Source organism: Dromaius novaehollandiae, chromosome 13 (assembly GCF_036370855.1).
Source record: "Dromaius novaehollandiae isolate bDroNov1 chromosome 13, bDroNov1.hap1, whole genome shotgun sequence".
NCBI lineage: Eukaryota > Metazoa > Chordata > Aves > Casuariiformes > Dromaiidae > Dromaius > Dromaius novaehollandiae.
Window position 1 is genome coordinate 8,874,591 of NC_088110.1, and position 144,179 is coordinate 9,018,769.

Sequence of the window (144,179 nt, forward strand, 5' to 3'; positions counted from 1 at the left end):
TCACGCCGTATTGCTACGCAAAAGTCCAATCCAGCGAATAACTTCCCCATTCACCAGGTGTGCAGAAAACAGGCATAACTCTCGAGGCCGCGGGGCTCACCACGTCCCCCCGCTCCAGGCGGGCAAACCCGCGGACAGGCTGGAGCGAGCGAGCGGCCGCCCGCGCGTTATCGCTGCCACCGCGGGAAGCGCCGAGTTGTCAGCGCCACTTCGGCAGCCCGCGACGCTCAGAGGTGCCGAAAGCGGCCGCCGTCGGGGGCAGGGCGCGCACATGCTGCCGCCGCCGCCGCCCCCGCCCCCGCCGCCCCGGCTGCCCCCCGCCGCGGGCGGGCGGCCCCGGCTCTCACCTGCGGTGCCGGAAGAGGAGCCGGCCGGGGCAGCGGGTCAGGGCTCGGCCGCGCCGCCGCCTCCCGCCGCGCCGCCCGAGGTGTCTGCGGGGCCGCGGAGCCTCCCCTCCCCTCCCCTGCCCTCCCCGCCGCGCCGCGCAGGGAGGGAGAGAGGGCGGGGGGAGGGCGGGTCGCCGCCGCGCCTCGCCGGGCCCGGCCGGGCCTCCCGCGCCCCGCCCGCCCCCTAGCGGCGCCCGCGCCCGCGGGGCGCACCGGTCCCGCGGCCACCCGCCGCCGGGCGCCGCGCCGCCTCCTTCCGCCGGGGGCCGGGAGCCGGGAGCGGCCGGGCCGGGCTGGGGGCGGCAGGTGCGCGGCCGCTCCCGCCCCGCGGGGCCAACGGTCGCCGCCCCCCCTCCCCCCTGAGCGGCCGTTACCCGGCGCGTCCAGCTCCCTCGGGGCCGGCCCGCCGCCCGCCCCATCTTACCGGGGGGCTCCCGCGGGGACGGTCCCGGCCGTGGCAAGGTGCGCGTCCTCTCGGGGCGGGGGGGGAGGCCAAGGTGCCACCCTCCCCATTTTAGGAGAGGCGTAGAGATAGTCTCATCTTTGCATTTCTTTTCATTTTAAATCCTCCTGTCTACAGGGACTCTTTGTATCTTAAACAGAATTAGCCATACTGTCTGCCTTGCTAGCAATGAAAGTTGTAAATCTATGCTACGGGGCCTTTCAAAAGTGCTTTGAAGTCAGGGTATTTTGGAAACCAGGAGACAGCCAGCGCACATGATTTCTGTGTAGATACTGAGGGCTTTAGATGGGAATCCTGACTTTTGGTAGCCCACTGCACTTCAGAAAACCAGGAGCGACCCATCTCTTCCAAGATTTTACTGAGCCAGCCCTGGACCAGCAATGTTTATTCACTTGGGCTTTGCAATGTCTTCACTAATGCTACTAGTAACAGCTTTTACTTGTTCCCCAGCTGTGAGTGGCTCTAAGAAATAGCCCTACATGTAGCACATTGAAGTAGTGTCATCCTGAGTTGACAAAACACGAATAATGACAGCGAGGTCAACATCCGACAGGCAGTTCACAGTGCAGTATCTAAAGGAAGAAAATCACAGTTCTGTTGCACAAAAGACTCCTAACTGCTTGCAGGTAACTTAGAGACCTAAAAAGGCAAATTAAATTGACCAACCGTGAACATTCTTTACACGAAAGGTGATTGCTATTTCCTGCGTCCTCCATTTACTTGCTACTTTACCATCCTCTCAGTATGGTTTGGGCTGAATTGCACTGGGCTGGTAATGATTCTTTAGTGTGTCAACCATAATTAAACAAGCGTTGAACATCTGGCCACTAATTCAGACCAAGTCTGGCTCTGCACACACAAATTTAATTCAAAGCTCATTGGAGGCAACAGAAAGACTTTGATTTCCATGGATTTTTGGACTGAATTTATCTTAAAACATATTAGTCACAGGTGATTGCACTCAGTCCATGAGAGGTAGGCATATGCCAGTTTGCCTACAGCTGTAGAAAATCTATTGCCTCTGCTGAAAGTAAAGGACATTGCAAGAGACAGTGAAGTGTGTTAAAACCATGCCTCAGTGATCCACAGTTGTACCGTTAGTCCGATAATAAGGTTGCTTTTCTGTTTATGAGCCCAATTTGCAAAATTTGAGTTACTAAATACTTCAGTTTTTGTTAGCATACTGCTAAGGTATTTTAGCTGTACTGTAGGCCTGAACTGCATACTTGAATTCCTCCTCTCAAAGGGAGAGTCAGTTTAGCACATATACCACAAGCAGGACAACCTCATTTGATCCTCCAGGTTCCTGGCTGAATGTTGTGGGCACATAGAACATTTTATATTTTCTGAGACTGCTCAGTAACTGGGATGGTTTTGGCTATTAGGACTAGCAACCTTTGAATGGAATTTAAATCCAGTTTAGCAATTTGAGACAAGTATGTACAGCTGGAAAGAAGATAGAGCTGGAGAAGAAATGATTGTAGAGCTAAGGTACAGAACTGAGCAGCAAGTGGGGTGGACTCTGCTCCTCTGTTCCTTGCCCTGTAACATTTTTATGAGTGTTCTTGAGCAAGTTACTTAATCTTACCTAGGTCTTTCTGTTCCTGTTTTGGACATCATGCCTCGGAAAAGCACTGGAAAATTATTGGAGCCTTCAGATGGAAGCAGTGCGTAGTATATTCAGGCCATTTCTTAGGGGAGAGGAGAAAGATCACACAGTAAGAAGACTGTTAAAAGAATTCCTTTTCTTAACTGAAACTTGGATTAGATAACAAGATTCAGAAAATGCAGGAAATGGAAAATACATTGTTCTGCTGAGATCATAAATGGCCTCATTTCAAAACAGATGGACTCCATTTACCACTTCAGCAAAATTTGTGGACCTTCTGAGTACACAGAGATTGCTTAACATCGTTTCTGTATACCCACAAATATCTGTGCTATCCTAGAGTAAGATCTAAAATTCCCCACATGATTCATCGCAATTGATACTGTAATTTTTTAATGGCAGCAGTTCTATCATTAGTTCTAAAACACTCTCTAAGGAAATGCTGTAGGTGCACTGCTGTGTTGTGGTAACTGTAAAGTATAATCGGCCCATGTCTAGCAAAATGCACACAAAAGGAGAAATGTGAAATATGGAAATTAATACACAGTTAAATGGCTCCTGCATATGCTACATATAGACTTCCCCTTTTCTGGTTCTGTTTCTAACTTTTCTCTCCAGTGCCAGACATTCGAAGCACGGCTAGGGCTGACTTCTGCAAGGCAGGGGGCACCCCCGCCCCCCTGCCCGGGAGCACGGGACACTGCGGGTTGCCCAGTCCCATGGGACTGCCTGAAGCGCAGGCTTCCGGCCTGCATCAGGGAGAGGGACAGCACCTAGCCAGTAGCTTATCATTTTACACTTGTCAATCTGATATACATTTTGTATATGTATGTGATAAGCACATATGTCTGATACTGTGAAAGTGCAGCCCTTAATCAAAGATTCATCTGAAATTATTTTGTCCAAATTAGAATATAGCAATGTATAGGTTTTTACTGGTTTCTATGAACAGAGTTTTTCATAGACAAACATTATTTTAAAGACTCACTTAGGAATAAGTCCAGCAACTCCACAATAATAAAAGTGCACATATTGAACATATCAAATTAGATTATTAAACACACAAATCTAATCTTTCCAAGGATTGAATTGGATAACTATAACATAATTTTACATTTTTAATTAAAACAAAATGCAATACATTTGCTCATAAAATCAATAGAATAAAATGTTATAAATTTCTGTTTAGATTATTTCTAGATATGTTGTTTATAGCAAGTATATTTGCACTGCTGTAAATTTGCAATTTACAAATTGAGTTACAATTTAGAATATTACAAAAGTGTTACGTACAATTCAAATATGTTTAAATGTAAATAGTACCCAGTGCCATGAACAGTTATGAAAGAGAGAAAAAATCACTATTTTTAAAAGAAGCTGAAATAGCAAAATATAGTGATCTTCAAGCATAAATTTTGATGGACTTGTAGGGGGTTAGATTTGCCTTTTATTAAGTCATTGTGGGTTGCATCTGCCTTTAGTGTGCATGCAATAGTGCATGCTTAACACTGTTCACAGTAAGTAAAGGGGATGAGAGACTTTGGCCCCAGTAAGTTACTTTTAAATTACTTTATTTGCAAAAAGTTTCAACATTCAGATTTTATTTTGGTGGTTCCTTATAGACTCTCTAAAAAGATTATAGCTAAGACTCAGAAGAGGGTTGCTGAGCAATAAGTATGTGAACAAGGCAAATCAGAAACATAGCTACAATTTCAGAAAATATTCCTTTAAATCCTTAGGAATACTTTGAAAATTCATTGTGCAGTAGAATATTTTGTAGGTTAGACATAACACAGTCTTAAGTAGCACAACATATTCTTAAGATGCACTTCTAGTATTAGCAGGTAGAATTTTTAATACATTCACTCCTTTTTAATATTCCTTTGAAGTCCTGCAATACCACAGCAGAGAACACGTTAGGAAAATGTGCTTTATCATGCTGTGTGTTTGCAGTTCACCAAATATCCAGAACGAGTGACCAAGAAGACCTTAACTTCTGTTTTTCTTTACTAGCGTCATTAATCTGATTCAGAAAGCAGGGAGTAAAATGTTGTCTTTACTGAATGTTTCACTAAGAAGTAATAGTATTTATTAGAACAGTTTCTTGTTTTTAATGAGATTTAATATGTATTTACTACTGTGCTTGTGCCCACATGCCTCTCTTTGGCCTCTGATCAGTTTAAAGAACATGACAAATAAATATCTTGAGTGTATTATTTGCTATTTCCTGTAAATTTATATGAGTTCAAAGATACCTAATAATAGAACAATCCCAAAGTGCTAGGCACTATGTGCTTAGGAAGGAAGTAATGAGAAATCATTTTAAACTGTTACATTGATATCATCGTCATTTCTTACAGGACTGTATTAGAATGAATTGCTGAAGACCATTAAGTTTGTTATTAAATGCAGAAATCTTATTGCATCAGCCAGGATAAAAAGGAGGTAGAGTTTCACTGCCATTACATAGTCCGCATTTCTGGGCTTTTGGATCAATTGAAGGAACTTTTGGGAACAATTTGCTGCTTTCCTCTAAATAAAGCAATAAATGCCATATGAATTTATGCATCCTTAGGGAAATGAAGAGTTATTCAGGTCTCTTGCCATAACTGCTATTTGTTTGAAAGTTCTCTAAGTGTCTGACTGACTTGGAACCAATATTGTATTTTCTAGAAATGCAGATTTCATGAAAGTCCATGAGACTTCCTGTAGCTGTAATTTCTACAAGTGTTTTTTTTTTTTTTTTTTTTTAACAAAGAAAACTTTAAACCTATGCAAGCTCCCACCGCTGTGAAACAATAGAAGAAAAATAGGAAAAGTACTAACATTCCCAAAAAGTACATACGTGAGTGAGGTGCTAATATACCATTTTCCAAAGTAACTGAAGCACTTGCGAATTGAAGTTGCACTGACTGATGTTCTTCAGCTCTGGAGCTTTGGTTAGGATGTTTGCTTGACCTCTCAAATTAAGAACCAGAAAAATCTCTCTGTCTTCTCTGCTGTTCGTGCTTAATGTTCTTTCTCAGGGGAGACTCAACGGCAGAGCAAGAACATGCATTGTGCCTCAAAAAACAGTGCCTGGCTAATTGCTTAAGCCTTTTACATGTACTTACGGGTTTGATGTGGACTGCACTAAGGGCTACAGATTTGGTCCAAAGGTCACTACTGTTCATTATGTTCTTTATAGAGTTGCTAGATCAAACCTGTTTCAGAGTATTACCATATGCTAAAGTTGACTTGCTTGTATTACAGCATTTTCTTCTAGAAATCAAATCATTCTCAACAATGTTAAGTGATACAGAAAATGTGGCCTGTCACTTTTTTAAGAAGTATTTCGATGGTCTTACTGAGAGGTTACTCTTTCTTTTAGCTAAGTTACACAAGGAAAGAAAAGAAAAGAAAGGAGAAGAGGGAAAGTTCTTTTTTTTAGGTACTGTAACTCTGCAGGTGGGATTTGTAATAAAATGGAAGATGTTATTGATTTAAGGAACACAAAAAAGAACAGACTGTTTTATTTCACAGTGAATGATGAAACTGTTTAGCTGGCTGTGTTCAATTTGCACTTCCAATATCTTTGCATGAGTAGTCAGAAGGACATACTGGAAACCAAACAGAATGTTTTAGAAGAATCAGTAAGAAACAAATGGACTGTGTATATTATTAGGAAAAAAATGCTTTTACATAAATCAGAATGCTATATTAAGACAGAAAGTTTCTAGAGAATCCACTAGGAAACATGAATTTAATTTTTTTTCCTTCTGTTATAAATCATAATTTTAAAAGAAATTGTGGACAGACCACACCTGATTAAATCAACAGAGGCCTATTAAATTCAAGCCAAAAGAGAAAAAATGATTTGTCTTACCTGAGGGTCAATCCTTTTGCATTAATTTATTGTGCTTAAGGAAGCTGCTGGCTTCTTGAATATTAGATTATTTTGATGGCAACACTGATTAAAAAAAATGCATAGGGCAAGAACATGGCACGGATGAAAATAAAAGAGGGCTGAGAAATGAACTATGTTTTCCTCCAAGTAACAGGCATTTCTAAACATACTACTACTAATTATCCCAAAGCTGAGAGGGACTAAGATGAAAAATTCTTTAGTGTTCTTACCCATTTAGGTACATCTACGCTGAAGTCTTGCAGTTATACTGCAGCAATGATGGATGGTATCATTTAACAGTTCATAGTCCAATATCAAAAAGCATCGTGGTATCACCAGATAGCCCAAGGCTATTAAATATGAGGGCAAGGAAGTTTTAAGTCTGTTTCCTCTCAGTAACTTTCCACTTGCCATTTGATGTAGTCTGGCTTGTGAAGGCAAACCTGCTCCGGGCCCTGGGACCTGCTCCTTGGAGGATCTGTGGCAGTAGAACTCCTTTGTCGATCACAAGGAGCTGGAGCGAGGGCCTCCAGCACTTCCTGCCCTTCACCCAGGAAGCCGCTGTAGTGCTGCTTGCGTAGGAGGAAGGGAGAGGTGAGCGCTTCCCTGCGGGGGATGGCTTGGAAGGGGAGAGACCACCTTGCATCCCTTGTTACTGATGGGCAAGGCGATGCAGGGTACCTCATCTGGGGAGGAGGGCTGAAGGGGCAGAGGGACTGCAGGCCTGGACGTTGCAGAGTGGAGCACCAAAGTAGTGTTGTCAGAGAACGGTACTTGTAAGCCTTAAAACTTTGGTATCAGCTTGTGCTGCACACGTTTAGAATGGAGTTCTGCCACTCTGGTATTGGCGTATGATCCGAAGCTGTGTTGCAGTATGCTTTGCAGATACGGACCATCGGGGGTAACCAGGAAGCTTTGGGGGATATAGGCTATGAAGTCCTGCTGGATGTCCAAATGAGTCTGAACATCAAAGTGATGAAAGAAATTCAGCCCTATCACAAAATATAGCTGAAGAGTATCAAAACAACAAAATAGCTCACAAAATAAAGAATTACCTTGTAGATTTTTTTTTAGTAGGTAGCACTAGTTCTAGTGTGATACATTAATTATAGCTTCATACAAAATCCTTATATGCACAGTTATTTCATTGATTGGCATGGTTATGGACATTTTGCCTGCATATTTGATTGTTGCCTTCTAAATAAATTTGATTGAAGACGCAGTGTTAATGGGCAACTTAGAACTTAATCAAGATGTCTGCATAGTTTTAATGTCTCTGCTGATGTATATGCACTTGCTTTTGCCCTCAGAAATTAAGTTACAAGTGTTTGAAGCTGTGCAATCAAGAGATTGAAAATCAGAGAAAAAACAGAATGAAACAGGACTCACTGAAATCAGTGGGAAAACTTCTCTTAATTTCAACAGAACTAGGCTTTTAGTGGTAATTCTTCAGGTAAGAAAAATGACATCTAAAATCAGTCATGTGCACTGAGCTCAGAACCAGAAAGCTGAATCTACACCATATCCCTGCTCCAAAACAGTCTTGAAGATTAATTTACAAACAGGAAAGGTTTCGCTCCTTTGCAATAAAGATCTAAGGATTTAATTTATATTGATATAATAATGTTGGAACTGTGTTCATACTACATCTTCACAATTCCCATGCAATGCATTATAAACTGGAATTAGCTGGAAAGCGATTAATTTCAGGATAAGGATCGTCTTTAATGCTTTAACACGTCCACAGGATGGTTGTGCTAGTATTGCTATGATGAAACTTTTCCATGTGGATAGACTCAAACAGGAGAGAAACTTAGCAAGCCTGCAACAAGATAGTATCAAAGTTGCTGTTCTTTAACAGGGAACCATCTCATAAAATTAAGTTGGCTAGGATATGGGACAATTGTGATTTCCTATACAGACCAGACGAAGAGATGGAAGGTAGAAAGAGTGGATAAAAATTGAGATATGAGGACATGAAACAAGAAATGAAAGTTAGCTTCCTAATAATGAGGTCAGAAAAATAAGCAAGTTGTAATTTCTACCCTTTTAGTATTGCACAATAAGCAGCACTGGAACACTCAGACTCTCCAAAGATACAAATACAGTAATTAGTATGCGCAACCCAAATATTGTTTTTCATAGACAGACTTTTATGCCCAAGTGTTGATAACTAGAAAAAAGTACATAATAGAGAAACTATAGCACTAACATTATTTCAAGAATTTTCTATTGTTTTGTACTTCAAAAATACCCGTCTTAAATCACTACTGTAATATAATATTTTCTTCAAAGTACAGTAATACCATTTGAAGATGTAGTTCTTTTTAAATCAGACTATCCATGCACAACAAAGTTACCAGACTAACACTTTCTGTAGCTGACAAAATTGTGTTCCTTCCCTTTTATGTTAGTGCTTCCAGATTCCCAGAATCTTTATTGGCCTGTGATGTTTGCTCTGTTTTTAATAGATCATCATGGAGGAGACGCTGGGACAGCCAGTTACCGCAACCCCACAGCCCTTCCTTCTAGGAACAGGTGCTGCTCTTACCACCTTGGCTTTTTTTTTTTTTTTTTAAACTAGTTTTGTTTTAACTTCATTTTGCAAAGTGAAGTTAAATTCCAAAATGACCAAAATTCAAAATTTTCTACTGTATGATCCTCTATTTGTACTCTACTACAGTAGTGGGATTCTGCAGGATTTTGGATGTATAAGGAGTGTAGGTAGTAGCTCAACAGTACCAGATAAGCTAATACTACCTCAAGATGCTAGTTGTGATCTCTGTACAAGCAACATTATAAAACAGAAGCCCTCAAACATCCTTTAGTATTTGGGATATGTTAGACACTGTACTGAAGTGATTCACTGGGTAGCATGCACCCCCACTCAGGATACCTGAGGTTTTCAGGAATTAGTTGGGTTTTGTTACCTTGATAGATAGAAGTTGAATTCATGACATAGGTTTAATGAGACACAGTTTAGGATAAATAAAAAATTTATAGAAAAGATTTCATTACTTTATAACAAAATTTGTAAGTTTTTCCCACGCACTGTTAAAGATTTTGAAAAGAAAAAACCAAACAAGCTAGCGTTGAAGAAAGAAAATATGAAAGATTTCTACCTGCCATTGGATTAGACATTGATTTTTCTGACTGAGAATGGTCTTTTCATAGCTACTGATTACCAGGCAACCACAAATGAGCTTGACTCAAGATCCACTGGGGGCAGGGTGGGGAAGGACACTAATAAACTAAGAACAGACAGTCTTATTTGGAAATAGGCAACCAAGAGATAACACAAAGACTTACATTATACATAGGAGGGAAATGCTAACAGCAACTGTTACCCCACATTTCAGCTAAATTACCTAATGCATTCTCTTGTAAGAAAACTACTTCTTAATTTTGGTCAACAATCTTTGTATACAGACCACCAATGTGAACTTACTTTGTTTTCTAAGACGGGAGCTTTAAGCTCAGAGAAGACATTCTGGTGCAAAATTGCTAGGCTGCATAAGCAAACAGTTTAACCAGAATGTTTACTATCACCAAATCTGCTACAGTAAATGAACTTTAGACCTGGAAAAATGCAACTGAGCACTGATTCCTTTCTCTAATAGCTAATCAGAAGTATTTGATTGTTTAATGATCTTTCAGCTCAAGTCAAACACCGTTTCATACATAAGCAAAAGGAGTTTTATATACACGTGTACACAGGCTTGTTTTAAACAGGCAAACATTCACCAAATCTGCACCAAGACTTCTTCCACCACCACACTGACATGCATTCTTTACAAGCTTGTTCTTGCATATAGCCAAGCTGTGTCTTCCTCAGCTCTTTTGCCTTACTGGAAATGAAGACTTCATTACACATAAGTTTTTAAAGTCAGCCTAGCATCTGAAGAGTAGAGATAGCTGAATGATTCATGGAGAAACGAGCTTTGAAGTTGGATGTATAAGTGCTAGGAAGACGCATTCATACCTCACCCTGCACCCTTTTGTTGTTGTTTTTAAAGGAGTTACAGCAGCAGGAAAATTTCTTTAAAGCACTATCAATCTCCACTCCCTTCCTGCTTCACTATAGTCTCTTGGACAAGATTTGATAAATGGTGCATTCACTACCAAGTCTGCAGGCCACAAAAACAGAGGTTGATCTCCGAGTTAGAAAAAGGATTATGAGACTCAACTCAGTAGAGGATTAAGATGACATCTTCTGAAGGACTCCTAGTAGAAGACAGCACAACCAAGACATACCAATTTCAGGCCAACTGCCGATAAACATCCTCACAGATATTTAAGTCTGCTGCGGAACACAGAAACCTTCAATTGAGACAACGAGCAGAGTCAGGACTTGTCATTCAGTACCTGATGTGAAATAAAGTCCAAACAAACTGACTTGCCAGAAAACTTGCTGCATCTCATTGTTCACATATCTTGGAAGGAAAAAGATGTCATTCCTCCACATGGCTTTTATGCTGAGGATCTCCGAGATTTCTTCTGTTTATCTTCTCTTATTTGTGTACTTAGTGGTCAGGATCCCATGAACTTCTATTGACTCATTTGCAGCAAACTAAAGAGTCAAGTTCCATTTTTTCCTCCCAGCTTCGGAATTACACTAGCACAACCAACAGTGAATTCAGATAGAGATGAGGAAGTGGGAACAGGAAATTTTTCAAGCCAGCTACTGCCACGGGAAAGAAACTGCACTCCAAGCAAATCTGTGGTCAATAGGTCTAACAAAGGCACCACACTTCAGTTAAAAGTTTTTGTGGGGCCCAAAAGTCAACAAAATAGTGGTGGTGGGAAACCACTACATATACCAAGAGTTAAAAATCAAAACTGTGCAAAATTAAGTGACCTAAAGAGTAATCTAAAATTTAGTTTAATTTGATCTAGCACTACAATGCTAAATATATATAAGTAAAAGCCACTTCCTGGCTCTTTTGTTCCTTATGTGCTTGACACAAAATTTGAGCTTTTATAGACCCAGTAAGGCCACTTGAATTTTAATTCCTATGCAACTCAGAACATTGTTCATTAAGCAACTTGCAGAGGATTCTCAATGTTTGAGGTAATCTCAGAGAAAGTATCCAACATCCTTACAATGAGCCTCTGAAGACTAGTTAATTAGGCTCAAAGCAAATTAGAAAATGGAGAAACTACAGAAAAATCTTCAATTGTGACATATTTAAATGCCATCAGAACTGCAAAGCTGGTTTCAACTTACAGACAAAACCATGAATAAGTATGTCAGAACTGCTGGTAAATGATTCATGGAAATATAGTCAAGACACTAACATTTAGGTCACTGCAACTGGAAAACATTTTTGAGAAACTATTTACAAACTTGTGGAAACACTACAAATTAATTAGAAAATAAAACTATCAAATTCTGCATTTTTAGGACCCAGAAGCACTGTTTGAAGACATGATGAAACTTTATTTTTTAAAACTTATTTTGCATTGTTAAGCAAAAGAAATCAAGTCGTAGGAATCAGCAGAATAAATAATTGCTATTTTTTGCAGTTTAACAGTCACTGGCATAGTCAAATGCTTTTTTTTTTTTTTTTTTTTTTTTTGTTACAGCTTCTAAATGGATAAACATCCTCCCTTCTTGAATGATTGTGCACTTTGCAATTGCCCATAGCTCTTTCTCTTCAGGAAATACAGTAGAAGTCGCATTGAATTTTAACATCTATCATGATTTTTAACATCCATCAAGATGTCAAATAGCTGGCTGCTTTTATTTAAAATAAACTTTCAAGATTAGACTGGTTTCTAATCACCTGATCACGTACTGTGTTTAGCACACATGGAAAAGGTCCATTTTGAAAGTATACAAAAAAAAGAAAAAGCTGCCACCAGCTATTGGAATACTAATTGTTTTTAAAAGATTATGTTCTAGGCAAACAAGTTTATTATACAAATTTTAAAACCAGACTTGTAAATTCTGAGGCAGCTGCATAGATCATGGAGGTCAGTAAACAGAATCATGTCACATTTCAATCATGAAGATTTACTTACATTTTGGCTTCTTTTCTGCCACAAGGTGGGCAACTGGCAATTTCAAACAAACAAAAAGAAACATCCCCCCCCCACACACACCCCTTTTAACTAAAAATCTGAACCGTCTTTTAAAAAGGCAAAACAATGTATCATAATCTAATGTCCAACAGGGAGATTTACAAAATTTCAGTTTATTTGAATGTTTTTGATAATCTTTGTTAAACTACCACAAGAAAGACTATAGGAATTTTCAGTATGTATGTGTCTCCCTACCGATTTACGTAGGGAAGGAAGATAACCAAAATTAAGAATATACTTTAGTAAAATGAACTATGCTTCAAGAACTACGGTAAACAAAGATTCCAGCTAAAGGTAGCCAAAATTAACTTTTGCAGAAGACTCTTTTAGAACATATTTCTACAATGCCCTCCTCAGAGCCCCAGTTTCAAACAATAGCTGTACGGCAACTGAAATATTAAGCAAAATGGAAGTTTGGAACAGAGAACAGAATAGGCAGATTCTTGCAAAAGTTTTGTATGTATAGTGCATAAGAAAAATAATACATTGTAAATCTTTACATGTGTATATTCTTCCACTTATTCCTAGAAATACAGGTTCTACTGTTTGCTTTGAAAGAAAAAGCAGAAAAAAGCCCATACACCAGACCAGGCCTACTTGAACAAAGTAAGCTTCAAAATGATACAGAGCTGGGCCTGGCAATCGGCTAGAAAAGCACGCAGATACAACAGGAATGTTACAAAGCAGTTTGGATATTCTGTTCTTTCCACAGTACTGTGAAGAAAAAAACAGGGTTAAGTGTCAAGAATGGTGATAAACTGCAGGAGTTAGATTAAACATTTATTTTTCATATATTCACAAAATCTTCACAAAAGTATTGAAACTCAAAAAGGAATTAGACTTGAGTCAAATACAGAGATGAAATGTACAAGACAAATGAGCAGGCAAACTAAAAGGTCTTGAAAGTATTTTACTTCAGATTGAAAAACGAACAGTTCAACTGTTCTGTTTAAATAAAGATTTGCAAGATATACAGTATTTTATGAATACAATGCTGGTCATTTGAGGCAATGTAAAATACCTCAATTTTTCCTTCATGCTTTTTTTTTTTTTCTTTTAGAAAGATACTGTTTACCAAAAAGAAACTTGAGCAGTCCAGGAAAAGCTATTTTCCATTAAATTTATGAAAACCATAAATTGAGGCAAACCTAAGATTCCCAATGGAATCAAGATTATCTTCCCGCTACCACCACCTTAAAATTATCACATGCTTATTGGAACACTAATATCTGCACCCTAAGAGTACATTTGCTTTCAACGATGAGGGTGATTCTTTTAAAAACACTTCAGTGTGGTAAATGCGATACAGATCTTTGCAAGTATTAAGTTTTGGAACAGTTTTGCTAATAGCAGCTAACAATACTGGATTAATATAATTTATAAATAATTGTTCCCTAAGCGGTGAACATAAGTCTACACATTCACAATAATCTAAAACAAAATAAATACTGTGATTATGCATAATGTGGTACAACTTTTACTAGTTTCTATGAACAAAAGCTCAACATCTTGTTGATAAAATTATTTGATCAAATTAAAACATGAATCTAAAAATTTTAAAAAAACATTGTCAAATTAACATCACTTTTAAGCTTAGTGTTTGAGTAAATGTTACGACTTTCCATATTTTTGGAATATATGTATTTTCCTTTTTGAAGTAAAACACTTTAACACATTGAAAATGTTTATTAATTTAAGTGATGACATCAGTTCTGGTCTTATTTTAGCATTATTTAACTTTAAAAACCATTGCACTCATTAGTGCCCATTAAAGGTCAGGTTGGTCTGTAGTATTCTGTAAATGTATATAAAAGAAGTTTCTAAAAGCTAACAGTACTTTTTATAAAAGCATCATCTCCAGAACAGCTGCATTAAATACAGCCCTGTATGCTGAATACAGACTCTTTCCTCTTTAAAGAAACGTGAAAAGTAAATGCCACTTAACGTTCTACCACTGAAGTGTCCCAACTCCTTTTCCAAGCTATACCTGTGAGTGTAATTACATGTTTAATTTGCATTCATGGCATCGGACTTACTGCAGCCTAGACTTATCGTGTGACTGAACCAGACAAATGCAGAGTTTAAATTAATGATAACTAGTTCAATGAAGAAATACTATGAGATATGAAAGGTTTGGGTCTTTAAGGCAATACAAAATATATTTCACTATTTGAAGTTTTTTTTTTTAATCATTAAGTGTAAATATAAAAATGCCTAAGAGGGGAGTGAGAAAAAATACTTTAATAGTAAAATTTACTTAAAGCTTCAACAGTTATCATCTCCTACAGGAGTTAGCAAAAATATAAAAGACAAAAAAAACCCAGACCTGGAAGGGAGAGGGAAGGCACAACAAACAAAAGAGGCATGGGATTAAAGCAGCCCAGGAATGCAAACGTTTGTAACAAATCGAGTCCTTCTGTCTGTTTGTTTTTAACTGAAAAACAAAACAAAACAAAAAAAAATCACCACCACCCAAACAAAAAAACCCCAAGTGGCTTATATTTAAAAAAAAGGGGGGGGAGGGCGCAGGGGAGGACACCACTAAGAAGAGGAAGAGAGGGGTGCAACTATAAAACCCCATTGCCTGAAATGATGGCACTCTAGAAAACAAGGTGAAGTTACTTCTCAGAGATGACAAGCTCAGTGTCTACACAAAGTACATGTACACTTTATACAAATGAAAAGCTTCATTTGCCACCATAAACCTTTCTTTCAGAGGAACAACTTTTGCAGATCAAATGTTCTATTAAATCTTTTAAATGCCAAGAAAAGAAATTCTGAGCAATATAACTAGTAACGTCTCTTTATATGGATGTTAAGATGACAATTCAGATTATTTTCCAAACTAATCCTGAGAAAAATTTATGTTTACAATTTAAACAGTAATGTTATGTAAAAAGTATTAACAAATCCACTATTACAAATGTCAGTTTTCCTATATGGTCATCTATATATACACAATAAAATGGTAAGTATATGCAAAAATAATAAAAAAATCATGCACAAATTACTTTCACCTTTAAAGGCTGGGTTTCCCTCAAAATACAATTTTTTGCTTTTTTTCCTATATTTTTTATTTGTTTGTTACCACCCCCTAGACACACTGAGTACTACCCCTACAGGTCAGCATGAGCTGATGGGAGATACATTTATTTTACATTCAAGCTTTTATATCCTAAATGACCCTGTTGTAGCATATGACTTATCGAATGAGCAGCCTTTTCCTCTTTTTTTCCTTTTTTCCTTTTTTTCTTTTTTTTTCTTTTTTTTTTCTTTTTCTCTTTTTTTTTTTTTTTTCTTTTTCAGTGATCAATCTTCATGATCCGTTCCGTGGCGAGCTGGGAAAAAAAAAATGCAGTTGCTAATCAATGTCTGAACAGTCTGAAGCTCCGGAAGAGATCCAAGGAGTCACTATCAAACTATCCTGTAGCATGAGATCATTGCACACAGAAGAACAGTCATAAAATAGGCAACTATCTACAAAGGTCTGAAAGGGCTGCATCCCTCTTGTGTTTCCTCTTTTTGCCATGGAAATACTGATGGTGTGATTTGCTGCCTTGATGTTGTTTGTTTGTGACTGAGGTACCATGGCTTGAGTTTGTTGGACCTTGGAAGCCTTTGTTAGAAGAGCGAAATAACCGTGCTGATCCATGCTGTAAAAGGAAGAGAACATGGTAAGTCAGTGCTGCCAAGAAGGAAGCGTGCAATTACACAGCTCTGTATTACTAGAGAACGAGGAGGCTAACTCCTGAAGGTGGTACGCCTGAAGCTAGGCCATTGCTTAGACTGCAGCACAGTACCAGCAATCTTTCACATCTGTGGCTGCAAACAAATGCTCATCTCTAGCCCCCAAACCATGCAGGTCAAGTGAAAGAACTACAGCACTTTGAGTTTTGGAAAGGATAGATCATCCACAATGCAAGCATCAAAAAAGTGCAACAACTGTACAAGGTTTTACAGAAACAGAAGTCCATAATCCAAGAGGAAAGATGTTGAAGATTGCCCAAATCACATCTGTACAAAAGTTAGTCAACATTCCTCTAAGACCAGGACTAATTTTACACCACATCTTTTTAGAGTATCTCTGAATGTGCATATTCACATTCCAGCACCTCTTTTAGCACAGAACTACCTCTGCTTAATACATATGAACACAGATTAATAGTATATGTAAGGCCTGGTTTGCAAACTGCCTCAATACCAGCTAGAGATTGTCAGTAAGTAGGAGGCAGCAAGTTTTCCAGGAGCTATTTTGCAGGAATAATACTCCAGAAGATTCCAGACTATCTTTCATATATTAAAACTGTCCTAAGTCTGAAAAAAGTATAACTCTAAACGTATATATCCAAAGGTGCTTTGAAATAATAGCTCTTCAGATTACTGAGTTGTCATAGAAGTATTCTTCAACATGAGAAATCCCTTAAATGCATACGGTTTTGGTAGTTCTCATCACTGGTATTTGTCTTGGGGGAAAATGAGAGGGAATTTTATGCACCTCTGTCTCCCTTAATCAAATACACTTCAACAAGGATCAACAGTTAACACAGCAGCCAGTCTAGTTTCAGTATATGTTTTTGCTAAATGTTTTTCACTAACCGTATGTAAGTCTCACTAGCTCTAGTATATTTTGCAGCAAAGACCAGATTGACATGGTTTTTGCATAAGGAATTTTATACAACACAACTGTATGCTGTTGGCAAACCTAGATTTCCCAGAATATCAAATAAAAGTCAATTTTATCTGTTTTAAGGCTGTGAAAACCACAGTTACAAACTTCTCTGTAAGCCAAACACAGAACCAGGTGATTTTAGATATAATTAGTGCTCAAAGTTTTCTAATGGGGTAAAAGGGAGGAGAAAAATAGTGTTTTCCTCCCAGAACAAGCTACCCTTCCATGAAGGGCATCTGTAATCTTCAAATAATCTATACAGTTGTTGTTTTTTTGTTTTTTGTCTGTTTGTTTTTTACAGTTCACAAACCTGAGATTTGTTCGTGTTGCTGGATGTATTGGCTGTTTGGCTATTTTGTGTTTTCCCACTTGACTGGGAGGATTCCAGTGATACTTCTTGTGACCCCACTCTGTTTGTGGTAGACTGACGACAACTCAATTGTTTAGAGGTTTTGCAAGGTGTTCCATCAGAATCCTTCAGGAAAATTTAAAGTATTAGTGATTTTTTTTCTTAAAAAAATAAGTGAGTTTTCCTTAAAAATAAACCCAGCAATGGAAAAAACTTAAAAGTTAAAATGTGTTTATTTTATTAGAAATCAAAACTCTTTCAATCCAGAATTCTTTCCAAATACACAGACTAAAAAAATGTATTGATACATGTTCTGATTTTGGGATTTGTCCTTTATTTGTTTATTTTTAAATAAAATTTCCATTCAAACAAATGTTTACAAGGACTTTTGTACTGCAAGTTTTGTTGTTGTTGTTGTTTTAAATATATATGGCTTAGGGCTACCAGTCTTTTTTGAAATACAGTTTTCCCAGAGAAGAGAGGGCTATGCAAGTTTGTATCTACTGTACTCACTTTCTATGTGTGTTGTGTCAAAAAACACACTGCAATTTACATACAAAATTGCATAAGAGGTAACACTTATGCAAATTAGGATTCTGGATAAAAAACACACACTAGAACTCTGAGCTTTCCAAATGTATTCTGTGCCAATACATGTAAGAAAAAAAACAGAACAAAGAGTCCAATACTTACTACATCACTAGAGCTGGACAACGTAGATGATGATGATGATAAGGGACCTGATGAAGAATTTGAAGAATGTTTACTAAGTGTTTCTGAAGTTTTATTTCTAGGTTTTCCCAGTGCTTCATTCTCTTCAGAGAGATTATTGTTGCATTTGTCTAGCTGCTGAGTATCTACTATCAAGGTTACTCCGTTACCTATCAAAACCCAAACAGAAACATCACCACACATTAACTGCCAAAATGTTGCATTCTTATATAGGCACAGTCAGATATTATACATCTATTACACCCAGCATCACATGGACAGACATTTGTGCATGTGTATACTTTTAATACATGCACACACATGTATGCATGTGCTTGCACCACATGCAGGTACTTCACAGAGGGGGTAGTGGTTTCATGGTAGGGTACCTTGTTGTACACTGAAAATTACCCTGCATTACCCACAGTTCAAGATGGAAATTAAAGAGCAAAGGCATGGAGGAAGGCAGTAACAGAGCTCAGAGGTGCTGCATAAGACTGTTTTACGACACGCTTCAACAGCACTCAACTATATAGGTTTAAATACTGTTCCTAGGTGTTCAGTATTCAGCAGCTACCAGTCTCCTACTGGAGCTGCTGGGATCACAGGAACTCCAGGTAAGTCTGGTTACTTTGTATGATGCCCTAAACTGAATGACTGCTACCTTAAAAAATTAAAAGTAATAAAAAGAATCAGAACTGAAATCTAAACTAAATCTGGAAGATGACTGCTGTAACTACCACCATTATGTTCCTAATAGGGCTGTTTTGATAACCCTGTTCTACCTCATATGGCATCTGTCAACTAGAAGTTAACTCTTCTTTTTCCCCAGAAACTGGTACCCACGTAAAAGTACCTTTTTTTGGACACGTTCGAAAGCAAACATCAAGCAAGATCAGCAACAGGTGACATGACTAACTTGTATTGAACTGGCTTTCTGGAAAATTTATAGAATATATATCAGGTATCCCGTTAGCTACATTTATATACAGAGTTTAATATATACATCGTATCAGGTAGCGAAGTATTACTGTGGAGCTTGCAGGACTGAACTGTGGCTGATTGCCATTACCAAGTGGCCACCACAAAAGTCTACAGGTTAATAAAACAAAAACAGTCCAGAAGCACGTCCCATTTACAGGGAAAGTGTGGGAAGCGACTCACTGACAAACACTTTAGAAACCAATAGACAAAAACGCAACCTAGCATAAAGAGTGGGTAGCCGTGTCATCTTCTCTGATTAATCTCTGACGAGAATATAGAATTTTAATTTGATAACTTCCAGACAGTACACACACCTGTAGAAAAACAGGCTGGCAACTGGCTGGCGGGGTCAGAAGAATGCTGTTTTAAAAATCATTTCTCTAGACAGAAAACATGGTAAAATTTTATTCTTCATTTTAAAGACCATTGAAGGGGTAAGGATCTAGTTTTCAACTAGCATCCCTATTAATTCTTTTTAAAATCTTGTCCACAATTTAAGGGCAAAGGAAGAGCGACAATAATAAGTGTAATCTAAATCAAAAGTTTTTTAAAAGCTTCCTATCATAAGCCAGCACTCTTTACAGACCTCTATGCTGACCAAACGTATCACAGTAAAATAAAGAATCTTTCTTTCTTGTACAACTCTAAATTGTTCTGGATGAAGACACATAAGAAAAAGTAAATCACTTCATCACTTAGCAAAAAAGGTAAAGTTAATCCATATTAAAATGCATGCATTGACTTATGCGGGTCAAAAAGTTCCCATTGTGCAGCCATGCTTAGTCAAATCTTACCATTACATGAAGACTCAGTCCTACTTTGCATTCCCCATTGCTTTGATATCCAGTCTCTGTACGTGGCCACTTCTTGTGTCACTCTAATTATTCTACCTAATATACTGTAAACCAAAACAAACAAAAATTAGCTTTAAGTACACAGAAATTATGCAATGAATGTCTGAAATTTAGACTTACAAAATTTACCTTTCAGTTTCGTTGTTAGGATAATATTTAGCTATTGGGGAAACTGCATGGCTCAAAACAACATAGGCATAATCAAAAGCCTGTTTCACTTGCATGGCACCATATGAACTCCTCCCAACATCATTACCTTAAAATAAGAATACAATTAGACATATAAAACGGAAACCATGTTTACTTTCAGACAGGGGATAATCATATCTTTTTAAAAATTGTTCTTAACTCCCAACTCACTACAGTCGTGTCTTGTAGGATACAAAGATTAATGAAGCCTAAATATATGAAAGAGCTTAGAAGACCTATCTATATTTACATGTACTGAAGTCCGAAACAGTAATTCTCCAGGTAAAAGTGCAATACATGAAGAAAAAAGCATGTACTCTGTATATTACAAATAAAACTACTATTCTGAATAACATTTTCACATCAGAAATATGTTATCAGTTAACTCTGCCATAAACAGCACTTTATGCACCATTTTAGAAGCCATCCATTTATATCAACATTCAACCTTAACAAAACATAAATGCAGTAATATAGAATGAAATCACTACGAATTTATGTGATCTTATAAAATCAAACGGGACAGTGAGCATTAGAGTATACATGTATCATAAGGTGCAACAGTGATACAGGCAGGTGAAGCCTTGAAAGGGACAACGCGTATATATACATGTACATCTAGCCCATAGTACTGCATCCTTATTGCTGTTTTCAGAGCAGACATTAAAGTTGCTTGGTATGCCTTCCCACATCCCACCTCCTGGCTGCGGTACAGGCATGCTCTCAGACGGCATTGTAACTGCTGCTGGCAACACATCTCAAAGGAAATCATTTTATTCGGAGAGCATCCTGTGCTTATACAAATGGATGAGGTGCTTTTGTTTTGTTTTTTGGGAGTTCATTCTGAGTTATTCTTTGGTTTAACTCCTTTGGATTAAGCATTTCTATAGCTTTTTACTTAGTCAGTATGTTGAACCTTGGCTCGTAAGGATACCTGGCTGTAATGGATCCTCGATATACAACATTGATGGTCTATAGCCATCCAGCATGCTTTTTTGCACTTCATCCTTGGCAACATAAGAGCCACCATCCTTTATTCGGATTCCAGTCTTCAAATAATTGAAGTGACGTCCATATAATTCAAAAAACTCTATTAAAAGAACACCATAGTTGGCATTGGGCATGCAGGCATCTTCCCTGGGATGCAGCTATTAAGAGGAGAGGGGAAAAAAAAAGAAAAAAAAATCATTTTCTTAGGACTCTAGGTTTCAAGTGCCTTTAAATCCTTTTCTGTTTATTTTTATATTCTTTGCTATTTCATAGCAAACATATCTAAAATAGTAATTTTCCTTAATAAAGCAGTTCTGCATCATTAAAAGACGACACTATCAAACTTTTGCAAATCAAGTATCTCCTAACAATATGGCAGGCAACTATCCATGTTTTCTTATTTAGAACTTTATAATGAGTAAATGAACTTCCAGCACAGGGTTTGTGTAAAAAAAAACCAAGGACGAGAATTCCAGAATCAATTTGAACTTCACAAACCTGGGTTTGGAATAAAAATAGGATTTTAACATACACAACTATCTAAATGATCCCCTCTACTGTTCAGTATGCAGCCTGAGATGATGATGAACTGGTTTGCAATTGATATCAAAGTTGCCTGGATATCAGATCAGTTTTTGCAAGTGAAAATGCCATTAGTCACAATAAGAAAAAAAATTGAGTTGGGAGATTTTCTTACAAAAAGATATGCCTGCTGCGTTCATTTGTTTTGTTCTCAGCAGTCAACAGAAAAATAACAGTCAGCATACACTGAGCTCCAATTCAGAGCTTAAACTCAAAAATACTATATACTAGAAAAGTATATTCATTCATTCATACACACAGTTATACAATAAAATTTAATACAAGAAAAAAATGTAGTTGATAAAGCCAGAAAATGATTAACTATTTCATATTTTTGTAATCCCCCCAACACAATACAGATTTATCTCATGAATATTATTTTCATTTAGCTTACCTGAAGGAAACTGACAGCCATTAAAAAAAGACTATAAGAACCAATTCCACCTGTGAACACCTCATTAAGGTCCCTCTGCAACAGGAACTGTTTCAATACTAAAACTAGATATGGTAATACAGGATATTTCTGAAAAAGAAGAAAAAAGAAGTTGTTAGGATGCTGTGGTGAATATATACAACTGATGATAAAAAAAACATACTGAAGCTGGCTGTTTGTAAGTCTCAAAACTAAGTATAATTCTAACTCACTATTTTTAATAACAGAGGAGAAGCAAAGTGCTTTGCCTGTGATCAAGACCTCTTCAACTGTGGTGACAGATACTAAATTTCCATTGCAATGGAAAAAGTTACTAATTAGTTCCTAAGATGAAGGCAATTTTGTTTGAATGCATAAATACACTTGCTTTTCTCATACAGTAAAAATGAAGTAAAAACTATGGAGATACCCAAGTCTATTAAAAAAAGCTTCCTGCTACAACAAAGGTGATATCCCAAAATGAACTAAGACTTTTTCCTGCAAGTAATCACACCTGAGGTGCCTAGTGTTCAAGACTACGCTTCCTAATGACTACACCCAGAAAATACTTTAAGAAGAGCCACTACTTACCGTAACGGTAACTGGTTCTTCAATAGGTTTGTCCCCCCGGGTTCCCCAAGAGGTGTGCGTGGGCCGCACAGGCAGAGAACGGGAAACGTTTGGACAGCAGTGGGTGCTGGGGCTACACCTGCCCTATACCCCTCATCGCAGGGGAGAGAGGGGAAGAGGCCCAGCAACATCACTCCTTTTATCAACACAGAGCTAAAGTAGGTCAGTGGCATCAGGGAGGTGGTGTGGATCATGGTACCCACGATTACCAAAGATCAAAAGGAAAAGAAGAATTTCTCCAGGAACTTAGCTATCCAAGCCTTACAGGCAGTATCAGAAGGTAGCTGCCAGGAGCCCTACTTAACCGAAGATCACAAGATTGCCTTTTTAAACTATTAAGGCCTTATAGTCACAACTTCAAATGCTGAATATAAGAATATACCAAAAACCAGAGAAAGGATTCTCCTCAGGTGTCTGTAAACCCTTAATTAAGGCTCCAGCTGCCTCAGACTTCCTGAATAAACTGGATGAAGAGAAATAAACCTTTCTAATACTGAATTAATACTGGCAATATTGGTAATACTGAACAAGACATCTCAGTTTGGTTTTTAAAGTTCAGTGAGACAAAATAAGGCCTAAGAGAATGCCCTGTAAATGTTTTATACAGAGACATCCCCAGGCATCCTGAGGAAGTCACTTAGCAAGTATACCTCCAATTTCCTCCAAGTTAAATAAATTACCTTCCATAATACAGCAGCCACTGCCCACCCCGTGTCGGTGCTGAGCACAGCCTCCTCCCTGCCACACACTGGTCTGGCTGCCTGTGCCCAAGGCCAGCTCTGATGGGGTGCAGCTGCGTGGCCTTGGCCTGGGCTGCCGGATAAAAAAGAGCCGCCACGTGAGGAGCCTCGCTGGGGCCTCCCCCACGTCGCACGGGAGCCACTTCTCACCTCACCCCTCGCCCATGCTATGCCCCAGCCGTGCCTGCGTGCTGCCACGTTTCCTGCCGAGCCAGACCCTGAGCCGCTGAGCCGTGCCCTCCTCTCTTCGCACCCGGCTGCCAGTCGCCGGCCCAACTGCCCGCTGGCCCCAACTGCTGTCGCGGGACCTGCTCTGCTCTCCTTGTCCGGGCGCTGCGGGAGGGCACCCTTCGCTGGCGAGGACACTGCCCCGCGCCTGCCCCGCTGTCGCACGTGGCTCACCGCCCTGCATGGAGCAGCCCGCTCTTGCTGCTCCCTGACCCAAAGTCAAAACAGCCTGTCCAAAAGGATAAAAATAGTCCGAGTAACACACACGATGCTTCTTCAGTTTAGGCTCTCTCAGAGAGAAGACTGCCTCCTACCTTGAAATTAAAAAGTACACAGATAGTTTGGGGCATGCACATTGGGCTTCACATGCTTAAAAATAGACTTATGAGCAGAGTACAACAGAAATACAACCCTCTCTGCAGCAGAAACACAGACATGGCCTGCCCGTCCACGGCAGGGCACTGCCCCAATGCACTGGATGCGCACGCTGAAGTTACCTGTGAAATTCCAGGCAGGTGTCTTGCGATAAAGAACCTTGGCATCTGCTCTCCCCGACAGCGAGCTAACTAGCGCAGAACTAACACTGCTCTGGAGTTAACAGAGGACTGTTGGCCGACACAATCAAATTCTGTTTTTCAGATATAGGCTGAGAGAAACAAAGGTCTTTGGCCCCCTCCACCCTCTTACTCTGGAACACAGATGCTAGAGAAGGCTATTTGAGCACAAACCTAGGCAGAAGGCACATACAATCACACAGATGAGACTGTGAAGACAAATATGCAGAATATCCTACTGGAACTGAACAATTTCAGCACAAAGATTTTTTTCCTTATGCTCTGTAAGGGTTAAAGGAGTAGACACTGTAGAAGCAGAGTGAGCTACTTTCATACTTGCTATTAAGCATATATAAAGGAATTGAGGATTAACAAGTTGGAGGCTATACATCCAACTCATCAGCAACTGAAACTCCCAAGTAATTTTGAAGATGGCTTGCAACACATCAGCATTACCAAAGCAGATGTACCTTACTTCTATGCCTTATGAGTGAAAGTGTTTGCTTTCCTCAAGAGATTTATGGAGCATGCTGAAGGAATTTTACTTGTCTAACTGTAGAAATACTTTGATTCTCCTGCTGTATATTAGTTTGGTTCAAAAACACAAAATAGAGTAATTAGCAGCAGAGAAGTATTGCAAACACTTAAATGAGACTGAACTGCACTTCATGTATCAACGCAGAACATGCAAACCGAAATAAAGTTCTCTTTTGGCTTTATAAAACCTTTACCACATATGTCCAATGTACTGAATGAGGGAAGGCAAGGAAGAGTATAAATATGCTTCAAAACTTTGAACACAAAAACACATTAATCCTAACAAAATGAGCCTATATATTAAACAAATAACTGCAACAGTATCTATGCTACACCTATAGGTGACTATCTGAACAATAAATTACTAAATCCAACTTATTTTAGTTATTTGGCATTTGTGTGCTGAAACAGTACTCAAACTAGAACAAGATTATTCCTACTTTTTGTACCAATGTATGGTATTATTAATTTTAGGTTCAAGGAACCTCAGTTATAAGAGTATAACATTCAAGACTGATGTTAGTGCATTTTTTCCTTTGTCACTGTATCATTAATCTTCTCTATATACACTTTCTGCATATATTTTACTATCTTCATGCCCTTTAGAGCAATATATCTAAACCCCAAGAACTTCATAAAATAGCATGGCAAAAAATAACAGTAGAGTGAATGTGTATCTGTAGTGAGGATGCAGTCAAAGTAAAAGAGTAAATCTAATTAAGTTGAATATTCATCTCTGTAATTCTATTAAACTGTTGCCTAACCTTGATAAAATCTTTGATAAGCTGGGCTGCTTTAACCCCATTCTGCACATTAAAGCTGATATCAACTTTTACTTCAGTGAAGGAATCTGTCAGTTTAATAATAGGTACCTGCCAAAAGAAAGAGAGATTAAGTCAACACGCATTTCCAAGACATGCTTGGTTTTATTAATAATGATATGCACCAGTAAAACTGAAATGTTTTATGGGTTTATAGAGACAAGGTAGATAAAGAAAACAGGACTCTTGCCTATTTAAGAACTCTCTCTCCTTGCCAGTCTGTTTATATAAACTGTGCTTTTTCAGCTCGTAAAAGCTATTTTGAATTTCCTATGCTGTTTAACAAAATGTAACACTTCAAAGTGATTTATTTTACATTGTTTTCTGGAGTCAGTTTCTGGTGTAGCAGTATCGTTGTAGTAGAAAAAACAAACACCAGAGGGAGACAAATACTTAGGAAATAAAGATAGCTGGTTACAAACTATACTCTTACGAACAAAACATACACTGATTACTTATCAAAACCACCTTTAAACAAAAGGAACTGCAAAGTATTGAGATGACTCCAATACATCTCTACCTCAGTGGTTTCCACATTAAACTTCTCTACTAATAATAGCCATCAGTCAGACTTGTTTAAATCCCAGCACTCTTACATGCTCTAACAACTAACTTTTTCACAAAAGATAGGAAGCTATTATGGCATTAATCCTATCCTGCAAGAAATACCACTATATGTTTATAGATGATTGTACTATTTCAATATAAAAATGTATTATGTCTACTTACTTGCAGTTTAAAAAATTTACTTGTGCACAAACTCAGCTCAGGAATTCACAAGTCAGATTTAATTCACATCAATGACTAATAACAACCACACTTAAAAGCAAGTGCATGTTGTGCACCTTAGATTTTCCTAATGGAAAAGATGCTTCCATTGGAGTTGTATCAATTATTTTGACAGCAATAAAGACATGACTAACAAAAAAACATTCTAGTCTGAATGTACATGCAAAGTAGTTCCTGCTCATGAAAATTCATCCGTTTAACTGAGATCTTTCCTGGCTACAAATTTAACTTAGAACAAGAAAATAACCTCTTTCCCCAAACTTACAGTTGCTTTATCTAAAACCTTTACTGAATTTTCATCTGCAACATTGTGCTTTCTAAGAGCTTCTTCCAGGGTCCAAAGAGGTAACGTCTCCCATTTTCCAAACACAACTAAGTCAATATCACTGAAATAGAAGAAAATAGAAATATTCAAATTAAAAGACTAACACACTGAAAGACAACTCCACATATGAGAAGAAAGCTGATGGAATATAGCTTAACCAAACAATTTATTCTTAATTTTTTTAGGCCGGGGTGGTGGTGGGGAAACCCTTACACTTAGGGATATACAGGATATTTCAGATTACCAAGGGGAAGGGACGGACGTACATACAGATCAATTGGGTTGCCAAAGTCAGAGGTTAGTCTCCTCAGGCCACACTGTCAGCAGAGAGGGATCAGCTTCTCCAGAGTGATTCAGAGCAAGAGATGAACTTGTGAATCACCACCTTTGGGCTGTATTAATCAGTAAGGCTGATTTAACAACATGCCACTGAAAGTGAAAGTCCCAATCACCCTCCCCACTCTCAGATCCTGTCTTCTTTACTCCAGGTCTGCTATTTGTCTAGCCCACAATAAGTCAATTCAACATACTAGCCTGGCACCCCCCCACACACACCATCAAAAAATTAAACCAAAAAAGCCACCTTCTGGGGCTAATTTCCTGCCACACAGTAGCTCAGAGTTGGTCTTCTGGGTGATCAGAGCACCAGAAGTGGCACGTGGCAAGCAGCTGCAGTGTAGTGCCAAGAACAGGGAGCAGGGAAGGAGGAAGGACAAGCGTGGCAACTTTGACTTCAGGAAGCAACAGGCTGTTAAATGAGCTCAAACCATCTAATGAACTTCACTGTAACTCAGCTCCTCAAAGGAGCACCTCCCTCCCTCTACATCCCCCCCACCATGCTCCCATGCCTCATTTGACTTACAGGGACCTGAGACCTCATCTCACTGCCTAAACTCAAATTCAAAACATGACGGCATCCAAACCGAACCTAGACTTCTGTGTCTTCACTTAGAGATCCTGTGCTTATTCTCTTTGCTCCTCTGACTTTTTTCCCCAATTTCTCCTGCTTGGCTAGGGAGTGCAAAGGAAGAGAGCGTAATCCTAGAGTTACAGTAGCAGGCTACTTCGGCAGTATAGAAAACTGCATGATACAAAAACACCAGAAAAAATCCACAGTAGCTAGGAACACTTCTTTTCACACAGATTTTACAGGTTTGCCAATTCACAACACTGCTTTAACAACCTCAACGTGTTCAAAGAAACTCCAGCTGCGCTAGACGCAATCTCTCTTGCTGACAACTAGTGTCAGCAACAGGCAAGTTCAGCACCAGTTCAACTGCATACCATTGCGCTGACAAGGACAGGCAGCATTCAGCAAGTTGCAGAAAACTACGCTTCGAACCTGCTTGGAGAGCAGGAAATGATGCTGAACACTTCTCTCCTCATCTACCTAAACCAAGCTAGTGCGACACCCAGAGCTGATGCTGACTGTTAACAATAGGAGAGATTTTTCTTGCACACCGAGAACAGAAAAGGCAGTTCTGTTATCACCTTGAGTATGTATATTAACTGCAAGATAACACAGAGATCCAGCAGCTGAACAATCATGCATCAAAATCTTCAACATCAGCTTATGCAAAAGGATATTAGACAAATTCTAATGCAGAGTAACAGAATTAGAAACACAGCGCAGGTCTTTCTGAATCCAAGATCCTGAAATCTAGATTAACTATACAGTTTTACTGGAGAGTGAGGGAAAATTAGGGCAAAGGGAAGCTTTGTTAGAAGGTAACAGTGAATTAACAACACACACATGAATTTTGGTTGATTTTAAAGTTTGAGAAGTACTGCCACAGGAAAGGGTTTTCTGTGGGTTTGTGCATGTCTATGTGTTTTCAAAGTATCTGAAGTTGTTCTCCACCAAAAACTCAGCTGAAACCAGGAAAGGAAGTATATGGAGCCAAACGGTCAACAGCAAAGTGTTTTGAAACTGAGGTTAAAAAAAAAAAAAAAAAAAAAAAAAAAAGCATTCATAGTAAAGAACCGTAGCTATCAGCCACGTGGATAAGAATACATCTAATACATCTCTTGCACTATCAGTATCCAACCAGTTTAGTCAAACATATTTAAATTAATGAAAAAAGGCAAAGAAGGCCACATATGAAAAGCTAACATGTATTTGCAAACCTTACTTCTGACTTTCCAGAAAAAAACTGAGCTATTCAGCTTTTCTTGCAACTCCTTAGATAAAACCCTATCCATACAGAATCTGTGTTCATCTTACAGACGTTTTCTTTTCAAAAGGATATGAAACAACGACTCAAGTATCTCTCACTTGCAGTCGGTACTAGGCATTAATTCCTCATATTCCCAAAGAATATTTTGGAATACCTACAGAACTGAATTCAAGTGTTAACCTGTCTTCTACTATTTAAATGTGTTCATCCTCAGCACTCATTTAAACCTTGTCATTCTATTTCTATTTCATTGTCAAAAGTATTAGAAATTTCTACACAGAAGACTCCAGGGTCATTCAGGTGTGACCTTTCTTTATGAAAACTAGTAACAGATTTTGAAAGTAGAGGTTGGCTTTGAAAGTACAGGTTTCACAAAAGAAGATTGAGGGAACAAAACAGAGGTTTATATATAACCTATGTATACTATTTTTATTTTCATTGCTAACATTAGCATTAATAAGATAATATTAAATGTTTTGATTTAATCTTCTGTGGAGATGATGAAATTTAGTTTTTCCTTTAAGGCCAACCTCTTGTTTTGGTTCAGTCACTTAATGAAGCCAGAACACAAAATAAGCCTTTTGTGACAATGCAGAAATTCAAATCTTTACCTGACACACAAAAAGCCTATATAGACACTTATAGTTAATAGTATTAATCACTATATTTCCATACATTTGGCAAGGTATTAATAGCTTAACATTTTCTTAATTTAACAAGTATACACACAAGTAACACAAATACTGGGAGATAAATCACTACAGGGGTACACTTTCCACAGTGTATCTTTTTCTTGTATAGAATTTACATTGCAAAATTACTAACCTTGTAGGTAAATATAAACCAGTTTTAAAACTTCCAAATATCTGCACCTGAAAAACAAGAACAGGATATTAGAAAACCAATTTTTATGCTTCAGAAGTCACCATACAAACTCTATTAAATAGCTTGTAAAGGTTGATTATTGCTTCCCTCCATTGGTAGGTTTTGGTATTGCTAACATCATGCACATCATGAACAGAAGCACTCTTTCTGTTAAGTATTTATATCTTTGTTTCTTTATACCACACTAATCTTCCTTGTTATTTCCCACGAAAGTAGAGAAAATAACATTAATATCTATATTGATTGTTCTAACACAAATTCTTCCTTTTAATATAAGAATTTTCACCAGGACCAAATGTGGCATAAAACCACAGAACAAAAGGTTTTACAACACTGAAGAAAACAAAAAATAAATTGAACTAATACTGTTTTTTAAGTTCTATCATTCACGTCTCAAAATACAATCTTCAGCTTTTAAACATGTTTTTCTCAATTTAAGGTTTAATTTTTTTGGCACTTTTGTATACTTACAAAAAGATTTTTAAGTCAAGATACAATTTTTTCTGCATTATACAGCAGGTAGCACAATTTATTTCTGCTTAAACTAAAAGCCAGTAGTTTCAGAAATTCTCATATCTCACAGATTTAGTTTATTGTGCTGGATTTTTACTAGCACTGGAGGTTTAAATGATTGGGTATCTGTTGCATGCTATCCAAACTCACATTCTCATTAACTTAACCAAGACTCACGGGAAGGTCAGACTCACGCACTACCTCTCGAAGGGGAACTATGGAGACTTCAAAGTAAAAATCTCTACACATTTGGACTAATTTTCAGCCAGACAGTCTTCTGATGCATTTCCTGGAGCCACCTTGCAGGCATACATATTTTGCTTTAATCAGTCTCATACACTACCTTGATTTCCACTGATTTAAGTGTTGAGTGACCCACTTCTTAGGCTTTTCCCTTTGCAGACAGGAAAAGAAGGAGGTGGGAAATGAAGCTGTTCTGCAAATAAGCGTCTAGATACTTTAATACAGACTAAGAAGCAACACAAGTGCTCCCTCTTGGTTACTTTACATCATTTCACACACTCCAATAAAAAGCATACACTTGCAGTAAATTTAAATTTCAAAAGTTCATAGACTCTCACACTAAAAAAGACTGCAAGAGATGTCAAAGAACTAGTATCACTATTTTACTAGATTTTGACAAAAGTATAAAAGCACCACAAAACTAAGAACATAATAATGACCATTTTAATCCATAATAATCATAAAGGCATCATCTGTCAAACTCTATTTGGGTTCGGCCTAACCATGATTTATTCCACCACCAAAAGTGTCTTTAAAGTGCTTTTGCACAATAAAATAAACACTTCTCAGGGATTCGGAGAAATCCAAATACGCTTTCACATTATCGAAAATAGTGTTCAACTGAACAGCAAAAAGAGCCTTTATTGAATAAACAGGCCTGAAAGTATTCATAAACTTACTGATACAACATATATGACCTTTTCTGAAAGGAATGAGACAACATCTGCTATTGTACAATAAATTGGAGTATGAGAAATACTGAATTATTATAAAAGAAACCCACACCCACCTTTCAATCCCTCTCTCATCAACTCTGGAGAGATGGAAGTGGAAGAGTGGGGAAAATAGAATGGAATTTTTAAAGATTTTGATTTATAATCTGATCAGGACTTAAACTCTGTAGCCATTTACATCTTTAAAACATACAGTACAGGATACTACTACATCATGAGAAATGTGAGCATTAGTTTTTGTGATGTGCTAAACACTGCTGATAATATTTTTAGTTTATGTACCTAGAGATGTATGTTTGTATTCATAGGAAAACTTAATACTTCACAATACTGTAATAGACTACTTCTATTGCTGTATGTTATAATTAGTACTTATCCTACATTTTTGCAAATCTGTTCATGTCTGAAGTTCCTGAAGGAGCTTTAATTGTGGCATATGTCCAAATACGTCCTCACTATGCTCAACAGATCTTGAAAACCCACTCAAGCTTGCAAAGTCCTTGCTACCAAAATCCCCCCGATCAAAACAAAACCCAGCCATAGCCAATTTAAATTCCTTTCTTTTACATGATTAAGTTGAAACACTGAATTTTCTGAAGTTTGTCAACCTAGAGTTAATTTTTCTACTTGTTTTACTATTTCCAACCATAGTATTTTCGTAACTGAAGCACACAAGGTATGCAACATTACTTCCCTTCAGGTCTATAAGGCCATGTAACATTCAGACACAAAGCTGAGGACATTATGACAAATGTAACCTACATCCCACTGTGCAACTACCTGTATGTTCAAGACAAATTTTAATATTAAAAGGCTCAAAAACCTTTGACTTAAAATGTTTTCATTTAACATTTTGGGTTGTTCAGTTTAAGTGTAATTAAAGCCTTTCTTACGGTCAGAGTCTTGCTGATGCCAAGAATGGTTCTCACTTACTAGGAATGTTTCCTTCTAAGCACATTCCCTTGAGTAAGGGAGCAAATGACAGAACTACACAATTGCTAACTTCTATAAATAAAGTAGCAGCTTAGGGTACCTAGTTTTACCCCTCTCCATCTGCTTTTTCAGCCTTTTCTTAAGTGGAACAAGAAAAAAAAAAGAAAAAAAGTATGTGTGCACACACACACACACTCCACACAATTCAGTCTGGTTCATCAAGCCTGATTTACCTTTCTCAGTATCTGTTTTTTATAGCATGAGTATGTCTTAAATTTGAGTGCTTTTGTGAGAAACTGAAATAAATGCGTATGTTTAATTTCAAAGTTTATTTTAACTCAATTTGTTGCATCTATGACTCAAAATGAACAGCTTAAACATTAACTTGTCACTGTGCACTAAAGCTACAGCTAAGGACATTGGACCGAATACCACTCCACCTTCTCAGAGCACATACTCAAATCTTAAATCTTAGAAGTAGCTAAACCAACACTGATTTCCAAAAGGTTAGTGATTAACTCAAAAGACTAAAACATTACAACAAAAGACTGTCAAAGTTGAACACAGTGGATCAGATTTCCAAACAGGGCTATAAAATAAGCATTAGAAATGACATGACAGTAACTTCCAGGTTATAAACTGGCATGCTGTCATCATTGTTCAATTGCCTTCTAGCCTCCAGAAAGCAGAAGGACATACAAGTGGAGAATTCTTCCCCTACGCTTCGTAACAACATACAAAACAGTTAGATTTGGAAGAAAGTTACTGACTTGAGAAACAGAAACTGGAATGCTCTTGCTCTCTACATTTCCAAGGACAGTGAAGAAACAGGGTGATGGCAGTTTTAATTGGCACTAATTGAAAAGTGAAACCTCAATTGCACTGTTGGTACATCTTCTAAGCGATGTTGCAGCTAAGCCTAGCGGTCAACTGTCACTATGTGGTCAGTCCTCATTGCTGCGACTGCTGACTCCTGTTTGACTCGCTCACCAGGACCCCCAGGTCCTTTCCTGGAAAGCTGCTCCTCGATCGTTCAGTCTCCAGGCTGCACTGTCACTTGGGACTATGCAACCCCAAGTGCAAGGCTTCACATTTACCTTTGCTGAACTTCACGAGGTTTCTATCAGCTCATTTTTCCAGTTTGCCGAGTCTCTCCGAGTGGTGGCCCAACACTCCACCATGTCAACAGCTCTTCCCGGTCTGGTATCATTCACAAACTTTACAAGGTGGCATTCTGCCCTGCCATCCAGGTTGCTAAGGAAGATGCTAAACAGTGTCAGCCCCAGCACTGACCCCTGAGGAATGCTACTTGAAAGTCTCGCTGCCAGATGGTTACAACTGTTGAATACTAGCTTTGAGCCAAGCAGATGAGACAGGTTTTAACCCACTTTGTAGTCCACCTATCCAGGCTGTATCTCTCCAGTGTGGTTATGCAGATACAAGGAAATAAAACATGTATTTGAATAAGAAGAATTAAAAGATGAGGGCTTGTAATTTGCTTTCTCTTCTTATAAAGATGATGGCTACAGAAAAACAATTTTAGTAGGTTGGGTGGGTTAAATAAACCCACTTGGGGGTGGGGGGGGGCAGAATTTATTAAATAAAAGATCAATATTTAAGGCCTAGTACTTACAGGTTGTGTCCTACAAATAGTTAGAATATGTGTGTCTTGGAAAACGTAAGTCCTTGTGTCCCATTCAGGGTGTTAGCGGTAACAAAGAAAGATCTCATGATAGTAAGTCCATTCCTCCATTACGCTACTAAGCCCATAGCATACAAACTTGTCCAGGAAATACTGATGTCCTATTTAGGCTGAAGCAATCAGTTATTTTGATGAAATCACCTACTACAAGACTTTGGCAGGGTATATCACATTAAGGACTATTTCATAGTTGCACTGTTTCCTATATTATTTCCTGTCACACTGGCAACTCGCTATTCCTGCCCTTAAGCACAGTCTAAAACACTTTCCCTGGGTTAGAGGGAGAGCTATATAATACATCTGAGATACCATAAAGTCTCTGACACAGTCCCCTTAGAAAGGTTATTGCTTTTCCTCAAAGACGAAATGACCAGGTAAGTGTTGTATTGACTCCACCTATCCTTTATAACTGTACAAAGAGGACTCTGAGTGGAGTGTGCTCCTTCCTATTTATTTTATGTTTCGTTAATACTTCATTCATACCAAGTTGATACATTATAACTTCTATACCACTTGATCCATATAGCTTATATAGAATTCCAGTAGCCATATTCTACCAATTTCTTAAAGCATGTTCCAAAAAACAGATTAAGATGATCTAAAATGAATAGTGGGTTAAAGCTACCCATGTCAAAATACTATCTTTTACTGTGACAGGGTCAAAGATAATTCCTAACACTATAAAGTCAGTTGTTTGAATCTGGTTTGTTGTTTTGGTTAACAGGTCCTTATTTTCAGCTACTTTTTTCAGTTTTAGTTATCTATACATAGATGATTAAGGCTACAAATCTGTATTTTGGAAATGAACACCATTTTTGTAGAGGGACCCAATTAAACTAGAACTTAATGTATTTGAATGAGAAGAATTAAAAGATGAAAGCTTAAGTCGTAACCGTAACCTCTCTAGCTACCCTTTAATCAAAGCTTTATTTAAAAAACACAGTTCTGCACAGGAGAAGCTTTGTTTTGACTGACTAAAGTCCTAGCAAAAACCTATCTTCTGTGGGGAAGGAAGATCAGTGATGTTAAGCTCAATGTGCAGACAAGAAATCTACAGACCACTTTCATCTACAAAAACAGATTCCTTTAAATTTTTAAGATATTTCATATATTTGCCCCTTAAAAATAGTAGGGTCTAGCATAGCAACAATGGCATTCAACCCTAATAGATGCATCGAAGACACAGGTGTAAGGACTAGAAGTCCTGCTACAGACAATCTTTTTCAGTCAGCCTATGAGTTTCCTTCCACACTCATGCCTGATGGCTTCCCATCAATCTTAATAAAAAAGTAAGTATTAACGAAAGTAAATGTTGGCACATCTTATGCCCTTTCTTTGGTTACAACAGGTCTAGCTTGTCTTTGTTCCCAGGTGTGATATGAAGTATTGAGTTATGTTATTCTAGAAATACAGATCATCTCACTTATTTGACCAAAATGTTATTTTTTTGGAATATGGTATAAGCAGTATCTTCATTATTCAGTGTCCATAAACAAAACAGCACAGAATGTTGTTTTTATATTTTAACAGCTAGAACAGTATCCTACTCACATCTGCATTAGGCCAGAGCTCTTTTATAACGTTTTCTATCCTGTTCACCACTTCCATCCGCATTCTCTCTTCTTCAGGTCTGGGAGACATATACTTATAAAAGTCAATGATTTCTTCATGGAGACTAAGAAGGAAAAAAAGGGAAGTGAGTCAGGGGAAAAAAAAAACCCACACAAGACAATGAAATAGCAACTATTGTATCAAACATTCTTTTTAGGTTCCTAGTCAATTACTTAGTTAAGGGACAGTTTAAGAGTGGCACACAATAAAAAAAAAAATCCAGATTTGCACTTATTAACATTTAATTTCAGATCAGTTTCCCTATGCTAAATTGTGTCATAGTTCAATATTCTACTGCACTTGCTTAAAAAAAAAAAAAAAAAAAAAAAAAACAATCCAAGTGCCTTCAATTCACAGTATAAGTCATACTATGTATTTTAATGTCAGCATTGTACAAAAGTGTTTCAGTCTCCTACGAAGAATGTAGCTGTAAGCTCAAAGTGCACACAGTCAAAAGTTTAAACAGAAGGTTTCAGCCAACATTTTCTGGTCAGCCTTTTGGCACCAGTTAGGTAGTTTCAGGCATCAGTCTATATTCAGTTATCAGGCTTTTTAAAAAGGTGTTAGTAATTGTGCCAGTACTAGAGCTGGAAGAACTGCTTCCTTCATTGTTTGAGACAACACAAACACTAAATATATGTTCTTGCCGCGTAACAAGAAAATACGTAACACATATGCAGCAGTGGCTTAAAAGAACATGCGATTGACAGACAGTTGACCAACACACTTGAGAGATTGGAGTTTACCATATTACATGTGCTTCTTAGAGTCAGTAAGCTATGTTTGGATTGCCTATGATTATAATTCAAGTAAAAATGTCTTCATACCGTGCCACAAATCTCTGTGCTTCTGTAATATCATAAACACACCATCATCTTGAATAATTAAAAAAAAAGATCAGATGCAATCTTTTAATTCCTGCAAAATTAAGTGGAACTCTGGCACAGAGCAGCTAAATTAATTTCATTTGCTTCGTGCAGTGACCATTACAGTAACAGGCAGTTATTTTCAACAAAAACGTATTGTTTTCAGTTAACAAGTACAAATGCATCTTGCCTTAAAGCTCTGAGGAACGATCAAAAGAAAGCAATTGATTAAGAGTAAATCCTCAGAAGAGATGTGGAATCTAATAGTTTCCCATTGCACATGCACTTAAATAAATCAGCTGTTAATAACTGGAAGTTGTACACAGTACCAAAATACATTAAAACGTCTGAAAGTTATGTTTAACAGAGTCAAGAGTACAGAGAGAACTCAAGACACCTGCGTTACGTTCTTGAATACTGCAGCATTATGAACACCACAAACTTCCTTCCCTAAGGGACTGAAGAATAAAACATTTACATTACTTATTACTGAGCATTTATTGGAATTCCACCCCCCACCCCTCCTTCAGGGGAACAGGCATAAAAGACGTCCAGCCGAAGCTGACGGTCCCCACGGGCTCTGGGCAGCTGCTGCAGAGAGCAATTCCTTGGAAGGGTCCATCCAAGGGGAGGGCTGGACAGATGCCTATTTAGCTGTGCTAAACCAACCTTTAGAGAAGCTTTTCCTCTTCTGATGTCTAGAGAAGGATTCTCAAAGGCTAAGAAAAACCTCCCTATGTGCACCCAAAAATGCACAATGACACCTTTCCTCCCATCCCTTCCAACCACTGCCATACACTGGCACAAGCCACATTCACACGCAGCGTCCAAGTACTGCAAGGATGCCTTTGACAATGCAGCTGTAACATCCATACTGATAAATGCTATTTGCAGCATTTCTTTTGATGTTGCTAGGAAATTTCTTACCTCCTCCTACTGCTGCCTTCTTGCTCTTCTTTAAAGTTTACAGCTTGTGGTTAACATACACATTCCAAAATACTACTATCACCCCTTATACAGGCATTGACTCCTTAACTTTTGGCTTTTCAGTGATCTCCTATTCTTCAACAAGTACTTTTCCTTAGCAATCCCACTGCAGTTCAATATGTTGGTACTTACTGAGACAACTGTCCTTACTGCTATCCTCCTTCTGCAGAAATTTAATTCAGATGAGAAGTGCATGATAAAGGCCAAGTTGAGCACTCCAACAACTAAGTTCCCTGCCCTGTCCCCACTGCCAGCCACACATATTGAATTGCTAATTTAGTCCCTGCGTGCTTGACCATTAAGGTAACATTCAAAAACAGCAGCAAGAAGAGGAAAACAGGCATAAAACAAAAATATCCAACCCTAGAAAACATCTTAAAAAAAAAAAGTAATTTAGTCAACCAGCCTTCAAACTGGAAGACCTGGGAGACAACCCAAGTCTTCCTATAATGTCTTGGAAGTTCTGTACTTCCTTTGCAGACTACACCGGGGGTACTTAACCAAGTAACAGCATAAGTTATGCCTGTGCTTCTCTGGGCTACCCCAAACAGACTGGTTACACTCACAGCACAGAAGATGTGGCCCAGATCTCCTTTTAGCCTCTCAGAGTCAAACAGATGCTTTAACTTACTTTGCATGGGGTGGTAAGGAGGCTGGTTCATTCTGGACAAAATAATGAAGGATGAGGCCAGAGCAGTACTTTTCACAAAGATGTTTGGGATACCAGATGGCACAAGACCTGCTGGGATAATATTGAGGGACTGTCCTCAAGGAGAAATTCACCTGTGGCAGGGTACAAATCCATACTGCCATCAGGAGTGGACCCAGCAGTCAACTGCTCCTGGGCTTCCTCCTTGAGGGAGGTAATAGGGTTTTTTTCCCCAGAAGGGAACTTGGAAAAAACAAAACAACACGAAATCTGGTCCTCAAAGTGAATAAAGGACTAAGCGATAGAGACAATGCAGTTCCCTGTGCATGATTCTCTCTTTATTAACTCAGTTATCTGACAACCATAGTTGAGATGCTTACTGTTGGTGCATTTCCTTAGAACCACACACAATAATGATGTGTTGTCTGAATCAGAGGTCATTATTTTTCTAAACCTAAGTATCCATTATGTATGTCTAGATCTCTTTAAATAGGATCATTCCTATCCTTAGATAGCAGTGTAAAGTCTTATGGCAAATACAAGAAGTTATGCACACACAGAAACTTACATTACAGATGCACTGAACTTCACTAAACTATGTGGATATAAACAAAATAAAACTTTCTCAATTATAGAAGAATCCCTTTAAGACTACTAGAGAAAACCAAGCAACCCAGTTGGAAATACACAAACATAGCTGTATTTCATCTGCTCCAGTAGTCTATACAGTGACGATCATCTGCGTTGCACATAAGCACTGTATTCAAGGGCAGAGAGCAGCTGTAAAGGCTGAAGACTACACCTGTAACTACCTCCCTGCCCAGTAATGACAGCAGCCAAGAAGCAAGAGAACAATTAATTAAAAAGCCAACACAAAAGGACGTAGCTATATGCAGACTTTACAGCAACACAACACGACTTAGTAGCATGACTCTAATTAATGCGGAGTTAACTTGAGTTGTATTGAAAATTAAAACTCAAGGTTATTCACTGTCTTAGTCAGCATTTATTATAGTAGCTGTTTTTCAAAACAATGTGTTCAGATTAATGGAGTCTGTTTACAAGAGTCTCTGGTGGAATTCTATATCTTTAGCCGAAATGAAGATCAAAGAGACCCAGAAGTTATTTTTGGCATCATAACACTATTATTTAATGCCACTACATTCATTAGTTATTTTAGATAAAAGTCTTTTTAAAGGAGACTTGTTTTTGGTAGGAAGTTACACTGTAATAAACCTGACTTCGCTATTGACAGATATTTTATTTGTCTCTACAGTCATATTGAAGCTACTGATGCTTGAGAATTCTCTGCAATGCATAACAGCATTAGTTTACTGTATTTATTACAGTAAATAGCAGTAAACAAATGGGTCTTTGTCCTGTATTTCTGGAAATCATAACACATGAAAAATCCCTTACACATGCTCTGAGTATGTTTTAAAACAGAGCAGTAGCTGCATAATCTCCTACCATGAGATAAGAACAGCATGCTTTCAAGCTTTGCAAGCTGAAGTTCCATATTCATTAGAAAATACAACCAGAAAACAGAAACCACCACATTTAGAGGATCATTGTGCTTGTTATATTTACCTGACACAGACAACGAAGTATCATTAAAAAATAAGGATGGTCCCAAAAGCTATAATTGCAGCGAGAGGGACTTCCCACCCTAACATCACTGAAGAGCATGACCAGGAAGCAGTGGCAATCCGACAGATTCAAGCCATTCTGGTCAAAAACCTCAACTTTTGTGACAGTGCAAGTACTGTGGAACATAACGCATTACGCTGCTCACTTTGATCACACCTAGCTTTATTTTGTAACACAACTTGCGTGCTCTAAACTGTGCAGCTCAGGTTTCTCAAACTGGTCAACATATATCCAAGATACTGCTGTTCTGGAGGATGAATCTTACTGCACCTCTGGCAATCAAATTAAAAATAACCCATACAAATAGAATCTCATTCTTGTTTTATATGCACACATGCAGAGACAGACAGATACATGGACAATCGCATACACAGCGGTACACTTCTGTTACCTGAAACATAAAGCAGCATAACTCATTATTTCTGTAAATCCAGAACTGGAACCAAAAGAATGACACTGGAAACCCTATCGTTCCACGGAAAGTCACTGAAGGTATGGAAAGCGGTACGCCTCTGCCCTAGGATCCTGATACAGACTAAATGATCAGCCTACAAGATTTAGGCAGCTTAGCAGAAGCCAGCCAGACAACAATCGACAGTCAGTGCTCGCCTGGCCATGTCAGTGACTGCCCACAAGTTTGAACATATTTTAAGATGTTCCTTTCTTGTTCCGAGCAGAGTGGATTACAGCTTTGCCAAGCATAACAGACAGTGAGATAAAGATGATTCTGATTCCTTATCACCACAGGTGTTCACAGAACAGCAGGAACTCTTGCCCCTGCATGCTAACACAAGAGTATTCTCCTAATCAAAGGAATAACTTCTAATTGAAAAGTTTCCTGCTTTAACATTCTGGAATTGTGTTATTTTTCCACTCTCTTCTGGCTCTTCACTTTTCATTTCACAGGAGAAATTATGCAGACATGCATGTTATGATTTCTTTCATAAGGGTGTTATCCACAGCTTCTGCTCTAACTACCAAGAATGACTGGATTACAAACTCTGCCGGTCCACCCCAACAAGCCCCCCTCTGCCTTAGGCATGTATATTCCTTTGCACAGGAAAAGCTATTTGTAACAGAATTACTGAAGATAATTTAAAACAATGGGTATTAGCCATACGCAAAAAAACTTGTATAGTGCTCATTTGCTACAATTTATTCTTTACCAAGATTTTCTGAAGTAAGCCTCATTTTCAGAATGATGAAAATATGAATTATTTAGAACCTTTGAGGACTGTGGGTGGAAGTAAGCAATGAACACACAGGTGACTTTTACTTCCCCAAACTATATGCTTTAAGATAAATCACTTCTTAAGAACTTTATTGATTTTATATCCACATTTGGATAGGATATTTACAATGTACCCCTCTAGCACCAAATAAGCCTTTTGTACCTGAATTTTCTTTGGATGAATAATTCCTATACGGCAGTGTTTAGCTGCCTTCTCCCCCTTCCCTCACATTGCAGGTCCCCTCTGGAGAAAAAAGGATCAAATGCAACAAAAAAAACATTTCAGCATATCAGTTCTATATATGTGTTTTGCAAAAAACTAAGAAGGAACCTTAGGTATTTTAACTTCTTAAAAGCGTCAATACTTAACATTTTTAACAGCACCTATTGCTCCCCTCCAGACAGCAGGGCCAGTATTGCACAGGACAAGAGAAAACAACTTTGATTTGAAGCTCCCAGAGATGCTCTACTAAAAAAAAAGATGGCACTGTTTTTGCAACTATAAGTACAGAATTATGACAGCAATTTCTGATCCCTGAGAAGTTTTATGAACTAAACAAAGCTTGCCCCTCTCATCTTAGTGAGCTCTTTGGTCCTGAAGGGGATTCAGACAGAGTTGCAACCGATGAAAAGGAAAGACACCGGGGGCCTGATCTCCTCCCCCCCCCCCCCCGCTTTTTTTTTAATTTTAGAAGTAACACTGTGACTCTAGAAGATTATGGAACCCAACAGCAACCCAAATCCACCTTCAACTTTAATATTAATCTCCTGAGAGCTTAATAAAATCATTTCTAGATTACTGGTCTTACCATCTGCATGTGCTAAGTAACAAAATAGGAACAGTGGACACTATAAAGATCACAAATTATTTCGCCCATCTACTTTCTCAAGCAAAACCAGACACTGGAGTAGGGAAGAGAACTGTAAATACAAAGCATCTGCTGAGGTCTTCTGCCTCCCACCTGGGCCTCTGCAACAGACAAAGTCTTTTAACATGCACTAGGCTTTAAGCTACTGAAAAAACATCTAACTGCATCTGCAGGTGATTTAATAGGCAATTAAGCTTCATGATGACTGATATATCAGTCCTCATAAGAAACCAAAACTGTGCATAATAAAGCAAACAGTTTTCAAAAGCCTCAGAGACTTCCACCATCACCTTTTATATCTCTAGTCTCTGAACCAAGTCAACATATTACGGGTCACACAGTAACTGTATTCTGTGCCCACGTATGCCCTACGGGAACTTTAAAAGGAAACATCCAACAAGATTTCCATATTACTAATCTGGCAGAAATAGAAAGCTTAAGCAAGTGGGATTTTTCCACCACTCAGATTTGTTGAGTTCTTCAGTTGCATTCACCTATTTGAAATACAGCCTTACAATGCCATCTTTTCACGGTTTACCCCAAATCAGACATGCGGAAAAAGCAGGTATTCTGCTGCTTTATGATTACTACACATCGCTAAAAATCAGGATATCCAACGTATAAAGCAGTTTCCTAAGACACAAGCAGAGTTTCACTTTGCAAAAAGCTAGGCAAATTAGATTTATTTCTGGCCCTTCCCATTATACCCCAGGTGTTTATTACTACTCCCTAGCTTCCCTTCGACAAGGCCTGCTGTAAGAGGATTACACAAGCCTCCCTAATCCATCTGAGGCAAAGTTAGCTAAGTTAAATCAGTTAAGCTAAGCAAGCCAACTTTTCCTAAAGCTTACTAGGGAGCCCGCAGGTGGACTGTGGGAGCAGTCGTTTCCCGATGGCAAGGGGCAAAAAGCAGCCAGGGGAAGAAATACCCTTAACTGGTGTAGCTAAATCCAGAAGACCACCTCTGGCAAACAATTGATATTTGAGTAGTTTTTAGCATTTATCCAAGAATAGTTTACTTTTATGACTAACATTTGTTGTTTGCCAAGTAATTCACAGAATTACGTTTTAAGCCTGAAGGAGAGTTGAATTTCCACAGCCCCCCCTGTCATTCAGGAACCCAGATCCTGTTTCCAGGGCTCAGGGTCTTTCAAGATTCATCTAGTTACTCTGACATTAAATTTGAAAATACTTTTCTGAATAGTTTGTTCACTTCAACAATCCATGGTGGAACTGATCATATATATTTCCCCAAATGCTGTGGAGCAAAAAAGATGCCACAAAAAATTTATGTTACAAGAGCTAAGTTTTCTATCATGCACAAATAGTTGAAAATATATAGTATAACCACCTCTTCCTCCCTCCCAAACCCCACAAGTGTCCAAAACTCCTCAAATTAATCTAGCTTTCTATTTAGTTCTGGATTTAACATTAACTTATTACCTTAAGGACACGATAAAAAGCACTAAAATAGTACTGCCTTACGGAAATGGCCAAAGTGAAGGAGAGAGAGATATTAAAACATGCGACCAGATTTTATTCATAGGAAGAAGCAGCAATGTGGGCCTTTTCTTAAAAAATACTAACTGTTAACAGGTATCTCCACCTTCTCAGGTTTTTATTTTATAAACACTTTGCCTCAATCAGGATGAATGCTATCTTCTTTAAATTGACTCAGAGTATTTGTAATTAAAAGTCCAGGCATATTCTTTAGTCAAAAAGTAATATAAGAGACTGTGTATCACTGACAAGGTAAGAGCGAACATTTTTCGTTTGCCTGTATGCAGCAATGCATGCATTCATCTTGCGTGCATACATCTACTACACCTAGACATTTTTTCCTATAGAAATTTGTCTTTTAAGAGGAAAAAGTCTATACTTAACTTTAATTAGAAAAATTAAATGCTTCAATTAATCCTCCCTATAAGCAATTTGAAGTATAATTCCACAAACTGATCCAAAGACTATTTGGTTTTTTTTTCCCCTGTATATTCAAGTGATTTAGAGGGGTATTAACAAACAGCAAGACATTTTACTGTAGTTAATAATCAAACTAGTGTTTCAAGACATGCAGTTAGTTCACCAACTAGCACAGATTTCTAAACCTCTAATTTGAAAAAAATACGAATTTGATAGCATTCACTAGAAGAGACAATGTTAAATTCAGACTGCTTTTTAAACCCAGGCCATATGCATGCTGGGTGCTGCTTTCCTTTTCACAGTATTTCCAGCAAAAAACATCAAAGTCTATCTGGAAAGACCATTTTAAGAAGTATGTTCACTTGCCATTCGCCCCCTTCCCCCCCAAAAAATCATACTGTACACACAACGATGTAGCCTGATCTCCACACGTCTGGGAATATCCTTCTGTTTCTCCCCTGGAAAGCAGCTACATGAGGCCCCTCCTTCCTATCTGTGTAAGTGAGGGGTACGAGAGGCTTCTGCTTCTATTCTCCCAGGCAATGGGGATGCAAAAGTAAGGAGAGAGAACGTGTTTTGTTAAGGGGGGGGAGGGGGGGAAGAAGAAATTGCTACTCAAGCTAGCTGAAAGAAAGAGTATTAACAAAAGAGCAAGATGAAGCGGGAGAGCAATTTTTTCTGCAGGAAGAACAAAGTGGGAAAAAGTAGAGATGGGGAATCATTATTTTATGATGACAAAAAGGCTTCAACTGCTAAAAATATCTTATTATCTTGAAACATACTAGTAATTCCCACAGCTCCTCTGGTGAGGCTATATAAAGAATTACTACCACAAAGTTTTTCTTCAGATCGCTTGTAGAAAAGTATTATAATGTAGGAATACAACTACATATACAGGCCAACTAATTTAAAAGACAGATTTATATTAACAAAACCCTTGAAGTGCAATTGTTATTATGTACTTTATGCATTCTCTACTTACAACTTGAGGTATAATTCTAAATAGCTAAAACCACAGAGAAGTTAAAGGTATCTATTTCCTATAGTGAGAATTGGTAATTCCTCAGCCTGCCAATTTTGCTTGCTTAGAAAGCTTTCATTAAAATAAATAAATAAATCAGTTTCTAAGTTTTTTAAACAAGAGGTTCAGAAGTAAAAGTAAATTCTATAGTTATTAGTAGTAGTCTAACTTGTATTAGCCGAACCTTTCCAATAACACAGTAATGTTTGGGTTTATGTCTGACACCTTCTATACTAAGTATAACAGGTAGTAAAAAGGAGTTTAAAAAAAAAAAAAAAAGGTATATTAGATCAGTTTTGCAAGTATCAACACTAGCGTTTACAATTAAACCAGAAAAGAGGTATATGGCAATTAGCTTATTCTCATTTCTATATGTTTTTATAAAGCTACCTTAGTGCAAAGGTTCTTTATAGGCCTCTACAGTATATTGTTACGACTGTGTCAGTGTTGTAAATACGATTACACAAGCAACCTGTGATCTGCCACTAAATTACACGGCACGCTATCAGGGCAGAGGAGAGATCAACGTGCTCCCTGACGGCTGAGGCATGCCTCCTAGGAATAACATGCGCTCAAAAGAAATCTCCATCTGAAGACTCGGATCTGAGCTAAAAACCCGCACCACAGGCGTTTTGCAACATGTAAGCGGCTGCGTACATGCCCCTTTACCTCCGTGGAAGCACAGCCTATGACTTAACCCAACACAAGGCCAAGCAAGCCTGTCACGCAACCCAAACACTGGGTTCTGCCGGAAACAGGAGAAAGCTGAGAAAAGTCCTCTGCTTTCACATACACAGTGGGTTCTGCCTGACAAATATCAAATCATAAACAAGAATAACTGATTATGCTTGAGAGATTAGTTAAATGAAAGCACGGTGAGCAATGTAATTACTAACTTCAGTCCACTTCCATCGGAGTTGATTTAAACTTTCAAGCATTCGCTCCAAACAAACCCATACCAGTCTCTTAGGATAAAGAGAGACACAATTGCAATCTAAGGCTCAGGCTATTCACATCAAAGTCAAGTCAGAAAGCTGTTTAAAGTTCAAGTTCCTACCTACAGCTGGTACTGCTCACGCATTTTTCACTACAAATTAATAACTCACACCTCAGAGGGCACTGTGATAATTCTAGAAAACCACTTCATGTCCATTTGTGCAAACCAACCTGCTTTTTAGCTACTAAGTATGCAAAAGAACCAGGAACAGATTCCAAATTCAAAAGCCTTCATTTAACACATACCAATAATAGTTTGAATCCTAAAAGTAAAAAAATGCTTATGGACAGTGGTGTCACCCTGAAGTTAAACTTGCGTTGCCTTCACAATAAACCTGTCAAAGTTCATCATTTCAGTGTCAAAGTTAGAAAAAAACCTTACAAATTATTTAATTTAGCCTGATAACAAGATACAGTTGCAGTTTGTTAATGCCTTTTCTGCTCTAGCAAATGGACACTTTCAAATAAAATCTGAAATGCAGTTATGACACCTGGAAAGTCAGTGCAAATTGCTAATGCCTTCTAACATTTCCAGGTTGGGGGTGAGGGGGAAGAATTCTGCACAGCCTTTTGAAACAGTCCAGGAAAACATAAGTGAGCCACCAACTCAAATTGGCTGCATTTCCTATATTAGAAGTATTCAAAGATTGTTATGAAATGATTGGAAGTCACCACTTACTATTTTGCAAAACACTTTGATCTGTAGGTTAAATACATTGCCTTTGAACAGAATAGTCAGTGATATCAACTTATCCAATGTTTATCATATGTTCAGAACCAGTTTATCACACACCTATTACTTGTTGTAACAGTGTCACCAAAGTGTAGTAACATTAATAAAAGTTTAGATGTGATGTTGTCATACTCAGGGAAAACTCAAATCTCCAAAGTAATTACCCTCTCAGTTTCCAAATGCTCAAAAGTCACTCCAGTGGGTGCATTTTGGGGGAGGAGGAAAAACCACACTCACTATGGCAAGCCATATTTCAGGTAACATTTTACTTTGATGATTTGTTATCTTTACAATAAGGGTGTGCACAGTGAACTCTGTTCATGTGAAACAACCCAGTATTCATTTTGGGACCCATTTACCCCATAATATACTCCATTAAAGGTATATATTATGAACTATTTTCATCTGCTCATATTCTGGTTTGTTCTCTTGTGCTCAGAAGCTCTAATTTGCGAGATACAGTGCATGGGTACCAAAAGGGTATGTAATATGAGCAGTAGCACATCACACTTGCATATGACATGCACAATATTTTGGAGAGTCTCCAGCCTCCTTTCAATCCACTTGATCACTCTGGGCTAGAAGGCTCCAGTCACTGTCAAAAAAGGACAAAACCTCAGCAGAAAGAAACGTTTCCTTCTCTGAGGTAATTACCAGTCTCTTCCTTCAAAGTGTCAGGAGAAGCCTGTCCTCCTCCTAACCCTATGGGCCAAATCATGATCTTTAACAACTTCTTTCCCCAAAGATTCAGCTAGCACGTCTCTCAGAAACCTACCAACATGAACCTAGAAAATACCCTTCACTGAAAACACTTTCCATGAGACCAAAATCTTAAAATTCTTAAAGACCATTATATGCTCAAGGATAACTTATAAAAGATTTAATGTAACTAAACCAATTGCTGAATTTTGCATGGACATAAGGACAAATGAATCTGTATGTAGTGATAAAATAGGGACCTCTAATAGTTTAAGAATTAAATCCTCACATTGGGCCTAGGCATAATATCAGCTAGTTCAGCACTAGAACCCATTCTAGGATGCAACAGTCCTCGCATGGCATAGCTCTTCAAACTTTGCACATATTGCACAGTACCAAATTTGAACACAGTCTTCTGATAAATGTAGCAAATGGAAAGCGAGGATATTCAGAGCTCCTAGAATATGACCCAGGATTCATCCAACTAATCTACTGAAAACACTATCTCAAAATAATTAGCAATCTGAAGATTAAGCAAGTTTGTCTAATGTACCAGAAAAGCGAGTAGAAGATGCAGCAATGAAGACTAGCTGGCCAGCTATCAGAGAAACTAAGAGGGGCACTGAATGCTCTACAACTTGCTGAATCAGTAGAAACAAAAAATGGTATGTTTCAGCATGCCTGAAGCAGGTATGCTTCAGAGGAGCGAACACCAAAATGAACTATTCGAACATATAATGTTCAGTGACTTAATGCCTACAGGCAAATACTGCCTTATACAAGAAATGAGAGAGAAAGTTTGTTATCACACCATTGTTCTCTTCACTTGCTCAAAGATACTGTTACCTGGGAACTGATACTGCTACTCACTGCCACTGAAATAATATCTTTCACTGCCCATATATGCTGTGTCACACACGAAAAAATTTGTAACAAGAAGAGCTTCCAAAGTTTGCAAGTTAATTCAAATTTAGATAAATGTTGCCAAAAATGTTTGCAGCTGACATACAGCATAATGACAAGACAGCAACAAAAGCAAGACAACACTGTTCTTTTTGCCTAATCTCAAAAGCTATCACGTAAGAGGAAATCCAGCAGCTCAACAAGACAAATTTCTCTCCCACCTGATGTTGGAAGCAAAGGCACATGTAAAGTTGTTTACCTCAGATAATTAACTAGCTCTTCAAGGCAGAATCAGCATGAAAATGTTCTTCCCCTATGAATATCTGCCAAGTATGACTACTACAAGGAAAATCCCAATAGATGGGTCAGAATAAGACACTACTATCCAAAACACAACCAGAAAGTTAAGCGAATAGAGCAGCCTCAAATACATGAGCTGAATAGCCCTACTGAAGAAGGGCACGACATAACAAAGCAAAAGTAAAACGAAACAAAACCAAAACACCGCTACGAGGATCTGATCTTTTTCAGCCTGACTCAATGTTGACCCAAGGCTGTGTAAGAGTTTGTAATCACAATCATTATTCAGATCAAAATAGTTCCTATACTGCACTACGTTTAGCTCCATACTTTAACTGACAGCTGCTGAAAGCTTGCTGACCCGAAGTATCTTTGAATGCATGAAGGAGAGCCACTGCACAAAGGTACAAGTCCATAGCAAAACTTCACACAATTTTAAAAGAATACGCATATTTATTTTAGATTAAAACCAAAATCTCTGTGAGGGAAATGGGAGAAGAATGTAGATGCATACAAAATGTATGCTTTCTGTAACCAGAGAAATTGAAAAAGCCCTCTTTTGTAATATGTAAGCTGTTTCTGAAGTAACAGAGGTAGTGAGCAGCTTTAAATCAACATAGTGGGAAAAAAAAAGCCTAAAAAAAAGAAAAGTTACGTTATCACACTTTCTCAGTTTAGCTCAATCAAGAGGTCAGGCAAGGTCAATACACTTTGATTAAAGACGACTTCTCTTCAGACTACACATTGACACTTAACAGTAAGACTGACACCTTAATCATCAGAAAATGTGTTTTTATGGAAAGATATTCCTGCATGACACATCCTAGTGACACTCTAATTAGAGTTACATGCTATATAAAGGGCTCATCCATACTTAATGTTTGTGACAGGCTAACGCAAGTTCTTTCACAATTTACCGTGTTCATAAACAAAGTATTTGTAACAAAGCATGTGATTAACATGTGTACTTAAATCTAACTGGATGTAAATCTACATTGAGTGAAGATGATGAGCAGAGGTTCCTATTCATCTGCAACTGCACCTCTTTTTATGTTGCCCTTATTTTCCCCATTTGGAAGTTTCTAAAGGACTTTAATGCTTGCAGCTGCTCATTGTTTTATCCCACTACTTGTAGGCTCACCACACTCAATGTTTCCACCATGCTGCCTTAACAGCATTTTTGAAACAGTATTGGCTCTCAATGAATAAATAAGTGAAACCATGCTGACAAGATTAGAAAGTGAGGATCCATGAATATTTGCTTTGATCTTAAGTCTTCTACTGCCATTATTTTTCACTAAAAATCCTGTAAAATACAATGCCAAAAAAAAAAAAAGAAGAAAAAAGAAAGAATTGCAAGATGCATGCAGTGCAGCACGATACAGTGGTGGAGCAATTGCACATTGGAAAGCCTTATCCAAGCCACTGTAGCAAGACAGTGGCTCTTCTTCAGCTGCACAGAGCTTCTGAATAATTCAAATGTAGCTCCCATGCCATGGAGGACATTAGGAGACTGTCAGGCTGTTCTGGAATGAGGGTTGCCAAATAATCTTCACTGTAACCATGGGAGGAAGTATGTTAAGAGACGCTGCTGAGGTACCAGTGTCAGATACCCTCAGCTCCAGTTACATGTCCAGTTCATCCCCATACTGCATTGAATGCCAGAACTGCTACGGAGCTGCTGCCTCTTACCCGTGAGCTAGCTCAGAGCCCCACTTTCCCTTAGGTCGCAGTGATACATGGTTTGTGGCTCTCAGGCACACGCAAGTTTTGTGACACAGCTTTAAGGGTCAGAAAGGCAGCTAACAGGGACAGCTAACTGTACTGAATGCAGCAGTACTAATACATTAATTGCATGGGCACAACAGTTTAATATCACTGATATAAATATATTTTAAAAAATCATCAGAAAGATTTAAAAAGGCTCTAGAGATCCTGCATCAAGGTTGAATTCTACTGGAGAGGTTTTTGCATGATCTTATAAACAAGAGTCCTGCTGACTTGATCCAGGTCTACCTATCTTGCTTTGACATCGTAAGTTCATAGTATTCCTGAAAAAAAATCCTGCTGTGTTATCTATTGTAGGTTAAAGTTCCCAAATGATTAAAGTTCAAATTGCTACTTCTGTGAAGTTACTTGTGCCTAGAAAAATATTCCAAGCCAGCATCCGGTTCACTAGTTTTAGTCTCTTTGTCTTGCGTTAGGGAGTATTTTCCCTAGCCCCCACTCCTAGGTAGAGGGACAAAAAGTAATTTTCAGGTATGACCCAACATCTTGAGGATTCTGTGGTGGTTCATCCAAAAGCATGAACTTTCACAATTTAAGAATCGTAGCACATTCAAACAACCAATTAGCAGGCAAGTACTTGCTAAGAAAAAGAATGGCAATAATATTTATTTGCTTGTGATATGCATTAGGCAAGATTTTCTGTTTTCTTCAGGAACATCTCCCTATAAGAGAGCTTCACCAGCTATGCAGTGATACCACTAACGGCACACAAACATAACCCAGCTCTAGGCTGCCTTCTGCCACTGTTGTCAGTACTGGCATCCAGCAAAAAGAGCATAGGAACCACCGTTGCAGATCACATGCAACACAGACAAAAAACAAAGCAAGCGCCAGCCATCTCTATAATTTTGGCATACGTATTATTTTGTAGCACATACTCCATATTCAAAGATTTATTCTGAAACAAATTATGATGTCAATAAAAAGAAACTAAGGATTATTTAACTGCCTATTTTGTTAGTAAGGTTACATATACAACTTCTCAAAACTGTATTTCAACGTTTCGAAAATTTCTGAAGTGAAAAACAGATCTCAAACTCCGACTTTTAGTAAGTAAATATAAACTGCCTAGGAACAAAGTAAAATATTAAGATGGTTAAAAAAAGATAAAGGAAAATGCAATAATATGCTTCTATGGTATGGGTCTCCATCTGTCTGTATTCCCTAGAACCAACAGGATTCCTAAAACTGACCTTAAACTAAGAGGTTGCCAATTAAAAAATAAAACAGAGCTATAATCCCAACATGGTTTAACATGCTACTAATTAAGATTCATGGTGAAAAGATTTCTCTTTTTTCAAATGCATACTGCTAACAGAAAGCACGTATCAGCTCTCAGGAATCAGCAAACACACAAGAGGGAATGACATTCTCTGCATATAGACAACAAAAAAGTTCACCAAACTCCTGTTCCTTATGTAGCCATCCCAAGGTAAATAGGTGCCCAAGCCACAAACACAGAATATAAGAAAAGGAGAAAATAAAACAGCTCACAAAATGCATTCAAATACTGTTTCCCTGCATGTGTAGAAACCAGCAGGCCTCTGAAGTCCTCTTTAAATTGTTTAAATGAAACATGCTGAAATTTGGGCCCTCTTCCAAGATTTTGCAAGAACAATACTGATTATATAATATTTACAGTGTATTTCTAAAAGGTTTCTAACACTGCCTTTAGTCTACCATGTGCATCCCCTAGGAAATGTGTTTATATTGTCCCATCCTACAAAAGAAGAACTTCTTGCTATTTGAAGCTGTTCGGCAATATCTGATTTTACTTCCATAAAATCCAGATGACCACCTTCGAGATCTGCATAAGCTGTCACATGATATTGCCAGAGTTGTGTTATGGCATGACTCAGGATAAGACTAAGAGCAATGGTGGATCTTATCAGATGTATACAAGAAAATAACTTGCATTCAAGTCAAATTCTTGCACTTCTACCTTAAAATTTACATACATAGTTACAGGGTGAACAGATATTCTAAGAGGCTTAGTTATATTTCTAAGAGGCTTTTTCAGCAAGCAAGCAGTTTCATGGCTATGAATTTTCCCGAATAATTAATTTTTTATGCACGGTGTACATAGTGAATCCAACTGCAACCATATGTTCTAAAGAACATTTTTTCACTAGATCCAAAATCCATGTCACTACTCTAATTGAGGATGCATTTAAAAAAGAAAAAATGTCATGCACACACTTCATAGATGTTTTACCAGAAGTCAGAAGTCTGTGTATGAAAGTACTTGTTTTATTTATGTGTGGCATTAGTATGTATCAAGCTAGTACAAGAGCAAAACAGTGTCACCAATTGATTTGATTTAAATACTTAAACAGTATATGATGAAAAAATGCATAATTGCTGATTCTGATTTTATCAGATTTCCCTAAGTTATAACATATATAGCAGGGCTAGACATTTCTCTACAGGTAGACATACTTGCTCTGCTCATACTCAGCATTAGGTCTGGCTCTTTCTGCTCATGCTCCAAACCCCATGGAAATCATGCTACTGTGGTTGATAACACGCATGGCCTGGCCTGGCCAAGTAAGACTTAAAGAGACTCAGGGTAAGTTATCTCATGCTGGACACTGTGTAGCTACATGTCTTCTGGTCAGCTCAAAGAGAATGAACTTGCCCCTGCCTCGAAAGATCACCTTAACATACTCCGCATCTTTTAGAAAGAAATTAAATAACCTGAGAAGCCGATAAATATTTACACATTAAAAAAAAAATCTACAATTTCTGTAGTAAACATATATGGCTTTATGCTATCTTCTTCCTAAAGCAGCTAGGATTTTTTTCAGGGTATCCTCTGTAATCCTGGGTGACATGTTGGGAACCCTTGTATCAAATAAACTGGCACCTGCTGAATTCTGCACCAACCAACTCAGCAGCCGATGAGTGTGTGCACATGCATACACTGCTCGGGGGGGGGGGGCGGGGGGGATGTCAGAGGATCCTCACCCTTTCGTGACAAATCTTCTGTTACTACTTCAAAACACTGTACATTCAATATTTCAAAAATATGTTGTTTTCCTTTTGACACAGGTTCTTCTTTAGGAGTACACATTGCAGATTTTCCTCCTTAAACTCATACATAAATAGGGTTCTTCCCTCCGATTCCAGATTCCTGCAAACACTAATCAGCTCCCTATAGAGTTTGAAAATACTCATCTTCTATCTGGGAACTGCTTATGAACCATATTCTTTCCTTTGGTCCAAGAATCAGGGAGGCATATGAAAAGACAGACCAAATTCAAGTCTGAGGGTTTTTGTTTGTTTGCTTTGTTCTGTTTTTTTTTAAATAATGCTTCTGGCTTAAGCAGTCCTTCTCAAATCACCTTTTAGCTACGCTCAGTCTAAACTCAGTGAAAGCTACAAAACATCCATTTTAGTACTCTAAACGCTATCTCACCCCGACACACACCTTTTTAAAAACATATGACACAGTACTAACATTATTTACTGTTGTCTTCAGGGGGGAGTGGGGATGCCACCAAGACCCAGAAAACCCCACAGCCACACATCCCTCTACATCTTTGAGTTTTACTGACAAGAGTATTATGTCAAAGCAAATTCAATTAAAGTCATTAAAGGTATGTGTTGTGTCAGCAGCAACACCATAACATGTTCTGTAAAGCACTTCATTCATTTTCTGTGTTGTTTGTTCTTTTTAGCACTGCAGTGTGTTGACAAAGTCCACAGAACACATAAGATATGCAAGCTGAATCTGCCTGGTGCAAAGCAACTTGCAGGCATCCCTAGACAGCTAATTTACAATGATATTTCAGAAGTCACAAAGTTAAGAATGCCAGAACAAAGGAAATCAGAATCAAACGTGTAATGTGAACATCTATATTATTAATAGAATTGAAAATCAAAATATTTAGCATAAGAAAAAAAATTAAAGATATTCTAGAATACGATGTATACAATAGCACTATAAACTCTGCGGGAGTAAATATTGGCCACATGTTGAATGTTAGCATTTCAATATTGATAAACATTAACTAACATTGTGCATGTTTTATAAGAAGTCTGCCTTGAAATTAAAACAATGCCATTGTGAGTTATTCTTTGACTATTTGATTATCATTAAATGCACAAATATCATTAAAGAAAATATTTTGTTTCTTAATGAAAACAAAAAACCTGGAATGAAAAACCTCAAAAATTTCACTGAACAGATTCTTAGCTTTTAACCAATATCTCTAACATTTCAACATGCATGTTTAGCTTACCTAAATCTTTAGACAGCTTAGTATCAAGATATTCACATACTGCTGCATGTTTGTATATACTGTTCAACTAGCTAAGAATTACTAGCTTGTTTTTCCAGACAGCTGATCAATATAATTGCATGCTCAGAACTGTTTTTGCACAGCTGTGCATACAAGTAACATCCTTGCACTAGAAATATGAATGTCACAAGCCAACTTTCAGTTGTGTTTGTTCGCTAATAAGTCAGGCCTAACCTTTCTGCAAATGGGACTTCTGAATACTACTGTGTTGTGGCACAGACTTCAAATTTAAAGTGATTAACTGAAAAAAAATTATAGGATAATATATAGGGAAAAGTGTCATATCTTTACTATTTTTGTTTACAATTTACATTGAAACAATTAGTAGTAAAAAAACAGATACCTGTTAACACACTGTAGTTCTATTAAAAGCATGACTTTCAACAGCATCTTTTTTCCAATGACTTTAGAACGAGTCAACACAAATTCAGAAATTTATGTTGGCAATAATTAATTTAAAATATTTACTTTAGCAAAAGCCTCATTTGATAGATTACAAACCTCTCTCTCCATCATTACCATCCAGTGTTTCAAGACCTGAGACAGATGCCTAACAACAGACAGTTAGTTATTAAAAATAAACTTGTGTGACTGAATGATGGATGCTCATTAGTGCATAAAGTAGTCATACAAAAGGCTTCACAAGGCCTTCCAGTAGCCAGTTAGTCAGCCAAACTACGACCTTCAGAAGATCTATGCATTTCTACATTTTCCTAAGCGGCTTCAGCTCCTTTTGGAAATTGTTTTTCACAATTTTTCAGTCGAGATTTGTTAGCCAACTACCTCTAAAAGCTTTTGGAATAAACAGCTTTTAAGAAACAAACACAACTTACTTCCATAATTTTGACACAGCAATTCAGGAGTGTATCTTAAAATAAATGGTATTAAAACTAGAGATTAAAAACCTGACCCTGCTTAGAACAAAGAAAATACCTAAAACAAAACCTTGGCATCATGTAAACGCATGCAGCAAACCTGACAGTCAAACCAAGTGCAGGCCAAAATATGTGAGTACTTTTTGATAGCGTCATTACTGAGCTTTTACTCTTGATATAGAAAGATCCAGAAAAACCACTGACACCTTGAAAATTAATCTAGTTTTAGTTTAAAGCTTATCTCTACTAAGTCATACTAAAAAAAAAAAAGTCCACAACATATTTCCATTTGGTGTTTGAAACTGATTCTTCAACATTCTCCAATTGTGACAGACATCAGCCTGAATACTTCAATATAATCATATTTTGTCTCAATACAGAGAAAAAAATTACGTACTTACAAAAGAGAGAAAAAAAGTTGTTTTTTTTTTTATAAATGTTTCCAACCTCCAAGTAAATAAATGACGAGCTAGAAGATAAACAGAGTCCAAAAACTAACTTACAAAAATTCAATATTTAGTACGTTTGGATCACGTTACTTTCAAGTCTTGCAAAGAAAGTTATCGAAGCTTCCAACGTATAGTGACTACACAACTTAAAATAGTACATCTCTGCAGTGTCATTTTATGAATTATTATAACCCCAGCAGTAAAGGCAACATAGGAGCTGGCAAGAAAATAGGGAGCCAGAGGCTATGAGAGTTTGTTTTCCAAAACGAGCAGCAACTTTGAACATTCATTTTGACAGGTCGTACAGAGCGGCAGCTTTGGAAGGCAAGAGGTCAACGCTTTCTGGTGGCAGGGGGCGGAAAGACTGGTAGGTTCCAGTTGGACACACAAAAATTGACGCACCCAAATCATTACCGATTTCTAAAAGGAGCCCTTCTTGGCCTTCTAATGTCACCATATACCTCAGCCATCTGAACCCTGGAACCAAGCCAGACTTTTCTGTAAAGGAGAAGGATTGGAAAGGGTACTACACCTGCGTATACCGCACCAGAAACCCATATTTAACAAGCCGAATGCACGTCAACAAGCTCTTGCCTCAGGGTGAGGGTGGGGGGTGGAAAGCGATAGGTCAAAGCCAAAGGTTATATTCTGAAAAGCATAAACTTAGAAAAAGCCACAGAAGTTATGGAAGCCATAGAAGAAGAGGCTCAAAATAGTTCTCGGGTAAACATGACAGAAGATACATGTTTGCCTGCCCTTGATCGCTGTGTGCTCGTACAACGCCAACTGATGAGACCCACAAAACACAAAAACAATATGAACAAAATACTCAGATCAGCGCATACATTCCACCGCCAGAGATGCATGAAAACCATTAATAATCCTATACCGAAATCCATAATGCCACATACATGCCTGCAGGTTTGTTTCGGAGAAAGGGTGAGCGTCAGCATGCGCACACACCTTCTCCGTCAGGCCCTGAGAGAATATGCTCCCCACGTATTTCCCTAGTACGTGCGCTTTTTTGCAACAGCGGAAGAAAGGAAATTTTTTTTAAGTCCTGGCTGGCACTGTGCGGGTGCTGCCCGCGAGCGCGGCGCCCCAGGAGCGAGCCTGCCAGGAGCGTGCCTGCCAGGAGCGTCCACCGCACGCCCTGCTGCCCTCCCACCCCCGCTTCACCGCAAGCCACTACGATGGGCGACATCCAAGCAGAGCGCCTCATCCGTCCCCGCAGCATGTGCACGGGCAGCGCGACTGCTACTGACAGCTGAATAAAAAGAAAAAAGGACAGAAAGAGGAACATCCACACAGCAGCCCGCGCGGGTACACCGGCACACCTGATCTTTACGGATTTGATTTTCGGAGCACTTGACAAGCGCCGCCGGCCGAGCGCGTCCCCCCGCCACGTGCGCACGCACTGACAGCGAGGGCAGCCTGCGAAAAGCCGCCGCGCCCGCATGCGGGCGTGCCGCGGCACCGGCATGCGCGCAGCCACCGCGGCCGCCGGCGGCACGCGCGGCCCCCGCCAGCCCCGTCCCGCGGCGGGCGCCGCCGCCCCCGGCAGGCCGGTGCCCGGCGGCGGGGCGGCGCGGCGCGGCGGGGCGGAGGGGCCGCGCCGTGCCGTGCCGTGCCCGGCCGCCCTGCGCCACTGGCGGCGCGGCGGGGCCTGGGCCGCGCCTGGGGCCCGGCCGCCCGCCCCCCGCCGCCCCCGCCCCCGGCGGCGGCTCACCCCACGACGCCCTGGCTGTAGTTGCGCTTCTTCCAGGGGGTGCCGGTGTAGAGCGGCTCGGCCAGGCCGGGCTGGGCCCGCGCGGGCGGCCCGTCGCCCAGGGCGGGGGCCCGGCCCTGCGCGGGGGGCCCCAGCAGCAGGCTGTAGTTGAGCCCGAAGGTGCTGGCCTTGTTGTCGCGCTTCCTCTTGTTGCTGGCGGCCGAGGCGGCGGCGGCGGCGGGCGGCGCCCCCCGCGCGGGCCGGGCCCAGGCGGCGGCGGCCCCCGGGGGCGGCGAGGCCTGGTGGTGGCTGCGGTTGTGCTGGTTGTTGGCGCTCTCGAGCGGCAGGAAGTCGGGCTGGGGGTCGGCGCGGGGGGCGCGGTACATGCCGGGCGGGGAGGCCGGGCCGGCCCCGGCGGGGGCGCTCTGCTGCTGCTGCTGCTCCTGCTGCTGCTGCTGCTGCTGGAAGTAGAGGTTGCGGACCCCCTGCGTGGTCTCCCAGATCTGCATCCACAGGCGGTTCGAGGGGCCGAGCTGCTCTGGCTGGAACCAGGCGATCCGGGGATCCATCAAACGGGGACCCACCCCGGCCGCCTCCGCTCCCCGCGCCGCGCCGCGCCGCGCCGGCCGCCGACGCCGAGACCCTGTCACCGGGTCCCAGCGCTAATGGCGGCTCCTATGGAAGGGCAGCTCCGCGCCTGCCTGCTCGCTGCCGTCGCTCCACAGCCCCCGCCCCTCCTGGCGAGCGCGGCGAGGCGGGGCCCGGCTGGGCCGCCGCCACACGGGCCGCGTAATAAAGGGGGGCGGCGGCGGCCGGCGGGGGGCGGCGGCGCCGAGCAGCCCGCGCCACGCCGCGGCCCCGCCGCTCCGCGCCGCCGCCCACCACCGCGCGGGTGTCGCCCCCGCGCCGCTGCCGGCCCCCGCGGCAGCGCTCCCGGCGGCGGCGGCGGCGGCGGGGCTGCGGCCCGCGCGCGGAGAGCGGCGCCGAGCGCTGCCGCTCCCGGCCGCGGCCCGCCCCGCGCGGTGCTCCCGCAGCGCCACCCGCCCGGGCCGCGGCGCTGAGGGACGGGCGAGCGGGCGAGGCCCGCGGCGGCTCCGCTGCGGAACATTATCCCCGGACCGGGGCTTCCTAGCGACGCCGCTTCCCACCGCGGCGGCCCGGCCCCGCCACCGGCGCGGGCGTCAGGGGGCAGCAGCGCCCGGCGGGGCAGCGCGGTGCCCGGCCGATGGGGGGCGGCCGCGAGCGGCGCTGTGGCGGGCGCACGCGTCGCGGCCGTTGCCGGCGCGCGCGAGGAAAGTGCTGGAAGGCGCCCGGCGGCGGCGAGGCCCGGCCCGGCGGTGGAGGCTGCTGTGCTGCCCGCTGGGCTCCGGCTGCCTCCCCCAGATACCGCCCCGGCAGCCGGCGCTCCCACCCGCCACACACGTCCAGCCGTCCTTGCCCTTCTTGCGCCCGGGGCACAGCCAGCGAAACCACCCCCAAAGTCCCGTTTTTGTGATAGCTGTGACCCCCTCGGGGCCGTCCTCCATTTCACTCCGCTCGCAGGGAGATGAAGCCATAGCTGAGGTGCCACAACCGTACAGGCCATGCTTCTGCAGACAAAAAAGCACATTACATACCCACCACAGCAGAGATCAAAATTTAGTGGAAGGAGTTCTAGGCAGGTTCAGTTTTATTGTTAGTATTTTCATTCTACAGCCTTAAAATCCTCTTCATGCTGGGGAAGCTTCCAGCCAGCTGCCAGGCTGGGCTCATGCTTCCCTTTCCTTGGCTTCAGACTTATTTCCTGCTAGGAACGTGAGTTTGGGGAGGTTTGGGAACTCAATGCGTCTCAAGTAACCCATGTGGTGGGACGCTTGCAAAGAAGTCTTAACCACATCTCCTGATGGCAGCCCAAGTCTCAAGTTGTGCGCGTTGTCCCAGCCAGCCATCCCCCACCATCCAGGAGCAGGACAACCAAGAGCGTTTTGTCCTCAGCCCTCTCCTCTTTTGTGGTAGGACATCTGGTCTGGTCGTCCAGGAGAAACGCACCTGACAGTAGGGTGAAAGATGGCATTTGATGCGACTTGACCCAGTAGTTGCTTTGAAAATGAGGATCTGTACCTTGAACTACCCTCAAAAGCTAAACGGAAAGTAGTGGGACTTGACAGCTCAGAACTGGGAAAAAACATCCCAAATGAGTGGGTATTTTCCGATTTTCACAGTAATTGAAGAATGTGAGCATTACAGGCATATCAGAAAAAGATGAAGACTGATATTCCTGTTACATGAAAGATGCAAGGAAAAAGATTTAATTTCATAAGCTTTTCTTTTTTTAAATACAACACAAAAAGGGGAGCAAAAGCCTAATTCAAAAAAAAAAAAAAAAAAAAAAAAAAAGATAGATTTAAAGGTTACCCCTAGAGACATAACAGTACAATAAAAAATACCTGGCTTGAAAAGTTATTTCTGCAAAATCTGAATCCAGCATGACTTGTTTTACACATAACATATAAAGGTAAACAAGTCTCATTGTAGGACTGAGGTTTACTAATTTACAGGATTTCTTAGTAGCAATCCTAGTCCCTAGCAAATAAAGCCAGGACAACCCTGCTCAGTGTAATATCAAAGGCATTATATTAGAACCTAGAGCATACACAAAGCAAAAAAGAAAAAAAAAAGAAAAACAAAGTGTTTTTTTTGGTCATAATCTTGAACTCTGTTTTACTGAATAGAAAGAGACAACTCCTCAGGTTATTTAGAAACATGCATTTTTCTAGCCGTATCAGCCATTCTCCAGTTAAATTCTGGAAGTGCCCTTCACACTCCAACAAGGGGGGGCGAAGAGGTCAATGCACTTTTCCTTGAAAGTTCAAGAAGATTCATGTGTCGGAGAGGAAAGAAAACAAAGAATCCCAGCAGAGATTTTTCTCAGGAAAGACACACAAAACTGGGAGAAGCTGAGTCTTCGGAAGTGACAGAGGCATTTATGTGATGGCCATCCACTCTGACAGAGTCCTTCACAGCACCCATGGCTGTATCGGAGCCATTCCGTTGTGTTTAAAAGTCCCACATAACAACCACACTAGTTCTAACAGCATACAGAATAATTACAATGATAACTTATTTCAGTTTCCAGGAATTTTGATTTTTAAGGCCTTAATACAACAGTAACACAAGGAGTTCCTGACACCCAATGTCTTGGCATATCCTTTGTGTACAAGTCTCGAGTTATGTTTTTATGTGGTCACTGAATTATGTCTGGCAAAATGCTTCTCATAGAAGCAAGGAAATTAGGAAAACACTACAGAAACAAAATGAAGTTATAGTGAAATTGTTCTCAATTGATTTAAATGTATGCTATTTTTCCTGAAAGGCACAAAAGTTAAGAGTTTGAATTTATTAGGAGAGTAGGGGGGGAAAAAAAAAAAAAAAAAAAAAAAAAAGCACCACTCAGTAGAAAAAAGCACTACTCAGTACAAGCTTCTTCACACAGAAACACCACATTTCAGCCTGTGTGGAAAAACTTCAGCTTCCCTGGATCTGCTGTGATGATCAGAATTTTCAGTTTTTGCCAATTATCTTAACAATGTTACATATCTTAAAAGTAAGTCCACTGTAAACTGTATTTGGAGCATTAGTTCATTTCATGTGTGCCAGAAAGGAACCATTACATGATTTTCGATTACCACCAACATTGCCTGGATTTTAATTTGCAACAGAAATTGTAAGGCTAGATGTCTCTAACCAATCCTCCGAGAATGTTTTCACTGAAAATTACTTATTAAGGAAAGAGAACTTGAGTTTATGTGCATTTTTGGTTGGTTGCTATATGTTAATATTCCACAAGATATACATTTCATTTACAATACTTAAACTACAAAGTGGTTTTAAATTAATTTGTTCTCAGAGTTCTCATTTTGTGATTCCACTGTGCTCTCATTTTTTTACGTTTTCACTCAAAATACAAAAGTAAAAACAAAGCAATTTGTAGTTTAAGATATTCTTGTTCATCCAAGAGAGCAGAATCTTAAAAAGGACATATTAAAAAAAACCCTAACACACCACAAATCTCAAATAGTCAAACTTTTAACTATGTTTTGAATGTCAAGGCATGACATATAAATAGTGCTTCATAACAAATGTTTGTTTAAATGTTGCCACTTGTTTCTTTGCATAGGGAGTAAAGACAAAACCACAAAGCAATGATAACTCCTTATCTACACGGTCTATGATTCAACACTTTGGAGGCTGCAAAGAGGACAAAAGCAGCAAATGCTACCTGTCTTACTGCTGCTGAAAAGGTGGGGAAGCAGAGAGCCATCTTCCTTTAAACTCTACTTAATGCCATAAACCCACTAAATTAAACATACATTATGGCATAAAATCTCAATCCAGAGCAGAGATTCTGTTTTGTTAGGTGTCAGACAGGAAAACTGATAAAGCAGCAATCCAGATTTTTAAAGGACTGTGGGTTTTTCTTCCCCCCCCCCCCCTTTTTTTCAGAGCCAGGATAAGCAAACAAATACTGTTTCAGATACCCCTTCTGATATTGATCTAATCTGTGTGATCACATGAATTCATGACATATACTTGCACATCCAGCATCTATTTACTTATGCCGCACTGTCTAGATCAGTCCAACTTCTCCCACCCTCAAAGAATCTCCAAGATCTGGCTTTGTCTTTGTGGGCTGTCAAAAATTTTGCTTTCACATTATCCATCTCCCACTTACCTTAAATCTAATTAAATAAGTCAGTGCCAAAAGAGTATTTCAAACATTCCATTTTTGCTACACACTTTCATTTGCTGGCATCATTTTCCCAACTGTGCTACAACAATTTCTATAGTCCCTATCTTACAATTTAGTTTTTCCGTACATATCCATGTCTTTTCTCTTTAGGTCATGATCTGACACTTCTCTCAATCACTGATAACTAGCCTCTTCACTGTCTTGTGTACTTTTCCTACTATCTTACATCTTATCTCTTATGAGTAGAACATACTCTCTTAAATTAGCATGCAGAATTACTATCTCATATTCAGTCACAAGCCCTCCATTAGACATCAAGAGCAAGCTACACAAAGCTACTGGCTAGACAGGTAGCATAGTAAGATTTTCTTCATTCAACAGGAAAACAAAAAATATAGACTCCAAAATATGCAGTTGGCTAAATATTATTAAAATAACTGCAATATCACAGAAATCTCAAAGGAAGATCAGGGCTCCATTTTGCTATGGACCACTGGCAAGGGCAGACTGCATCTTATGTGTGATGCAATGTTAAGAAATCATATATAAATTTCATTAATATTAGTGATGAAGTAACATAAAGCAGCAAAAAACCCCAAGAGTAACAGCACTCCCTTGTCGAACCAAACACACCTGGTAAGCTAGAGGTGGAAGAGCCAGCTTGCCAGTCTTGACCTACACTCAGGGGAATAGGTCCAACAAAGTGCTCCAAGGGTGAATGGACTACTTAATTTTTATACATTAGAGTTTTAGTACAAGCTCACAAGAAACAAAAACACCTTCATATGTCCTCATTACTCTTTTAGTTATTAGCTAGAAATAGCATGTGTACCAGAAGATAGAAACAAGTATTTAAACATTAAATCATTTACTTCTGAAAGAGATATGGTTTGTAATACTATACATCTATAAGCTTTTTTTTTTTAAAAAAAGAAAAGATATTCAATTGATTACTGCATAGCAAAAAAAAAAAAAAAATTCCTACTGCTGGAGTAGTTTAGGTTCTAAATGACAGTCTGTCTTTTAACTTGAAGGAAAAAAAGAGGGCCTGATAGATCATATTACAAAAACAGGGCATCATCTTCTATATATTTATCTGCAACTTTAAGATTTGTATTTGAAGATGAAACATTTCTTCCCATTAGTGACCTAAATAGAAACTAAACAAAAAATAACGTACACTTAATCATTCTAACAGTCCCCAGGAATCAGATTCTGACTGCTATACCTGATGTAAAATGCCTCCATTTTACAGTTGGGACAGAATAATCCAACAAAACAGGGCAGGCTATTGTCTGAATGACCAAAGAGCAGCTTTGCAAAGAAGGACCTAAGGGTCCTAGTGGATGGGAGGAACAGAAGTCAGCAGTACATCCCCGCAGCAATGAATGCTAACAAATACTGGCCTGCACTTGCAGGAGAATGGCCAGCAGGTCAAGAGAAGTGATTATTCCCCTCTATTTAGCACTCGTGAGACTGTATCTGGAGTACGGTGCCCAGTTTTGGAGTCCCCAGTACAGGGCAGACATTGACACACCAGAGCAGGTCAAGCGGACGGCCACCAAGATGGTCAGAGGGCTGCAGCACATGATGTATAAAGGTCTGAGGGAGCTAAGTTTGTTCGGCCACGAGGAAAAGGGAATATAACTGCTGTTTTCAGCTACCTGATGGGGGTTATAAAAGGCGATGTGGCTGGACTCTTCATGGTGTACAGTCAAAAGATAAGAAGCACATTTGACAGCAAGGTGAATTCCAGCTAGGTTTAAGGAAAAAGATGTTCACAGTGAGGGCAGTCAAGCACGAGAAAAGGTTGTCCAGAGAGGTTGTGGAATTTCCATCTTTGGAGATGCTCAAACTCGGACTGGACAAGGCCTGCACAAGCTGATCTGACTCTGAAGGAAGCCCTGCTCTTTTTAGCTCCTTTTAATTAGGCTAATATTATACTATCCTCAGTATACGGCAAGTATTGCTAACATTGGGATTAAAATCCACACACTGTGCAGTCGTGTGCCATAATCCACCTAGCTATTCTTTCCTCAGCAGTTATACACTGACCCTCTTATTTGGCCGCCCCCATTGAATCCCAGGAAAACCTTTCAATCACTACATTTTCCTCAGGACTTCTCTTGTACTTTCAATGCCCAGATGCAATTGTCTTAGAGCCTCCTCATCCCTGACACTCACTCCCTCACTCATTTGATTAGCAGGCATCACATCACACATTTAATCTGACTTCTGAAAAGCAACAGCAAGAACGGCAGTGCAGTTGTTTAAATTCATTTTTCATATTCTTTCACTTGACAAAAATGTCAGAATTTCACAAAATTAGTTATTTTCAAGTTATCCAGTCAGTCCTAAAGCCTGCTTTCTAGTCTAAAAGAGACCGAAATCTAACAAATCAAACAAATTTGATTTTTGTAGTTCCATGCCTAACATTTTGAGCAAAATTTTGCCCAAAACTAGATGCTTTTGCTACTGCAGGCAGCAGGTTAACAGTGGAGGGGGGGAAAAAAAAACAGTCCCCATTTCAGAAGTCACAAGAAAACAGTTCTGGATGTGTACTACATTGTATGGATTTTAGAGGGAAAGAACACTGAGGAAGTCATCATAAACAAGTTAATTTTTTTCCTCAACATTGAAGTTCAACTTACAACTTTTTGTTGTGCTTCAGTTTCTCCCACCTTATATTTTTTCTTAAAAAAGCGTACTTGATACAATATTTTGTTCATAGAAACAAAAGTGAAACTTTTGATATATGAAAGTCCACATATAATCTTCATGAATCAGTGACATTTCTTTGAAAAATATTTTTACATTTCAAAAGTCTCTATCACAAATATTTGAAAAGATACTTTAAGCAATTATAAAAGTATTTTAGATAATAACTCAGTATAAAAAATATCTATCTTTATTAGGTTTACTACTTCCCTGAATTCATACTTATCCTAATGCAGAATTACAAGGAAGAAGGTAAATTAGCGGACTTGATTTTCTGAAATACCAATCAAAATACAGTAAAAAAGAGAACTGTGTTTAAGAGTTGGATACTCTTAAACTGATTTCCACAGTAAAAGCCTACCCTACTGAATTTATCATAAATGAATCTGAGACAGTTTTCTCTCTGATAAACCTCAAGAAGTAATAGATCCAAGTGCTGACAGTAATCTACACACTTGTCATACACTTCTCTCAGGAAACTTGCCATAAGTGCTTGTGCAATTCTAGAAATAGGTAAGAACAAATAGCAAATATGAGCATTCTGCCACTGATGAATTCCCTGAAAATATCTCAGCGGGATTTTTTTTTCCCTTTTTCTTGATCTGGCACATAACTGAGGACATTCCTTAAATTACTTTTTCATGCAATGATAATTTTCTGCCAGGATACACGAGGATTTCTAAACATTGACAGCAGTGCTATTTATAGATCTCAGGACCGCAAAAGCACATTCTTATCACTGCTAACATTTAATCTCAAAGCAATGCTATTCTTTTGTATGCTGACGCTACTTGCATATTGCATCAACCCAGAAGTACGAAAATACTGAATGTAAAAAAAAAAATAAAAAACCAAAACCAATATTAACATGAAAGCAAAACTGCTCTGCTCAACAAATTTTAGAAGCCAAAATGGTTATATTTTTGGAAAACATTATTCAATAAAGGAAACCTTAGTTTAACGTTCCTTGATGTTTCAAGTTGGGTTTTTCACTAGTGTCTCCTGATAGGCAATGAATCTTCTCAAATTCATCTTCACGTTGTCAAGAACACAGAGCTGATCTGCACTATATCCTCCTTTGCCTTCTTTTCGCATCTGTAAAACCAAGATATATATACTTTACTAATATAGAAGTTTTTTTCTTTTAGGTCGTCTAAGCTTATAATAATTGTGTATATGTCCTTTAGCAAGCCATGATACTCATCCCTCTTGAGAACTCCAAAATAACATGTTCATATGCATAGACACAGATTAAAGATTAGCAATACACACCACAAGGCATTTTACTATAATACAGCATCTCTGCTTATATCTGGCCATAATACTACTGGCATCCTACTTCAGTCATAAATGTGAAACATACACTTATTTTCTCTATCTATTTTAATAAAAGACCTTGCATATCTAATGAATTAAACAAGTGCAGCACTGTCCGTTATGTACTTGAAATGTACAGTGCTTGACTTTAAGACTATGAAAGTCATTCCATAGGCTTCATCTGAGTAAAGAAACAATGCATTAAAGGTTGTTCTTCAAGTCAAAGACATTTAAAATTACAGCTTAGAAGTTTTGTTGTGTAACTCTTGAAAATACAGAATACATCATCCAGTTTAATTAACCAGCAACAGAACAAAAATGCCCAGCCACAACTATAGCAAGCTAAAAACAAAAGACGTCGAAGCAACTTCAGAAGGGAATTCTTCCTTTTCCTTTCCCTCCAAATTAGCTGTACCTGGTCCTCCTCCAGAGACATCTAAAGGATTCACTTTACAATGGTTTCAGAAAAATACTGTGATTTGGACATCAATAATGCTGATGGTGTAATGCAGATGTTACACTGTAACCTTAATGGTTAGACGAACTGCGAAGTAAGTGTATTTGCTTTCCTCTAAAGCAGATTAGCAGAAATGTCAGTGCTTTACTTTTTCACCATTTTATGAAGGCATATATTCCTGATTAATTGTCTCATCTAGCAGCCCAGGTCTCAAAACTTAACCCACATTGTGTGTTCAGACCCTGAGCTGGCTGCATTTGATGCCTACCCTCATTTTGAATACTGGTTGAAATTCTTTCAGTGCTGGGAGCAACTTAATCTGTACTGCTGCCTTTTCTGCTTCTTTACCATCTGCAAACACATCAAAAAGTGCATCCAAGGCTTCCCCTGCTACTACAAGAGAAGATTCTTTCATAGCAACCTCAAGAAGAAATTTTCCAATCATCTGAAATAAAAAAGAAAAATTGATTTTCAACAGTGTTTAAAAAAATTGAAAAAAGTACCAAAGGAGTTTCAGGCTTGAAATGAAGTTTGCTTTTTCACCTTTAGTGTTTCAGCTGTATCTTCTGCTTTTGCCAGGACACTGCCAGAAATTCCAAGGATGCTAACTACATTCACTCTAACACTGGCATTGCTGCTCTGAATACCAGCTTCACATAAAGCGATTAGCTGCTCAGGAGTCATACACTGTTTAATAAGGAAGAAAACACATACATATTTACATTTCCATGGAAGCTTCCAAGTAAGACATTTGGATCATTTGCTTCTACAGAAAAAAGAGACAAACTTGTAACAGAGAAGCAGTATTCCTGTATTAAAAAAACATGAATCCTGAAAATCTAATGAGCAAGAAAACAGTTAAACTCTCCATTTCAACTTTTTAAACCATTTCTTCCAGAACATAACCAATGCTGTCACAAAGCCAAAGGGAAAAAGTTCCAAGCCCAAAGGTGTTTTCACAAATTTAACTAGCTCAATAGCTATTTCCAGCTCATTACAACGTACAATACAGAAACTCATTTTCACAGTTTAAAGCCAGAAAGGACCAGCAGACCTGGTTATTGCATCTTGTATAACAAACTATTATGCTTCACTCTTATATTTAGCTCACTAATTTATGTCCAACAAATATTCTAGAAAGACAACCAGCTTCAACTGCATGTCATCAGCCAATAAAGAATTCACATTTTTGGACACTAATTTAGTAAAAGTATATATACACATATATATACATATATATACACACATACACACACATATATATATATATACACATATATATACATATATATATATATACACACATATATACATATCTTGTTGTTTCACCCATCTCAAAGGTGCCACCTGGTGCGTATTGCTATTTTGCTTTAAAAAATACCTTTCACTTGTTTACATGTTTTGAAGGTTATATATAAAATAAAGTGTTCCTAGCAGATCCATGAAAAACACAGAGGTTGAATGCTGTTAAATCTGTACTTTCAGTGTCTACAGTTACAGGAGTTTAGCACTTCATTTAAACAGTTTTGTTTCAAAAACTTTCCAGCACAATCTACAAATCTACAATTTGAATCTACCAGAGCATATGAGTTTGAAACCTTTTACCTGGGAGATGTTCTTTGATGCCATCGTTTGTAAGAGAGCCCTCAAAGCACTAGTTATAGCTTCCAGGAATTCTGTGTCTTTAGGAAATTCTGTCAAAGAATTGAACCCAAAGCCAAAAGTTAAACAGCAAGATGAACGATATAAGAAGCTAAGAAATAGGAAATCCTTAATGCCTTAATTGTTCCTCCAGGTGCTACCACAAACCGGAAAAGCTAGATTTTCAGATGCTAGCCTTAGTAGGTTGTAACCATAGAGATTTTTTTGAATTCAGCATTTATTGTACCTGGAGTTCAGATCGCAGTTATTTATGGTCCTCAGTTTCAGACACATTCCTGGTCAAGACACTTATGTGACCTAACATATGGTACAAAACATCGCAGTCAGAACAGAAGCTTAAAAACCACGTATCACATGTTGGCCACAATACTGTAACTAAGAAAACTACAGGAGTTAACTGGGTCTTTAACTGCCTTCCTATGTCTTGCAAGCAGGCTTTTTTAGACTGGACTGTTTCCAGTTCATGTAAAAAACATTTTCCTACAGTTCAATAACCTTTCAGAAATGTACAAATCGAACACTGCAAATTACCACTCATTGATATCAGCCACCATCTTTGATGCATATTCTAGATTTCTTGAAACTTTTTATTTTCCCCTAGTGTGTTCTTATTTTCTGGACTATTCCAGAAGCAGAAACTCTTGACAATTTAATGCATATCTCCTTTCCCATTTAAGCAACTAGGTCTTTATGCCTTTTGTTGACCTGTAAACCACAGAATTTCTTCTAACCACATGTTGGTATCTTATCTGCTATATCTGGCAGTTTCTGTTAGATAGCATTTAACTATTAAAAAAAGATAAAGTGCTAACAAAAATGGACATGAGCCGTTAAACTAATTTATTATTACTCTCTCTGTTCAGCTGGCCACTTCTCAAGTTTCATCTAGGAACTTTCTGACTATTGCTAAGTATAACATGTAGGTCCTTGTAATCCTGTTCTTCAAGCATGAGACAGGCAAATATTTTACATACACTTCTTCACATATGTCTTCGTATTTATTTTCATTTCCTGCATTTTAGTTTTTCAAGCACTATGCTCTCATGAAATACGCTCTCTTAGTCATAATGTTCCCATAGAAAGATCACATGCTTTTAGTATGACTTTTTGAGAAAAGAGTGTGTTTTGCAGGCAGATGCATTTTCAAGCATCTATTAATGCCATGTTGAACTATACTACAGGGATTGAGAACTACACACATCACACCTGTGGCTACACATGAAGACACTTGAAAGAATGGAAGAAATCCCCGCTTCTCAAGCTTCTAAGAGACTGGAAATGAAAAAGTAATGCATATACTAGATTTCAGCAGATCTGTCTTATGAAAAAGATCTTTTTGTCAGTTTCGAGAATCAGCAGTTTTTTCCAGACTGCAGAAATATCTATGTTTTCTTTGTAGAGTCACGCCACATAACTGATCTCAAAACAAAACACATTATTAGAATAGTTTTGAATGAAGCAGCCCATTAGGGAACCAGATTGTCAATCTGGAATCAGGTGCTTACATTTTTAAGTACCAGTATCAGCTTCTCTAATGTCAGTAACACACAGATCACAGAGTAAAGGGTCCAATGGTATTATTGGAACGATGCTAATCTGATGTACGAGATGACAGGAGGTAGCTGGCAAAACTAACTGCTGCCTATCTGTACTAGACCACTCATTAGTATTGATACTAGTAGATCTATGGGGAAACCATCGCAATACTTCTGCGAAGTAATGTGTCTTGGAGGAATTACAGTGGATGCATTATAGCATCCACCAGGATATGTTTGATATTCCAAAACAGTGTCATTTTTAGAAAAATGACATTATCAAATTTATTGCCTTCACCATTCAAGTCAGATCAACATCACAGCAGGAAGTCTGATAAGCAGCTTTGATATTTAGTCTTAAGAATTTTGCACACTTTCTTATTATAAGTATATATTCAATAAAGCTATACAATCACATGCATAATGCATATCCTGGAGACATGAAGGCTGCTCTCTTTCCTATCGTAATAAGTATGCACATTCTGGAGACTTTTTACAGCAACCATTTTTGATAATTTCCTAAGATTCCAAGAAAAAAAGTCATGTAAAAGACTGCTGGATACCCTTCATTTCAGATGGCTGTTTAGGTTAGTTGGCACATTTGAAAGGAAAAATGTCTCGTCTTCTTCATGATAAAATTGTTGATTGGTGAAGAACAGCTATTATCACAAATATGATATCAAGCGAAACAGTTCTGGTCTCACAGCAAGGCAGGGTTCATCCATCAGCTTTCTGTTTGCACACACAGATGTAAAGCATATTCTTACATTAGGAGCATGCTTGCTCAGGATGCAATCTGGATAAACAGATTACATCAGGATACACAGTTTTGTCAGCATGTCTCCAGCATTCAGTACCCTCGTTTTGAAGACCAAGGGTATAAAATTAATAAAATGGCATTAAAACCACTTAACAGTATGCATGGTCATCTTGTATCTATATGACATAGGTCAGCAAGCCCTCTTTACTAAACGGCTTACCCGTTTTAGAAAAGACTAGCTGTGAGAGATGCTGTGCAAGTGACTGAAGCGCTGAAGCTCCTCCGAGACAATCCACATCTGACACTAATAAAATGCTGTGGAGACATGTCAAAGCTCTACACTGCACTGTGTTCAGTCTGAAACAAACAAAAAAAAATGCACTTAGCAGATCGCTTCATAAACGAATGCCAACATACAAACAAGAATCTTGAATTAAGTAAGACTGTGATCCAGTGTGCAGTTTACACAAATATTGGTATCTCTTTATTGAAAAGCACTTATCAGATCTGCATTATCCAAATCTTTAAAGTAATCCAAAGATGGACAATCCCTCTAAGAGTTCGGTAACAACTGAATATACATGAAAAATAGTAAGAGAGACAACAAAATTCCTACTTTTTAATTAATGGTTTCCAAGATGGATTGTGCATACAGATGTCTAGAGCAACACTGTTCGGAAAAGCAGTTTTTTCAAGAATCTAGGGGGAAAAAAAAAGGTTTAGCAATAAAGTTTTGATTTTGGGGGTGTTTTTGAAGTGCACAAGGGAAAAATTAGAAATTTTAGTTTAATGTCAAACATATCTCAAACTACGTATTTCATATATGATTTTCTTCAAAGCTCTCCATGCAGCAGAAATCTCACCTGCTGAAAATGCCAGAAACTTCCTCAATTACTCATATATGATGCAATTATAGACTGGGTTTAGCATAGTATATTTTAAGTATCCAACTGTACAGAACATAAGGTAATTTTCTAAGTCTCTCCTTTTTTTAAGATCATCTTAGATATTCTGCTACAGAATGCTCAGATAGCTGCACAGCCCAAAGACCTTGCGAGAAAACTTACCCCGCTTGTTAGTAAATACAAAACCCACTGAATGTTATTCATCTCACATCTTGACATTTTTGTTCAGAGTTCTATCATACCGCTGAACCAGCGTAATAACTAGTTCAAATGAGGAGTTTTACCTTTACAGCCCCGAGGAATAATGAACAAAACAATTCTGAAACAAGAAGAATTTGAGTTCTCACCAGTGTCAAATGTTGTACTTCAGACATCATGAATAGAACAGGGAAAAACAGGAGCACGCACTTTCCAATACTGACTAATACTGCTCACATACATTACCTCCACCTCACTTAGCTAGCACAGAAATTTGGCAGCTGTTCTTCTACTCAATGTTCCCTTTTTGCATTTAACCTTTTTCACGTCCAAATCAAGAAATAACCTTTATAGTTTTAAAAAAACCAAATAAACAAAAAAAAATACATCAGGATTCTGAAACATAAGAACCTTCTATTCCAACTTATATGAAGAAATTATTTAGCTCAAATCAAGTCATGTGATTGTGCTGTATCTCAAGGACAAAAAAAAAAAACAAACAAAAAAAAAACCCAACAAGCTAAGGTAATTTTGAAAAGATCTTTCCAGCTGGATTGGGATAATTTGTTTGTCTGGCCTGGGATAAAAATCAGGCACAAAGGAAAGATTGTATTTTAGTCCCGATGGATGATACAAGACAATACCTTCTTTGGAATGAGGTAGTTCAGAAACGCTGAGTTAACCTCATCAGAGAGGCACAGGGGTGACATTAGCAGCCCACTGCCCTCATTGTATGAATTTTCCATAAACAAATCACTTTCATCACTGCTGGAGAGTTCCTCCCATTCATCGTCAGAGGGATCTGAGAATAGAACATAGACTATTAAATGTAAGAGCACTCATGCAATAGGTACCCCACATCTGAATTATACTAGGCACCAGCTCTTGGTTTAAGTCTTTACAGTCTACTGCTCCAACAAAGTCAACACAAAACCAAGTGCCTTTAAGCCACAGTTATAAATATTGTATCATTTTTAAATTGTTTTATTACAATACTAATTTTACATTCACTCAGGGAACAAGTATTCTTATGAGGGATGTTCTCCACATGCAGACATTTCACTCACTGGTGTTAACTATGCTTTGCTTAAAGATATCCAAAAGATGTAACACAAACATTTCATGAAGCGTTTACTAAGATTTAAAATTGAATTGAACCAGTCCAATTTTCACAGGTGAATTCAGGTATTCAAATACACCAGTTTAACTTAACTTGTTTTTCCTAACTACTGTAATCAGTTTAAGGCAACTGTTTTCTCCTGCAATACTGAGACCACAGACAGATATCATCTTCTGGCACTCACTGAAGCAGATGAAGATGTTACTGTCCACACAGCAAGGCCAATGAGAAGGAAAGCATGACAGGCAAAGCTAGCCAGAGCCATCCAAATCATCTTTGTTCGCCATTTCAGGTAACACACTTTATACAAATTAAACTAGGTTAAGGAACACTTACATGATTTACTCTGCTAGCAGATCTGTAAGCTCAATACTCTAAATCTGGGGGAAGGTTGAGGTAATACTACCACCTGGCACAGATACTGCAAAATGAATATCTGCCCATGGCTTAAGGCTGACTTGGCCTGACAAGCACAAGCTAAGTTGGTCATTTATATTTAAGCCGATACATCTATGTCCACAGGGTTTACACTGATTTATCTAAAGTTGTTTTAAACCTGGTTACATTTTAACTGGTACAAAATTGGTGTGTACACAAGTCCTAAGTCTACATGTTGGAATGATCCTCTTCATTGACAGATGAAAGTTCTGCCTGCGTAAATAGGTCAGGATATTTAACTACTGTGATGAAAAAAGCTTATATCCACCCCCATCTAATTTGTCTGCCAACATACATTCATGTGTGATCCAGTTACTGTAGTAACTGTACTGCAATGGCCACACACTTTCTGTGGCAAAATCAAGGTAAAATACATTCACTTAAAATATAACAGAGGTATAAATGAATACATCTCACCAGCACTGTGCAGTAGCTTAAGAATATACTTAAAGGTGAAGAATATATTTAAAGGCTGTTTATCTGATGCACATTAACTCATTAAGCTGTGGTTCCCTGATCACACGGGCAACTTTTTTTGCTTATGGTAATATCCAGTTAATTCTGCAACTGTAATACAATGGTGTTAATAGCCTTTGCAAGAGAAAACAGTTCTGCTTTATGCACTGCCATCCAAGGCCCTGCTCCACTGTGGCAGTAAGCATGAAAAAAGCAGGCCCTTCCCTCTCCCCCTTCAGTCAAACTCTTGCCTCTTCTAAAAAAAATTCCATCTGCATGTTTACAAAGCAAAGAAAAAAATTCTTCTTTGAAAATTAAATAAAAATCATATTAGCTGAACATGCAATTCAGCAACAACAAAGAAAACAGCAGCTAAATCACAGTTCGCAGTGAATGAGAAGACACAGAGCAAAGCAAAAACTGGACTCTAGAATATTAGCCCATACCTAAGATCAGATTTATTCCATATCAGATGGAGACATGGGAGCTTTTCCAATGGCAAACCCATCTTAACTAGTGCTGGTCACCTATGGCCTACAAATTGGACAGCAATGCTGGAGTCCCCCAACTTCCTTCCCGTGTCAGCGTTAATGGGGCGAGCTCCCCGCCTCTCCTCCCAAATGCCAGCCAAGATTCAGTAAAACATCTCTCTTGCGAGTCTAGTCATTTCCCTTAGTTCTGCGGCAAGCTGAGTGTTTCTATGAACTCAGCATAATGGTTAAAGCTATTTTAGTCCTCACACAACTCAAAAATTAAATGAACAGCTGCCTCTGGATTCCTCTTAATTTCTACAGACTAGATTTCTGTCTGCCCATGAATGGGTAAAGTACTGTAGTGAAATACAACACAATCAACCTTACATTACATTGAGTGAATGGCAGAATATGCAGCTTATCCACAAGAGATTTTCCAATTAAAGGGGAGAGCTTATGAATTACAGCTCATTAGATGAGAAATGCAGTTATGAAAGGAGCTTCATATACTAGGTGGAGAATTTCCTTGCGCTGTAGAAGAAAAAAAATCACCATTGGGAATATCTGGGTATTACTGAGTTTTTTATTAGAACCTGAAAGATCTACTTACAAAGTTATCTCCTACACAATGACTTTTGCATCAGGCTCAGGAACTGTACTAGCAATTACAATTTCCAGTTTTGTTTTTTTTTTTAAGCAGAGTTTGAAAATCATTTATTTTCCTGATGATTTGGACAAAAGCTATCAAAACCGAATATCAGAGTTCATAGAAGATACAGAGTATCTTTTTCCTAACCTCCTCTCAGAGCAACAGCTTTTCTTTTTCCTCCAAGAAAGCTCATAAAGGTGAAACTCTGAACAACCAAACCTGCATTGCTGTCAAGAGTTCCATGTAAAGCTGTCTCTCCTTCTCCTTTTGCAAGACTTGTAGTATCAAAACTAAATCCCAAACAAGAAAAGCAAATTCTGCTTCAAAAAACTGATGCCCCAGTCCTGCAACAGGATTCAGTCACATTGTATCAAATTAACTGTTAGACTATGCTCCAACTCAACAAAAAACTAGTTATAATACGTTTTACGAAATTTCTATTCTGCACAAGTGGTTTTTCATTTGTTAAACACAGACACGTTAGATGAAAATCTTACTCTAATTCATACACAATTTGTAGTATCACAAAAATATACTTAAGTAACATTATTTAAATGAGGAAAAAATATATACATAAATTAGTAATATTAGTAATACACTAAATAGTAATATAGCATTACTGTCGTGATTCTCAATCAGATGAGGGCATTAGGGACCATAAATCTATATGCATTCACGCTCAAAGGTTAAGATCACCAAATAGCCAACTAAACATGAGCTATTCCAGAAACAAAAGACCACACAACACCAGCAATAAGAGATTCCTACAGACCTTCGCTGCAGCACATGTTAACAATGATTTCCAGAGCAGTCTGCTGAGCCATCAGTAAGGCTGTCACTTCTTTCAGCTCCCACTTATCAGACTAAAAAAGGAAAAAAAAAAAAAAAAAAGATGAACCAAATTTAATTTTGGAAAACAACATTTCAGGGCACTTTAAAGTAGCTAGGCTGTCAGTGAAAAATACAATCCAGACACCAGGAAATACCATCCCATCCCAAACCAATTTATTTTTTCACAAGAGGCATTAACCTGTCATCTTTATTTCTATTTGATGCTTCAGCTGTACCAGTGAACAGTTTTTACATTTAAAAATCCTATCTGCACTAATGCCATAATGCAAAGGAATTACCAAACTGTAAAGTCCTAACAGAAACAGAAATACTTAATTCTGTTTTTCTTTTTTTCCCCCGTTTTGTGCATGCAATAGTGAATGCATTTGTTAAGCTCTCTGTGGTCTCTACACATGACTTAACGCTTACAACCATTAGACGTCTCATTTACCTTAGGCAGCAATCAGGAACTTCCTGTGCTAGCTGTATGTAAAGGTGTCAGATAGGCCTATACTTTCCACTAGAAGAATACAAGGAAACATGCTTTTCTTATCATCTGTGTTATGCAACTTGACATTTCAACCATTTGTGATGAAATTCTCCATGTTCAGCTTTGAAGTTTTAGCTAAAACAGTCAAGTCATTTGTGTGAACAAAATCAGTAACATTATTAGTTAGTTATTCTGGCTAACACTCAGCTAAGAACAGGTCAGATGCACCTAGCTCTCTGAGAGCCAATCAGTTATACTCACTGGAAGTAGGTCTGAAATGTCATTTTCTCTTCCGACTTTTCCTTTTGATATTTCTTCCATTTCATCATCTTCACTCAAAACACAGTTTTCTATAACATCACTCATGTTTTCCTCAGTTTCTGCCTCGGCAGCAAGTTTTAACCTGTTTTTTTCAGCTTCATTCATACGAATAATTGTTTCACCAGCATCTACTTCTAATGATTCTGAGAAAATCTTCAGGATTGCATTAACCATGCTTGCCAGGCTGCCTGGTGGAATGGTGTCCTTGATATTCCAGATAGTGCCTAAACATGAGACAGTTGAAATATGAAAATGATTAAAATACTCAATTCGTAGTTCTGTAATAGCCATTTATTTCGTAAGGACACAACCTCCACTAGTTAAAATACGCAGTGCTTATACTTCAGTACAAATCATAAAGTCTTTTCTCTAGAGGCTTGCATTTTTTTTTCTGTTCAGCATTTCATATGCTAATCTGTCTGTTGTGCCCAGACTTTAAGCTCAAGTAAATTCCAGCATGTAAGCATACACAGAACATTTATATGGGGCAATCTTGATGATGCTTTTTACCTCAGATAACAAACCCATATGAGATAACCACTTTTTAAGGATACTCAAAATTAAACCAATTTCTTGCACTCCAGAACGAAAAAAATCAGCCTGGCTGATCATCTGAGGTAGAAAGAGGAATGCTAGATAGAGAACCTGAGGTAATAAGCCTATGCTTGGTAAGATCAAGACAATTTCTATACTATTTATTATTGACTCATCTTATTGGTGAAAATCAAATTAACATTAAAAAAAAAATATATCATGCTAAACAGGTACTGAATTCAGAATCAAGTATTTGAGACAGTTTTAAAACTAGTTTCGGATATTTGGGGTATCTTTCACTCCGAAACAGAGGAAACAAAACGTCAAGAGGCAAAAATAACCTTATGAACAATCTGTCCAGGCTTTGCTTATAGCTAGTGTTGGGATAGCATGACGATTAGATGTCAAAATGATAGCAGAGTAGAAGCTTAAGCCTTCTGCCTCCTCCCTTGCTTCCTGCGCTATCCATCACAAAACAAATGAATCTTCTAAAACGTTGTACCTGCTATCAGCGTTCTCAAAAGGATATGCTTCATTGTGCTCTCCGGACACAACATAACAGTTTCCAGTACTTGTTGTGCAGAGGAACTGAACGAAGAAAGAAGTTCGGGATTATCCTCTGTTACTGCCTGTAAGCAGTTTGCTGTAGCAAATAATAATAAAAAAAAAAATTAACAAACCCAATAGTAGCTTTCACTCGCCTAATGAGAAAGCATCATCTTCCTGAAAGCTGGGGTAATGAAACACAAACACAGGAAAAAACAGCTTGATACACTACCATATTGTAATGATATGACACTGGCCTTCACAAATTGTGTTTTACGTTAAAAGACGTCCTCTGGCAGAACTGTAGGTAAAATAGGCGAGGACAGTACCATGTCAGACACGGGACTAGCCATATTAATTTCAGCTTCTCAAAAATCAGTTTCTCCACTGGATATTGACTAGGAAAAAAGGCAAGAAATGTGGCAAGCACATACAACAGGAAGACCATTCTAAGACTATAGTAGCGATACTACTAATAAAAATATGTTCAGAGTGAAAGGAGCGGTTCCTTTTCCCCCCCCCACCTCCAAATTAATTACATCCTCTGCTCTACAAGAGAAACTCTTCATTACAAAAAACAGAAAACAAAACAGAAGGACAGCCTTCCTCAACGCCCTTTCTTTCCACAAAACTTTTCCTCCCATGTAACCACCAAATTTGCCATCCCCCTTTGGACTGAAAACAAGCACAACAGATGTCAACTTCTGAATGATCTGCCACTCAGAAAAGAAATTTAAAATTTTATTTTCAGTGTGAACTTTAAGTAACACTAAGGCAGGTGCTTTATTCAATGGTTGTTACATCAGTGTTACATTCGTATAACAAAGAAAAAAAATCTTTAGATCCTTATCTTCTCTTTTTACCACTTACCTACTGAAATAGCCAGATCCACATTTGTGGAAAATTTCTTCATATAATGTAATACAGCCTCCAGACACCCTTCTTTATTGAATATGGATACTGCTGTATTGTTGCATTCACTATCATATAAAAAAGATTAATGAAACACTTTTCCCAGGAAAAATTTACTGTAATCAAATTTTAAAGTAACGTGTACTCAGCATTTCTAGCATTTGTACTCTAGAAACCCGCCTAAGAACTACACATTAGTCTCAAAGCTATCCTTCATTACTGAGGGTACGGTGAACCTCTTCATAAAGTGGGGGGAGGCTGGAATATCCTGGATACTTCTGAGCAAAGCTGGCTTCTGTTAGCTACTTCTTCACACTTTGCCCTGGAGTTTATTAGCCCAAACACAGTCGCATGCAAATGGAGAGACCAGCATGAGTGCAAAAGGCAGTACAGCTTCCAGCTGTAAGCCAGACCAGGGCTTTCTGCACCCGTTGAAGCCTTCATCCACAAACCCACTGATAACAGAGAACAGGCTGTTGCCTCTCACATCTAAGTACTCCATTACTCTAGAAAACTGATTGCTACTTGACGTTCAGAAATGCATGCTGAAACAATACAAAATGTGCCATTCAATTAGCTAACTAGTCGGATTTGTATTTCTTCATATTTTTACAGCTATTTCCATTTTTATGATTGAACATTAATACAAGACAAATTCAAAGCATGAGACCTAACTAGCTATGCAGCTCTTCAAAGATTTATTTTTTAAAATATTACAGCTCAGCACCAATACCAGCCCAAATTTTATCAGTGCCAAACTTAGCAGTGATGCCAATGGTTCACTATCATTGCCACAGAGTTCAAAATACAGGAGTGATTTACAGCACACTTTAAGACCATGGTCCTGTTCCAAAGCACTTACATCTGCAAAAGCAATAAAGAAATGAACCCAAAAATGGATAGTTGAGTCAGAGTTACAACAAGGGGTCATATATTCTGCATAAGGTGCCGAGCAAGCAGTTTCTATACTGTTCTAGATTTCAGTCATGAAAAAAACAGATTTAGAAATAAGGCCTCAAGCCAGCAGCCATTCCATATAGGCAGACATACAGGCAGCTCCTCTGAAGTACTGTATAGTACAAGACAAACTCTGTATGGACCAAAGTGTGTAATGACATGGAGCTGTTACAATACTGAATCAAAATCACAAGAAAACAAAGTTCAAGAACTTTTAATGCAAGTTTGCATTGCTTCAATGTTCATAGCTATACTTGTATTAATAGCGTTGCTATTTCTCTTTGCCCAATGTTTCTAATGTAAACTACTCATGGAACTATTCACATTCTTTGTCACATAAGTAGATTTGTATCAGTGCCTGAGTCACTAAGGGGTAGTCCAAACACTTAATTTAAACTTTGAGAAGACCTGCACAGGGAGGAAGTTAAGAACTCATATTCCCAGAGCAATGGAGTCCACTGATCAGAAATTTATCTTTTCTGTCTCCCATATTACAATAAGGATCTACAGAAACTACACGCAAGACCACAGAACCCAAACTGTACAAGTGTCTTCAAAGAGACTTTGACATAACGCTTTCAGAAAACAGCATCAGAATTTAGGATGAACAATCGATGGAAATAAAACTGTCACACTCCTTAAACAAATGACCAACTTCTAAAATCCTTCACTTACAAAAGTAATTTACAACAGAAGAAAACAAACGCATTTCAGATCAGATGAGGACTCACCATTTATCATGCAAAGCCCACGTAGGAGCAACACGATCAGAAGTGAGAATCAGCAACTGAATAATCTTTCCCTGCAAGGAGAGCTATTTCTCTTCTGCCTCAACTATCATGTAAAACTTTTTAGGAGCAATCTAATTTAGTTCTTCTAAGAGGCCAATGTTAACACAGAACTTACCACACATTCCACAGCAAGTTAATAGCCTCATTGGCTATGTCTTCAACATAATTTTTGTTCATTTCTCTGCATTTCTTTGGAGAGAGCTGATTAGCATCCAGTCCAGCGCTACACTACAACCAAATAAGAAAACTGGGGTTGGGAAACAAACAAGCCAAGAGAGAAAATGAAAACCTAAAACTTTCAAAGCAGAGGAAATTTAGAGATCTCTCATCAAGTGTTGAATAGCAGCAAACCTGACTGTTTTCCTGTTCTCTATGAAAACTGGGCCACAGTGGAATTGAATCATTGATTTTTTCCCCTGGTAAAAACAGTACTTGCTCTGCATTCAATAGTCTTCCAAAGCATTTTTTTGCTAAACGAATACTTAGCAAGTTTAGAACCGGAAATGCTGCTTCTTGTTAGTACCATTTTTATGCAATTTTCAACAGTTCTAATCACATAGACTAATTCAGCTTTGTATTTTGCTGCGCTTCACAACAATGCTACTACCTGCATTTTATAATGGGGAAGAAACATACAGACAATGATGGTATTGCTCAAGGCTGCTCTTATGAAGAGCAAGGAGACAGAACTCAATGCAATTCCTAAACTGCACTGCAACATCTGGACCAAACAAAAAAAAAATCAGTACGGATTATTACAATAGCAATAACTGCCCAGCTATAAATGAATACACTGATTTAGACAACACCATTTACTAAAAAAACCTCACCAGAAAAATGATGCAACATAAATGTTGGATCTGAATATTGACCGACAGAATAGGCTTGTCTTGACTAATATTCAAGACTAAAAGTCTCCAGATCATTTATGCAAAAATCATCCTAGGCAGCAAGCATCATCACAGACCCCTATTAGTGGGCCAAGAGGCAGAAACAAGTGTTTGCTTGAAACCGCTAAAATTATTTCTGTACTATTATTTAAGAAGTTGCACAGTAAGAGTTGTAGCAGTATAAGTTTACTTAGCAAATCCTAACGATATAATGATGATAAGATGTCTTCTATGAATCCACCTGGCTGGTATTCAAAATGTATGGCATTTACATTCCTAAAGGTAAAGAAATGCTATTAAACCTACCAAAAGGTTCTTTTAAAGATCTTGTCTTGAAAATAGCTACAAAAATTGAACTATTTTTGAGAAGAGGATAATTCAATGACTAGAACAATTTTAAAATCAGAATAAAAACAAACATACCTCTTTCAGAAGTGCGACAAGGGGTGTCATGATGTCTTTTGTCACCATGTCATCGCAGACTTCAAATCCTCCACAAGCACTGAGATTTCTGGGAAAGATCAAACACTTTGGATCAGATACAATACCTTCTATGAATGTTTCAAAACAAAAACAACAAAAAAAACCCACTATGCATTTAATAACTTTTTCTCTTAAGGCTATGATCCATTTTAAAACAAAAAGTATCTGCTTAATCAGTAACTTTAGTTTTCTACCTTTCTAACAAAAAATAAGTTTGGTGTTAGAAAACAAAACGGATTTCACTTACCCACTTACCTGAACTAAAACATGACTTCTGTCAGCTAATTACTCAACGAGTATAAGACACATCACAAATTAGCTTTCTGAAGTAAATGCTAACTTTATATTTTTGTACATGTAATGGAGGTTGTTGGCCTGAATGCTGAACGGCAACTCAAAATAATGCTGTCAAATATTTACAGGTTTTCTCAAAAAGCTAGCTATTTGCATTTTCTAACTAATCCATTGCTCCTGCAATGTTATCAAGACAGAAAATACTGTATCAACAGCATTCAAACATTCTGTATTGCTCCACACAACAGTTTTTTTCCTAACTTATGGACAGAAAACAATTCATTCCACTGCAAGCAGGTAAAACGGTAGTAACTAACTCAAAGCCTGACCCTGCTGCGAAAGCCTCGCGGTACCCTGCTGCAGCGAGAAAGGCCGCTCTTCTGTGGATCTCAACACCATGATTCACACATATGTAATCATATCAGAGACGAAGCAAGAGACTGACATTCCAGCTCGTGAACTCTAACAGCAGAAACCCACCCTTTTATTTACCATGCCCAGAGTACCTTGTTCTAACCCTGAGTATCAATAACTGCTTACCGGAGAGCCCCCGCAGCTGTCTCACGAACAGCTAAGCTGTGGTCCAGCAACATAGGCCCCAAGCACCGGACAACGTCTCTCTGCAAAAAGGCTGGGATAACATGCTTCTGCTGCAACAGCTTGGAGATACTGGCACAGGCATACTCCCTCACTTCAGCACTTGGATGCTGCAGCTGCAGAGACACAAAAGAGGCAGATTTGGGGGAAGTGAAGCTGGAAGATTTTACTGAGTGAAAAAAAGTGATTTGCCTTTTGATTTGCAGACCACAGCATTGTAACTCCTGTTTTATCACTCCTGAACAGAATCCAGAGCTTTTAACGTCCATAAATACTTTAATTCTTCACCTGTGCTGTGTGTGTTAACTACATGACTGGACGAATCTTATTCCGGCTGTTCAACCAGAGAGCCACTGTTTAGGTACAGATTTGACAGGAGCAATACCTCATTTCTAGTTTTGATGACCATGCTAAAACGAAGCGAATACACACACAAGTGGGGAAAAATACTATCAAACAAGTATAATGGATGTAAGAAACGGTACTGATAAAGAAAGACTGAAGAATTAAAAAAAAAAAAAGGCAAAGACATAATAGTCTTCACGATAAAAACACCTCCATAAAGATGACAAGGAGCAAATGTTCTCTCTGTCCACAAGACAACACTGGCTTGCACTGCAACAAAGAAATTCAGTTTGATATTAGAATTGCTAACCATAAAAACAATAAAGCAGCAGAGCTGACTACACAGAAGGTTATAGAGTTTCCTTTATTGAGGAAGGTAACAGAGCAGGTAAAGGTCTGCAGAACAGGGTGGGATGAGAGTCAGCTCCTGCCCCACTGAAAACAGATAGAGAAGCCTCAATACGTACCCACTCCTGCATGCATATATTTCTATACTTATTTTTGGCTTTAAAAAGTCAGTCTGCAAAAATAATGAAGCAGTGACTTGTTCAATCAGTTCAGTTCAGTGAACCAAGGGGGCTTAATTAAAGGAAGATGGAGATTTTTACTTCTGACACCAATTTAACACGTGCGCATGAAGGCTTAAAATACCATTTTCACCAGTAATGCTCAATCCCCAAACAGAGGAACACGGCGAGCAAGCGGCTAAGCCCAGCCTTTCGCAGCTCGGTACTTGCTGTGAGTGATTTCTTTCGTGGGGGGCTGGGGGGTCTTGGGCTCGCTGCCCGCCGGCGAGCACCCGCCGCGCCGGGCGGACCGGAACCAGAGCACCGCAACGCCCCGCGGCGCCTCCGAGAGGATGCGATGCTCTGCCCTGCCCTGCCCTGCTCTGCTCTGCCCTGTCCTGCTCCGCTCCGCGCCCGCCCCGCCAGGCCGCGCCGCCGGGGCCGCCCCGCGCACTCACCTTCTCCAGCAGCTCCGTAGCCGGCTCCTCCCCCCCGCCGCCGCCGCCGCCGCCGCCGTCCTCGGCGCCGCGCCGCCGCCCGCCGCCCGCGGGGGCCTCGCCGCCAGGGGAGAAGGGCGCCCGGCGGAACCGCCGCGCGCGGCTTTTCCCCATCGCCCCGCCGCCGCCGCCGCCGCCGCCCCTCGGCGCCGGCGCACACACGTGGCTGCCCGCGCACGCGCCTCACCGCGCCGCCTCCCCGGCCCCCGCCGCGCCGCCTCCCCGGCCCCGGCCCCGGCCCCGGCCCCGGCCCCGGCCCCCGGCCCCCCGCAGCGCCCCGTCTGCAGCGGCTCCAGCGCGAAGGCTTCAGCCCGGCTGTGCCCCCGCCAAAGCGAGGTGACCGCGGGCCGGGAGAGGGCTTCCCCGCAGCCGCGGAAGGCGGGGCAGAGCCGCCCCGCGGGGAGCTGCCGGGGCCGTCCCGGGAGCGCTGCCTCACGGCCTGACAACGCCGCAAAGGAAAGGCCAGCCCGCCCCGCGCCCAACCTCGCGGGCTTCGCCTACTGGCTTCCAAGGCGTTGGGGTTCACTCCGATCTGTATTGGCACAGCACGAAAGAAGGTACCATCTGTTTATATGGCGAATTTATTTATACGCATTTACCTACAAAGTATACAGCAGTTAAAAATAATGGAAGGGCAGGAGAAAGGATTACTGGAAAGATTATAGAAGATGGTTTTTAATGTCTCAACTGATTTTAAATTAAAAAAATATATATTGGTTAAGTCAATAGGCTCCCTTTAAGAGGCAGTCTTTCTTGTAGTTGTGGGCTACTGAACTTGCAACAGCTTTGCAGTCTTAGTCAATTAAAAGAGTTTGAAACAATTTAAAAGGCACCTTGAACACTTAAACTCTAAAAATATTTACAGTGCTAACTATTCAAGAAGTTACACTTTATGCATATAGCATACACGCCTTGTTTTTAACACTTGAAATAACAAATTTTGTTATTTTGTGGCACTGTTCGCATTTACTTCACCAAATAATTTGTATCTGAAGTTAAACATTTCCAATACTCGTTTCATATTCAGACTATCACAGCATAAAAATCCACTCAATATCTTGGGGAATTAAGATACAGTACAGTCTTACACGCAGAAAGATGCGAGCATATTTAAGACAATTTTTAAAACACTAGAATCTGATAAAACAGCAGTGTCGTGAACCAGATCAAACAGTGAGCTACGTATGACCACAAGGAAAGTGGCTGGTGCACTGTATGTACAGTTTGACAAATGTGATCCTCGATCTATTTGCAAAGTTCTTACAGAATAAGACCAGTTTTCTCCAGCACAGGCAGACAGGCAGTCTTTCTGCAAGCCTTTCAGCCAGTTCCAAAAATAGTGACCAGGAAACAAGGACAGCTGTAATGAGCGAGTGTGCTAACAAAAAGTCATGGGAATGGTACGTGTTCCTTTCAATACTGTTCATGAGAACAACAACAAAAATCCATACAGCAAGTATTACTTTTTTTTTCCTCTGAACATTGGCATCGATCTGCTATTTACAATAGTTTACAAAGACACATAACACAAATGAGGTTTGATCTTCAAGTTCAATTTCATAACCAATTAACATACTTCACCTGTATGCTTTGTTCTAGCTGAAGTAAAAAAGTGACACTAATACTGAAAAAAGAGGTAATCAGAAGTAGCAAGAGCACTGATAACATGATAACAAAGAATTTGGAGAAATATTCAAGAAAGTAATATTGCACACTTGCACTGTCGCCTGCATACAACTTTTGCTCCTAGGCAATGACAACCAGTCCTGTTTGGTTTTTGCTGTCATACTACCTTGAAAAAAAGGTCATTTTTGGTTTCCATGGCAGTGGAAAAAACTGAAGGAAGATGGCCCTTATTGAACATGAGGCCTAGGTTTCAGAATTAGTTTTCCAGTCTGCAAAACAGAAAAAGAAAATAAAGTTTAGACCCTGAAAATTTAGTCTAACAATAATGCTTCAAGTTCAACACTACAGGCTAAGCTTAAAATGACACATGGAATAATACTGAGTGTTCTATATTCCAGTTACACACAAACATTTTTTTTGTTAAGGTGTGTGTGCATGCATCTATACACACAGACTGTTCACTAAAAAGACTTGTGTATTTTTTAATTTATTTGCATTTAAAAAAAAAAAAAAAAAGTTTAGGTAATGAGCTGCTAACACTTACATCATCACAGGACATATTATATTCTGCCAAAACAGTTCGACATCGGGCTGCTATACTGTGTGGCTTGTGTCAAGGAAAACAGCTAACACTTGTACACACTTTAAGTCAAAACAGAAAAAGCAACATTAACATAGGCTTCAACAGCAGCAGTAACTACAACACTTAACCTGACAAAGATGATCGAAGGATACATTGATGGTGCCACCACTCTTTTATGTATTCCAGCAAAGAACAACCCTATTAGGGTAATACAGCTAATTGTAAAAAATGGATGGTTCCAAAGTGACGTGAAAAATGACACCTAGGAAAGAAGTCAGATTAGTCCTAGGACTTACTTTTTAAGGCATACAAAAAGTTGATGTCTAGTCACTTAATTCAAAGCATATTGCTCTTAACCATTTCTGTGTACCTGTGAACAATTCCTTAGAGAGGCAGTCTAGTACTAGCACTTTGCCCAGCAGTGTCCCAATACATAGTCCACAACAGTTCCAGGGAGCTTGAGAACTTAACTGAAGATATTCTCCCACTTTCATAGAATGTTTTAATTAAAACAGAAAATTAATTGAAATACTGTTTAAGAATCAGATCAGATTATGTATCTACTACCAAAACTTAAAGGTTTTCTGCCTAAAGTTTATCAGTTTGACATAGACTGCTTTGGGTGACTTTGTACATAAAATTGAAGCTCCTGGGGGGGAAAAAAGAAAAAAAGACTGCACAGTGGTCTATGCAATTAGTTTGCCTGTGTCATTCTTAATTTAGTTTTTATTATTTGCAATGATTTTACATGAAAGAGACCTTTATAAGCTACCTAAGAGTTGTTCTACAGTGCTGTTGTCCTATGAATTTGCCCCAGAAATCAGGACAACTGCTGCTGCCTCATGGTTTTGATTACACTTGAGGTAGTGTCTACATGGCTCTATCCCTGCCATGTTAAGTGCCCAGGTACAAAACTCATCTTTAGTCTTGCAGTCTTCAAGATACTGTAACACTTGACTACAGCACCTGACTTATTGTACAGATTAGTATAGTTCCAGTGCAACATCAATTTATGAAACAGATTACATTCAGGATCAGCATGATCTTTACCTTTTGTGTCTCAGGATCTATTAACCAGTTCCAAGCACCAGTTGCTGTGCAGACTGACACCACTATCAGAATCACTGATAAAGAAAAGAATGAGAGTCATAAGCAGCATAACTCACTCACAGCAAAAAGCATTTATGTTTCATTAGAAACTTTAAGTGTTTATTTCTTCGCTCACTTCTCAAGGGTGAACAACCTCTGCTTGGGAGGTAGAAATGAAAACAGACAAAGAAAATTTTACTGTTCTAAACAGTAAAGATTCTGTACAAGTTTGCTGGACAGGAAAAGTAGGTACCAAAAAGTAAGTTATGTCAAGTAAAAACATCCTGATGCTTTAAAGAAATGAAAGTTTCTAAGATAACACAGCTAGTGAAAAAATATACGAGTTGGAAGACTGGAATGAGAATTGCACCAAATGTTCTTGTTCAGCGTGACACTTGAGCTCACACATTCTGGGCTACAAAAATGCAGAGCCATTAAGTTTCAGAGCAGAACTAAAGCTCCTATCCTGCTAGCTGTTCTATATAAGAAAAGCCAGAAGAATTATCACCAACAGTTTAAGTTGAATATCTACAAGCTTTTATGCTTTCTCCATTAACACACTTATTAGCAAGGAAAGCTGACAGAGAAAGAAACAAAATTTGAACAGGAGTTAGAAGGCATGTTATTATTAGCACACAAAGACTAAAACCTCTACACATCCAGAATGGCTTGGGAAGAATAATCTGTTCACTGTAAGTGAAAAATGCTAGATACAAAGTAGAGTAACATAAGATATCAGACTGATCTTGAAAGACTTAAGGTGGAGGAGAATGCAAAGAGGAAAACAAAAGAAACAAAAACATCCAGAAAAAAATATAAAGGTAGAGAAAGCTCAAATACCTATAAAGCCTTGCAACTTCCATTGGAAGTTTGGCAGTTCTTAGTGTTTTCCACAAAGCCTGAAGTTTTGGATACAAATGAAGTATTTTACTAGGGAAAAATGAGAAAAGGAGAAGAGGAAAAAAAAAAAAAAAAAGGAAAGCCAAAACCCAGATTTATTGGCCTTTAGGATCATATGAAAGAGCCTGAAAATCTGATAGTTGTGAAATATTCCATTCAGGTTTGTAAGATTGCTATAATTTAGCACTTTGAGTTGTATATTCCTTATTGATGCTACAAAGTTAAAAACAAACAAAAAAATCCCAAACATGAACAACCTAAGAATCACTCAAAGTAAACTACAAGGAATTAATAGAACTGATATTTTTAAGAGAAAGATGGAAAAGGTCTGCCCAAAGCATAGGGCTTTTTCTCTTTAACTAGTGGATAACTTCCAGGGTAACAGAAAAAAAAATTAGCATTGAGTTAAACACTCTCATTATAATTAAAGTAAAAAGCCCTTCTTATAACTGAATTACAAAACTACCAAAGCAAGCAGTTAGTTATGTAAACTAGTGGACTTAATACTAGTTATGCAAACTAGTTATTTCAATACTTGTAATATTGTATACTTGTATAACAATTTGTAGCTACAACCTGTATACTTGAATATTTCTAATTTGTAAGTTTCCAGTACTTCTAATAGGTATCTGACATAGCAACTAGCAATTTTGGAAGCCCTAAAGCTTCCGTAAAGCAGGTAGCACATAAGTTGGGCCTTTACAAATGTCTGCTTGCCTCAGAGTTGCTCTGAAACAATTTTTTTTTTTTTTTTTAACAGTATAGTCATGCCTTGAGCATCCCTTAATTTAAAATGAACCTCTTGGCTTCTCAGGAAAAAAATGTTATATTATGCATGCTAAAACAATTCTGAGTTCTTTGAAGACAGAAACTTCAGCAGAATCTTAGAACAAAAAAGCTGCCTCTGTCCAGCATGGACTACAGATCCCAAAGTCTGCTGGCACTATTTCTTGGGGGGCTTTTTTGGTTGTTTTTGTCTCCTCCTTTTCAAACATCTCTATTAGAACCGAGATGAGGATACAGACTACCCTTTCTTCTCCCTGCTCCAAGGCCCACTGCAGAATTTTTTTTTCATCCACACTTTTACAAGGTCTACCTAACTCCATTCTACCTCACTCAAATACCTGTAGTGACTGGCTGGGCAGCCTGAGCCTTTCAAAAAATAAATTATTGTCCCAACCATTTCCAAAATACTTCAGCCTTCAAACGCATTGAATCTTGACCTCGCTTTTCAAACTCTAGCTAGAATATTAGTTTTAAACAACATATCTGCAAGGACCACTACACAAGCCATTTTTCAAACCATGAGACATAAACTAACTCCTTTAATTTTTTGCAAGCTTTTTGATCTGTCAAATTTATATTTAGCTAGCGGTGGGAATGCTCTTTGGGACCTACTACCTTGCTTCTGAACAATAACTGGGCAAGTATTAATAACTCTTGTCATGCTGCCTTTGCATTGTATACTAGACTATTTTATTTCAGCTCTAACTTACCACATTAGAAGCCTCTTGCAGTGTATATGTGCATATGCACGTGGCACAGAAATTGTAAAAAGATTTTAAGCAGATTTTTGTTGGGACAAACATAAATCAAAGACAAACATTGATAAATGCAAAGAGCTTATCAAAGAGACAATCTATTTATCCCTTAGAACATTAAACTTACTTCTCCAACGTCCTGTAGCTGGTTGCAAACATGCAATATATTCAGTAAGTCTTCTTTCAAAAGCTTTGAGATCTGAGGAGAATGTACATCAAGCATGATTAGATCTTCATATATTTAGCCAAACTTTAGTGTAAAAGTTGCAAGGAATTCACTTGCTCCCTTACGCTCGCCCATCTCAAACAGGTAGAGAAAACCAACTCATCGGTCATTCAAATGACATTAAGTAAAGTCAAAGCAGCTTCACACAAAGAGTATAACAATGAAGTTGCACTAAATGCAAAAAACATTCCCACTTACGGGAGAAAATATATAGTGACACAATCAGTATATTGTATACATCAATTGTTCTTTAATAATACCTAAACATAGATTTGGAATAGCTTAACCTCTCCATGAAGGGAAACATGTCATACTTTTGAGCATTATGTATATCTGAAAGCTATTAAAGTTCTATTATTTACATATTGGTGAAAAAGAGTTTCGTGTTTGCTAGCTGTTCAAGTGATTATTTGGAGCAGCATGGCCTTGATGACTTTGCCATTTACCAGAAATCTGGTATGCTGTATGCTATTAAAAATAAAAAATAAAAATCAGCACACAACAGACATTTAAATTGCTGTTAATGCTGAGTGGCATTTCAAGTTCATAGTCCTAATCCATTTAAAATATTAGCCAACCACACGTTTGTCTACAAGGAGCTGTTTTGCCTCCATTAGATCTAAACTTCTGTTTAATGAGGTCAATATTTGACAATATTCTGGAGAAAGCTAAAATTCTACCTGGAGTTAAGCTTTTATTGGCATAAACATATAGGCTTTCAAATAAAGCGCTTCGGTTTTCATCACTCCTGGAAATGTTTTCTTTCAACTCCTAACTATCGCTGAATTATTTAAACTACCATCACAAATCAATTAGAGAAGATTAGAAGAAATATAGCTATTACGACAATTACTGAGGCAGTTTTTCACATTGCAACTCCATCGCTGATGGGCTTGCAGGTGAATTCACGGGGGGAAATTACGGCACCTTGGCATTAGCCACACAACAGCTAACAACTGCCTTTAATCGCTGCCAACAGCCCGGTAGTCGGGGCCAGTCCCGGGGAAGCTAGGCCGCTACCAGCGGCTACAGACGACGAGCTGCTCCCCGAGCAGCGCAGCCCCCTACCGCCAGCACCGCCGGCCCACCGCCGAGCCCGCCGCGAGAGGCCCGCGCCCCGAGGCGCTCCAGCCCCGACGGCCGTTTTTGCCGGCGCAGCCCCCCCGGGCCCTTGGCGCCCTGCCGCGAGCCGGCCCGACCCCGACCCCGACCCCAGCCCCAGCCCCAGCCCCCGCGCGAGGAGACGCTCGCCGAGGGCGCCGTCCCGGGGCGCAGGGCAGCCCCGCGGGCGCCAGGCCGCGCGGCGCCGGGACGGACAGAGCCGAGGCCTCAGGGGCCGCTCCGCCCCCGGCGCCCCCCTCCAGCGGCCCCGCTCACCCTCGGCCTGCTCCAGCGAGTTCATGGCGGGCGCAGGCGGCGGCCGAGGCACCGAGCGCCGCTGCGCCGCCCGCCCGCACAGCTGCCCTCCGCCGGGCCCGCCCCGCGCCCCGCCCCCCGCAACAACGCCGCGCCCCACTGGGCAGTCCGCCCCTCGCCACGCCCCTCCCCAGCAAGCGCAGCTCTCATTGGTTGCTCCGCGGAAAGGGGCGGGGCGGGGCGGGCCGCAAGGCATTAGAAGGCGGCCGCGGCAGAGTACAGCTCCTGCTGGGAGGCAGCGGCGCGTCGCCGGACCGGACCGGACCGGACCGGCAGGGCAGCGAGCTCCGCCTCGGTGCGTGTGTGGCGAGCGGGGGCTGCAGGCAAAGTCGCTCCGGGCGGGCGTGGGGGGAGGCTGCGGGCGGACGGTACCGGGGGGGCGCGGCGCGGCACGGGACGGGCAGCGGCGCTCGGCAGTGCCTGCCCGAGGCTCCGGCCTGTCCCGTGCCCGGGGATCCCTGGGCTGCTCCTGCGGGGAGCTGTGGCCCGTGGTTGGGCACCGTGAGTTGGCTTCAGCCCTCCGCTGCCAGGGTTAAAGAAAACACCCTCGAAACAGGCTTCGGAGAAGCGGCAAAACCGGCGCTTGGCCCTGCCCGCGGTGCGGGCCCTGGCGCGTGCGGGCTGTGTGCTGCAAAAGGCACCTGCTGCTGCAGGCACTAAAAAATAAAAGAAGAATAGCATCGGTGTCTTTTGTTGCTGTTGATTAAGCGTGTGTTGCCAAAAGCTGGCAAGTTTTCGCTCCAGAAGGATGGTTTTGTCTCCATCTGCTGGCAGAAGGTCATATTGCTAATTTGGAGTAATGGGGGGGGGGGGGGGGTTTGCCGGTGACACAGTGATGGAAGTAGTCGGCTGTGTCCCCTACCGCGTTGTGTGGGGTGCTGAACTACACCTGGCTTGTCTCAGTTGCTCTTTGGTAACGTTTAATACCTGAAGGATGTTCACATCCACAAGAGCCAGTGATCAAAAGCAATGTTTAAAGGTTGGGGGGCATGTAGGGTTTTTTTTGTACCCTGTAAATGTCCCTTTTAAAATACAGAGGTCAGCAGTCATGAACTGTAGGCACCCCCTGTGCGAGCTAAGATACAAAGGTAACCACTGTGTTACTTTTCTCTAAGCAAAAGTTTTCTCAGTTACAAAGTAATTTCATATGTGAGATGTCCTGGGACCAAAAAACATCTGTGCTTTGCTATCTCTGTCTTCCATCGAACAGCAGATACCGGATGTTTTACTGAGATCTAGGCACAGTATTTATTTTGCCAGGAAAACAGGCTGTCAGATAAAGTTAGGTTAGCTTCATGTAAGCAAGCCATGTTTTGTAAACTTGTTATGCTTACATAATACCTGTTTACTTTCATGGATTTCTGTTTTTTGGGGGGTTTTCTTGGTTTTTGTTTTTAAGCTTTATTTGAAAGCATTGCACTTTATTGAAACCTGATGCAGGGAACATGTGATTTTCCAGGCAGCACTGCTCACCCTTACAGGATGTGCAGCAAGGGAAGGAGGGCAGCCCTGGTGCTGTGGGCCTGGCCCCGGTGCCTGGCTGGGGTGGGGGGACAGGCTGGGACTCCTGGCCAAGGGGGGAGGCAAGCTGGCACCCGTGTCCCCACCCTGGGCAGCCAAGCTGGCCTTGGTGCTGCGGAGGTGCTGAGGGGTGAGGGCTTTGAGCGGTTAGTTCAGGGGAGCGAGCTGGTTGTGGCTGAAGGCTGATGAGGTCAGACTGTAGCGTGTAGGCTGTTTTGTAGTTGGTTTGCATGGGGTTTGTGCTGTGGATAAACTGAATTTTTGTTTCTTATGGAAGGTGCTAAATCTCCAGCCTTGCTTTTCTTCTCCTTCCTGATTGCCTGATGGCAACTGGCATTGAGTGCATGAGAAGAAAGAATAATGCATGCCATCCCTGTGCATGCAAATGCTTCTCTGTGGTGTGTTCTGTAGTGGGTAACTGGCATTATGCTACTCCCATCTGTTCTGCTTCTAATAACTTTTATATGAACAGACAGAGCAGTAGGATCGTCTGCTTTATCTGTAGTGCAGGTCTTTTGAAGTTATTGGGGGCATTCTGAAATAAAGGACAGACAGAATATGGTAAGAATTCCACTGGAGAATTATCATTATTTTGTTATAAAGAATGAATTATCTGCTATTGAATTAATCATGCCGGCATTTTCCACACATTCTGGAGGAAAAGTCTAACAGTCTATTGTAAGAGTGTAAAAGCTCAAGACTACATTCACTCGGGCTGCAATTATAATTGACTCTGCTTATTGTAAGTAATGTGTGGAGCAGGTGAAGCACTGCATTTTACAGAGGAGAGAGTTCCCTTGTGTTCTTTTTGAAGACTGCTTATGAATTTCATATGGTGGTTGTTTCTAGGAAGGTATATAAGCAGTCCTTGGAGCAGTGAAAGCAATGCTCAGAGAAGATTGCTCAAATCCTGGAACTCAACAAGTTAGTCTCTTTGCCCATATCAATTTTTAAGTCTTTACTGCAATATGGAATAGTGTCAGAAGGAAAGGTACAGAGCATTCCTTTTCTAGCACTGTCTCTGACTAGATGACATTGCTGCAAGTAGAGAAATGTAGATTTGGTTCTCATGGCAAATTTGCCATTTCTGGTCACTGTGATTCAGCTTCATTTTCTGATCGTGTTAGTTTTCTGTTACAGGTGCAATGTTATGTGAGGTAACATGAAGTTACTTAGCTTTGTATAACTTCTGCTAGTTCAGAAAATGAAGATTCATTGTTGTATCTAGAGAAATCTAGACAGCTTTACTAAAGCACCTGACAGGAGAGAAGAGAAGGAAGCAAGAGAGATCCTGGAAACAAGATGCAGTTTACATGTTTGCAGGTTGTTTTGGTTCGGGAGTCTTAGTCTGGCTTAATTTACCTAATTTAGGTAACAAAATAAGAGTTGGCATTGGTAACTGGGCTGAGAGTTTGCTAGACACCTGAATTTGCTGGAAGTCTCCTTTTAGCCTTTAGGTACAAGTAAGACACTCCAGTAAGAGTTCTGTGCTGCTCGCTTCTAGAAGCAGTCACTAAAAGCTGCTGTACTGTCTGGGACTGGCTATGGTTATGATATCTCTCCTTTTGTGGAGCATGTGCTAAGACCTTCTGAAGGAGCACTTGAAAGGAGAAGTCCAAAACAAGCTCTTTGAGACCAGGATTAAGTCTTAGGTGGTAATAAAATATGCATGTGTTTGCACTGGGGAAAATTTCCTGGTTTATCTGTGCTATTAAGTCTTTAATAAAATTCAGAAGTCTTTCTGGTAGCCTGCATGCTAGTATGTGCAAGCTGATGTGCATTCATTCTTTTGGACCTGGTGAATTCGTATAGCAGATTTTGGCTTTGTTTTGAGGTACTTTTTAAACCAGAGCAAGTCAGGATGCTCTGAAGTATTAAAACATGCTGTTTGTACCCCTGCCCTCTCCTGGTCAAGGTTTATTACTAATGGACTTGAGTTAAAACTCTCTTGAGTTTTAGCATTCTAGAGGTGTTTTAAGGATGTTTTCCCAGTTTGTGAAGAAAAATCCATGCTGTTTTGTTTTCCCAGAAATTAAAATGTCATCATGGGTCAAGGTCACCAGGTGTCAAGTTCAAAAACCTGTTGCCAACAAAAGGTAATGTAAACTACATTAAAATGTTTCAAGACAGTTTTTTATAGTTTTTCCCATGGATGTTAGTTATGAAAATATGATTTGTGGTCATTTGCTCTCATTGTTTTCAAGTTTAAACACAAAGTGAATGTCTTTTAAAAAAGTCTTTCTATATAAAGACTACAAGGAAGGTCAAAATTCATGATCAAGTTATTCCAGCTTAAGAGCTTGCAGTGATTTATTCAGGAAGCCTTCTATGGCATGGGGTCCTAACCATCAATACTTTGCAGAATTAAAACTTAAAAATAAGAAGTTATCAAAAGTTATTGCTTTGGTGATGATCCACTGAAGGTTGCATAACATTCTCTTTGCCTTTGAGCCTAGTTCATTATAGTTTTGCCTAGTAGCAATGTAAAAATGAACAAAATCACTTCCATTGGTATTTAGAATTGTCAACCACATTGAAAGGCTGAGAACCTCAATGCTGATTTTTCTTGCTGTTGGTAAAGAGTGTAGGAGGTATCAGCACTAGCATGTATTACTAAATCAGAAGCCTGGAGTCTGGGAGAAGGTTAGAGTGACATAGATGCTCTCTTCCTTACTGTAACTGTACTCTTGCAGATGGTAGAACCTTAAATTCATGAGACCCAAGAAGTTAGATGCTACTTTGAAAAATGGCGTGCAGTGCATCAGAAAGTGTACTTTGCGCTAGGCTATTTATACTTTCAAGAGTTTGTTAATGTGCAGATATCCTGCTGATCTCTTATTTTGCTTTAGCTATTAGGTTTATTTCTGAACAGATACAGATATTTGAAAACTGTTTCTTCAAGCTTTGGTAATTCATGGCATTTAAATGTTGAACATACATCAGGAAAGAAAAATTCTAAGAGCAAGGAGAATTGACCTATGAGATATTTAAGTTGACTGTAATTCCTTTATTGATTGTAATATAGAACTTCTTGTGCTGCTCCAAATGCTTTTATTTTCTTGTTTGTATTTTCCACCCCCAAGTAGCTTTTACTCTGCTCTGTACCATACCATTAACTGGAAACTAGTTAAGGTAAATGAGACAAGACAAAGTAACTGTCATCATGCTATCATTATGACTTCAAAAAATTCTTTCTTAGGACTAGTTCATCTGCTAATAATCCCTGATACTGTTTTCTGACAACACCTGTGAAGCCTTAAAATTAGCTGCCTAAGCAAAAAGGCTTAGAGTACATTTGGATTGCTGTATAATGCAGAATTTATTGGAAGAAGCATACTTTGTCAGCCTAGAATGATATCTCAAGTATACCTTTTTGAGGTACAAGGGACATATCTTTTGGGGCTTAGCATCTTTGGTATCTAGTTCTATTTCTCACAGCTGTGCTTTGAGCATAATGTGAGAGCATCTGTTAGCAGCATCTGCTATCAGAGATAATTTGGATGGGTCACTTGTTTCTTGGTTTCCTTGCATTTCCAGCCTTCTCCTGCTCATTTTCCTCTACACAATCCCTCCCTCTTGAGGCAGCATGTTACTTGAGAGATTCTGGGTTAACGCTTAAAGCTATTGGAAAATATAGCCTTTTTAAACTTATTAATCCTGTATTTTTATAAATCACTTTATTGTAGTAACTACATTCCAAGTTTGAAGATTATTCTAATTTTCATTTAATGATAGGAGGGTAATGATTATATACTTCATATTTCTTTCTGCATAGATTTTGGAAGCTTAAAATCTTATCAAGAAACTGTCTTTTTCTCTTCCTCTCATCTCATTTTTCCCTGAAGTGTTATTTATCCAAAGAGCTACTGTATTTTTTGGTAAGGACATCCATATTCAGGACTTCTTGTTTTGGCCATTAAAGTTATTTTGATCAGAATATTTTTTTTCTTTTTTGTATTAGCCCAATAGAAAACTGTGTAAGGTTTGTCCTGGAAGACCAGCTTTATCAAATAGCAGCATCTTCAATAGAAAAGAAAATGTTTTGCTGAATGTCTAAACAAAATTCACAGGACCATCTCTATGTAATACATAGTTATTGTAGAAATATACGATTTGTGTCTCTTAATGCAGTAGAATATTCAGTTTCTCTTTGTAGAATTGTCGTTTGAGATGTTCTGCCACATAGAATGTGGTGACTTTTGGCTTGAGATATTAAAACATTTTTTAACTTCAGTTACCTGCAAAGCTAATTCATCTTCCTCTGGTCTTTTTCTGGAAATGAGGTGAGTGAGGTTTGTGTGTACTTTGAAGTACTTAGGATGGGGTATTGTTGAGTATGAAACTGTTTATAAAAACAGCAAGTTCTTGTTTGTTCTTCGTGTTTTTTGTACTACTATGATAGAATTCTTGTTCAGTCTTGAATCATGATGTCTGACATTTCCCATTTCTAGTTCTTCCTGTTTTGTTCCCAAGTAAAGCCTTTTCAGCCTCTTATTGCTCAAGCTTTCCCACACTTTCATATTCAGTTTCCAGAAAACTAGCAGGGAAGATGTGTATTAATCTACTTTTTCTTTGTTTTTAGAGGTGCATTAGTACTTCAAATGACTTTCCTTCTATGATAATATTGAGGAACTAGTGACAAAGTTATGTTCTTTTGACTTTCGGATTGAAAGCTATGAGTTTAGAAGGATGTTATTTCATTTAGAATGATCTCTCAGATTTATGACAGATGTTACATAATAGAGACTGGCGGGAGAAACAAACCATTATTAACAAGGTAGAGAATCTAAGACTGAAAGCTAAATTTTTCTCACCTTTTGGGTATAGAAGTGTCATCTTGCTCGTGGCAGGCCAACCTTGTGAGAAGCAGTGAGGCTGTTCCAGCTTGCCTAATCATTCCTGATGTGCCTGTCCCCATCTCCTTCCCCAGGTGGCAGCTGCCCCTGTGTACTGTAGCCCCAAAGCATTGGTACCAGCTGTGCTGGGTGCGAAGTGCAGCAGGACAGGCTGTGGCGTGTCACAGTGACACATGGCTGGCAGCAACCTGGATGTTAGCACCTGATCACTTGCTTGAACACCTCTGCTCACGCAGGCTGCCTTGTGCTAGACTGGCCCAATGTGGTCAAGGTACAAGATATGGAAATAGGCATTTCTAGTACATTCAGTACATACAGCAGGTTTGTGAGTAGGAAGCTGGTTAGCTTTTGAAATGATGACCTGTACCCTGTTGGTTCGCCATACTTCTTTTCGTTTCCAAAGCCTGTTTTGGGGCGTTGTTCTGTTCCCCCTGAGCTCTTACTCACAGCAGCTGCTTTAAGGATTGTTTGCGTTCAGCTGTCTGCTTGTCCTGTATTCTTAATGTTTGATACTACTTTTGCAAAGTAGGGAATCATTCCAAGCTTAGGCACTCCTTATTAAAAATGAAAACAAACAAAAAGCACAGAAGTCTGATATGATTCATTAATGTCTCTTATATTGCTCTTTCCCTTAGCTGCTTCCAGAAGAGCCTGTTCTGAAATAGCACTGCTGATCCCTTCTGTGTTAGGTGAGCTTTCATTGCTTTTCTCTCTACAGTATTGCAGTTACATTGTAGAAGTGGGAGGTAATTTCTCTTGAGGGTTTTGGTCAGTCATCTTTCCAGTTAAGAAAAATTTAATGTTCCTAGATGAAATGCAGAAACCAAATGGGTTCTCTCCAAATTATTTATGCTTAGCTTAGCTTACCAGTACCTTAAAACAAAACTAGGGCTACATACATATCTATATATATATATATTTGTTTTTGTGAATACATGTGTTAGATCGTCTTTCTGGGCACCATTTCTTGGCAAAGACCAAAATAAGTATGTACAAGTTTGGGTCATATGTCAAGCTAAGGATGTAACTTTTAAGTAAGCTGGAGCTTAAATACTGTAATTCAAAAAATATGCTTAATTTGGAACCTGAGGGTTGTACAAGTGCAACACATTAATTTGGCCAGCAAATAGGTGAAATATTAACATAAGTCACTTTCAATCCTGTGGGTTGCTGATGCTTAACAAATGAGCTTCCTACTTTAAACCTTTTACTCAAGGGAAAATAAATGAATCAAAAGCTTTAGAAGGATCTTGGGAAGCTAAATGCTTGGCTTAAAATGTCTGGTGTTGTGAACTTTTACAATGACTGATGCAAATTTTTTTAGACTTTAAACAGTGATAGGAAGAGCTGCCTGAACTACTTTACATAAGCATTATATGCCTTATTGTAAGGCATTCATTAAAGTAAGCAAAACCTTACAAGCAAATGTGACTTTTTCATGTCTCCCTAGAGTTTGTTAATAAAGGTGGTAAAGGAGAAATAGTACACTGCTTTTAATTCTGTTACGACATTTCCCAAGCTCACACAATCTGAAAACCTGTTAAGTGTGCTTATTTTATCATAGTGTAATACTTTGGATTATTTTAGTTTTTTAATGACTTTTCTGATAACATATACCTAACCTCAGATTATTCCTCCTTTTAGTATAAATCCTTACAGAAGAGTCATTTTTCCCAAGGTGATTATTTAGAGACTTTGAAGATCTGAATAGGTAAGAAACACTTTCTGTAGTATAAATACAAATTTTGGTGAATGTCCTAGGTGTTTAAATTGGAAAATATTTTAATGCTATAGTAGAAACCTACATTAACTTGTTTTAGTGTTCATCTGGGCATGTGAGATTTGATACTAAAAATGCATAAGAAAAATATCTTGTCTCTTGAGGCCCTTCTTTTCAGAGACTGAATTCCAAGGCATTGGTTCTGTGTTAAAGGTAACCTGGTTACTGAGGTTATCGGAAGTCTATGGAAAGAAGAGTGCATGTTCTTCAGCTAGTCTCGATGGTGTTTTCCAATGATCTGAATCCACAATTTTTATGGCTAAGATTTGTTTCTAGGTACTTGTTTTTTGAAATGTTCACTACATTTTTTTCTCATAATGTATAGGTGCATATTGTATCTGTTCTGGAGTCATCCTGCAGTTTTTGAGGATTTTGTAATTGTAGTTGCCTATTTCCTTAAATGATCTTTTTTTCTTCTCTACTAGTGGTTGGGAAGAAAGGCTCTCCACTAGAAACTGTGAAACTAGTTATATAGAAAACACTGCCCAAGCAACTCCCTGAAATGATTTTTTAATTTTTCATTTTTCACAAGTTGTACTTCTAAAAATAATTTTAAAGAAAAAAGTGCTTTTGAGAATTTTAACCCCCTACCTCTGAGATCAAGCTCTGAGTAATGTTTCATGGAATAGGATTAAATGATGTGGTCCTTTAACCTTTGTGGTTATCATGACCATCAGGATGATGACAGTGAAGTTTTTAATGAACTACTAGTGAGTTATTTAAAAGAATAAATGAAAGCAATGCACAGCTTGACAGGTATATCATTGTACTGAGTATAAAACTAACTTGCATTTGACCTGATTTTAACAGGTCAGCCTTCTATTTACAACTTGATCTCTCACCTTTGATACAAAGTATTTTTCTTTTGACTTTACATCTTTAAGTGGGTTCACTTGGATCAGTGTCACTCAAAATTTAACTTTAAATGTAAGAACAGCCATATGAAATGGAATACTTGTCCATTTTTTGACTATTGCAGTCTGTAAGTCTATGAACAAACAGCTATCAGTTACTGCTGATTAGTTTCTGATTCAGAATGGAAATACAGGAACATAAAAAGTAAGGATATAATATAAAGCTTCATTTCGCCCATTCAACTTGTATGTTTACAAAAGATCTTGTAAGTACTTATCTGAAGTTCAAGAATAGTCTCATTAATTTCAATTGTTACAACTGCATCTCTGAAATTGAGCTTGTATTTAAGTAGGATCAAGGCCATGGATTGTAAGCTTTTTAAAGATTGGATTGTGTCTTACCATTTTCTAATAGAATGAGTCTCTAGATGTTTCTTTAATACAAATAACTTGAAAACCTAAGATTAGCAGGAAATTCTCTATTGCTTAAGAATTAAATTCAACTGAATTCAAATGCCGTAACTTCTTGTTAGCACTTACTTCATAGTCCTGGTACCTATGTGTATTGTGGTGGGGGGGAATTATTTTGTTTCCTTATCTTGGAAATACACAACCAGACTAATGCCTTATAAAGCAGTCATTTGCAAAAGAAAAGGAATTTCTAAAAAAATCTTAAGATTTGCAAAGGATTTTGGGAAAGGAAATTAATAATTGATTTTTTTCTATTGAATAGGAAGGGTAACATACAGATGGGCTGACTTAGGTACCTTTTTACTCCTGAGTTAGTCTACAGCAACTCAGTAGGTGTTTTCAGTAATTACAGCTCTCATGTTGTCTCTTGTGGCTCAGTAATGATGAAAGGGTGTCTTGAGTCTAGAGAGATACCACTTGGATGGGGATAATTAATCTCCCTTAAGTCCATCTGACCAGAGGAAGGCTCATGTGCTTGGAAGAGTACCTGATTCCTCTCAGCTTTTGCCCCAACTGTATTTTGGGTAGTAGTGTACAACCTGTAGCCTAATAATAGATGTTGCCTCTCTTTTCTCCATTCCTAATGAAAGTACCTATTAATATACTCCCAAGGTTAGGCACTCTTCAGACTCCTCCTTCAGAGTTTTCCCAAGTTTATGCTCTTTGAACTTGAGTTTAGAGTCAGAACATACAGAAAAGGGTGTTCTGTGCCAGTTTCACCACCAAAACTGAATGGATGCAGAAAGTCTTTGTAATAGAAAATACTAGATTAGCAGCATTCCCTGACTAACACTTAAATGTCTTGAAAATTGGTATTGTGACTTATTTTAATCCCCACATAGGCATGGAAGAAATATTTTGCATGAACTGGCCTTCTATCTTTATTTGGAGAACAGTGCATTCAAAACCTGTTTTTTCCTTAATCTTGAAGAGATACTTGGGCAGCAATATGAGTATTCACCTGGGAATGAAGATTACTATGAGATGTCAGTATTCCCCAAAAGGTGAGAGTTGTAACTAGTTCCTGTTGCTTCCTGCTAGCGTAGTTTTGTCTCTAGTTGACTGGCACAGAAACTCATAATATTCCTTCAGGGCCTAGAATTTTTCTGTTAGCTTTAAATCAGTCAGAAAAATCATAACCCCGTAAAGGCTGTCATGGCCAGCAGGGCAAAGAGTTCCATGTCCCATATGTCCCCTGGACCTGGGAAAACTGGTGGGTATATCTAGGTGTATAATACACTTGGGAATATCTGAGTTATGTCCAAATATGTGGATGCAATCCAGAAAACTTACAAAATGTGAGTATGGTAGGAACCCATTACTGAGGAACTTGCATTACAGGCTACCTCGAGATCAGGTGAAAATGACCTGGTCTGCTTCTTCTGCAGCACTGCTGTGTATCACCAGGGGTTTATTGGTTGCCCAGCAGGTGAGGCAGATGTTTCTTGCAGGTGGTTATGCTGGGTCTTCAGGGAAGGCAGATACTTTAACAATTCATGCTGCTATAGATTCCTGTGGGAGAAAAGCTTTCAGTGCCAATGAAATCCATATTTGCACTAGCTGTATGAGGAAAATCCCTCCAGTGAAAGAGGACAGAGATAATGGAAAAACTGTCAGAATGTGAGGGGAAAAAATGTTAATCTCCAGCAGAACTCAATGGCAAAAATGCATAGGTAATCCCCTACAAGGTAGATGTGAATATTTACGAAAGGGTTTCCTGTAACCATCTAAAGAAGTCATCCCCGTGAAATCCAGGACAAGTCAATGAACAGTGGGAATGTAGCATGTGGGAAGATCTGTGAGAGGAATAATTGCTGATTGAATTGTAGGATATTTATGGATTTATCTGTATTCAGTCTGAGTTTTTCCCAAGAAGGTACAAGAGGGATGTTGCTTGATTAACTACTGCTGTTTGCTTGGGAAAGTCAATGAAAGTCAGACCTGGAATTATGCTTTATTCTTTAATATTCCTAGGAAGATGGTGAACCACTATCGCTTCCTGAGAAATGTGTATCAAAATGCAACAATATGTTGTGTTTTCCTGGTGTTTTAACTTCCTAAATTTTTATTTTGAAGTACAATTTAGTTTTGACAGTCATGTCAGTGAAATGCTGTATATCCATATTCAGTACTTGAAAAATTTGGCCAATTATTGAAATGCGTAGATGCTGAAAACTTGGATTTGCAGTAGTCAGTAAATGGTCTTCATTACTACTGCCTTGCACCAAAGCAAAATTCTGAAAAATTTGCTTGATTTTATCTTTTCCAGTGCACCAGGCAATGCTTGGATTACTGCTAGCAGAATGGAAAAGGTGCCCTGTGTTTTTCACACTGACTTATTTGAGGATCAAATTTTACACAGATGTTGCTATTGCTTGACATCCTACAAGTTATTTCTGTCAGAGCATCAGGCAGCCAGGATGGGTACTCTGCAGCAGTGCTAGCTGACTGATGGCCATTGTGGCTGCTTATTCTAAGTCATGGCCTCAGCATGGACACTTCATGCTCAGCTGTAAGCCATGGCTTCGGGTGACTTCTGTAAAGGAAATGTAAGGGTTTGAGTTCCTCAACAATTTCAGGTGAATCTAAAGGTATGTATATTAGCATATGTAGAAGAGACCTGGTAGAGCTTTTAGCCAGACAGACAGTTTGCTGAGAGGTGGTTTGTTGATTTAGATGGGGAGTGTGATGTTGCTTTCACAGGAAGGTATAAAAACTTTGTCACAGATCAGTCAAGATAGTGAGCTTTTGAAGTCAGTCTGACAGTGGTTTGTATTAATTACTGCTGCTACACATCACTTAATTATGATGTTGGTGGGAGGGCCTTTGTACTGTGGTAAAGACTTAGCAGCACGTAGCTGCAAGAAAATGGAGCAGGGTCTGACAGCCCCTGGCCCTGGGAATTGTGTATACTCTTGGCACTCTGTACTACCTTGATTTTTACTCTAAGCTTTTTTCAGAGGTTTTAAGGATTTAATCTGAACTTCAGTAAAAGCATGCCTGCCTGAAGCTTTGACTAGCCCCTGAGGATGACATTAAATGATGTCAGTGCTACCTGTTAATATAGTTTAATTGTAATTAACCACTGCAGTTGTTATCAGTCATTGCATTTTGCTGCAAGATATGGGATGTGATGGGGCTTCATAGGCTGTACCTATGAAAGGCATTTAGAAAGTCTAAATTCATAGAACTGTAGAACATCTCTGAGTGCAGTGGTGTAACTTTTCCAAGATGTGGTGGAATTGCTCACTAGGTTTTCCTGGCTGCTGCTGTTGGCCTTTTTGGAAAACTTAGTGAGTTACTGGTTAAATTCTGGTTTGGAACTGAGGAACTTACTGTGAGGAAGTGAGTGTTGTTGTAACTTTAAAAAAAAAGGAAAAATATGTGGAGAAGGATAGGCCTATAAGGGATAGGGCAAGGTCTTAACCCTGAAAGTGTGCAGGGAGGCAGGGCTTTCCTGATGTGGAACTCAGTAGCTCATGCAGCACTGAGACAGTGCAGCCGGCTGCGACCACGGGGCTTGTTTCTCGGGGCTCTGGCTTGGGAGCCTCTATGTATTCAGTGTGTGACCAGGAACTGGAGGCTTGCAGTTGGCGTGTTTGAGAATTAGTGCTGTGAATGTATGATGTTCTGCTCATCACTGAAGAGGAGAATGAGTGCATGCCTGCAAAAATCTCTTGAGTTATGTAGGGAGTACAGAACATATCCTGTGAGGAAGAGCTGTGGGTATCTTTCACAAGTATAAGAAATTTGGTAGCCAGCTATAGGCTGGAAAAAGGTAAGTGAGTTTATTTTGAGTCCTACTTTGGTGCATGTCCAGTGTGGGTTATTTTCAACAAGGCTCTCAAAATATATTCAGGAAAGGTGTTCTGTAACACAGCTGAGCTCCAGTTCAGCCCCTACTTTCTGGTTACAGCAAAAAAAAACAATCTGTTCCCCCCTCCCCCCAAAGTCCCTTACTGCCTTCCCTTGGAATGAGATTCAAATCCCAGTATCATATTGGAAATAAGTTGAGGACAAATGAGACAAAAATAATCCTGTGTGAGGTGGAATAGACGAATGTGCTCTTCTCAGTGGATTAATTCTGAGATCTGCAACTGAGTTTAAACCTTTTTCTTATGCCTTCTTGCATGTCTATAACAAATTTACCCAAAGAAAGGAAAAACCTCTGGCTTTGACAAACTGTTTTGATCATGTTTTTGACAGTATTTTTGAATGACAAAGTAATGGAGATATGCTGATGTTCTAATATGGTTTTGCAGTCAGTGCTGCTGCTTAATTGATTTTTCACTTGGTTGCAGATGATGACCACACCAGGGGTGACTGCAGAGAGAAGCAATACCTGCAGTTTTACCAACAGATATGGAAAGAATATGATGGAGACCTGTGTCATTGTTGTGTAGGTTTCTGTTAAGATCTTTCAGCTAATTTTATTATGTGGGTAAGTGTTACCCACTTCAGAAAGGTCTGATCTTGATGTATGTAGTGTTTGAAAATTACATCTATTAATGTTTCTGACCCTCCTTGATATTGTTCTAGCTAGTTATAAAACTTGGGCATCTCCCAGGTCTTTGGACTATTAGGTCCATGAGGGGACCTCTCTAGGTTCTTCAAAAAAATAAATACATTTAGTGACTCAGGAATTAAGTCTGATTGTTATTTCAGATTTTTGTCTAATCTGATTGTAATTTCTTATGTTTTAGAGGCTACTTTGCAGGATTTGGTTAGGTTTTGTGGTCTCTTAAATTAGGCATATTAAATGTAGCTTCAGATTTTTGCCTGTGATGTCTGCAATTTTTGATGCATATCAGGTACCTTTCTAATTGGAAAAGATGCCTTTCACTGCTGCCAAGAGAGTCAAAAAGTGAAGTTGGCTACATAAAGACTCTCAAATGCATGGAATTTTACGTTTTTCTCTAGTCTATAGTTCTTAGTACTTGAAGCAAAACTGGAAGAATTCTTTGAAAAATGACTTTTTTAGTTTAACATTCTGTTAAATTAGAGACAAATTTCTATCACAGGTGACTTATTTTTCCTTATTTATCAACTGAAATATTTGAGGGGCTGCATCATGCTACTTTTTAATTCCTATTTCAAACTATTACTGTGACTTTTCTAAGGAAATAAAGTTTTCTAGTAAAATAAAAAAGGACTGAAACTTCAAGAAATAAATTCCTAACAAGGTAAGATAATGAAGTGGAAGAAAGGCAAGATTGCTTGCTTCTCTCTTTTAATCCTGGAAGAGTTGGTTTTCATTGTATAGCTGTCTGTTGTCTGGAGATGAGATGGGTTGACTTCAATATGGAGATATTGACCGATATGCAAAGTTGGTTTTTTGGTTTCCTAAGAGGGCTATTTAGAGGACTGGAAGTCTTACTCTACCTCTGGTATTTCCTTAAAATTCACTATTGTTTCTTTGATATTCTAACTTTCATTTCTCTTCTCCCCAGCATAGTATTTTATGCTTTGTATTCCATATCAAGTTTGTTACTGGTATTACCTTCCTATGTATTTAACCCATTTGAAACATGTAGGCAATACAGGCCATATATTTTGCATTTGCTTATCTTCTAATAACAGAATCAGTTTACCTTTCAAGTTGTGCTGAGACAATCATTCTTTTGTGTTGGATCCTGGATCTGTAAATAAAGTATTTGATGCCTTTCTTCCTCCCTGACCTCTGCATCTGACATAGCCCTGTCTGATACCCAGATCAGGTTGGGAAAACATGAGAGGCTGTCCATCTCTTGTTCATGGACTGATGCAGAAGCATAGTGGTAGGTGGTCTCCTCAAATATGAGTTGGAAATTCTCTGCCAGTATCATGAGCTAGTGCTCTATGAAATGTTTGTTCAGTAGTAAAGTTGAAGTTCAGACAGGAAAAACTACAGTTGCTGCAGCTGGGTTGGCTAATTCACCTGAAGTGTAATGGTCAGGTGTGTGTGTTGGAGCAGGTTGTAAATTGACTTCTAATGTTTTGAAACAATTAATAAAGTTGGAACATTAATTTCTATTTCACTTGCTTTAACCTTAAATATGTTGCTTTTATGTCCAATTTAAACACTTTTTGAACTGTTAAAGTATGCTAAATACAATGTAGAAAAAATAAACAATATTTCTACCTCAACTTTCTACTGTCTGATAGTTTTAGGATTGCTGTTACTGAGCTGCTTTGTTGGTGAAGCTTGTGGAGTTTGCACCTCTCCATGTTGCTGTCAGTAAGAAACCCTATCTTCCAATTCTAAAAGATGACTGTAATCAAGGTGTCAGTAAAACTCTTAATTATTTTATTTAGCATCTATACTCAAACCACATGGATTGTTATGCTTAATTTTTCTTGCCCTTTCTCTCTCTGCATTTTTTCAAAAAATAGCTATTCTAACAAAATTACGCTAATGCCACTGTAACAGTTTGTAATAGAAAGACAATTCTTTTCCATTGGATGTTTTCCAGTATACTAGGATGATGAAATAGAATCAAATGTTAACATAAATAATTTCAATAACTAGTGTATTCCATTCACAAACTTACCCCTAAAACATGATCAAACATCAATGGCAGTTTCCTACTATACTTTGATAAATACTTCAAAAATTTTTCTCAGTGTGGCTTAAAACAGATCTCGGTTATTTCCTTATATTTTAGGAAGTGTAGCTGATCTAAGCAAGATACTACTTTTTGGGATCATTATACTTCACATAACTGAACATAATGCTTGTGACTTCCAGTGCATACAAGGCAGGGATGACAACACAACAACAAACAGTGACACAGATTTTTATTTGTAAATAACCAGCCTCTTCTTTAAGGCAATATGCTCTAGTCATAGGCCATCAGCTGGAAGATCATGGCCTTGTGGCAGAAATGATATACCTTACATTGGAGCTGGGTTGTACACGCACTCCAAGAAATTGAAAATGATGGTTATCCATTTTCTATTTTTGTTGCACCATCAAATGTAACACTTTTCTCTTGCGCTGCAATCATGCTTCATGAATCCATCAAAGGTAAGTTTAGCTTCATTTAGAAATGTCACTTAAAATAGTCTCCATTCAAAACTGCATTTTAAATATCTTTGAATCCATTAAAATATTAAGCACTGAGTCATTGCACTTGGTAACAAAATTTGACCTAGTTAAGATGAGACAGCTTTGAAATAGTTCACTGAGTTTCTAATTTGTAATATGTGAAGTGATTAAACACTGCCTTGGATTGCTTCTTCCTAAATGGCATGAAGCACAGCCAACAGCTTTCAGATGGAGAAAATAATGGTAGGAAATTGTGTATATACATGAAAATTTATTTTAAAAATCCACTTTCTTGCATTGCGTCTGTGTGGCTGGATCAAAATAAAATCTGTCTTAGACTTTTTGGCTTTTTCTTTTAGAAAAAGTTCTAAAAGAACTTTTAATCTTAGATTTTGCATCTTTTTTGCATATCAGGAACACTACGGTAAAAAGATACTTTTTTCTGAATGTAAAATAACTGCCCTGTTCTCCACTCAGGTAAAAATATTCTGAATTTAAGAAAATTATCCAAATATTATTCTTATTTCAGTTAGGTATTTGTGGAAGTATGTGTGGAGCTGGGAATCTTTATCTCAAAATTAGCCTAAGATCATGAATGACCTGCAGTGTTTTGACAGAGTAGAAGGGAGAAATTATAACTTTTAATTTGTATTTGACACAAAGTTGCATATAGCTAGGCTAAATCAAACTAACCTCTGAAGGTTAGCTTATTTACAGGAGGTTTATATTAACACTGAACTGAAGGCTTTAAAATCTCATTCAGTTTTTATACACTGACTTAACAGCTGTATTTTTCTATTTGTAAGTGTGTGAAGTAGATGAAAACACAAGCCTGATAAAGCCAGCTATCTCTTCTCTGTAGTACATCATAACATGCCTATGGAGGATGTACTGCCTCTGGTAGTTAAAGCATTTGGGAAAATATTTGCTGAGTGTGAGCAACAGGAGCATAGGAACAGGAGACTTCACACAATGCAGCTGATCTGGTGGATGACTACCTAGCACAGGCCCTTCAAGAGTTAGGATGTGCCTCTGAGCATTAGACATCTTTCTGTTAAGTTAGGGAAAATACTTGTATTGGGAGGAGTTGAACTCAAATGACTACATGAAGACCAGGAAAGATATGATTGAAGGTATCCATGTTTTCCCCTGAATCACAGCTTTAAATGTCTTTTAAATCTGATATAAACAAATTTGGGTACCTTCCAAGTAAGTAAATGACAGACAGTAGAGATCAAAGTGCAGTGTATGTATTAATAAGCATGTACTTTTATCCTGGAGTAGCATGTACATATTCTTCACAGAAATAGACATGACATAAAGACATATACCCAAGCTCCCTAGTGGTCAGCAGCTCCCGCAGGTCACAGTTGCAGGTTAATATTTGCTGATTGTCTGCTAAGACTGTGTTTAAGTTTTAATAATGTTGTATGCATGTAAATATATTCTAGTGACATCCAGCAGAACCTTAAGCTGAATGTGACTCTTGGTTTAGGAGTTCAGTAATTGAATGGCTTATATGCTTTTTACTCAAAGTTTAAAATTCAGCAGTACATTTTTAAAGAAAAATGACTCCCGTTGCTCTCATAAATTATAGACTTGGGAGAGCTGCTCCATTTTGGTCATAGGAGTACCTCTATGGAAACTGCTTGAATCTCCCCATGTTAAGGGGGTAATGAGTCTTGCAACTTACTGCTTGTGTGTTGTCTTAACATGAATTCTTAAGAATTGCTTCCCTCTTTTGTTTTTTTTAACCTAGGCCCTGGTGAACAAACTGTTCCTTCAGCTGAAGTTGACGCAATGGATCAAGCAAATGTGAGGCCAAGTTCGAGCATAGCCATTCATACCTCAAGTAAACCTCTACCTCTTTTCCAAAACCAAGCAGGAATGGTCTTCTAGGCCAGTCAGCTGTCCTCAGGTTAAAGCTGCATTGGTGGGTGATAGGCCGTTGGGGGTCTTCTGACCCCAGGTCAGCAGAGAATTAACTTCTGCATGTCAGCTTTGTATTTCAAACTAATTCATTATGTCAGTTTTTGACTGACTTAGTCACTTGCCACAGTGCATTAAAATGGAACAAAACATGATAGCTACTACATGAATTACAATCAAGTAGAGAGGTGGAACATAGAAAAATTGGAACTTGCAGATACTTAGTGATGATCAAATAATAGTTAAAAGAATGGAGCTCAGCCGCATTATTCTCAGAGCAAACTTTATGTGAAAGGATAGGAGTAGGGGAGTACTCAATTCTTTATCTAAAAATGAATCCATTCTAACATTATGAAAGCATAAGGATATAAAGCTTATAGGATCTTTCATGTCCTTAGTCTGAAATAGGATTCACCTACTGTCCTTGCATCTGTTTGAAGTGGTATGGGTTGAGGTGAACACCTGGCTATTTTAGAAAGGCTTTTTTTTTCCTCACACATTGAACTTTCCCATTCCCCAAAGCTTTCTTTTTTAGTTACCAAGTTGGTTACAGTTCTTTTGAGTTACTGAAGCTCACTGAAAACCAAAAGGGCAGCAGAAACAGTGAGGGAGGTTCAGGTTTTAAATCTGAATATTAGATGCATAGGATTCAGGCATGGTGCTTTGTTGTACATTAAATACTGCTTTCATGACTGAAACAGGTAAATCAGCAAAAAAAAAAAAACCTGAGAAATCTGCGTAATTGAATTTTATTAGATGATGGGGTAAAAAAGCCATACATGGTTTGACAACCATTGATGTTAACACTGAGTCTGAATCAATGGAATGAATACTAGGCATAGTGAATCACAACTAGTGACCTACATTATGGTCATGGATTAAATCCTTTCTTAGAACCTACTTCAGATGTCATCAGGTACGTTTGTTGTGAACCATCGCACAGAAATAGAATCTGGTTTTAAATTTCTATACCAATTATACTTCATCATTTTGTTTTCTAACTTATCTGTACAGCTTAACATTAATATTGTGGAGAAATATACTTTGCAGCATGCTCATGCTAAGATTAGTAATAGTAAGCCAGTGTGCTATATGTTGTCAGAGACAGCAAGGTTTTATTTGTAGCTCAGTGACTGTACATTTTTTAAAATAGGATGCTATGAATGATAACAGCTGAGGCATTTGAAACTGTTCATGTTCATGGAGAAATTGCTTTGTCTGCAGTGCTGGTTTTTACGCACTTCAGCTGAGTAACTGCCACTTCTTAAGCCCAGTGTTTTTAGATACCTCTAAGAGTGTCCTGTGTAAATAAGATGCTAGTGTTTGTTTTAAAAAATAGGACTCAGGTGCAAAGGGTAAACCTCCACCTCTTCTAGTAGCACCTGCTAAAAGACCTGGACTTCTGGGATACTTCCCACATCAACCTGTAAAACAGCTACTGCTTGGAGAGAAACCCTGGCCTCTTTCACCAACATGGGGAGAGTGCGACAAAGCCCTTGTATCTATTTGGATTAATACCTGTAAGTTTCTAGTTAAAACCATTCTGATGATGACAACCATACATCTGTTCTAGCTAGAAAACTTATTTTCAATTAAAGATGAAAGTAGTGTCTTACTTTCTTTAAATGAGTCTCATCCTGGAAGGATACTTTTACTCAATATTGAAATAATTAGATACTAGTCTACAAAATATCAAAGTTCAGGGGGCTTCTCCAGCTTTTACTCCTGAATAACTGGCATGTTTACCACATATATCTAGATAGTTGATACTGTAGATATCCAAGCAGAATGAAATATTATACACTAAAATACATAATTATGTAATTATTGGAGCATTTACAAATTGTAAGTAGAAAAGAGATGACTGTATTGCTATAGAAGTGAAATAAAAGGGCATATATTCTGATTTAAGTATTTTGTATTGGAGCAGAAAGAGATGGCCTGATTTTTAAGACAGCTGGGCAGACTTAAATGAAGGCAAAACTGGAAATAAACAAATTGTTGTTTTTGTTACATCAACATTTGTTTTGATTGTAAACCCTTCAGGATGAAAAGACTTCATTTTCTGGATCCCTATAATGCACTGATAGTGGATTCAAAAAGGTAGATCACAATCCCTGTAAATGAAGTCTGTAATGACTCTAGATAAGTGTTCATGTGTGCCATTTGCAGAGTTGCAAGTCTTTAGAGGCAAATACCTTCCAGCCAGTAGGAAAACTAGCTATCCTTTCTGTAGGGCTTTGTGTTTGTATAGGTGCATGGGGGAAAAAAAAGGAAAACTGAAACACTGAAAACAATTTTCTTCCCTAATTCTGAAGGGGTTTGGAACTATGGTGACTATCTCTTGCAGATCATGGGTGCTGGTAATCTGGCTACAGCACCTGTCAGAGGTGTTTTCTCTGCTTGTGAGCTTTTTGGTATTAGAACAGTTTGGCTGTGCTGTTAGAACAAAGGTTTTGTGAGCTGCAGTGGTCATAGAGGGAGGGAGAGCAGAGCAGGGAAGGGACTTTGAGGTGATTAGGGACACATTTTGGGGGAAATCTTGAATTTCAGGAAATTAATCAGCACTTGAGCCTGTATTCAGAGAAAGCCAGAGCTTAGAGGAACAAGCAAGTGATGTTTTGTATTGATTTTTCAAGGCAAGCTGATTATTTTGAGTATATTTTATATACAGCCTTTTTAAGGAGTGAAGTTTTTTCTCCTTGATAGGAGTTCTGGTAATCACCAGGCATGATAGTTAAATGTGTGCATAATCAGCTTGCCATGAAATGGAAGTGGATGCCATTACTACTTATTAGGCGTTCAGTGCCAGTTACCTGAGCGTGTGCACTAATCAAACTGACATAACCTGAAAGATGTTCTCAGAAGTGTGGGAGATTAGAGGAACTGTGTGTGGGGAATTAAAGCATTTCTTATTGACATGGCTTGATTATTTCATGAGTATGCTTTGTTTCTGTAACTGATCAAGTGGCATAGTGCCAGCAGAATCTGGGAAACAGTTAATCTTGAATGCAGAGTAGGAACTTCACTGTTCGTTCCTACAGCTGCTTGGAGGAAGGACAGTAGTGTTTGGCCATGTGTCAGAGATCCACAAGAGTGACTGTGGAATATACTGCCTGTTCTGACAGATGAGTTCTTAATAGCTTGGAGTCCTTCTAGAAGTGTAGCTGTCCGTTGCTGGCAATTGAACTCTAGGGGCATTACTGAAAAGACAGGCTAAGATCTGAGACAGACCTAGGTTAAGGTACCACTCAATGTTTTTGGTAAGAATGTGGGGATGGAGTAGAGAGCATACTTAGTCCTGACACTGTCCGTTTCTGAGAGCAGAATAAAAAAAGATCAAAATAACTTGTTGAACATCTGGACTCAGTAAGATGATCTAGCAGATATCTATTGCAGCTTACTATACCTACAGTGATAAATACAGGGACAATAAATGCACAGGTGAAAGATGAGGTGTGAATAAGCCAATATAATACTGTTGCAAAAATGTTGTTCAGCAGTGTATAAAAAGGAGTGTTGCACATTTAAAAGCAAAGGTAACTTATGCTTTACTTGATCCTGGAGCACATAACACTTCCAAAATAGTGTAGCTAATTTGCTGCTCTCCTCTGTAGGAATTTCTTAGAAAGTGACCTATGAAGAATAGTTGAGAGCTAGATTTGCTCAAATCTAGAAAAGAGAAAAATGGAGAAGAAAGATTATAGTAATAGCTGAATATGTAAAAGGTTATAAAGAGGGGGTAATTTTTTCTCCATTCCATTGTAGGTAAAATAATAAGTGATTAAATTTGTAGTGAAGATTTAGGTAAAATGCAAGGAAGAACTTTGTAAGTCTGTGGGCAATGTGTATTGAAACACACTCCTCTGGCGAGGAAAGGAATTGGTGCAACATACACTTGTCAGTGATTACATGGGTATACATGAGCCAGTAGAACAGTAACAGCCAGAGGAGTACATTAGCTTTTTAATGTGTCCTCACCTGAAACTGTATTCAGGCTTGCAGGATATTGGTTGCTTGAAAGGAATACAGCATTGGACTGTATTTTACATTAAGAAAGATGTTAGAGACTACCTATTTGGGGACTAGAAAAAAATCAGAAGTTTATAGCAAATCATTATGTTTTGATACTGCAGTAAAGTAGAAAATGGAGATCACTTAGCCTTTCACTGATGGGAGAGAATTGATTTTTGTGTATAAGTAGATGTGGGGAGGGTCATCAGATACATAATGCAACTGTCTTACACTACTTGTTTTATTTTGTTGCAGCTGTCCATGATAAACCAGTGCAGCACCAATGGGGAGCTGAACCAAAGCTTTTGCTCAGCTAAGATGACACTGCAGACCCTGTGATTAATAGTGGAATGTACTTAACAGGATGCTGGCAGCACTTTTCCAAGGCAGCAGAGAGCATGCCAGGCTTGTATTGCTAGTGTCTATGCACTCCCCTTCTGTTGCACTCAGTCCTGTGAGAACTTCTGAAAATACAAGAAGAATTTTCTATTAAAATGAATCAAATGTTCATGAAGGTTGGTGTTGTAGCTTCATAATCTTAAATTAGAAGCTGTTGAACAGTCACAAAATAAACTTACCTGTTTTACACATGCCAATTTCATTTTGTGGTTGAACTTCATATGATTTTCTTTGTTCAAGTTAGAATATGCATGTCCAGTCAGATTTAGCTTTAGTATATATCAGGGAATGGATGGGATTTGTCTAAAATTATGTGAAATCCATGGGCTGACAGGATTTTATATTTATAATATGAAATGCATAAAGAACTGAGAACAATTTTATCTTATAAAAAGATGAAGGTGAAAAGACTGACTTTAACATCAACTGGGATTCTGGGTGTTGCTTGCCTAATAGCTGTGAAATAGTTTTAAGTTGTCTCTGATATTAAATTTGTTTGGGGTTGTTTTGGTATTTTAGACTCTTCTCACTTCCATTGTAACTTGAAGTTATAACAATGGAAAAAATAAGGAAAATATTGCAATAGTTATACTCAGAAAAACAATAAGTAAATTATGTGAGGGACCACCTTAATTTGTAGTTGCATACAATCCAGTCAGATACCAGATTTAAATATTTTTAACAGCCGTTCTACTGAAACATTAAGTATACTTGAAGTTAATACGTGGAAAAAAATGTTCAGACATATGAAGCACACATTAAGTAACTGAAAACTTCCCTAATGCATTGAATCATAGATATTACTTGCAGTCATAATAAGCGCAGGATTTTTTCAGAAAGGAATCTAACTTCTTCAATGATTGCAATCTGTCTTTAAAAATGGGAGGTAGTTTTTATATTGTATAGTTCTTGTATGTGTGTATAAGGTAGAGCTTTTCTTGGTCATTTTAAGGAAGGCAAATTTTTGCTTTTGTTTCTGGAATCTTAGATAGTGAAGAACTGAATAATATGTGTGCTTATTAGTGTATGAGAGTAAGTCTTTTTTTATTACTTTTCCAAGACTTAGACTGTCTAATGCTTTTACTGTGGATTCTGTAATGGAGAGGAGCACTTACGTGTCAAAGGTTACTCAGTGACTTCCAGTATTACTTTATTCTCATAGTGCTTGCTTGAATTGCTCTCTCATAACTCATGTTGACAGATGAGCTTTTGTTATTGAATGTATTTGTTATATGAAGTAAGTCAATTCATGAAAGTAGTTTTGCCAAGTAACAATCCCAGCTATAGATCTTAACTGAGCAAAATTTCCCTGCAGAGCAAACCCTGGAAAATAGTCTTCTGCTTGAGAACCAAGTGATGCCTTTCTGTAAGGCCTACCAACTTATTTTTATCTTCTAACTTTTTTCCTTCATTGAATGCATTTGCTAAAACCATTAGGAACTGCAAACCCAAGAGTAAGTAATGTAACTGAGTCTTTGTCAAGGCTCTCTCTACTATCTGTTTTTAAAAATGGAAGTATGACTTCTGCAGTGATAAGCATGACAGTGCAATGGTAGTGCCCTCTTTAAATAGCTAACTAGCCCTGAAAATGATTGTAGCCCTCCTACATTCATTTGGATGTTGGTACTACAATGTTTGAGGACTGCAAGCATTTATAAATTACCCTGCTAGTGTCCATGTGAGATAAGAGATTGCACAGGCGAAATTATTTTCCTGTGGGATCCTGGAAGCTTGTTTTGGAGCCAGGAATTGAACTAATTCTCCTGAGCCCCATGGTAGGTCGTTAATCACAAAAATAATTCCCTACTTTCCCCAAAGGAATTACATGTAGTAGGTTGTTGCAGTCATTTAAGGGGTTTTCTTACCTTTTTAACACTTCAGGTTGAGGGTTTGAGTTGAACTTTGGTAGAGTTATTTATCATAATGCAAAATCTCTTCAGAGAAGACAATCTGAGTAAAAAGTTGAACTGCTGCTCTGACATGCTCATTAATTAATTGATCAGGTTCCCCTCCTCCCTGCCCCAAGGGAAAGTGTGCTCCAACCTTGTCGTACAGAGCTGAAATCTCATGCATATGAGCTCTAACCCCTCTACGTGGCAGGGGGAGAAGGGGAAGATGCTAAAACTGGCCACTCTGAGAGAGGAAAGAGCAAGATGAGTGTAGTTTGTGAGGAATAGAAACAGGGTGAGGAAGAGTGTAAAAGGAAATGAAAAAGATTGGCAGCTTGCTGTTTTAGTAGTTTTTGAGTCTGACTTTACACATGAAAAGAGAACTTAATCTGGAAAGTTATTTTATATTCTAGGTATTTCTAAAAGTATATTGGAATTGTTGGACCTTAACGCAGGCTTTTTTAGGACAGATGAGATGAAGTGTATAAACAGCTGTTTCAAGATATTTTTATATTAAAGTACATGCAGAGTAGTTTCCTAGTGAGACAGAAGATGTTTCACAGCAATCACATTTTAAGGTTTTTTTTTTTTTTTACATTTAAGGAAGCTAACCAAAACAAAACAATTTATGCCCCCATTTGGAGACAAGTGGGACATTTCTTTGGAAGCTGACTTTTCAAAAGAATTAGGTTTAAGTTACAGCTTTACCAATGTGAATTTAGAGAAAAAAAAATCAAAGTTCTAAACTCTACATGCCTCTACACAAAGGAAATCATATTTGAAACAATTCATTTGAAAACAGCAAAACCCCCTCTCCCTCCCCCCCCCCCAAAAATCCGTAGGACATTGTCAACTATATGAAATGTGAACTTAGGAATTTTTCTGAAGGAAAATTCCATGTGGCTTAGAGTAGTTTAGATTCTTCTTTCATTGACCTGCTATTTGGAAACTCAGAAGTGATTTTGAACTTTATGGTGGGAGGAAAAAAGTTGTTTCTCCTCCACAGAATCAGAGAATGGTTGATATTGGAAGAAACTTTTAGAGAGAGTCTAGTCCAACCCCTCAGCTCAAACAGGGTCATGTAGAGCAGGCTGCCAAGGACCCTGTCCAGACAGCTTTTGAATATCTGCAAGGATGGAGACTCCAACTTCTCTGGGCAACCTGTTCCAGTGCTCTGTCACACTCGCTGTAAAAACATTTTTCCTTGATTCAGATGGAGCTTCCTGTGTTTCAGTTTGTGCTCCTTGAATGAGGTGTTTGCTAAGTGACATGTGCTTGATTTTTAAATCAAGTAATTGGTTCAAAACCAGACTATTAAAAGGGCAAATAGTCTTTTACAAGCATCTATAGAATTTCAAAGTGTAGGAAAAGAGTAATGCTGTGCAGCATGTTAAATTACTACAGTGAGTTTTTTTTAAAAAAAAGGAAACTCTGAACCTCAACTAGGTAAATATTTAAGTCCTGCTGCATTTTGAAACAGCTGATACTTGCTTCCCTTAAGGAGAGAGTGGTCTGGTAGTTGAAGGTTGGCATTGGAGAGCCAATCAGTCTGCTGTTTGTGTTATTGAATGTTAGAAATCACTCAGGTGCCACACAAGGAAAAGGGCAAATCATTTCCCAAAGGTTGAGATAATCTAACTTCTCTAAACACTGAAGTGAGAGAAGGAAGGTGTTTCATCAAAGGTGCATGTGCAAATGCTCCAATGTAAACAAATTTAGCCTGTTGGTGGTGACAAGTGAAGTAAAGGGATCAAATTCCCAGTTATTTTCTAATTGTCCATAGGTTTCTGGAGATTTCTGTTCTGAAATCTACTGAGCTACAAGTTGTGTGTGGAGTTTACATCCATTTAGGTGGAAAAACTTAAGTTTACCAGTTCTTTTTTCCTCCTGTATTTAGAACTTTTCATATTAAAACTGAAGATGAGAATAAATACAAAACATGATTTCTATTAGAAGCCTGCAGAAGCTGTTTTGTGTACACCTAATAATCCTTGAAGCATTCCTTGTTCAGTCTCTCCATACTTTCAGAATACTGTTTATTGTCTGAACTGCTTAGTTTTGTAACAGTAACTTGAGACTTATGTCATCTTTTACAAAAAAGAAAACATCAGATGAGATTTTAACCAGAAACCTGCTCTAGTGTTTAAGTAAAAAAAAAAAAAAAAAAAAAGGAAAGATAACTTTTGTGTGTAGTTAATGCTGACACATGTCCCAGCGTGCTTGAATTATTGAATACTTTTCATATTGCCAGTGCTTCTGTTGATTTAGATGTCCTTGGGGCTTATGTGATGATATATTTTAAATGCATTGTGTATTTCCTGTTATGTGTTTGCCTGTTTAGCTGGATTTACTTCCCTGACAGAAAACTTGTATTTAAACTACTTTTCAGACAAATGCCAGTGCTATTCTCACCTGGTTTTGAATTTGAATATTTTATCTGGAGTAAAAACAATCACTTTGAGCTTTAAGCAGCCTGTGTAGGGGTTCTTGTGGTCTGACAAAATTTGGAAAACAAAGGCAAGAGAAAAGTGACTTCTCAGTTTAAAAAAAAAAAAAAAAAAATTTGGGGAGAGTAACTTTTTTCAGATTATCATTATTTACTTTATACTGTTTATCAGTTTGTTACTTTCCATAGCAACATCAACCTAATTATTACAGAGGAGAGATGAATGAGTACCATGGCTCCAGAGAGAGGTAAAGTGGAGAAAAACTGGTGTGCTCCCTTGGATGGGGCGGCTGCTCTGGATCTTTCTGATTAAAGAGCTGGTGGGGAGAGGAGAAGTTCTCACTTGCAGCCTTTCACCAAGAACCTGGGCTTTAAACACAATGATGGAGGGCCATGAGGAGTCTAAAGAAGCTCTCTTGCCCTAGCATGTCAAAGTGCTGTAGGAGTCGAGCTCAATAGCTGCTCCAGTCTTAAGAGGCCACAGTGCTCTGGATTCTCTCCTGATGGACAGGAAGAGCTGTGGGTGCTGTGTCTACCCACCTCAGACCAGCACAAAAAGCTGCAGTGCTCCTTTTGCATGCCTTTGCTTTTGTACTGTTCTTTCACATTATTTAAAATCACGAAAACCCAAGCACATAAGATGCTTTCCCCTCCTGGTGTGCACGCTCCTGGTGCTGCAGGAGGGAGCCCCTCACCCCGCAGCTGGGACAGGGCTGGGGGAAGCTGGGCAGTTGCAGTGCCTGGGGCCTGGCGTGGGGCTGCCTCAGCTGCAGGCCTGGCCTTTGCGCAGGAAAGACTGCAGAGCAGGTATGTGGCACAAATGTGGTTAGGACAGGCTTCAATTAAGGTACTGGGTATACTGTTAAAATGCTGTGTGAAAAACTGAGGAGTGGGCTTATCTGCTATGGTGTCATGCAGCAGGCAGAAGCAATCTGGGCTTTTGATAAAATAGTAAAACCTTTATGTTGAGGATAAACTGTGATGAAACCTCTTGAGTAAGTCTCTCAAGTGCTCGAATGAGCTATGGGGCTATAAAAGAAAAGTTGTTGTTTTATGAAGGTGATTTTTAGAGCTCTTCAAATGGAGAGTGTGAGTAGGCAGGCTAGGGGTTAAATACCTTACTGTTAGGCAGCATTGTGGCAATAAACTTCAGTCTCGGCAGCAAAGGTATGTTGAAAAATACAAATATTGGTTGGTTTTCTAATTGCAGTAGTGATAAACAATGTTGCTTTAATGTGTAAGTGCATGATGAAAGCTTGGCAAAAATGTTTTTAAATACAGTTCTAGGTCTATTAAGCACTTACTAGTTCTGTATTCTTTCCCAGACTTTTCTTGTTACCCATGATAGTTGGGATTGGGCACACAAAAATACTTTGACATGTTTTTAGTTTGTTTTTAATGGGTTTTGCTAGGGGTGAAAAGACTGCATGGATATTGGCAAGAAGGTGTTTCCACTTGTGACATTTAGTTACATGGAGCTTAATTTTCTTTGGTCTATAGGCTGGATAAATGGGGTGAACTGAAAGCCCTTTTACTTTCATTTGTGCTCCATTTGTGTGTTGTAAACTTTCTGATTATGAAAGTACCTATCTTATTGCATATATTCCTCTTTGGCACTTCTTTCTTGTCATGCTTTTACACATAGTGTTAATGTACTGTAGCATCGTTACAGGTTGAAGTGGGAGTGCGTAGAGGGAATGTCTGATATGAATGAAATAGAGTTGGCTCAACAGTGCTTAAGCTGCTTTGATATCTGAGTAGCTTCTTCTTATCCTTCAGTGAGACCTAATATTTCAGCATGTTCACTGCCAAAGTCTGGCTTCCTCTGTAATTATAATTCCTTGTTTGCTGTGTAAATCTTGGAACCAAATGGCAGTAATGGAAAAGGATAGTCCTGATTGATTTAAGATTTGTCATCTGTGCAGAGTGCTAGCATTCATGTATTTTTACATATTGAGGCTATGTTAATAGAATGCTAAAGCTGCAATATCAAACTTAAAAGATGCCTGAACTGAGGCGCCAGTGCAAGCCTGTCCTTTGTGTATGTGACAATAATGCTATATTCCTTAATTATGGCTGCATTCTGTTGTGTTTGATTATTGTTCACAGGATGTTTATTTCAATGTATCAGAGGTATTTTAAGATCAAAGCTTTCTTATGTAATAAAGGAAGGTGTTGCAGAAGTTGGAAGGCTCCTTGTAGATAGAAGTCAGCAACAGACTCTAATCCTCTAAGGCTGTGTTAAGCCTGACAGCTGACAGATCACAAAAATCACCAAGCTCTTCTTGTAGCTTTTTGCATGTCACAGCTTTTCTGTGCAACTTCAGGCAAACCGTATAAATGTATTTAACTGGGCCCTGTTTGTGTAGGGGTTTCTTTATTTTGAGTATGCAATTTGATATGCTGAGAATGGTGTATTCAGTGCTGCATAAGGCTAAGTTATCTGCTGCTTTTCAGGCTGGTACCTAAAATCACTGGATTCTTTTGACTGCTGTCAGAAGTGACAAACGCTGGAGTAAAGTCAGAGGAAACAAGACAGTGTGCAGTGCATACTAAATGGTAGGTGATAACTAAAGGTACTACTAGTAGTTAAAAAAAAAACTAATGGAATAGTAAAATGATGAATTGTTCCTTATTAATAGTCATTTAATTAGAGAAGTTCTGTCTTTAAATATGTAACTTTTTAATTGTCAATTGTCATGTGGGATGTGTGTGGGAAAGACCTTATGCTGGCTTCTACACCTTCTACTCAGACATGTCCTAATATCTGAACACTTTATTCTGCACCTGTAAAGATTTTTTTTAATACAGGCTGTGTGAGGCTTGCTAGGATATGAAGAGCAAAGAAAAGTGGTGGTGTACCACCCTGATCAGCAAGGCTGGTGCCTTTGGGCTCACTGCAGAGACCTGTGAGCAAAACCTGCATGTACAGTGTCTGGAAGCAGTAACACCCTTGCACTGGTCCACCCAGAGAGCTCGTAACTGCAAGAGGGGAAGGGAGATATTTCAGCATGGGATTTTCTCAGGTATTTGCTGATAGTAGGAGTCTGAATCTGAAATGGAGGCCAGCATCCTTGATCAGATGCGTAGGGGAAGGTACTGTTGAAAGGAGTGTGTTGTACAGACTGCAAAGTGACATGTCTGTCCCAGTCATGTCTCCCCCCAATCTGACCATTTTGTCTCAGGCTTGTTTGCTTTGCATAATGAAATATAGTCCTACTGTCTGTGTCCAGTCAGTTGCATTCCTGCAATAACCTTTGCTACTTGCATAACTTTTTTCATCCCAAGTAACTCACACTTCTGGTTTTCTGTGTCTTGTAACTCTACTTCCAGTACAGTCTCCACCTTTCTAGCTCTTTTATTAGTTTGTTTGCCCTTTCTTTACATTTGCTTTACTTTGTTTAGTAGCAATTTCTAATGCAGCTCAGTGCAAAACAGCTATTGAACAATTTAATAATGCCTAATCTGGGTCTTCTGTCTGCCTTTTGGAGGGAACAGTGCTAGATTATGTAATTTATATAAAGTAATTACATGTGTTGAAGCAAGGCAAATACAGTACAGATGGGATGAATGGAAACAAACTCATGGAAATGTATCTGCTGCCTCTGGTGAGCCAAACTGAAATTGCAATAGCAGATAACTTGATTCTTATGGAAGCTGTGAGGTTTCAAATGCCTTAATCTTTCACTGTAAGCATTTAGGCTCTTGTGTAAAATCTTCCTGAAACTTCTGTCACTTCCACCTGTGTGGAAAAGCAGGATCCAGAAAGAGGCTATGGACTAGATGACTTGATTTGCTGAGCCAAGCACAGCCTGTGTGTTGTAGAATGAGCACTCCTGACTTGGTGATAGAAATCTCTTTCTGGCAAAGCTTTGCAAACAGCATAGTAATGAGGTAGCAAATAGTAAAGACTTTATTTTTGTCTGAATTGGTTGGTTAAATGGACCTTGATCAGCAGACAACCAAAGGCAAGAGCTGGCTCTTGCTATACCTCTGAAGACAAAGAAGCCAAGTTGTGTTTCAGGTGGGAGATGGTGCTCTGGAGAGACTTGGGCAGGGTTGTTGGGAGGAGCTGGAACTTGAAGACTTGGTGCTGTGCACAAAAAGAAAGAAAGAAAGAGTATGGCCCTTGCATGACTTATTTTTTGTTTTGCTTCCATTAGCAGAAGTGAGAACACTTTTAGTGGTGCTGTTTTCAGAGAAAAATATTAGAATTGCCTGTTTTGAGCCCATATTTTAGGGGGGATTTAGAGACGCCTCTGGAGCCTACTAGAAGGCTGCAAAAAGGAGCCATGAGTGTGAAAACAAGTCTCATGCTTTTAAGTTTCAAGAGATGGTTTTTTCCTCATGAAAAGATGATTGGGTATGATTTGAGTGTCCATGTAGTTAGGCAGAGGAAGAAACTAGTAACTGTGAAGCTTTTTACCCTTGCTGACAAGGATGTCGTGTGCCCTAAGCTCTTGGGTTTGTAGCCACTGAATCAACAACTGCTCCCTGCTCCTTATGTCATTGTAAGGATTTGTTGAAACCACTGATACTTTCATTTCTGCTGCTTTTTCTATCGTTTAAGGCTCCAAGGAGTTAATTGCTTTAGACAAGTCATCTGGATGAATGGGCAAGCAGATTATCTAATGATTCTGGCCTTACATCTGTGGCAATAGCTGAGTTAACATTCTTAATTACTTCTCCCCATTGGTTAAAAATCAAAACTAGCAGAGCCTGCCTTTGCTTGCAGCCCTCAGTGTTCTCTATGAAAGTGTTTCTCATGTCTCAGACTTGCTGAGCAGTCCAATTCGATTTCTTTTCTCTAACACTGTTCTTCCTTTTAAAATTGTTCTTTGTCTTGAGTCCTAAAGCAGTCGGATAAGGGGTGAGGAAAGGGAAAAACTCCGAAGTGGAACTCCCACCCGTTGATTTTCCAAGTTGTTCACCAGTAAGCATGCCTTCCTGGGCTTTGCTTCCCTCTGACTAACCTGGTAGGAGAGGCCCAAGTACCTGCTCTTTATCTTCATAAGAGGGTGTGAAGTTTAGGGGAAAAAAATACTACTTCAAATGGGAGGTGTGAGTTGCTCTTTAATGCAAATGGAAAGCTTGAGGATTGTTTTAAAAGTTTGACACTCATGAGTAAAAATCATCTAGGCAAATAAATCTGCAGCCACTGAGCTGAATTGGATTGACTTGGCATCTCTGTGCAATGGGTGGGGGGGAGGACAGGGAGGTATAATAATAAAAAACAGAATAAGGAGAAACATGAAGGCATGGATTCCCAGAGTGACGGTGTGAACAAAGTAAAGCAAAACTCCTACCGAAGCGGTCAGTGCTGCAAGGCCAGTGAGAAAGTGGTATGAGCAGAAGAAACTCGGCAGCAGAATAGGGTGGTCTCTGCAGAGTACTTCAGGTTGCAGATCACATTAGCTTTTTTAATTTAGCAGTTCACAGAAGGCCAAAAATCTCATCAAAGTTGCTGGGGAAGCTCTGAGTTGCCTCAGTTGTCCTGATGGCCCAGCAATTAGTTCTCTGGGAAACAAATACCTGCCTTAAACCCCAGAGACCAGCTGCCTGCTCCAGCAGCAGGGTTTGTTTATATCCCCTTTCCCCAGAGTATATAAACGCAGCCCCAGAGGCATGGGGAGAAGGGAGAAATACCTGCTGAGCTGGAAGCTGCCTCCCTTGTCTGACAAAGACTGTTCCCACAAAAGTGCCAGGGCTTGGGAAGTGCACAGAGCTGTTGGTGCTTGCAGGGTCTGAACATGCACTAAGTAGTATAAAAAAGCAGAAATACTTTTGTTTGTTTCCCTAAATCAATACAGTGCAAGGAAAGGGGAAACTTTATTTCAAATGCATGAGAAGAGAAATTTTCGCCTTAGGGCTTTGTTTGCACTGGCCATCGTGTCCCTGAGGTGAGGCGGAGATGCAGGCCGGGCTCTCCGGAGCTCGGCAGGGGAGGGTGGTGTCTGTAGAGCTCATCAGCACATGGCAATTACAGCCTCTCAGTTGAGATTTTGTGTGAAAACACTTCTTTTCCTGTTTAAAAAATGGATGAAGTTCTCAGGTAAAACAGCACTTTGAAGAAGGCAGCGTGGAGGGGGCAAAAAAAGCTGCGGCAGCCTAAGGCCGGCTCCTGCCTCCCCCTCGCAGCCTTGGCCTCCTCTGCCGGAGGCGGCCGTCAGGCAGGGCCGCGGCGCCGGCCTCCGCTTTGTTTTTGTGCGTTTCCCCCTCTCGGAAGGCCGCCGGCCGCCGCCACCGCGCGCCTCCCCCGGGCGGAGCTCCCCGCGGCCGGGGCGCGCAGCGGCGGGGCCGGCGGCGGCCGCCAGGGGGCAGCGCCGCGCCGGGGAAGCGCCGGGGCGCGGGGGGGCAGCGCGGCCGCGGAGCCGCCTCCCCTGCGCGCCGCAGCGACGGCGGGGCCCAAGCGCCTGGCCGCGGCGGGGAGCCGGCGGAGCTGCCCTCTTGCTGGCGGAGCCGCGCTCGGTGTCTTTCACTAGGGGCCTGAAGGCCGCGCTCTTCGCTGGCAGCGGCGGTTTGCAGAGGATTATGCAGATGCCGTCGGCCTGGCACCGGGAGACAACAGGCAGCCGTGCTGGCGAGCCGATAAACGCGACACCATTGTCTGCGCGGCCTTTCCGTTTGCTTTTTGTCTTAACCGCGGCAGAGCCCTTTCTGCCCATACTGAAATCAAACAATCCGTTACCGCTTCTGCGGAAGGCAGGGAAGCGCTGGTTCCGCGCACAACGCCAAGCCGCGGCCGGGCTCCGCGCGCAGCGGGCCGGGGACGCACCGCGCTGCAGGGGCCGCGGGCGCTGGCTGCCAGCCTGCCCTGCCCCGGCCGGGCGCTTCCGCGAGCGCGGTGCGGGCTTCAGCGGAGCCCTTGGAGGTGAACCAAGAGAGCACAAAGAGAATTGCAATGAGGAAAGAATTAGAAAGAAAAATACTAGTAGAGAGTAGGAAACTGCCTCATTTTTTTTCCTACAGGTAGAGACCCTGACACTGTAGGTAGGAATTTGCTTCCAGAAGCTTGTAAAAAGAAACAAATGCAAAAGGAGAAATTAAAAAATGCATGAGTCTCACTCATATCAGGGCTATATTATGTCAGAAAAAGGATGGTAAAAGTTCTTGATCACTTTGCTAGTATCAATTTGTATAGTATACGCTATTCTGCAATATTATCCATTAAATGTCAAGTATGTTCTTGCAAACAGCTAAGTAATGAGCAGATGGAAAGAACAGAAAGGAAAGGTGCATCTGTGTGATAGAGGATTTTCTTCCTCAAACTGAGTGATAATTTCAGACAATCCTCTTCATATATTTTTAAAAGCAGCAATCAACAACTGGGGTTTTGAATAAGGGGCTAGGGGTTGCAAAGAGAGAAAAATAGGGCAGGTAGGAAGCTGGAGCATTAATCACGGTGCAGAATAAAAGCTTTCCTAGGAGAGCAGCAAGGTCAGTGGGAGGCTGCATCCTTGGGTGATTCTGCACCAGCTCTTTGTAAGCACGGGGCCCTGCGCCTGCAACAGCCAGAGGCAGAGGAAAGTTCCTGGATACCACAAGGCTAGAAAAATCATCAGCCCTCATTTTCTTGATTAAATTTGAAGTTTTGATTTAAAATTTTCTTTATCTGGGGGAAAAAAATCCAAAGTCATCTTCCTTCTGTTTTTTCTCTTCTACCACTGAAAATTCACATAACCAAAATGGGGAGGGATGACAGGTGGTTTTTGGACTTCCTTACTATTTTTTGTTCTGTTTCCTACCTGGAACATTTTAAGAGGACATGTAATGAAACAAAAAACTTGGTTAAAAGAGTGAAAATTTCTATGCAAAATTAAAAACTGATTTGGCTTGGAACAGGGAGAAAGGGAAGTAGCTTTTTTTTTTGTTGTTTTTTTAACCAGCTGCCTCTGAGTTTAAAAGCAAACACCCCCTCATGCTGTGCCAGCGGGATCGCCCTGCTGCCCAGAGGCAGCGCTGCCGACCGGCACGGGGGTGTCAAACTCCAGCAGGGCAAAAGCTCCTGGGCAGAGAACAGTGCTCCCACCTACGTGTTAAAATGCATAAAAAACTTTACTTCACATTAATTTGATATGATATATAGCAAATATAAGTTGGATGGTCTTTTAAGATTCAAATGCTCCCAAATATGCCATTGAAAGATTTGATAAATGCAACAGCACTTAAGCATTCCCCCCGCCTCACCCCCCAAGCTTCCCTGAGTTACAAAAGAGCTCCCTTTGCACACAGGGCTCTTTCTGGCCTTCTGCAATGGCAAAGTTGGCTTTAAAACTCTGCTTGCAAGCCTCAAATGGGGCTTTGAAGGAAACCATTTAATTTCATTTTTTGATGCTGCAAGCTAACAAAACTGATGTTAACCTCATCTCACGCGTGAACAGGGTACAGTTCAGGTGTCCGAGCCAGCCGTGCGCCGTTGTGCTCCGAGAAAGGTGGCGGTGGTCCTGCAGGCGATTGTCCCGGCTGCTTTTTCCCCTCCTGAGTATGCGGCTTACACTTCAGCTACAATTATTCCTGCCAGTTTTGGTAACGAAACTAATCTCTTTAATGCATTATTGGGGCACCGGCATGCAATAGGAGAAGGATACCGGCTCCTTTAAGCACTTGTGTGAAGCTGTGGCTGGGCAGGTCTGCGCGGCTGCAGCTGGAGCGCAGCTGCCGCGTGGCTGCTGGGGCCGCGGGAGCCGTGGGGAAAGGAGCGCTCTGACCTCCGGCTGTCGGGGAGCTCACGGTGCGGAGAGCCCCCTCCCACAGAGGTGAGCGGGCCGAGGCGGGCTGGGAGAGATCTCCTGACCCACTGTCAGCCTGCTCCCTGCGTTTGGCAGGCAGGAGCTGTTGCCGAAGTTGTGTTGCTTTCTGCACTGTTTCTGCTGCTAAAAGATCACTTGCGAAAAGCCAGTACCAGAATTTCTCTGTGTTGAAGTAAAGACTCTAAAAATGTTAGAGATCTAATGAATGATTTATTTTTTTCAATGAGTGGTGCGAGAAGCCTGCTAAATCGAGACAACGTTGAAAGCTGTACTTGTTGGCTGTTGCCTTTGTGCTCAGCTTTAATGCCAGCACTTAACTAGGATTTGGGAACAAAACCTGAGACTGCACCTAAGTTACAAGCAGCTGCATATTGTGGTAGCATAAGCTACAGCCTGTTCATGTCTGATATATCCAGAAAACAATGATAGCACCAATTCCTAGCTGTCTTGCATGACAGCTGCTTTTTGGAGGTCCCAACGGGTACAGGTATTGCTAGACACTGCACAGGAAGCCTTCTGGGGATGAGACAAGCACCATAGGGCCTTACTCGGTCCCTGCGAAGCTGTTGCCCAGGTCCCACGAAGGCAGGACCCAGCCTCTGCTGTTGACCTGTCCTGGGTGTTGGACCGGTCAGAGCAGAGTGTTGAATGTCAACTTTTCTGCTGTCTTTCCTGGGAAATTGCACCCAGTCAGAAATGCAACAACTTTTTGTTGTAGAAAACAATCTTTCATCCCACTGGAGTGCAGTTACCTCCTGTGCTTAGGTGCAAGCACACTTACCTGGGCAGTCTTGGCATTTGTCTGTACTTCCAGCCTGGGCTAATTTTAGATGCCAAGGTAAGGATGCTAATGGATTAAGTTGATCAGAAATAGCTATTCTGCTTTAAATACCCTGAGCCGGATCCAGATTAATTTCTCTATAGAGGCAAGTTCTTCAAACTAAAGCACTGTCCTGCTGGAGAAGAGCTATGGGCAGCCTGAAGGTGCCGGTCCCTGTGCCCGGGCTCCCCTGGGCTGCCTGGTGCTCATTGCAGCCCTGTGCGGGAGCTGTCGGCATCGGCGTCGCCCTGCTGACGCGCTGCAGCTTAGCTGGCAGGCTGAGCCCATCCTCTGATGCCACCTCCTGCGACCTGGGCTGTTACTGAAACCAAAAAGTGCTGAGTGAGTCGAGCTGAATAACATAGTCACAGGTAACAGCAAGACGCTTTCAGAGTCTCCCGAAGGCGGATTTGCACGTTCCCTGGATGCATGAGCTATTTTTACTGAAGATAGTATTTATTGTAGCATCCTGCAGATGACGCTTCTCTGGCCATTTTGCTGTTTTCCATTTGAAATTAAATTATATGTTGTGCCAAAAAAGTGACACAACAGGATGAGATAACTGGAGTGCCTTAGAGAAGGGCTAAGTTGGGGGGGGGGTTATACTACTCTTCAATACTTTATAGACTTTTATATTCCAAAATGGATGAAAGTGCCCTTATAATCTCTTCCTAACACTTGCCTTTCGGAGCACCGCTCCCTGCGGCTGCTTGTCCCACCCTTGCCGTGGTGGGACGCGGTTGCCCAGCCACCATCGCAGGTCCATGGTTGTGCGCCAGCCCTTGCCGGGTGACGCAGCTGTGTGTGTCAGTGTGCAGGGGCTGTAGAGATGGTTGTTTTTCAGGAAAGTCTAAAGAAAAAAAATCTGTCTGGTCTGTTCTTTAGGAAAAATGCTGCCAAAAAAGAAAAAGGAGGAAACATTGCTGCTTGAGTTTTACACAGCGTAACCTTTCCTTAGGGGCGCCGCAGCCCGAGCAGGAGCGGTGCTCGGCGTGGGTCTGCTCGTGGCTGACATCCCGCTGCGAGGGGCCCCGTGGGCACGGCGGAGGCTGCCGTTTGCTCTCCCCTTCAGCGCTAACAGCTGTCTGAAACTTCTCCGTAGTCAGCGGGGACCGCTTCTCCCAGAGTGTCGCTTCCCTGCGGAGCAGCAGCTCCTGCGCTACGCTGGCTGCGCCAGCTCCCAGCCTGCCCTCGCGGACCCTTCCCGGGGAGCACAGCCCGCGGCCGCGCGCTGGAGTGGCCTTCGGCTACGCTTCGAAGCGCTGCCCGGCGGAGCCGCTGCTGGGGCCGTGTGCGGTGGCGTGTGCCCGGCCCCCGCGGGGCTGCCCAGGGTGGCGGCGAGCCAGTGCTGCCCAGCGCCGCGGGAAGGGGGTAGTCCCTGGCGCCCTGCGTGTGGGTAAGACGTGGCGGGGTGGCGTCTTCTGAGGAAACAGCGTGGGGACAGATTGCCGTGGATCCACGCGGTCTGGTTTTGTCTTGCTCTGTGATCTAAATAAATGTGTTAATAATTTATTGAGGAAAGAGACTAACAGGTGGGAGGGAGATGATGGAGGAGGGCTCGGTACAAAGTGGTGCAGGGCAATAAAATATCCAAGCCACTCATTAAAAGCGGGGCAGTGTCCAGGCAGTTAGAGATGGGCAGGAGAGGAGGAAAGACAGGCAAGACGTGTTGCAAGGGTGTGAAAGTCTGCGGGAAGCGAGTTTGGGCATTTCTGTGCAAATGCTAAAGGAAATGCTGGGTTTGTTTCAAGAGCACCAGCAGAAGCCCTGGAACAGGATTTATTGGATAGGGTTTATATCAGCAATGATTTTTTTTCTCTGCGCATTAAGTTTAAAGTTAAAACTGCAGATGAAGAATAAGAGGTTTCTGGTGCTCAGAAGTCAATGTTCTTTGCCCTGCCTTGACCGGGCCTCATGTGCCCACGGCTGTCGAGGGCGCCTCGCGGTAGCCCAGACCTGACCAGGGCAGCTCCAGCCAGCTGCCTTCCCGTGCGGCAGCGCCCGCGTTTCGGAGCCAGCGGTGTGCCCTGGAGGAGCTGCGCCGCCACTGCTGCCTGGTGAGGACCCAGTTTGCCGTCGCTCTCGGGAAGGAGGCGCGTTAGGGCGCTCCGTCGCCCCGGCTTCGCCAGCCAGGCAGCGGGAGCTTCGCGGCGGGAGCTTCGCGGCCGCCCGGGCTGCAGGCGTGACCGCTCAGTGCGCGCTTGCTGCTCAGCTCTGCTGGCTGACTCTGTCCTTTCTGGTGTGGCCGTGCCATTGATCTGTGTGTGAAACTAATAGCAGACAAAAGCTATTCGGAGATACGTTAGAGCCAAACGTCTTTGCTGCTGGCTCTGTCCACAGAAAGGGAACTGACTGAAACGACACGGCAGTGACAATATTAGGCACAAAAATGGCAAGAATTTGTACCATGAGGAATTTGTCATGCTGCAATCTTAGCAGATCTTTCAGGTGTTTAAAAATAAATATTCAACTGAATCTCATCAGGATCATAAAAAAAAAAATTAATCTTAATTCTTCCTGATCTTCACATTCTGCGTTTTTTGGGGAATTGAACACAAGCTGATGCTCAGGGAATGGGGGTCCAATTCTTGCTGTGTGACGTGCTTGTGCGAAAGCTTGCAAAACAGACATCATCTGGAAAACGGCAAGAGTAGGGCTAGTTCTTAAAGTCTTTAAGCACTTTCTAACATGCTGTGCAGGTTTCTGGACATAATTTTGTGTTATTAAATGGTATGTGATGGGAAAGATGGTCTAGTCTGGGACATCAGCTGGATTTTTGTATGGTACTGAAAACTTTTCTGATAACCCTGAGGCTGTTGCTTACCATCTGTGTTTCTGGGCTCCGGGGATGTGAGGAGGGCCGTGTTCAGGTGCAGGCAGGGCTCTGACAGTTTGAGGATGGACAAATACTAGAGAGATTTATTTGCTCCATTTACCTTTGATTTTTGTACCCACCAGCAATATTCATAGGGAATTGTAATTTGCATTGATTTCTATATATTTAATGTTTCCTAAAGTTTACTTTGCAGAAAAGTAATATTGATCTTTTATGTAGTTATGGATCCTGTCTGTTCCAATGCAAGATACCCCATGATCTCTTGATTTTTTTTTTTACACTGTTAATAGTAGTTAGTGATTAGTAAGTAGTAAGTGCTTTTTAAAAAATATTTGGAGGCAAAATATTCTAGGGAGTTCTTGAAATTTCATAGTATCACTACTAATGGGCTGGATTTCAAATAAATTCTAATTTGATTAATATGTGGCAATCAAATACATGTGCCCATTCTGTACGGCACGCGTGCCTTTGGAAACATTTGCATCCCTGACCTGCCTATAGCAGAAAAGCAGTGAAATAAATGCAATGGCAACACTTTGCCGAACTGTGTTCCAGTCAAAATCCTTCCCCCCCTTTCATTCACCTCTAACTACCACTGAAAACCCTTCCCCTACGAGCTCTGCGAGGCGTTCGTCTGGCACCCGTGCAGTGCTCGAGCCCTTGGTGGGGGAACCACGATGGGCGAAAAGCACCCTGACAGGAGGTACCACGGGAGTCATGGCGCGGCTTTGTATGTCTGTCAGCTCGCGCTTCCCTAACGCGCAGCTCGGTGTCCCGGAGGGAGAGGAGCCATCTCCCGGAGGGAGCCGGGGCGGCGGGGGACGCGAGGCCTGGCTGCGGGGTGCTGGCAGGCGCTGGGCCTGGGTGCTCGTGCGTGCTGGGACGTCCTTGTGCGTGCTGGGATGCCCCCCCGCAGCCCAGACCGGCCACCGGGCGTAAGGCAAAGCCACTTCAATTTTTTCCTGCAAAGAAAATCTACATCTCTGCTTCAGCAGGAGGATGCAGGTGACCCTGCGAGAAGAGCTCGGCAGCGGTGCTTAGCCCTGTTACACAGGTACTGCTGCACCGAGCTATCGTTTAGGCCAATAGTTGCATGTATTCGCTTTACGTTTGCGCAGCATCCTGGGCTACAAGGAGGGCAAGCGGCAGGCTGGAAATGGGCCCTGCTCCATGCGTGTCCCGGCTCCGCTGGCTTCCCCCATCGCTGCCGGCAGCTGCCCCCGGCCGCCGGGCCAGCTCCCGCGGTGGGCTGCTCTCCTGCCCCAGCCCGGGGCTGCGGCGCGGCTGGGAGCCGCTTTCCCCAGCGGGAGCCGCGTGCCGGGGGAGCAGAGCAATCGCTCTGCCGGGATCTGTCGTTCAGCTTGCAAACCCCTCTGGAACCACGTGGGAGGAAATATGTTTTGTAAACGTTAGTCATTACCAGCTAATGGGCGCCTTGGCAAGCGGGCTGGCTCGGAGGCGCGTGGGCGGCTGTGCGCGGGGCGGCGGGAGGCGCAGGGTGGCCTGCGACAGCCCATCCCTGGAAAGGCCTGGAGAACCGGGCAGGCCCCAGAGGCTGGTGGGATGGCGATGCTGGGCTGGCCGGCGGGGAAGGCGTCTCTGTCCTGCCCCAGGGCTGGGCGAGCTGCCCTCCCTCGGAGCCCATCTGCCTGGGGCGATGATGGTGACCGCTCGACCCATGGGGCTGGGAGCCTCCCTGGTGGCACTGGCGGGTACGTGGGGATCACAAAAAGTCGTTTATCCAAGGCCCTGCCCTGGTAAAGCCTTCCCGTCGCTTGTAGCAAAACAGCTTGGGCTTGTGTGCCTGTGGCGTCCTCGTGCCCCCCGTCCTGGGCTGGCAGCGTGTGGCCACGGCTTTCTGTCTGGCTTTCTGTCTGTCTGTCTTTTCCCCCTACGTGCTACTTTTCAGCTACCAGCAAATAATCCGGGAAATATTTGTGTTGGAAAAATTTAAATCTACTGTAGCTTCTCAGTACAGCCACCGGGGAAAAATATAACCCCGTGTGCAAGCGCGGAGCGAGGATTTAAAAACAAGCAGTGTCAGAGGTGACCGGCGTTTAGTCTTTGAAATGCTGCACGAAGCGCGTGCGGAAAGGAGGACGGGATTCGCGTGGGCCGTGCCGGAGGGCGACTGACCGGCCAGAGCGGGGCCCGGCGTGGGATATCGGCACCTCCCCGCACCCGGCCCAGGCGCAGTGTCCCCTGAGCGCCGGCACTCGGGTGGGACCTGCGGAGGCGGCCGGTCAGCACGTCCCCCCCGGCCTGCGGGTTTGGAGCAGACCGTCTCCAAAGGAATCGCCGGAGCTTTCCGCTGCCTGGGGAATAGCCGGACCCGGAGCTCCTCCTTAATGCCAGGCTTAATATGGGCTGCAGTTACTAATGTGCCTGGAAAAAAGCAGCCACAGGCGAGATGCTGTCTCCAAGCTGCACTAACGGAGTGATCAGCCCGTGTTGCTCAGTGCAGCGCGAAGGCAGGTAGCGTGTACGCTAAAACGGCTTTAAACAAGTACTCTGCGCATAGAGGATGCAAGGAAACAACTGGGCATGTAACCGAGCTGTTTATACACGTGCTTATTTGCGAAGATAATACAAATGATTAATTTAAACAATTAGTTTAATAAGGGCTTTTGCGTTTTGAAAATGGATCTGAAAGCTGTTTTTGAAAGCCTGTGTCTTCCAGGACCATGCTTGCGTGCGTTATCTGCGCCAAGCTCCTGGGGCTGGTACTAGGCAATCCGGTGTGCATACCCACGCTCACACCGCTCGCGCAGTGACAAATTGCAAAGCCATTTATTTGTCACAGGCTTCTGGTTTGCTCTTCTCTGCTCTCCTCTCTGTGCCTAATCACGAGCCTGGGACCACCTCTCAGGTGTGGGCTGTGTCTCAGGGCTCCTTCGTAGATCAGGGCACCTCCAGCAACTGTTTGCAGTGCACAGACCTGCTAACTACGTGGCCAAGGCAGGGGGGCAGTTCGGGATGGATTGGATAGAGTTCCTGAATCCTTGTTCCTTATATTGTGCCACTGCTGCTGTGGCTGATGCTTATATTAAAAAAAAAAAAAAGAAAAAAAAAAAAGGAGAGGGGGAATCACGTAAATCAGGAATGTGTTAGAAAAATACAGCGTGCATCCTTAAATACTGCACAAAAAGACTTAGCTGCTAGAAGTAAGCAGGTTTGCCACCCTGAGGGTCACCAAATGCTCCGTGGTCTGGAGGACTTCCGCATTCATGTATTTCCAAAGAAGGTAACCCAAACTGTGCTGGGGGGAGCTTCCTGATTCCAGGTGCTCTTAGATTTCCACAAAATTCCCAGGGCTCCAACTACTTTAAAGTCACTGGCCCAAGACACCAAATTGCTTAGCTTTGGAGTTTGATCTCTTGTAATGTGCCAGGGCACCAGAAACAGGAGCTCTAGCCCACTAGAAGGCCTTCTGACACATTAAGCGCTTGTTTTTTGTCTTGGAAGTCCATAAAGCACAGGGGCTGTGGAAATGGTGCTTTGGGAATGCCTGTTTATTGTATCCTGCTGATTCCAAGTCCAATTTACTCCTTTTACTTGTAAACGGATTGTTTTTTTCCTAACTGGCCATTGCGAACCAGCCCTGGAGTCAGGCTGGAGTGGTGCCTTTTTGGGGATCATCATTGGTAGCAAAGATTTTGCAGGCCAAATTAGGCCCTCGGAGACCAGTGAGCCAATGCAGCTGAGACCACCTTGTGCCTCCAGCTGTGATCAACAAGGCCAGATGTACCCTGGTTGCCAAAACTTTTGTGAAATACTGCACCATCGTGTATGACTAAATAACTACCTAGTATAACTAGCTTGTGTTATATAGAGTCTATTGACACTTGGGGCAAATACACAATTATTACTGATATAACGGTCAGTGATGTCCTATACCAGGTTCCCCAAGCTTGTTTCCCCCTTGCTTTATAAGTTATGTTCAGGAAACGTCCTAAGAAAAACTATTCTAGCAGCTACAGCAACCCCTGATTTCCACTCTCAGGCTTCCCGAAGTGGCGGCTCTGCAAAACGAAATGGTATTTGCTCAGCTGTTGCAGGACTCCTGCACCTCATCTTCATCCTACAAAGCGAACACTGATGATACTCTCCAGACCTGCCTTGTCCATCTAGGCCAAATATTAGCAACAGCCACGTCCAGCTGTCAAATGACTTAATTTGACTGGAGGCCCCAGTATGGTGGAGGGTTTAGCTCTCTCTTTCAAACAGCCATTTTCAAACTCTGTAGATGTGTTCCCCACAGCTTCTTCATTCATCTCCTAACAGCTACTGATCTAATTGTTTTGTTAAATTTTGCGCACGGTTTGTAGCATCCATTATCTTTTTTTACGTTGTCCCTTTTGAATTGCAGGCTCCACACTGACTCGTTCAGGTAGTTCCAGCAGACCTAGAAAGTCAATCTTCATCTCTTCTTGGTACAGTACCATCTACAGAAATCAGAGCATAAACGCAGAGCGAGAAAGGGCAGCAACAACAAGAGCAGAAGAAAGCAGTGTGCCTGGGAGAGGGGTATGAGGAGAAAAAGAGAGAATTTTCTTTGATGTATTCGTTTCCTCTTATTAGTATCCATCTAGTGGTGCTCAGGCTGAGATAGCTGACCTGTCCAAAAGTTAGTGATCCACACACAATCCACTCCCAATAGTGCAAAAGTACAGACATCACAGAATGAAAATAGCAGAAGTCAAGATGAAGGAAGAAACCATGGGCTGCTAGATATGAGTGGGAATAACCTAAGTTCACCCAAGTGGCAGAGGTACTATCTTAGTTTGCGGCAAGTGAGAAAAAAAATGTCTTAACAATCTCATTCTCCCACCAAAAGCACATCTCTTCTGTGTTTGCTATGCTGCTACTGCTAAAGACTGCCCACACTTGAAAGGGCCTGGCAGGCTGCAAGGTCAGCCTCGCACGCTCTCCTCTAATTGCGTGGGTCTGGCTGACCTCCTTACTCCGGAGCAAGGAAGGATAACGGCAGACAGAGATGACAGCGGAAAAAGCCTGGCAAAACTTTTTCTGCCCCTGTGGCAGGAGACTTGTCTGTATCAGAGACCACGATTTCCGCAGTACAGACACCCGAGGAACACCGGCTGTCAGCAGGGTGCTGCGCAGGGTGTTTTGGTTCCCAGGCCACCGCCGGGGTGGGAGGCCGGTGTCCTTGTCCTCCTGCAGATGCTCACGTTCAAAGGGGACGGAGCGAAAGCCGCAGGGCGTGAGACACGGCAATCAACCCAGCCTGCCCAGAGAAGGAGATGGCAAGCTCTGGTTTGCCCCACTCTCTCAGCGATCCTGTTCCACGTTGGGGCGTTTGGTTGCTTTCCTGTAACAGCCTGCAGGATGGGAAAGCAGGGAACATGTGCGTGTGCATCCAAGTGTCCATGAACCACTCCTGTTCTGTGCTCGTTCGATCGCTTCCTTCAGCGGCGGGTCCTGGAGGTGTCGTACCCCTTGTTTTGACTCCGTTTCTCAACCGAGAGGATGTTTCCTGTGCTGCGGTGGTTTGCCCTGTCGCTGGTGAGGTCTGTGCCTGACAGCGATAACTTTGGGACGGCATTCGTGGAGGTCCTAAGTGGTGCAGGAGCCCTCAGAAACGCGTGTCCCTCAGCACCCGAGCAGAGCACGTCTCTCAGCTTGCTGGTGGAGCGCTTGGACAACTTTTCCCAGCGATTTTCTTGAGATCCTGCCAATTTGGTAAGGCTGCGTATTGGGCATTGTTACTAGCTTAAAAGTTTATTTGAATTGCTCCCCAGAGATGGTGCCAGCTCTGTGTTCAGCGCTACTGGAAAGCGATGAGACAGAATTTCACGGAGACAGTAAGTCAATATCAGCATTCGTAGGCAGTGCTTCATAATAATGCTTTTTGACAAACGGAGATCAGTTCTCCAGAAACTTAGCTCAAGAAAGCAGAAAATGAAAAGTTGCCACAAGTTTTATTGCTGGTGCTTCATGTATAATCACACGGAACCTGCGCTGCCTTCTTGCTCAACATCTGTGTTCCTGCAGAGATGAAAATCTAATAGATGGACAGCAGTAAAACAAATCACCGGCTCTTAAAACTGTGGAAAGTAGTATTGCAGGGAATAATTACTCATAATCACTAAATAGTTCTGTAAAGGGAGAATGTGTCTTTAGAATATACCTATTGCGGCTAGAAGAAACTGCAGGGTGTGTCCAGTGGTTGTATAACTCTGCTGCTCTGTGAACCGGGTGGTTAAGGAAAGGCGATGTGACCTGAGGAGCCCTGCGGTGGGGCAGCGTGCTGTCCCTCTCGAGCGGCAGGCTGGCTGGAGGCGACGTGGTTATCGCCCCTGCGGTGGGGCAGCGTGCTGTCCCTCTCGAGCGGCAGGCTGGCTGGAGGCGACGCGGTTATCGCCCCTGCGCTGCGGGAGTCCGGGCTCCAGGCGCAGCAGCAGGGTCTGTGAGTCCTCCACGTTGGCTGTCTTTTCTGCAGGCTGTCAATGCGCTGCTGAGGGTGTAAGGACTGTCCTGTCGGTTTCCCTGTTAACTTCCTGCCCTTATGAGAAAAAAGGTAGAATGCCTTCAATTTTCAGAGGAGCCGCATTGATTTTTTTATAAATATATATATATATATATACACACACATACACACAAGTACACATTTTCTTTTACCGAGATCTTCCCGGCTGCCCGTTTTCCTGGGTCCCGCAGCGGCAGCACCGAGGGGCGGTTGGACCCTTGCTGCAGAAGACCTCCCCGAGGCCGGGTGCTGGGCTCTGCTCCGCCAGTGCCGACCCGCCGGCGCGGTGTGCTGCCCCTCGCGGGGGTGCCCGGGGCTGTGCCCGGTGCTGCACGCGCGGCGCGGCGTGGCTCAGCTCACAGCCCGGGTGCTGTTGAGTAGCCTCCCTTCGGACCATGCGGGATCCAGGAGCTTCAGATGGGAGTTGTGGGCATGACTGGGGGGAAAGGGAAGAGCAAAGCCTTTGGGAAAAACTCATATTCCAATACTTTAAACTTTCTTGATTTAAAAAAAGAGCCTTACTCCCAGGAAGGTTCAGAAGGAGAGTTGTACTCCCTTTGCCTCTTTGACTTGCAATGAATCAGGCCTCAGTAACCAACGGTCCGAGAAAAAATGTTACTCAAATACTGCATAAAACTATGGCTGGCTATAAATCACATAATTTAACTTACACTTACATCCCGCTGTGCTTCATTTTTCAGGAATACATTATTTTTTGGACTTACGTTTACCGTTCTGAAGGACTGTGGTCTCCGAAGATTAGTATCATGTCCATTTATTGCTATACAGTGCAATAAAAATGCATTTCAGTTTCTATATTTGTGTTGACTGAAATAGCCCGTTTGTGACCACTCTAACCTGTGTAATCACAGTCTGCCGTCTGCCTTGAAAGTCATGGTAGGCAGGTTTTTTTAATGCTAAGGATAGTTGAGGCATGAGATTCGTTTGCTGTTTTGATGAATGCACTTGTCTGTGGCCCACCCAGAGATAAAACAACCTTCTTGGACACCAGTTTTGACGTCTGAGTTTACCGTGTCTTTCTGCCATTTGTATTTGCAGAGACAAATGGAGAGAGGCTGAAAGAAAAACGCACACAATCTTTGTTGACCCTTCGCGGTGAGGATGCCGATGGGACCCCATCTTCAGGCTTAGTTTGAGCTCCACAAGCTGACAGTGAGAACAAGAAGCTCGGCAGGATCAGGTCGGGTTGCTGTGACATGGGTGTGATGGATTTTCTTTACGTGGAAATTACAAATTAACCTTCTTTAAATTTCTGTCGTACAAAGCATCTGTTGCTTTTACTTGGGGTAGGCATCAAGGCTAGGTTTTCCAGGGAATCTTAGACATCAAGAAAACTTGTTTCTGATCGCTCTCAACACTGGAATTTTTAAAAGTGCTGTGCATTTTTAATGATCCGTTTTGCACGGGGTTATCACAGTGTGCACAGGAAAAAATGGAGATGTTGTAATTAATGTATCAGATTCCTGCTTCTGATGCCACTTAATTTGTTATGTTTATACAGGGCAGAGTATTACAGGATGAACTAAAATATCCTGTATTAAAAAGATTGGGTGAAATCAGCTTCTCTGCACTGGAAGCGCTCCGTACTGCCCGGATCCCGGTGCCGCTCGTGGTGGGAGGAGCGCAGCTCCCGGCCTCCCTGGGACCCGCTCCCGGATACAGCGGGCGAAATGGAGATATGCCAGCGGCACCTTGAAGCGGCGTGCCTGCTGCGCTCGGGGACTCCGGGTCAGCTGTCCTTGCTGGGCGCTCTGCTGGGACGTGCCGCACTGCGAGAGCTGGGAGCTTCGCCGAGCAGGACCCACGGGGGAGGCCGGCGTGGAGAGCTCGCGTGGGCACCGCTCTGCGCCGGGTCCGCACGAAACCGTTAGCTCTGGGAGCAAAGCGTTGCTGGAGCGCGCGTTTCCAATGCTGCAGACGAGTGAAGCGTTGGGGTTTTTTGTGCTCTGGTTTGGATGCGAGGTTTAAAAAGAGCCTGCCCTAAAATACACATTTCACTGTCCAGGCAAAAACAAATGATTTGCGTATTTCGATGGCAGTGTCGTTGCTGCAGTAGGGCTCCTGCTGCTGGGCTTTCCCCAGGCTGCCGTGTTTTGGGTTCAGACCGCATCTATCTGGATTTTCACCTTCCTTCGTGGGTCTGACTCTGTTCATAGTCCTTTCAATAACAGCCCTACAAGCGTTTTTCACTGCTCTTATTACAGTTGTATTTAATCCCTCAGCACCTTCAGTTCAGGTCTTACACCTGGACTTGCAAGAAGTATGATTTTAAGGCCCTGCGCAGGTGTTTGCTACCTCCCTGCAGCCCAGCCTGGCTGCGCTGGGCCCGGTCAGCAGCGGGAGCCACGGGGGCCGGCCCCGCGGCAGTGCACGGAGGGGTGGCCCCAGCCCGGCGTGGGGCCGGGGCACGATGCCCTCTCCCACTCTCCAAAGAGCACTTTGTGTTCAGGTTTCGCTGGCGGGGAGTACCCTGCACCTAAGCAGAAAAAGGTAAAACTTGCATGTATGGGGGCTTGCACCAGTGTACCTACAAGAGCTTGAAACCGAAGTACTGTAAGCTGAGCTGAGATGCTCAGGTAGGTGAAGCCCAAGTGGCGCCAGGCCAGGCCAGGCGTGCAGCCGGAGGCCGGACCGACGACCGCATCTGTGCACGTCCTGGCTCCCGGCTCCCTCCCCGACAGGCCGGTTGCAGATCCCAGCGGGCTGCGTGCACAGGGGCCTCTCGCGTGTGCTCGGTTGCATTTTGGGGGGAAGAGGCTGCGTGCTGCGTAGGGGGGCCTCTGCTGCCCCAGAGGCGTCAAACTGCGAAACGTCACCTCCGAAGCGGAGCGCTGGCAGCCTGCCTCCAAAATCCGTGGTCTGGCGAGAGGCGAGGCACGGGCTCGGCATCGCCGGGATCAGCCATCCCGACCCCGCGGGGAGACCCCGGCGGCACCGGGCGCCGTGAGGCCTCTGCTGGCGTTAACCTCGCGTCTTCCCGCGGCGCTGGCTGGAGAGGCTGGTTTGTAACCGAGCTGGGGGTGCCGGTAATCCGTAAAAGAAAGATGGACAAGCTGTTACATTGTTATATTTCGCTACCTATCATTTTAATGTCACTTTTAATGTATGAATTATACCCCCATCGTGTGTAATTATATTTCTCCTCCCAGCCCTGCTCAAGGAACAATGGTGAGATGATGCTGTTAATATTAAAAACAGCACATCTCTCTCAAAAAAAGTTAGAGGTCACACCTTATTTCCTAGTGCATGAGGATAGTTAATCAAAAGATGATGGGACTGGAATGAGTCCTGCACAATTTCTTGTGGAATTTAATTAGAAAGGATGTATTAACAGCATCTGTATGTGCAACTCTGTTTTGCCTTGTAATGTGGATAGCCATACCTGGAGCCAGGTTCATGGAAAGCCTGTATCTCTCTTTTTTTCTCTTTTCTTTTTATAAAGGAAAATAATGAGTGAAAATCAGTAATAATAATACTTAATAGCAATAAACCCCAGCAGGAATCAACTTCTTATCAGTTCTCCTTAGAGTTTCTCTTTTAGGTCAAGAGATGGTGCTAATCGATGAGGCATTTTGCAAAAGTTCGTGCTCTACTTGTCCCAGTAATGAACCTTCAACCTTTAATTTTCTTAGCAGTGCATAGTTCCTCGATGGGAAATTAACTGTGGGGGCCTTTATCTTGGAGAACCAATTATTTATGCTAACCGGGGTGTTCCCACTGCTTTGACTCCAGTCGCGGGTTGCTTGGGCAGGTCCATTCCTGCGCTCTCCACTTGGTCACTGTGGGATGTGCGCTGGCATGAGAGCAATGCCTTTAAACTAGTTTCTTCCAAAAATTATGTACTGCAGTCCAGCAGCAAAGACCTTATTCTAGATGCAGATCCGTGGAGTACTGCTGCTGAATGGCATGATGGGGACATTTTTAAGTAGAGATATAATTTATTGTAACAAAGAGAAGTGGATTTCTGTCCCTTCCCACTCAATATAGACTGAATTTCTTAATATTCTTTTTTATTAATTTTTCTCACAAAAAAGAAAAAAAATTAATATCCTCGATATATTATAACTTGATTTCAATTACATGATCATAAAGTAGACTGTGTTTCTTAATGAATTAAGAAATGAAGGTTACATTAATTGAATTCAGCATGGCTTGCAAAACGCTTCGTTCAGGTGAAAACTGCTACCAAAATGCAGGGCGCAGTCATTGCTGGCGGTTTTCTTTGCGGGAGGGCGCGTGGCCTGGCCGTGCCGGGCTCGCAGGAGACCTGGCCGTCGAGCCCTGGCACCGCGCAGCAGCTTTCGAAGCCCGTGACAAGGGTCTGGGCTTGGCTTGGTTGTCTTTAGGGGAGGGCAGTTTACAGGCTCCAAAACGTAACATCCTCCTCTTGGATAGTGTGCAAACAATTTAAGTTTTGATGTGTTTCTGCAGAGGCAAATATGAATTTTGCCGTTGCCTTGGCTGGGCCAGGAGCTTGCACAGAAGTGGCGATTGCAGCTGAAGGCGTGCTCAGAGGTTGCCCGCGCACCTCGGTCCGACACAGCCGCTTTGCGTCCTCCTTGGGCAGCTTGGCCTGTCCCTGCGCCTCCAGAAGCGTGCCTCTGCTCGGAGCGGCACAGGACCCGGACGGGTCCGGATCTTGGCTCGCTGCCGAAACGCGGCGGGTCGGAGCGGTCCCAGCCTCCTGGCGCTCGCACCCATGCAGATGAGGGATACTGCCAGGGAAACCATCGGCAAGGCCGGTTCCTCGCTCCAGTGCGGGGCCACGCGGTCACCGAGCGTTGACGGCGCTACCGCCCGGCGCCCGGGGGCAGAAATGGAGACGAAGCTTTTGCCAAGCGGTATTTCGAAGTGACCGTGCTTCATCGCATCGGGGGCTGCCGGGTGTCGATCGAGATGTTGCCGTATGCGCGACATCCGTAGCGTGGTCTCCAGTCATGTCTGGCAAAGATTTAAAACGCACGCGTGTGAGCCAGGGTGATCCAGGCATTAATTTCTGAGCGCAGTCCTCGTGGGACGGCACGAGCCCCCGAGCCGTGGGTCTGTGGCTAGGTCCCTGCCCCGGCTGAGGGACGCGCGCGGTTGCACGGAGCCGGCGGCACGCTGCCGCCCCAGCAGCCACGCGAACAGAGTCACCGCGGGTTTGGCGCTCCTGCAGCCGCGGTCCCGGCCTCCTCGCCGGCGCCGGGGAAGCCTGTGTCTGCCTTTGCTCCGCGTCCTGCCGGATGGTGGTGCGAAAACAGCCGGTGCCGAGATCGGGGATGTCGCGCGTTGGGGCGGCCTCTGCCCGCCGGGGCTGCGGGTGTGCGGCTGCGGGAGGCTCGTCTGCCCCAGCGCCTGCGAGGGGGACACGGCGCCCTGAACGTTAACGCTGTCCTTAAAGCCTCGCTGTCCCTGGTGCTCTGCTCACCCCGGCACGGAGACGGGGACCAGGACGGGCACAGCGGGGGCGCAGGGCTGCCGTCCCCCAGCTAAGGCTTTTGGTCTGGACGGGAGTCAGCGGCTGAAGCGCAGGCAGCGACGGGGACTCTGGCTGCCACCGCACAACGGGCCAGGCGCGTTCGGGCTCTGCACAGAGCCGCTGTGCAAACGCCGACCTTGCAGCTTCCTCACAGCCGGTTTGCAAGCTGTTTTATTCTACATTTGGGGGCAGGAAAATTAGGCTTTGAAATACGCGTTGTAGCTAGGGCTGCGAGGAAGCTTAGGATCACAGCCTTAGGTTAAGACAGAGCTGCGATACATAAAGCATTAAAAAGGTGAAGCGTAATGGCAGCCTCCGAAGGCTCCTGAGCGGCTCCGAGGACGGCTGCCGTGCTGCTGCGATTTCAACGTGAATTACGTGGCGCTGGCAAGGACTGCCTCCCAGCTCTGTGCGCACCTCCGTCCCACCCGGGCGAGAGCCCGGCTGGCGGCAGCCGCACACGGGACCACCGGGACCTCGTGCGATGTGCAGCCGGCCGCGGCGCTGAAATGGAGGCAGCGTCGTGCCGGGAGACGTTTGCTTTCACCCCCGGGGCTGCTCTGAAAGCGAAGCTGGTCCCGAAGCGCTGTGCCGGGCTGGTTGCCGTCGCCGGCAGCGGCGGGTGCTGCTGCGTGCGGGGGATGCCCGGGGCAGGGACGGGCGCCGCGGCTCGGGCTGGCGGGAGCCGCCTCCTCGGTAGCCGTTTGTGGAAATCCGAACCTGCCCTTGCAGGTGCCGATGGCCCCCGGCACGGGAGTTGCGTCTCCGCAGGTTTATTTATCGTTTTCGAGGACGTAAAATGGCAGCCAGCCGGCCCGGCGTCCGGCTCACACTGCCGGGCTCCCCGCGGAGCAGGGCTCACGCAGCTCCCGCCGAGGCCTTCTGCAAACGCTGCGAAGCTCTTTTTGTATTTCTAATAACCGGGTGGACAATAAGTCTATTTACAGGGAAATCTTCCCTTTTCAGGAGTGTCATGTTTACCTTTTTCTCGTCTGTTGATGCCTATTCCTACAACCCTCTCACAAATGGGTAATTCTTGTTCTGATTTTCTCCTACCGGGGATGTTTTGTTTTCCTGTTGGCTGATGCTGTCTGCTCAGTCTGTGGAGGATTAACCTATGCGCCGTTGCTAGGTGGCCTTAAGCAAAGAAATAACACAGATCATAGACTCTCGCATTCCTACAGTATGTAACTCCCTTGTTCAGCAGGATTTGTCTTCCCACGTCCCTCTCGCGCTCCGCGTCTGTGGCTGCGCAGGCACGTATCAGAGGATGCACGTGTGCTTC

At 41.0% G+C, this 144,179-nt stretch overlaps 4 protein-coding genes, 2 long non-coding RNA genes and 1 pseudogene across 9 annotated transcripts in view; 3 read left to right on the forward strand and 4 right to left on the reverse strand.

Annotated features, from left to right (window-relative positions):
- The window catches only part of ADCY7 (adenylate cyclase 7), a 71,338-nt gene extending 70,840 nt beyond the window's left edge, over nt 1-498 (reverse strand). Inside the window, exon 1 of one of the 2 annotated variants that reach the window (XM_064519563.1) lies at nt 348-498. The gene's annotated coding sequence lies outside the window, so the exon portion shown is untranslated. Of the gene's footprint in view, nt 5-347 lie in introns of those variants that run through there. The other variant, XM_026102251.2, reaches the window with a different exon arrangement.
- A 12,697-nt stretch (nt 499-13,195) lies between these two features.
- TENT4B (terminal nucleotidyltransferase 4B) lies at nt 13,196-58,296 on the reverse strand. Of its 3 annotated transcripts, none has more exons than XM_064519569.1 (12): nt 57,560-58,295; nt 35,531-35,654; nt 29,795-29,841; nt 26,733-26,853; nt 25,622-25,729; nt 22,151-22,279; nt 21,119-21,332; nt 20,125-20,251; nt 19,936-20,039; nt 18,140-18,186; nt 17,408-17,572; nt 13,196-16,081 (listed from the first exon to the last, which is right to left on the reverse strand). In XM_064519569.1, exons 1-12 carry the CDS (start codon nt 58,105-58,107, stop codon nt 15,902-15,904), a joined length of 1,914 nt encoding a protein of 637 aa, XP_064375639.1. In that variant the 5' UTR covers nt 58,108-58,295; the 3' UTR covers nt 13,196-15,901. The 3 variants fall into 3 exon arrangements, with proteins under 3 accessions (XP_064375639.1, XP_064375638.1, XP_064375641.1); XM_064519568.1 differs by having other exon boundaries at nt 18,140-18,327; nt 57,560-58,294; XM_064519571.1 differs by lacking the exon at nt 17,408-17,572 and having other exon boundaries at nt 18,140-18,327; nt 57,560-58,296.
- A 1,967-nt stretch (nt 58,297-60,263) lies between these two features.
- Nucleotides 60,264-84,136, reverse strand: HEATR3 (HEAT repeat containing 3). Its single transcript, XM_064519572.1, has 15 exons — nt 83,911-84,136; nt 82,545-82,717; nt 81,651-81,738; nt 80,453-80,565; nt 78,548-78,657; nt 77,634-77,774; nt 76,538-76,821; nt 75,728-75,818; nt 72,464-72,621; nt 71,333-71,415; nt 70,937-71,073; nt 68,365-68,453; nt 67,303-67,446; nt 67,028-67,204; nt 60,264-66,080 (listed from the first exon to the last, which is right to left on the reverse strand). Exons 1-15 carry the CDS (start codon nt 84,061-84,063, stop codon nt 65,961-65,963), a joined length of 2,061 nt encoding a protein of 686 aa, XP_064375642.1. The 5' UTR covers nt 84,064-84,136; the 3' UTR covers nt 60,264-65,960.
- A 376-nt stretch (nt 84,137-84,512) lies between these two features.
- Nucleotides 84,513-91,425, reverse strand: CNEP1R1 (CTD nuclear envelope phosphatase 1 regulatory subunit 1). The gene is made up of 6 exons (XM_064519573.1): nt 91,292-91,425; nt 89,816-89,887; nt 87,209-87,282; nt 86,311-86,420; nt 86,120-86,174; nt 84,513-85,844 (listed from the first exon to the last, which is right to left on the reverse strand). The coding sequence occupies exons 1-6, from the start codon at nt 91,314-91,316 to the stop codon at nt 85,803-85,805; spliced, it is 378 nt and encodes a 125-aa protein (XP_064375643.1). The 5' UTR covers nt 91,317-91,425; the 3' UTR covers nt 84,513-85,802.
- A 71-nt stretch (nt 91,426-91,496) lies between these two features.
- Nucleotides 91,497-106,938, forward strand: LOC135329770 (uncharacterized). The gene is made up of 5 exons (XR_010391408.1): nt 91,497-91,625; nt 94,881-94,947; nt 98,343-98,396; nt 99,352-99,418; nt 105,114-106,938. It is a non-coding gene; the product is annotated as an uncharacterized LOC135329770 (long non-coding RNA).
- Nucleotides 106,939-107,124: 186 nt separating this feature from the next.
- LOC135329768 (uncharacterized) lies at nt 107,125-114,378 on the forward strand (annotated as a pseudogene).
- Nucleotides 114,379-136,437: 22,059 nt separating this feature from the next.
- LOC135329771 (uncharacterized) lies at nt 136,438-141,433 on the forward strand. The gene is made up of 3 exons (XR_010391409.1): nt 136,438-136,625; nt 138,472-138,613; nt 138,935-141,433. It is a non-coding gene; the product is annotated as an uncharacterized LOC135329771 (long non-coding RNA).
- The last annotated feature ends 2,746 nt before the right edge of the window (nt 141,434-144,179 follow it).

Coding starts and splice junctions, on each gene's coding strand:
- TENT4B (XM_064519568.1), bottom strand. CDS start 58,107: ATGGATCCCCGGATCGCCTGGTTCCAGCCAGAGCAGCTCGGCCCCTCG. Junction 29,842..35,530: donor AGCTCTGGCCTAATGCAGAT/GTGAGTAGGATA, acceptor CTTGTTTTTCAG/GTGCAGATATTTGGAAGTTT. Junction 17,573..18,139: donor TGTCCAGCTCTAGTGATGTA/GTAAGTATTGGA, acceptor ATTTTCCTGAAG/GATTCTGATGGAACACCTTG.
- HEATR3 (XM_064519572.1), bottom strand. CDS start 84,063: ATGGGGAAAAGCCGCGCGCGGCGGTTCCGCCGGGCGCCCTTCTCCCCT. Junction 77,775..78,547: donor GGATCTGGCTATTTCAGTAG/GTAAGTGGTAAA, acceptor TATTTGCTACAG/CAAACTGCTTACAGGCAGTA. Junction 71,416..72,463: donor ACTACCTCATTCCAAAGAAG/GTATTGTCTTGT, acceptor TTTTCCCCCTAG/ATTCTTGAAAAAACTGCTTT.
- CNEP1R1 (XM_064519573.1), bottom strand. CDS start 91,316: ATGAACTCGCTGGAGCAGGCCGAGG. Junction 89,888..91,291: donor CTCGCTGGAGCAGGCCGAGG/GTGAGCGGGGCC, acceptor CATTCTCCTCAG/ATCTCAAAGCTTTTGAAAGA. Junction 87,283..89,815: donor AGCTACAGGACGTTGGAGAA/GTAAGTTTAATG, acceptor TTTCTTTATCAG/TGATTCTGATAGTGGTGTCA.